Source organism: Lepisma saccharinum, chromosome 6, assembly GCF_977018435.1.
Source record: "Lepisma saccharinum chromosome 6, izLepSacc3.1, whole genome shotgun sequence".
NCBI classification, from domain to species: Eukaryota; Metazoa; Arthropoda; class Insecta; order Zygentoma; family Lepismatidae; genus Lepisma; species Lepisma saccharinum.
In genome coordinates, this window is record NC_139234.1 from 35,745,700 (window position 1) to 35,889,878 (window position 144,179).

The window sequence follows — 144,179 nt, forward strand, 5'->3', positions numbered from 1 at the left end:
GGCCTTGGAATGCAACAACATATGGTATCTGCCTGATTGACGTTCTCGTCTTTTCACCGACATATGCCACCGTGAATATCATCTATATTAATAATGTAATAATATTCCAAAATTGTTGTGCCTGTTATAAAAATATTCCAAACTTTTTTTGTGAGGAGTGTATATAAATCCGCGAGTAAAATCTCAGATACGGTGAATTGGAGTGTTCATGACGTTGCTTTTAATCAAGGCCTTCCAAATTCAATTCCTAGTGGAGGCACATACTGTTTCCGATCCCACTTTAAACTGTAGGCACAGTCCCAATTAGCCCATCTGTGCATAATTGGACTGAGAACAAATCTTTTACAAACTTGAGTGTTAGGCATTCTAACTTCGAGTCATTTTTCATGATTTTGTGAAGTACAATTTTTGTATGATGAACACAGTTTACTTTCTAACATTCCGGAAAGTGACAAGTTTGCGAAAGGGGTGATCGGAACCCAAATCCAACAGGTTGTGGAGATTCCTAGATCCCTATCCTACATATCGGGAGATGGTTAATGATAATTTTCGGACGTCCTCGGGCTGAATCGGCCTCACTCGGGTTGCACCTGGCTCCGAGTTTCGGAGGAGAGCGCCAGTCGGCTGTTGGCCGAGGCTTGTATCGGCTGCGTGTGGACCAATTTACTACAGCCGGAGGCTCAGCACGTGATTTTTACTCGGCGCTGGAAACAACAGGTAGGTGAACCCCTTTCTCTCAACTGAACGTCACCGGGCGGAGATGGGCGAAAATTATCACGGGTGATGTTGTTTCGTTTTTCACATACTGAACGCAAATAACGTATTTCTGACATTTAGTTTGATTGTCAATTATCTATGAGGTATTCCTTAAATTTCCGAAGTTGTTTTTGCCATATTTTGTATGAGCATATGAAGGAATTCATACTCACAATTATAGACACGCATGTTCCATATTATACTCTTGTTTTAGCAAGTTACATATTATAATGTAAGTGACTTGTCACAGCTGCTGTATTCGGAAGCATGTATTCGAAATATGTTATTATTTTGGAGTCAATTTAGTATTGAACTGTAGCCCAATATCACTATTTTTATTCCTTTTCTAACGATGCCAATTGAGACTAATATACTGTGTGAGATATTCAAAGATCAGATAGTACCTCCTGCAACATAAATTTTCGCTTGCCACTTTCTCGTGTAGCCACTGAAAGGCTTTCAAATATTTGGATGGGTAACATCTTCAAAGAAAATGCATTTTGCTACATTGTTATCAAACAAGAAAGTTGCCATCATATTCATCATTATGTAGGGCTATTACTTTTCGACAGCGTGAGTCAGCCTGATTTTGTGTGGGCTATTGTCCACACTGGTCCACCCTTGGCGACGCACCTGTCGTTTGCTGTGAATAACCAAGAAAAATGACATCTGTGCCGCAACAGTTCTTTGGGGTTACGCCGTTCTGTTGGTTGCTACGTGGTCACCACATCGAGTCCCATCACCACTTCTAAGGCTGGGTAGCGTTAGTTCTTATTTTTATATCTAGTCATCATCATGGAGCCGCATCAATAATGAAATGTCGACTCTCTTTTCGGGTCGAACCAAGTACCGCTAGCACTATACACATTTGTTGTGAATTCAGTAGCGTACACAGAATTTCATCAAGGGGGGTTATTTGTAAAACTTCCCCCAAATTCCCTTGCCATTGTTTTATTAAACTTTAATTAATTAATAATACTCATAATTAATTAATTGATAATACTTATAATTAATTAATTAGTTTAAATACTACTAATGCAGCTGCTGTTACTGCTAAGTAGTAGAGATCTACATAAATATATTTATGAAAGCAGTAGGACGAAATTACTTTCTAGTAATTCAATTTTTAACAAATTCTAGGAGCATTTTTTTGTATCTTTGTTACGAAAAAATTGTCTCCAGTTATTTGTATATGATAGATGAGACATTTTAAGTGTGAAGAAAATCCATAAAAACAAGCAGATATATTAAAATAATTTGAAATAATTAATGTATGGAACTTATCCAAGGAGCGACAGTGGCCTAGCCACAGGTGTCTAACAACCACGCGGGAGATCCAGGTTCGATTCCTGGAATTGGTTGGAATTTTTCTGGCCTTGTCCCCGCATAAAGTGGCTCCAGGTCTCACCCAGCCTCATATCAATGGGTAGCTGAGAGCTGGTGGTTAAAAGCTGCCGTAGCATGGTGCTGATCACATCACCTCCAAAGTGGCCGATATCGAGAATGTGTGGGGTCCCACACCTACAGGTGCTTCCATGGCACGGGGAAATTTACATTACCTTTACCTATGGAACTGAGACAAATTATGATAAGGTGCGATGTAAAATACATGTTGCTAAATTCCACTGAGTCTATTCTTGCGTTCAAAAGTAAGTTTAAAGATATTCCAACACATTTATCACTTTAGGCGATTCACAAAGCACTTCTTCAACTTTATTTAATGTAGACTCAGCATCACTTGAGAGTTCACAAGAGAATGCGAAATCAAAATGTTGACAATAACGTCGGCACACTGCGACGAAGCAAGGAATTTTCACAATTCTCGCGTGAGTCACTGCGCGACTATTTGAAAAAAAAAAAAATGAACTTGGCGGTCGCTTAGATTGTTTAGACATATCGACGGATCCCAGACGACACTGTAAAGATTTATGAGAAAAGCGCCAATGCCGCTCTCAAAATCTGCCATGCACATGAACGATAATTCACGTCTGGATTGCCTCGCTGTTCTTACCAACAAAACATTTTACAATAGTTAAACTTACTGGCGTTCGAATTCAGAAATTGGAATGTGCCGCGATAAACAATGGCAAGGCGGACTGGTGACTGTATTCTTGTCGGCCTAGCCTTTGTCAGCATCAGCTGCTTCCAAAGAACCAATACTTTTCTTTAGTTAATTCTCATTGTTCACAGACAAAAAAAAAATACATATTCATTGAACATTGTTGCAGCTGAGATACAAAACAACTTTTTTTCTCTTTTAAATCATAGTTGCCCCCATATTTTATTTTCAAGCCATTCACTCTTAAAGACGCGTGTGTTTGGAATGTTGTGTGTGCTTTTCTATGTGCTGCATGGGAATAATAATTCAAATTATTGATTGATGAATTGATTTGGTTTATTTTACTTCGCGTTTTGTGCCTCTTGGTTAATTTGCGAAGATGGGGATGAGTGATGAAATGATGAATAAACATTCACAAACAACCAAGCCCGAGCGGGATTCGAAACCGAGACCCTTGGCGTCGCAGCGCGATGTGCTAACCACTCGGCTACAGGGTCCGGCAAATTAATTCAAATTATTATTATTATTATTATTGTCGCAGATCATTGACTGCGATAAGTTGGCCATTTTGAATAATATATTTTTTATTTCAAAAGCTCAAGGGGGGGGGTTAAACCCGGTAATCCCCTCTTGCGTACGCCACTGTGTGAATTCATTGACTTTTACCATTATTGAAATAGAAATATTTATCACTTGAAATTTGCTACCCGTGTTTGAAACGATTTACAGATTTTTAGTTTTTATGTAAACGTGCCTTTTGCACGCAATACAGTTTTGGATTTGATTTCGAGTTTGCTATTTAGTGTCGCTTTTCTTCCACTTTTGTCTAATTGCGACGATGAGCATGAGTGATGATGTGATGACATTAATGAACACTCACAAACACCCATGCGGGGATTCGAACCCGGAACTCCTGACGTCATAGCGCTGTGTTCTGACAATTCAACCACGAAGGTCGGCTGTACAGTTTTGGAAAGTGTCTTTAAATTCCACGTTATGCACATGGATCTGATACTGACTGGAACTACATTTATACATCGGATCGTTTTGAGATGCACCATGTTGCACGATTATTTTAAAGAAATATAGGGTGTCCGAATTGAAACGCCCTAATTTCAAATACTTATATCAAACATAATATACAGGCTAGAGTAGTGTGGTAGGTGGTATATGGTAGCTTAGCTGTGAAAATTTTTAATAGGTAATGGATAGTAAGGATTCGTTTATTTTGTATCGTTCCAGGGGCTGAAAAGTGAAAATAGCAACCAATGCTGAAAAAGCGCAAACAGTGGGGTGGTACTCAGAATTGGGATCCATTATTGCAAGAAATCCGTTCGTATACAAAATTTGGGAGAGCAATCTCACGTGACGCCGTACGAACGGATTTCTTGGGACTTCATGCAAATGCATCTGCAATGCACTGAACGTTTTCATCTGATATTCGTGATCGGCCACCACCATGCCTCTTAGTGACAGATCCTGTCTCTAGAAACGCTCCTTTCCACGGCTTGATTCTCTTGGCATCGTCGCATGGCGGAGTGGTTATCACATCGCGCTACGACGCTAGGGGTCCCGGGTTGGAATCCCGGCCTGGGCGTGGATGTTTGTGAGTGTCCATTTATCAATTTCATCATGTTATCACTCATCTCCATCTTCGCAATTTAGCCAAAAGTGGCACATAAAGCGAAGTAAAATAAAGCAAATGAAAATAAAAGTGTTGGCATCGGGAGGGTCTCAGTGATATTCTGCACGAAACTGAACTGCAATAATGGATCCCAATTCTGCGTACCACCACCACCACCAGTTTGCGCTATTTCAGCATTGGTTGTCATTTTCACTTTCCACCCCCTGGAACGATACAAAGTAAACGAATCCTTACTATCCATTACCTATTTAAAATTTTCACAGTTAAGCTATCATATCCCACCTACCACAGTGTTCTTGCCTGTGTATTGGTTTTAATATAAGTATTTGAAATTAGGGCGTTTCAATTCGGACACCCGGTATATATAAACGCTCGGAATCGTAAAGAATGGGGGTAAATGTTCCTTCCCCCACCCTCTTTTTTATCTTCTCGTCCAGGTCTAGCCTCCGCTTCTTCGCCTCCTGGAAGAGGTGAACAGTAGAATAACGAAAAATGCCACAAACATATAGAACCTATTTGAAGCACTGCAGGTAGTACAAGGCTTAGAATATTTTCAAAGCATTAAATCAAGCCTTGAGGATGGAGTAGGAGAAATGCGATAATAGGAGGACCGCCACTGTTGTTATACATTTCATTCCTACTTTTGTCTTACACTTTGTCAAAGCCAAAGCTGTTTTAAGTCCACAGGCTGATGGTAGTTGGACATACAGTTCAAAGTGGAATCCGAAATATTTCTCCTCCGTGTATCGAACCGGGGCTCCATTACAAGGCGAGGCCCCTTTCACTCTAACAACCACAAACTATGAACTATAAAGGTTTTAATTGTGTTGTTAGTATTGTTATTATTTTAGATCGCTTTTCTGTTTCTTGAAGCCAGTTGCAACGAAGATGAATAATTAAGTGAAATTCATGAACGAACAGTCCACGCCCACGTCATGACTCTGATCTGGAACCTCCTTTGGTGGGATGGTGAGTCGAAGCTTTGAATTAAAGCACCGCATTTCTGACTATACTCCCCAACGAAATAAATTTTCCAAGTGTACAATTTTTTTCATTTATAAGCAGAGGAAGTTTTTGGCCTGTTTCTGAGACATTCTAAAACAAAAACAAATTTGGAATTCAAATTATATTACTTACTCCAAATGTTGTTAACCTCACCGGACACTGAGAAGTAATTAAAAATAATACATTGTTTAATAATGGAAATAAGCAGAGACTCTTGTAACAAAAAATACAACATATTTGGGACATTTCCATGTCCCGATTGCAGAAGAAAGATGTCGGAATGGATTATAGATTAAGAACTGCCCCGTCTGGTGGCGTTATACAGGTACGAAAATTCCTAGTCGTATTTGGATCCCACTTTAAACTGTAGGTCCAGTCCCCATTAGCCTTTCTGTGCATATAGTGGACTTAAAACAACAATTCAAGACACTCCTAGTCGTATTTGACAGGAGTATTTCACAGCTGTTGCGTTGGTTGTTATGTGGAAAGCAATAAGAAATTAGCGAAAGAATGAATGGTGTATCAAGGTTCTACGTGAAAGCCAGATAATAGCAACGACTGTAGTCGATATCCCGACCATTTGTCATACACTGGCAAACAATTTGGCAGACTTGGCCATCAACGGGCTAATGCAGCACCGAGTTAAGTTGTTAGTTTAGTTTAAAAACCTTCGTAACTGATGGAAAATATTTGTACCAAGATTTGAAGTCTCTCTAATGCCCATTGCAGAAGTACTGGAATCTTGAGAATGAGGGGTTTGAAACTAAAATTGTTCAGATTAATTCATGATGTCTCCTAATATGTCACCCTAGTGTGACCCTATATAGTTTTTGTAAATGATTGATTGATTGATTTGCTTTATTTTACTTCGCTTCTTGTGCCACTTTTGGCTAATTTGTGAAGATGAGGATGAGTGATGAATGGACACTCACAAACATCCATGCCCAGGCCGGGATTCGAACTCGGGAACCCTGGCGTCGTACCGCGATGTGCTAACCACTCCGCCACGGGAGCCGGGTAGTTATTGTAAATGGAAACTAATTAATAATAGATTAATTTGAATTTAGAGCAATCAGTAACGGATGTGGTGTAGTTCGAATATTCCTCATTGGACCGGCTCTTTTCTTCGATATAGCATAGCAAGCAAGCATACTAACGGTACCGATTTAATAGGATTATATGAATTTGGAAGCAGATAGCTTTTCTAACGAATGATATACATCGAGTGTAATATCAGATGGAATTATTTTTCACTAAGTGCCACAATTTTTATTTTTATTTATAATGTAGAGATTCAATAGAATCAACTGATGATTGAATGTCTCTTCAAGGGTTCTGCTATGAGGAATTCATGTGAAGAGGCGACTATCATCCATTTCGTTTTTATTATTATTATTATTGTTTCTTGCAATTTAAGGAGCGTATGTATATTCTAGGCTAGCGAGGCTATTTGCGAAGCCCAGGGACTAAAATACTGAAGAACTGTCGATTAGAAATTGTAAATAAAATTGCTCATTTCAATATGATGATGATGGTGATTAAGGACTTTGCAACCTGACTGCCGTTGGTATGGCAACGTGACTTACTTGAAGATTGTTTAAGTCCACTTTATGGACAGATAGGCTGATCGGGACTTGACCTACAGTTAAAGTCACATCCAAACCACTATGTGCCTGCACCGGATATGGAACCAGAGAACACTTGAATACAAGGCGAAGACGTTACCACTACGCCATCGGGGAGGGCCAAGTGGGTGTGTCTAACCACTTATAGATGTTTACGCGGACCTGGTCTTCTCCCTTCCTTGGACCACGTGCCGTGGTGAGTTAGTCCAGATCTTGGACTTGGCGTACGCAACTGTGCGATCTGATACCATGCTAATGACTGATAGCTTCTGCCAAGATAAATACATCCGAGAAGATCAAAGTTACAAGTTGAGAGAGTGAATAACCTTTCTTTTCCTAGAAGTGTTGTGTAGAACTTCTTCGAGATTAGTCATCCTTGAATTCAAGATTGCATTTTGTACCGAGTTCATGATCTAGCATTGTAAGTGCAAAGAGTCCAAGAAGCTATAAATGAAACAATCCGGTCTAGTTGGAATTTTAAAATACTCTTTCAATCGCAAGGTCTTCTACCAAAGTTTGGTATTTTTCCGTGAACAAGGAAAGCTATTCGTTCGTCGGTCTTAATTGCTACTTCTAGTCTCGCCCTAGCGACCTTCATGGCAGAGTGGTTAGCACAGCGCGTTACGACGCCAGGGGTTACGGGTTCGAATCGCATGGGAGCTCATCACTCATTCTTATCTTTTGCGATTAGCAAAATGGGGCAGAAAAGCGTGGTAACATAAACCAAATCAATCGTCCCGTCCTAGAAGGATCCAAGAACGTTGGGGGGGGGGGGGAGGGGTCTAGCACGTTAGGTGGTTGACTTACGATCTCTCCACCGAAGTTCCTGTGTTCGAGTCCCGAGTCTTTGTGAGTTTCATCTCATCCTCATCGTCGCGATTAGCTAAAAGTGTAAGGAAAGAGATGTTAAATACAAAGAATACAAATATAGTTTCATTACAAAAGAAACAACGCTGGATACATGACCAGATGGTAAAATATAGCATTGAATACAAAACAGAATAAAAATGTTACAACCTTTTCGATACCCAGTGGAGGCACACAGCACAGTGGTTGGAATCCCACTTTAAACTGTAGGTTCAGACCCAATTAGCCTTTCTGTGCATAAAGTGGTCTTAAAACAACAGTTCGCACAGAAGTTACAACCAACTCATCTTACTCTGCCATATCAACTACGAAAGCATGAACACGCCACTGAACCACTTTTAAATTTATTTATTTGTTGTTTTGGAACCAAGCCTAGGGGGTAAGTGTGTGTTTTTCTACAACCTACTGCCTCGACAATGCTTCAGCAATGTCGTTTCACAGTGGCGGCGACTGGTTCCAAAACTAGCGGGGGGGGGGGGGGAAGGGCAAGGTGCCAAAGCTAGGGGAGCAAAGGCAGTTTACTTTCCCTTGGTACATATAGTTTAGCAGATTGCGAGGGCAAAAGTGACAGAGTGGGGTGGGAGCAATTGCCCCCCATGCCCCCTAATTGTCTTTGCACATTATTTTTTTCATTCATTCCCTACGTGCACTAAGAACAGTGGCGTAAGTGACGTTTAAATGGCGATGAATTGAATTGAGTTGCTGTTTTAAGTCCACTTTATGCACAGTAAGGGTAATTGGGACTGGGCCTACGGTTTAAATTGGAATCCGAATCACTATGTGCCTCCACTGGGTATCGGGTATGACGCTGCCACTACGCCATCGTGGAGGTAAGGGCGATGAAAAAGAAATAACACATTTCACATAATTGTTGAAGATGATCTACCTCTCTTTGAAATAAAACGACAAGATTTGTCAGATGCATTGTTATATAGGTATATAAAAGCAAGCGATCGAATACAGTAACTTCTCCAAAAATTAAATGCAGCAATGCAGCACTTATCTTAGAGAAGCAGAAGCACTTGGTCCTTCATCTGTGATACTTCATTCAAAATTAGCAATAGCTATGCTGCAACATAGTGGGAAGTGTCTTGAAAAACTTGGCTCTCTTTATTTCTCGTATTTTGGCTGTTTTATATTCATTTTCTATCTTTTCTTGTTAATCGCTATGGTCGCAGGATGAAATCGATGTTGGGGCAAACGTATCAGTGCCTTACTCAGGGTACGAACCGAGATCTCTGGTTTCCTAGCGCTTTACGCTAACTCTTCTACCAAGGAGGCCGTTCTCTCGTCTTCAGGTGAACAAATTTATTTCTTTACCATGGATATAGTTACACATTTGTGGTGAAGATTTGATTTGATTTATTTTGGTTTATCTTACCTCGCTTTTCTGCCACTTTTGGCTAATCGCGAAGATGAGGGTGAGCGATGAAATTAATGAATGATGGTCAGGCCGGGATTCGAACCCGGGAATGGTGGTAAAGACTTATTGAGGCAAGGAAACGGAGCGAGTTTTCATCTGACTAATCTCTCGCCCCGCCCCTCCCATCTGCTGCAACAGGAGTAGAAGTGTCGTCAGAGTTTCGACATTCGTTTATGAGAAGAACTACTTCAGTACCTAATTACAGTATTACTCCTCCTTATCACCATGCAAGGTCAAATTCCAATTGCCTTTCCAGATTGCAAAATTATAAAGAGTCTTTGCTCCTGTTGGGAATTTCCTGGAAACGATATGTTATTGTAAAAGCTGTGCAAATTGTCCCTGTAAAGGTCATCCTCAAGCTCGGAGCTTTCTCTCCTGGATTGATTCCATGGGTACTGTGAAAAGGCTTTGCTTACGCAGCCAAGGAATCGAGATGAAGATTTCTGGTCATCATAGCATGCCCAGAAGTTTCATAAAGAAGTTGCTTATACTATATTTCACTCACTCAAACTTTCTTCTCTTTTTAGATGTCTGCTGCTTATGTGGTATATAGCCATTAACGTTTATCCTTACCTCGGCACGCCACTCTTGTTACTCAAAGAAATGGATAAGCGTTTGTTTACATTTGGATATTTAACTTTACCTTTGGGACTTAACTTTGGGGGTCGGGATCGAGTCGAATTTTGGGTTTACCTTTTTGGGGTGGCAGAGTCGAACTTTGTGCATAAATTTGAGGGGGGGGGATTCGAAATTTTTTCTATCCCATAAGAATAGTATGCAGGACTATTTTGCTAATTTATATTTGTGAAATCATAAAAAAAAACACATTACTTTGCTCCTAGGATCCAAAGGGGTTAACGAAAGTACAATTAACTTTTAAATTTTAATAAACCTGAAAATTATGGGGGTGGGGCAAGTCGTCCCCCTGTCACTGCCAAGTTTCGCCTATTCTTTCGGACTTATTTAGATTAATCGTAACAACAGCAATGGGAGACTGATAGGTGTCTTACCCATTATAGTTTTTAAAATGCCACGGAATGTACCAATATGAAAATCTTTCGCCAGAGTGCTTTTGGACCAGTTGGGTGACCTGTCCCAAAGTTAGCTACTCTCTGTTCTCTCTTAGAGGCTATGTTGTCAAATTGATGAATTCTGATCTTTTTCGGGCTGTCAACTAACAATTTGCGGAGTGTACGGTACAGCGTGACGAGTTACCAAGCGATAGGTCCCAGGATCGAATCCAAGAATTAGGCACGTATCATTATACCAGTTTATCATTTATTCTCATCGTCGCGATTAGCCCAAGATATAGGAAAGATAATTGAAGTAACCGAAGTAAAGTTATAAATATTTCAGAAAATTAAGCCAAATATGTCTTGCTCATGTTAATATTCTGTTAATAAACATTCATACCAGATTTGTTCTCTTCATCGACGCAGTTTACTGCCTCCTACACCTGTAGCCACTGGTGTACGCAGGGGGCAATTTCCGGGGCTAGAGCCCCTCCCGAAATTTTGAGAAAATCATGCTTACATGAATGCCTTTAGCCAATCTAAAATCTTAATTTATACAAATAAAATTCCGTCTTCTGTTTCTCTGTTGTCACTCCCTGGGCCCGTCCTCTTTGGATGTGGAAGACAAAGGAGAATGATTGATTGATTTGGTGTATTTTACTTTGCATTTCTGCCACTTTTGGAGATGAGTGATGATGTGATTAAATGGGCGAAGGACAATGCTCGAAGTAAGGGGACGCGGGGGAATGCTATCCCCCCAGCTGTTTCATTATCACCATGTTAAACCATATGAGCATACCCTAAGCTAGCTCCAAAGCTCGACCAAACACCTCCCACCCGCAGCTAGTAATTTCCACTTCAAGCGCTAATGAGGAGACATTCACAAGGAACACCCATGCCAGCCCGGGATTTGAATCAGGAACCCTTGGCGTCATAGCGCGCATGCTAACCACTCCGCCAACCGAAAAAACATAATTATAATGATGGTTGAAGAAGGTAGAAGAAATACAGACATCAAGTGTCTGAAGCCAGTTACCACAACATTCTGTTCATTGAACACGACTGAATCGGTTGGACCCACTTGCTTTTGAACGGATTAGCTTTATGGCGCGTAACGCAAAGCGCGAGGTGGAAATTTAAGCCTTGCGGAATATCCCCGAAGATCCAACTAGCAGTTGTGAGTCGAAGGTCCTGAAAAGGTCTATTTTCTCCCACCATTATGCGTCATTAAGGCTCATCCAGTGCTGAGACCACTTCCCTCAAAAGATGGTGTGACTGAAATAAAGATAAGCAGTATGGATTTCCGCGAAGCTAATCGAAGAGTAAGGAGATAAGTTGGTTCGAGCTATTGTGAGTAAAATGTTCATTCTTCGGGCTTTCTCTCGAACGAAGCACTTCGCCTTGATCCGCTAATACAACTCGACAGACTTCGACTCGAAATTCGGCAACGGAAAGGGCAAAGCAGTGGAGGGAGGGGCGATTATAATGTTATTTTTATGATCTTTTCACGGCAACACCCAACTCTATTCCAAGAAGAGTTGTGGCAATTGAGGAAGATCTGGAACAATATATTGCTTCAGGTAGTGCCGCCCCTAGGGGGATTGGGGGGTGGAGTAACTTGGGCACTTACCCGAGGTCCCGCGATAGATAAAAATAATTGTTTGTGTACGGTTTATTACGAGAATGCTGACACTTTCAATTAAGCAACTAATCAGAATTTTCCTGACTTGTTTTGACACACTAAAAAATATCCAAAATCACTGAAATCATATTCTACACAAAGTAGTACGTAAAATCGTATTTGAATATGTATTTCAATCAAAAATAGTTTATGAGTAGTGTAATTGATGCTACAACCAGCGCACTTATAGCGTACAAATGATGAGCCCCCCTCAAGCAGATTTGGCTACACTTAAACCTAGCTCAACATGCCCATATGAGTTTTTTGCTCAAGTGTAGCACCCCGTCTAATCCAAGATTTTTGTAAAAATGCCCGAAGCTACAGTGTACAAATGATGAGCCCCCTCAAGCAGATTTGTCTACACTTAAACCTAGATCAACATGCCCATATGAGTTTTTTGCTCAAGTGTAGCACCCCGTCTAATCCAAGATTTTTGTAAAAATGCCCGAAGCTACAGTGTACAAATGATGAGCCCCCTCAGATTGATTTGCCTACACTTATAAAAGGCACTTCTGTGAGATTGTTGTCCATAAATTTGTTAAAAATATGCCTCTCTTGATATTTTTTTTGGATACACTTAAAACTAAGCCAAGATGCTCATAAGAGCTACCCACATACACCCACACACACACCCACACCCACCCACATACACACCCACACCCACACATATTTACTTCCGGTCCACTTCCGGTTTGCCTACTTCCGGTCCACTTGTGGCCTATTTCTGAGCACAGCTCTGTTAGAGATAGGGATATTATATAAATTTAAAAATTATTTTATTCTTCACAAACAAATCTTATCTAACAATTCCATAACAGTTCCATGCTCAGCTCTGTGTCTGTGTGAAGCAAGCACAGCTCTGTTAGAGATAGGGATATTGAGTATTGAAACATCTAGAAATTATTTTATTCTTCTCAAGCTCAGCTCTGTGTCTGTGTGGGAATTTGTACCTAATAACATCAAAACAACACAGCTCTGTTAGAGACAGAATATTCAATTCTTCACATCCATATCCATAACATCTCTGTGTAATTCCATAACAGTTCCATGCTCAGCTCTGTGTCTATGTAGAGCAAAACAGCACAGCTCTGTTAGAGATAGGTATATTATATAAATTTAAAAATTATTTTATTCTTCACAAACAAATCTCATCTAACAATTCCATAACAGTTCCATGCTCAGCTCTGTGTCTGTGTGAGGCAAGCACAGCTCTGTTAGAGATAGGGATATTATATAAATTTAAAAATTATTTCATTCTTCACAAACAAATCTTATCTAACAATTCCATAACAGTTCCATGCTCAGCTCTGTGTCTGTGTGAGGCAAGCACAGCTCTGTAGGAATATTAAGTATAGATTTAAAAATTATTTCATTCTTCACAACTAACAATTCTATAACAGTTCCATGCTCAGCTCTGTGTCTGTGTGGGATTTGTACAGCAACATAGCTTTGTTAGAGACAGAGTAGATGGGTATAAATATTATTTCATTCAATTCTTCACATTTATATCCATAACATCTCTGTGTCTATGTGTCAGTACAGCACAGCTCTGTTAGATATTGAGTATAGATCTATTGGAAATTATTTCATTCTTCACAAACAAATCTCATCTAACAATTCCATGCTCAGCTCTGTGTCTGTGTGGGGATTTGTACCTAATAACATCAGTACAGCACAGCTCTGTTAGAGCTATAACATCTCTGTGTAATTCCATAACAGTTCCATGCTCAGCACTGTGTCTGTGTGGGATTTGTACAGCAACATAGCTTTGTTAGAGACAGAGTAGATGGGTATAAATATTATTTCATTCAATTCTTCACCTCTATATCCATAACAGCTCTGTTAGAGATAGGGATATTAAGTATAAATTTAAAAATTCACAAACAAATCTCATCCAACAATTCCATAACAGTTCCATGCTCAGCTCTGTGTCTGTGTGAGGCAAGCACAGCTCTGTAGGAATATTAAGTATAGATTTTAAAATTATTTCATTCTTCACAAACAAATCTCATCTAACAATTCCATAACAGTTCCATGCTCAGCTCTGTGTCTGTGTGGGGATTTAGCTTTGTTAGAGACAGAGTAGATGGGTATAAATATTATTTCATTCAATTCTTCACATTTTATAACAGCTCTATTCTTCACATCTAACAATTCCCATAACAGTTTCATGCTCAGCAAGGCTCTGTTAAGTATCTTAATATTTCATTCCTTCATAACAGTTCCTGTGTCTGTGTGGGGATTTGTACCTAATAACATCAAAACAACACAGCTCTGTTAGAGACAGAATATTCAATTCCATATCTATGACATCTCTGTGTAATTCCATAACAGTTCCATGCTCAGCTCTGTGTCTATGTAGAGCAAAACAGCACAGCTCTGTTAGAGATAGGTATATTTTATAAATTTAAAAATTATTTCATTCTTCACAAACAAATCTCATCTAACAATTCCATAACAGTTCCATGCTCAGCTCTGTGTCTGTGTGAGGCAAGCACAGCTCTGTTAGAGATAGGGATATTAAGTATAAATTTAAAAATTATTTCATTCTTCACAAACAAATCTCATCTAACAATTCCATAACAGTTCCATGCTCAGCTCTGTGTCTGTGTGGGATTTGTACAGCAACATAGCTTTGTTAGAGATTCATTCAATTCTTCACCTCCATATCCATAACAGCTCTGTGTTTATAATAGATAGGAATATTGAGTGCGTCTAACAATTCCTGCCCATAACAGTTCCATGTTGTAGAAATATCAGCAAGGCTCTGTGTCTGTGAGATTTGAAACCTTGTTCCCAATCAGTTCCAAGCTGTACAGCTCTGTGTCTGTGAGATTTGAAACCTGTTCCTGTACAGCTCTGTGAGAATTTTCATAGTGCCTAATAATATCAGCACAGCTCAGTTAGGATCGCATCTAACAAATATCAAGGATTTGTACCTAATTACAGTAGCACAGGGATAGGGATAAAAAGTATAGACTATTGATATAGAAATTTTTTTATTCTTCAATCTTATTCATAACAGTTCTATGCTCCTATGTGTCTGAGCAACATCAGTACAGCACAGCTCTGTTAATTAATATCTATTGAAACATGTGTCTGTGCGGGGATTTGTACCTAAGTATAGCTATTATTGAGTATATAATTATTATATCTAGAACCATTTTCTGTGTCTGTGCAGGGATTTGTACTTAATAACATCAGTACAGCATTGCTCTGTTAGAGTATAGATTTATATTATTATTGAAACATCTCTTCACAAACAATCTCATCTAACAATTCTATAACAGTTCCGCTCAGCTATGTGTCTGTGCGGGGATAAACGTCAGTACAGCACAGCTCTGTTGCTCATCTTTTCAGCTCTGTGTCTGTGCAGGGATTTATACCTAATAACATCAGTACAGCACAGCTCTGTTAGAGTATAGATTTAATTATATTATTATTGAAACATCTAGAAATTATTCTTCAAACAAATATCATCTAACAATTCCATGCTCAGCTCTGTTGCTCATCTTTTCAGCTCTGTGTCTGTGCAGGGATTTGTACCTAATAACATCAGTACAGCACAGCTCTGTTAGAGTATAGATTTAATTATATTATTATTGAAACATCTAGAAATTATTCTTCCTAACAATTCCATAACAATTCCATGCTCAGCTCTGTGTCTGTGCGGGGATTTGTACCTAATAACATCAGTACAGCACAGCTCTGTTAGAGACATTTAATTCTTCACATTTATATCCATAACATCTCTGTGTCTGTGTGTCAGTACAGCACAGCTCTGTTAGAGATATGGATATTGAGTATAGATTTAATTATATTATTATTGAAACATCTAGAAATTATTTCATTCTTCACAAACAAATCTCATCTAACAATTCCATGCTCAGCTCTGTGTCTGTGTGGGGATTTGTACCTAATAACATCAAAACAACACAGCTCTGTTAGAGACAGAATATTCAAATCTTCACAATTCCATAACAGTTCCATGCTCAGCTCTGTGTCTGTGTGAGGCAAGCACAGCTCTGTTAAAGATCTTCACAAACAAATCTCATCTAACAATTCCATAACAATTCCATGCTCAGCTCTGTGTCTGTGTGGGGATTTGTACTTAATAACATCAAAACAACACAGCTCTGTTAGAGACAGAATATTCAATTCTTCACATCCATAACCATAACATCTCTGTATAATTCCATAACAGTTCCATGCTCAGCTCTGTGTCTGTGTGAGACAAGCACAGCTCTGTTAGAGATCTTCACAAACAAATCTCATCTAACAATTCCATAACAGTTCCATGCTCAGCTCTGTGTCTGTGTGGGGATTTGTACCTAATAACATCAAAACAACACAGCTCTGTTAGAGACAGAATATTCAATTCTTCACATCCATATCCATAACATCTCTGTGTAATTCCATAACAGTTCCATGCTCAGCTCTGTATCTGTGTGAGGCAAGCACAGCTCTATTAAAGATCTTCACAAACAAATCTCATCTAACAATTCCATAACAGTTCCATGCTCAGCTCTGTGTCTCTGTGGGGATTTGTACCTAATAATATCAAAATAACACAGCTCTGTTAGAGACAGAATATTTAATTCTTCACATCTATATCCTTAACATTTTTGTGTAATTCCATAATAGTTCCATGCTCAGCTCTGTGTCTGTGTGAGGCAAGGACAGCTTTGTTAAAGATCTTCACAAACAAATCTCATCTAATAATTCCATAACAGTTCCATGCTCAGCTCTGTGTCTGTGTGGGGATTTGTACCTAATAATATCAAAACAATACAGTTCTGTTAGAGACAGAATATTAAATTCTTCACATCCATATCCATAACATCTCTGTGTAATTCCATAATAGTTCCATGCTCAGCTCTGTGTCTGTGTGAGGCAAGCACAGCTTTGTTATATGATAGGAATATTAAGTATAGATTTAAATTTCATTCTTCACAAACAAATCTCATCTAACAATTCCATAACAGTTCCATGCTCAGCTCTGTGTCTGTGTGAGGCAAGCACATTTTTGTTAAATATAGGAATATTAAGTATAGATTTAAATTTCATTCTTCACAAACAAATCTCATTTAACAATTCCATAATAGTTCCATGCTCAGCTCTGTGTCTGTGTGGGATTTGTACAGCAACATAGCTTTGTTAGAGACAGAGTAGATGGGTATAAATATTATTTCATTCAATTTTTCACCTCCATATCCATAACAGCTCTGTGAAATTTATTCTTCATATCTAACAATTCCAATAATAGTTTCATGCTCAGCAAGGCTTTGTGTCTGTGTAGATAGGGATATTAATATTTCATTCCTTCATAATAGTTCCTGTGTCTGTGTGGGATTTGTACAGAGCACAGCTCTGAGATAGGGATTAATAGTTAGGGTATAATTAATTCTTCACATCTGTTGAGTGTCTAGATGTTATTTCATCCCTATGCCATGACAGTTTCAACTCTGTATTTGTATGGAATTTAGAACTTGTCTGAAAAGTGGCAATCAATGCCCATTGTTTCTATATAAACGTTTCAACGTATGTTGTATGTGGGTAGCTCTTATGAGCATCTTGGCTTAGTTTTAAGTGTATCCAAAAAAAATATCAAGAGAGGCATATTTTTAACAAATTTATGGACAACAATCTCACAGAAGTGCCTTTTATAAGTGTAGGCAAATCAATCTGAGGGTGCTCATCATTTGTACACTGTAGCTTCGGGCATTTTTACAAAAATCTTGGATTAGACGGGGTGCTACACTTGAGCAAAAAACTCATATGGGCATGTTGAGCTAGGTTTAAGTGTAGGCAAATCTGCTTGAGGGGGGCTCATCATTTGTACACTGTAGCTTCGAGCATTTTTACAAAAATCTTGGATTAGACGGGGTGCTACACTTGAGCAAAAAACTCATATGGGCATGTTGAGCTAGGTTTAAGTGTAGCCAAATCTGCTTGGGGGGGGCTCATCATTTGTACGCTATAAGTGCGCTGGTTGTAGCATCAATTACACTACTTTTATGTCCACTAGAATGAAATCATGAATTGAAAATATTATTTTATATGGAACAACGTAAATACTATGCAAAGTAAACGAAAGAGAATTATGATAGAAAATGTTATTGGATATGATTAACAATTGCCACTTTGATAGGAAAAAATAATAGTTTGATATTGAACACACCCACTTTTCTAATTACATATAAGGAACGTCGCATCGGAAATGATATGAAATAATACTTTAGAAACTTTTATTAGCCTTGAACATGTTCTGGTTATTGCTCTTAAATAATAATAGCAAATATGTATGGCTGAGCCGATACGATGCCGATGTATCGGTATCGGGAATTATCTGCTGGATTTTGTTAACCGATAGCAGCTGTTACTTTCCCGGCGTTTTGGCCGTTCGTGGGGTCTGAAAAAATGCCACACGACACTTTCGAAGCCTAATTATCCTAGAAGTTATGCAAAATTCGAAGTATCCATTGATTTTGTACCAATATTATGTTGAAAAGCTCTAATTTTATTACTACATAACATAACATGTATTTTTTTAAAAAAAATGTTAAAACAAAACTCTGTTAATTGATTAAATGCTGTTCTAAGTCCACTTTATGTACAGATAGGCTGAACGGGGCTGGCCCTACAGTTTAAAGTGGAATCCGAACCGCTGTGCCTTCACCGGGTATCGAACTCTGGAAGTTCATTACAAGGCGACGACGTTACCACTACGTCATCGAGGAGACCTCAAAACTTTGTTAAATTGATGCTTATAATTTGAGTGGCATACTCACCCGCTAATATTATTCCATATTTTGAACAACTTTTACTTTAAGGGCTCGGGGTGTTAAGTAAGTGACATTTTGCCCATTTTTGAGTTACAAAGTAAACTGTGCCATCCTTCAATTTTCGAGTGAAATTGCCATGTCATACAATTTGTGCATTAGATTCAGTGAAGCCTTCCGAACTTGGTAAACACAACACGAAAACAATTTATTTACAGTATAGCTTCTAATAACTTTTTTTCTTAATGAACTCAGAAATGACCCAAATGTCACTTACCATGTTTTACACCCGAGCCTTACAATTGTTACAACTTTCAATATCGCCTTGTAATCAAGGGGTCCCGGGTTCGATAGTCGGTGGAGGCACGTAGTGGTTCGGTATCGCTATTGGTGAAAATCAGTAAGGATATCGGCTCACCCCTAGAAATTATAAATTGTTTATAAATGAAGACTAAAATTGGTAAACGCTGTAAGTGCCACAATAATCCAAACACCGTTTTCCACGTCAAACTGTGAAATGTGCCATGCTTTATAATGTGGTAAACGTGAAATGTGGCTAATAGCCCTCTAAGTAGTTCAAAGGGCGTGTAAAGAGGTCACTAGTGTGAACGTTCTTACTTGCTGATGTGCTGAACGATGCGATTTCCCAACACTTTCGCTTTTGGCACTCACAACATTTACCACTTTCAGTCCTCAAATTTTACTAATGTTTATTTTGTGATTATAGGATACCTGTACAGTCACGGACACTTCTGGGTTGTATGAACCCCATTTACTTTCAATGGGAGTATTACAACCCAGAAGTGTCTGTGACTGTACCTCACACTAAGGAACAGAAATCTGTGATGTTTTCAAATCCCTGAAAAACTTTGGTTACACGGCCCGGGCCCCACACACCTAAGGCCGGCCCTGGCTTCAGGCACTAGAAGAAAATATCGAAGTTGCCAATTTCGCTCGGCGAGCATACGTGTGATAGTTTCTTTCAACTCGCATCACATTGTGGTGAATGACCCGGTGTGGAAGTGCGAGCGAGCGGCGCTAGGGGGCTCTGACGGAAGAGCTGCCCGGGAGGGAAGGGGAGGGAAGCGGCGAGCTGTGATCGAGAGTTTTATTATTGGCGGGGAGGGAGTGACGTCACACTGTAATTTGTAGTAGCCTGTGGTTGTAATTTGGGTGTAGGCCGCCTGTAACGATGCTCGCTTGTTTCATTCACAGGTGCGCGCCACGGCAACCAACGAAAGAAGATTCTCGATGGGGAAAAAAGTGATAGAAAAACATGGCGGCAGGATCAGAGGAGTTCGTCTGACTGTTTTTATTTCTCGAATCTGATCAAGGTTGGAACACGCGGCTACCCCCAGGAATGTTGTGGTTTTGGACGTGCACAGTGTTGCTAACTTAGCCACGACAACGTCAGGTAATCAGCTGATTTTGAGTGTCTTCGTGCGAGGTGCACACTGATCTCTTCTTGCAATGTACATAAAACTCAAGTACTAAAGGCATAATCTCTCTCCCGGAAGTGAACCTGCTCTTTAAACCACCGCAGTGGGTGAGAGCGTTGTGTGCGCGCCACGACCTCCAGCTGAAGGTTCTAGGTTCGAATCTCGGCTCAAGTGTTGCTGTTCGATTATTATTTCATCTGTCTCCTCATCACGCGTGATTAACTTCGATGTCTAACGTCATTCTTTGATTTAACGTCCCTTTATCTTCTACGCTGAAGATGTGAGTGAGGTTAGCTCTCGAAAGCTTCGAAATCCTTCCAGAACTCACGTGGTCGATAGTCCGAGACAATCTATTCATCATTCAAGATTTACTTATTTTTTATATTTTGTTATTTAGCGTCACTTTTCTGCCACTTTTGTTTAATCACGACGATCAGGACAAGCGACGATTTGATGAAACTGATGAAGGGACACTCACAAAGAACACCCATGCCGGGATTCGAACCCGGGCTCCGTGACGTCGTAGCGGACTGTGCTAACCACTCCGCCACGGGGGTCAGCACGCGCGTGATTAACTTAAGGAGCAATACAAGCACGACCAAAAGCAAATACTTTAGCGGAACGTAAAGTTATGGTCTCGAGGATAGAGGTACTCCAAAATAAGAAAATATTATCTGGTTCTTATGAACAGTGGCGGCGATAACGGCATTGCAGGATGATGGGGACCGATTTAAAGAGGCCCTCGCAATAGGGTTGTTACCAACTCAATGGCCAGGTCGACTTTCGATCTCACTACGATCTCACAAAATGCAACATGTGAAACTAAATTCTTGAGAAAGGAACATGTAAATAATAGTAATTGTTATTTCATTTATACACAATCGCCTGTATGTATGAGTTATTCAAATTTACAGAATTGTTTGTACATCATATTTTCAAAATGGGCATAAATCCCACCGTTGGTCAAATGCAAGGATGCCGACAGGGGGGATCCATGACGCGCCCGCGTCATAGGAATTTTTGGGGGGACAAAATTTCATAGTCTACCTACCAATTCTACATATATTCACACACAAATGGGGGGATCGTTTCGTTTGATTGACTTGTTATTGATTTTTAGTTATGGTTATTAGATGTTCAGCATCTTTTTCATGATTTAACAACTTCCACAAGAAACCTATTTCCTGTAGCAAACATGAAAGTGAGTCGTACCTTTTCTATTTTTAGTCTTAATTTCAGCTACAATGAAAGGTTTCGAATGTCATGCACCTTTCGATTGTTGGCATCTCGGCCAGTGGTAAACAATGCCTGGTGTTTTCTTTCCGTTTGTTGGATGATTTCAGGCACGATTAGTTTCGCTTGTACGTATGTGTTCCTGTGCTACGACTGACTGGATAATTGTAAAAAACGGTAAGTTTTCGTTGTCTAAGGCTTACGTATTTCGAAAATTTTATTCTTAATAAATGAAATCAAATTATCCACATTCAAACAAAAATCAATAACTGCGTGTTTATCCAAACTATATTTGTGTGTGTATGGGGGGGACACAGATGAACAATTAAATAAGTATGATGAACAATTTTTTGGGGGGATTTTGATGAACGACTTTGGGAGGATGCTTCCACGACCTTGGGGAGGATGGACACCCCTGGTCAAATGTGATACCTTTCCTCTAAACTATTGCTCCACTGTAGCAATATTGTGATTACATACCTGTAAAACAGACTTTAAATACATTTAAATAGTTAAATTTGCCATCTAAACTATTAACTCCTGTCCAAAATACTGTGTAACTAACTAAGTGAACAATACAGGGACACCCTTGGTCCAACATGGAACCAATCATACCTTGGACATGCAAAACAGGCATTAAAATTCGTTAAATAAATTGAAATAGTTAAATTTACTCTTCCACTCATTCAACTATAAACTCATGTCAGTCCGAAATAAGTCAATACCGCAAGTGCTGCCAATACAGCGACGTTCGTTGAACCATGGAAATTGCCAAGGTAGATAGAGATTAGGTAAAGCCATCCGAAGATTGCCGATCTTGCACGAACACGTGACGTCACCAGAGAGGGAGTGAGCTCGGCTGAAGCAGACGGCCCCTAGCATTTATATGGGAGATTCAGAGAGCGAAAGTATATTATTACTTTTAGGAGGGGGAAAATATTAATTGTCATCCTCCAAGATGGTATTGAGGCATCCTTTTAATGATTAGTAACATAATTTAAAACGCGCTACTTTTAAAAGGGGGCAAAGTACATGTGAAAAAATGTATTTTGAAAATCCATATTCCTGAAACTTTCTGACCGATCCGCTACAAAGGAAGTTGCGTGTTCTCCTTTAGAATTTCGTCATTTTACAAATCGTAATATAATTTTAACAAAAACGTGGCATGCTAAAGAAGAATTAAAGAGTTTAAAAAAATAATTGATTAATATACTTAGTTTATTTTACTTCGCTTATCTGTCACATATGGCTAATCGCAAAGATGAGGATGCGTGATGATATGATGAAATTGAAGAAAGGAAAGTAGACCAATGCCCGGGCGGGGATTCGAACCTGGGGGCCCTTGGCTTCGTAAAGCGTTGTGCTAACCACTTCGCCACGGAGGTCAGCATTACAAGGAAATAAACAGAAAATGGCATCTATGTTTTAATATGCGAGAAACATTTGCGAGGAGATTATTGAGGTAACAAATAATTATTACAAGACGTTGTGATGAAAATTATTAATATATCTGAAATATCGAGAGTTGACCTTGCAGTCTCTAAATGTACTTTTAGAGTTACGCAAAACCTTTACTCAAAATTGCTAGTGTAAATTTATAAGCTATTAAAATTTAAAACTTATTCCTGTTCGAAAAAAGAAACTGCCAAGTCAAATTAATATTTCGTAGAAATACATATATTTTTCTTTCATGAGGCCAAGAGAGTATTTGGAGGGGACGGTGGCTTGGGAGGGCTATAGCCCCGGATCTCGATCTGCAAAGGGGCTTTCAGTGGGAAAACATTGCTATGAAATTGTCCAGAAGAAGGGACGAAATTATTCTTTTTAAATGGCTCAAGAATACAAAGATATAAGTGGACATTTGACAAGCTTAGTCTAAAACTTACAACTGAATCGTACGTGTGGGAGGGGGGGGGGGTTGGCTACGTGAGGTAACACAGTGGAATATGATTCACAATACTAAAATTAAAATAAATATGTGGAAACAATAGAAATCAAAATATGTTAATGCAATAGTCAAGATGGAGGAGTAAGTCATATTTTCCCGGGGCAATCATGTTTATTATTCCGTTACATACGACACAAAAATGCATATTTTGGCTAAAAGAGCATTCATTCATTTATTTATTTTTGTCGTTTTACTGGGGGCAGATAAGATAGAGAAAGATAAATTGTCGAACGAGAATAGGGGGGGCGTTCCTGCCCCCCCCCCCAGTAGTGTGGTCACTGCCTATAGCTATGCTGGAGAAGCTATGCTCTTTTTGACATACATATTACTCTTCTGCACACTGTGAGTTGTAAAAAAAAAAAAAAAAAAAAGAGGTGAAGTGCTCCCCTGTGCTTAGCACCACGCCATGAAGGCGTAGTATAGGGGGTGTGAGGGTAACGGCCCACACTTTCTTAATCCGGTCGTGAGTGGTGGTGATGTGATCAGCATCACGCCCCTGACCACCTTACCCCCCAGGGTTTCCCCCCAGGTACCTGTCATTCGACGCTGGGTGGCGCCGGGGCCGATTCCAAAGTTCCCGTATTTGAACCGGCCGTGGATCGAACCGGGACCTTTAGCATGGTAGTCAGACGCGTTACCAACTGAGCCACCGCGGCCACTATGCGTTGTGCCTATAGGAAAGTTGTTACGTTCCAACAACTGCGGATTACAGTAAAATGTGTAGTTTGTACATAAGCTTTGACAAATTATCTAAAAGGTTCTGATAAATCTTTCTGAGTTAACAAATATTTGTACATTAAAAAGTATAAATTTTAAACATTCCGCCATGAGTTACATTCATAAAGGTTAGTCCAGATCTTCCTAATTTTTTATTGGCTTTCATTCATTTACGTCATAATTTTTAGTACATCGGAACAATCAACTCTTTGGTCGTGACAAATCTCTTAAGTTTTCAACTTTTATGTACACTAATTAACCAGACCAGACGTTTGTAATTACGTCAGAACTGTTGCTAAGAAGATAGTATTTTCAAACTCTGAAAAGGCCGAGATGATACTTATCTATGGCGACTGTGGGAAAAATGCAGCACATGCGTACGGGCTGTATGAACGACCGCATTTGCGCCCGGCTATGCCGACGGGCATAGTGGGGATGCGCCTTCTGCGCTCAATTTCACGTTGCAATTACTTGAGAACTACTTGACGTATTACAATGTAACATACGCCATTTTTAATGATGTTTTCCGTACTTTCAAATCAGCTGAAAATAAAATGGAGTTTCCATAAAAAACAAACTATGTTGGTGTTGAAAATCGCACTTCCTTACGTAGTTGAACGTATTGTGTCCACTAATTTCATGAGCCCCTCTCATACCTATATATCTACGAAATAAGTTTTTCAATATTTATTGTTGATCACATAATATTTCCGGTGGTAATTTTAGATGACTCACCCTGTATAGTATGGTAGATGGAAAGGTTGTAAGTGAGATGAACATTCATGCAGTATGATATTGCATCACGCTCCATTTATGAACTTGTATCTCTTATTTCATTCACCGATTTTATTTAACTTTAGCCGTATCTCTTGCGATAGTCACATCCACCAGTATGCTTATCTCCGTTATACTCTACCTTATTGCGATTTCTGATTCTTTTTGAAGGCCTATATCTTCTACAGTGTTTTCATAAACGTTATCCCGATATTTGCTCTGAAAATCGTTAAGGTGATTACATTCGCCGGACCGTAAGAAAACTTTGGAAAATACACTTGGCACGGTTGATGACGGGAGAGTTTAGACGAAAGCATTTTCCTTGTGATTTTCTGATACGATCGAATTATACCGTGTAAAGTGAAGAAATCTTACAGCATTCTGATGCCATAGCATATTCCATGGTATATTTCGAAGATAGAATTTCCTTAGAATATCCTAATTTCCTTAACATTTCGCGTAGCTTAGCCTTAACCAATCAGAAGCGAGCTCTAGGTCACGAGTGCAGATGGAAGCAGTGTATCATCACTTCACGTTTTTAAAAGCCGATAACTATTCAACCGTGAAGAATAGCGTTTACTATAAAAAGGTGTTAGGTACAAATGAATGGCACTGCTTACATACATACTTTACAGCGGATACAGTACACGTACAGAAGAATAAATTAGTTGTTTCTATTACGAATACAGGAAACTGGCTCATGGATAAAAATATCTCAATATATACTGTAAGTGAGATTGATAAGTACTTAACGTTAAAACGTTAGAGTTTCAGTGTATTTACACGATATCTCGTCTTTAAATAACCATGTCTTCTTTTAAAGTACGTCCTTTTCTCCATAAATTGATTAGTTAAATGAAAAATGTGCGTTTCGTGCTGTATATATTATCTAAGGTTCTCTGCACGCTTCGGGTAGCAATCGCAAATGCTAACCGGAATGTTACGTGGAAAGTTTCCGTTTCCGTTTAAAGTACTGCCTGCTATAAAAAAATGCTGTAAGTTTTTTGGAAGCATTTATGCTAGCAAAAATGTTATAGGAAATGCTTGCGTCAGGGGTCCTTATATAGACCTATATCCAGAATTTAGGGGGATACAAACAGAGCCAGTCAACCATCTGCATAAAGCCCAGACATTATTTTGATAGCCCTATCCAAACAAAATTCCTATAGGATGGTAAGGTATCCGTGATCAGAAGTCGGTACATTATGCTTCGCAGTCAGTTATGCTAACTGCTACACCATAGAGGTCGGGAACACAAAGGTATGGACAGGTTCGCTCGCTTTGCCAATGAATCACCAGTGGAAGCTCGACATAATGATGGATTAGAACATGGTTCTTTCCTAAAGCTGATTCATCCCCATCCACCGATGGGGACGGGGCCTTCCCCCCCCCCCCTTTCTCGACCTTGTTGCCGGTAGCTTTGTGAAGACGATTATGTAATTAATCAGTTTCTTCTCTTTTCTTCTTAACTTTTGCTTTCGGCCTGTCTTCATGTGGCTATTAATTTACCAAACATCAAAATCCATCCTTAATCACGCGACTACAACCAAGTGGGCGTGTCCACATTCGTCCGCAATGTTGCCAGACCCTTCCTCCGGCGAGCACTGGCAGTCACGTGCCGACATCCCCTATCCTTTAACGGATCTTACGTGAAAATGTTGCATTTAGCACGATTGCTTATTTTTATGTTATCGTGAGGCATCACCATGATATTGTTTGTGTTTTTGTTGTACTCTTTTCCTTTCACGAATTTAGGCACCAATGCTATAAATTACTGCTCATGTGGTTATGGTTAAACATGTTTCCTCCCAAAGCTTTTCGGGATGAAGTTTCTTTGGGAGAAAATCTATAGCGTGTTTTAGTAAAGGAAAAGGCATTCACAAAAGTTAAGTATCCTACAACTACTATATTCAGTTGTTTTAAGTTCGGTTCTTGCACAGATAGGCTAATCGGGACTACATGTATAGTTTAAAGTGAGATTCGAACTACTATGGGCCTCCCCGATGTATAGTGGTAACGTCGTCGCCTTGTAATCAAAGGGTCCTGGGTTCGATACAACGGTTGAGGGACATAGTAGATTGGATTCCTTTCGTAGGCCGAGATTCGAATCCGGGACCCTGGCCTCGTAGCGCGCTGTGATAACCACTCCGCTGCGGAAGTCGGCTCCACTTTAAGGAAAGACAGGCAAATAGGGACTGGGTCTACAGTTTAAAATGGGATCCCGATCACTATGTGCCTCTATGGAGTATCAAACCCGGGACCCGTTGATTACAATGTGATGACGCTACCATGCCATCGCTGAGGTCCGACAGTACGGTTATCCTGTGTCTGGAAAGGTTTTGATGCGTGTATGTTTTGTTAAGCTGAGAGCTCACATCCCTACCGCTAGGCGACACTCATATCGGGCACATCACTCACAGTGTTTTGTGCAATGTTTTGGTTCCCAAGATCCCCGGACGCGTATTTCACATATGCACATTGAAATAGAGATTTGGGGCGTGGCTTGTAATGGAGAAGTTTCTGATTGGCTGGTCTATTTTTTCTTTATTGAGTACAATATGGCGTGCCTAACAATTGACTACAGGCTTGAACTTGTTGAATGATGTAAACCACTTATATTTTCCTTTTCGATCTATTTTCTACCTTTTATACATTGCTTTGATCTTTTCTACATCTTTCTATTGTAGTTCACTTTCACTAAAGCCATAGTTATCCTCCAGCGATTTATTTATATTCCTTCACCTTGTGCTGCCATCTACTTTTCTTTTTTGAAACTCCTCTCTTTTCATCTGTGTTGTTGTTTCCAATATGTAATATCTGGTTTGTAACAACTTTTTAGAAAACAAATAGCCGCGCGCTTATATAGTCGAAATTAAGGTTTTGACGCTACACAAGGTTTTGACAGATTTTTAAAGTAAGAATTAAAAATGTTCCTTGTTTGCATCTGACGAAAAGCGGAAAATGACCCAATATATTAAATAATCCTATAAGAATTTTCATCCAACGCACTAACTAATTAACTCTCTAGCCTTCTTAAACCCGAAGGTTCATGGCTGCAGCAACACAGGCCTTCCATCTTTCCCTATCTTGAGCAACATCTATATACTCTTTTCCATCCCACCCGATTTCCCTTAGGTCCATCTCAACGTTGTCCCTCCATCTTCGTCTTGGCCTTCCTACTGGTCTCTTACCATCAGGTTTCCCAACAAGAATCCTGTAAACTCCTCTTTCCTCTCCCATTCGTGCCACATGGCCTGCCCACCTAAGTCTTCTTGATTTAATTATTCTAATAATATCTGGACATGAATACAAATTATGTAGTTCTAAATTATGTAACCTTCTCCACTCACCTGTCTCGTCATCCCTTTTAGGTCCAAATATTTTCCTAAGGATCTTATTTTCAAAAACTCTCAATTTATGTTCCTCTTTCAATGTAAGGGACCAAGTTTCACATCCATATAATACTACAGGCAAAATTACTGTTTTGTATATTTTAACTTTTAGCTTTTTAGATATTAAACGAGAAGACAAAAGTTTATGAAGAGAAAAGTAACATGCATTTCCTGAATTAAGCCTACTTTTTATTTCCTCTTTAATATAATTTTAATTTGTTAATATTACTCCTAAATATTTGAATTTGGAAACTGGTTCAAACGAGTTGTTATCAATAATTAGATTTTGATTATTACCTAACACTTGGTTTCGGCCTGTAAGCATATATTTAGTTTTCTCTTTGTTAACTTCCAAACCTATCTCTTTAGCAGTTTTGAAAAATATTTTAGCATTATTCTTAATTGTATTCACATCATCCCCCAGTAAGTCTACATCATCTGCATAAGCTAACAACTGAGTCACACCATTTAATTTTAGTCCTTCTTTAGTTTCTTTTACCTTCATAACAGCATATTCTAAGGCAAAATTAAAGAGCAATGGAGATAATGCATCTCCTTGTTTTAACCCATCATGAATTGTAAATTTGTCAGACATATTAATACCCACACGAATTTTACTTTCTGTTTCACTGGTACATATTTTTATCATACTAACAAGCTTCTTAGGTATTCCAAACTCGACTAATATATTATATAATTTATCTCTTTTGACCTAGTCATATGCTTTTTTGAAATCAATGAATAGCTGATGGACATTTTGATTATATTCCCACTTTTTTTCAAGTGTCTGTCTGATGTGAAAAATTTGATCTGTAGTTGATCTGTTACGTTTAAATCCACATTGATGATCACCTATAATTTCATTAGCATATGGGGTTAGTCTTGTTAAAAGAATGTTAGACAATATTTTGTATGTTGTTGAGAGTAGAGAAATTCCACGGTAATTATTGCAGTTCATTTTATCACCTTTTTTAAACACAGGAACAATTATGGATTCTTTCCACTGTTGAGGGATTTCTTCTTTATTCCATATTAAACAAATTAATTTATGAATTTGACATATTAATGAATTTCCACCATATTTAATTAACTCAGCTGGTATTAAATCAATGCCAGGTGCTTTGTTATTCTTTAGCCTTTTGTTTGAGTTGGTGTTTTAAGTCCACTTTATGCACAGTAAGGCTAATCGGGACTGGACCTACAGTTTAAAGTGGAATCCGAACCACTTGTGCCTCCACCGGGTATCGAACCGGGGACCCCTTGATTACAAGGCAATGACGCTACCACTGCGCCATGGGGGAGGCCCTCTTTAGCCTTTTAATAGCATAGTTAGGTTCTGGAACTAAAGGTTCTGCTGTGTGGACTTCATTTACTTCTGATTTATCTCCTACATGGACATTTAAAAGGTCATTAAAGTAGTTCTTCCATCTATTTAGAATATCGCTTGGGTCAGCTAGAAAATCACCGTCTTTATCTTTTATCAAGTTTACTTTAGGTTGCCACCCCTTTCTAAACTCATTTACACCTTTATATAAATCTCTGATATTTTTATTTTTGCTGTTTGTTTCAATTTCGTTAATTTTGCTTTTCAAGTAATCTCTTTTTTTACTTCTAAACGTGCGGTTAACTTCTCGCTTTATTCTATTATAATTGTTTAGATTTGTATCATCAGAGTTATTTAACCACCTAAGTCTAGCTTGATTTCTTATTTCTATTAGATTATCACATTCATTATCAAACCATGGCTTACTTTTTCTCGGTTTATGGTATCCTATACTTTCTTTAGCTGCTGATTCTATTGCATTACGTATGTGCTCCCAATTCTTATTTACGTCTGTTTCATTTATGTTTTCAGCATCATTTAAATCCTGCAAAACATCAAATCTATTTGACAGTTTCATTTGGTAATCTTTCTTAATTCTTTCATCAGTAAACTTTCCTGTATCAAATTTTATAACTTTTAGATTTTCTTGCTTATGATTTATCACTGAGAGTCTTTCTCTTAATTTAGCAATTACTAAATAATGGTCACTGGTACAGTCAGCACCTCTATGTGTACGAACGTCAATTATACTAGTATGCCTTCTCTTATCAATGAGAATATGATCTATCTGATTATGAGTTTTACCATCTGGAGAAGACCAGGTATATTTATGGATATCTTTATGTTTAAAAGTGGTACTTTTCACAATTAAATTCTTTGAGGTTGTAAAAGTAATCAATCTTTTACCATTATCATTACTTAATTCATGAAGACTTTCTTTACCAATCTTGGGTTTAAATGTCTCTTCTTTGCCAATCTGTGCATTACAGTCACCTAACAGAATGATATCATACTGAGAAAATTTATCAAAGACCTGTTCTAACTCTGTATAAAAATTATCTTTAGTATTATCTTCTTTATCTTCCGTTGGTGCATGTATGTTTATTAAAATAATTTTACACCACCTACCCTGTAAAACTGCATATGATATCCTATCATTAATAAATTCTACTGTTTTAAGAGCCGAGATAATTCTATTATTTATGAAAAAGCCTGTTCCAAAATTATGATTTTCAGGACCACCATAGAAACATTTTAAAAAATATTGCCGCTTTTATTTCCAATAAGAAAGTCTACTCGCTTTTCGAGTATTGATTACTATCAGATTGCGTTGTATTTTTCCCACTAGATGGTTCTGCTTGTAGTCTGTGGTTTACAGAAAGTGTTCGCACAAGTCAATGAAATAAATGCCAGTGTCCTATCCTATATCATTGAGGCAGTCTGCTAGCCAATAGGGAGCATTCATACACAAACCATGCCCCCAATCTCTATTTCAATGTGCACATGTGAAATACGCTCCCCGGACCTTACACTGTGCGACTTCTTTTTGTGGAGTTTCATCAAAGACAGATTGAAAACTTGAGACGCAGATGCGAACTCAAATTGTATGAACAGCTAAGCAGGGATTGAAGCTTGATGTAACTAATTACTTTGCCACTCCACTCTAAACAAAATATTAAACTGCAAAATATTTAAAGTTAACAAAACGACAAGCAACATCGACACGAACGTCTTGCTCTAAGCTATTGAAACGGTCGGTGGTCATGTCCCTCTCAGTAAGTCCAGAATTGAAAAGGGACGGAAAATGCTTTGTGACATTTTCAACGACTGGATTTAGAAGGCATAATCCACTCACCCGTTCTGCACGTACCGCTTCGTCGGGAACACCAACCAGCATCTGCTACCAAATTCGGTCATATTCAACATATTTTCGCTTTTTCAAGGAATATACAGCCATTTTCGAAGTGGAATCGTTCTTATTCCCACGTTCACTCAAGCTGTTGAACGTTTTACAATTATACGTCCCAGTTGGTTTCCTCAAAAATGGTGCCTTTTCTAATGGAATGACATAAGAAAATGGACTTTGGCCAAAATAACTCTGAGCAAATATTTGATCATTGTTGAATAATGTTGTTGGTAAGCTTTCGTACATCAAAACAAATTTTGGATCTGTTGCTATAGCTGCTTTGGAACAATCAGGAGTTCCACTAGTGGACCAGATAGAAGTTGTTAAAACTGTGAATAACTTACATGGTGCCGAAAGACATTGTTTACATTAAATGTGCTCCTCTTGTGTCAACCGAAGTAGAAATAAGCTTTTCTTAGTACAAAACTTTGCTGGCTGACAATAGGCAATCATTTTTATTTCAAAATTTGTAGAAAGTATTCATTGTAACAACGCTTTTTTAAAGTGAACTAACAATAGTATGTGAAAATATCTATTGATGTTTGAAACTGTTCAGTTGCAAGGGCATATTTTTTAAAAGGCCATAAGAGCATTTTTAAATTTGCATATTTTGGTGTGTCTTAGGTCATAAAAATCACAGCCCCACTAATGACTCTTGTGATCTTGTATCTTTTATGCCATGGACCTTGGTATCGATCCGAGCAGGATACGCCAGTCTACTCAATCTCAACGTATTCAACTGAGCGAAACATGGTAGAGAAAAATTGGAGCGCCCAGGAAAGAACCCAAAGCTCTCTCTTCGTTTTTCACGTTCCTAGAACTCGGAAGTTTGATCCCCGAGGTAGGAGCCTCGCCCCGCCCACAGCAAGGGGCAACCCGATAATTACAATTCGCTTGAGCCGCTTTCTCCCGGGGCAAGACATTACCGCAGCCATTCATAATATCCACTTGTTGCCTGTCTGCCTCCCCACCCTCCCTCCGCAATGGCCCGAAGGTTGCTGAGGTTTTTCTTCAACCTGCTATTTACTTTTCGTGTAGCTCATTCTGCTACCGTGTTTCCTTGCTTTTATAATATTTCTTTTGCGCCTACACCAATCTTTGGAACATAAAACAGCCTGGACGGGAGCATTTTTCCTTGTCTCGTGGTAATCGTGGCGAGGAAAAAAGATGAACGAAAGTTGGAGTCGTGTTGGGTATTTAACTTTATGGATACTTGCGGTAAAAATATGTAGGCTTGATTAGAAGTTAAAACTCTTTGATTGGAAATATGTAAAATTAATCTGAAAAAGGAGGGCAACAGTTGAAGAGAAATGTCTCTTTGCCACACCTCCAACTTAAACATCGACAAAATCCATAATTTCAGATCATGTATTCCAACGGACTTTCCGAAACTCTGGTAAATGAAATTCATGACCAACAATTTTGATTTACTTTATTTCACTTCCTTTTCTGCCACTTTTGGCTATTCCTAAAGATAAGGATGAGTGATGATATGATGAAATCGATGAAGGGACACTCTCATAAAGCATACCTATGCCCAGGCCGGGATTCGAACCTGGGAACCCTGTAGTCGTAGCGCGCCATGCGTTCCGGGTTAAAATCTCGGCCAGGGCATGGGTGTTTCTTGTGAGTGCCCCATTATCAGTTTTATCATCATCACTCATTCTCATCTTCGCTAATAGTCAAATTTGGAAAAAAGGGAAGTAAAATAAACCAATCAACCAATCAAACGTCAGGATCTCTCCGATGACGTAACGGTAACGTCTTCTTGTAACCAAGGAGTCCCGTAGAGGCACATAGTGGATGCAATATCTCTTTAAACTGCAGGTCAAGTCTCCATTAGTCTATCTGTGTTTCAAGTGTACGTAAACACACATTTGAAACAAGACATTCAATTAGGCATTGCATAATATGTATAAAGTCGAGATTTCTCCCATAATTTTAATCGCATTTGAGCCAACCCCTAAAATGAACAGTGGGGGCGAGGTCCCATGTATCCTACATCGTTTTATAGATTTCCTGTTTTCAATCTTCATTGGGCAGCCGTAAAGGAAGTTATTGCCACAATAACTATGTATAATGCGCAAAAGATGCTGATGCTGATTTCTTTTTGGGATGCAAACAATGAATGCTCATTCAACCCCTTCAGCAGTGAAGATGAATCGAGAGAACACATATTCGCTGAAGGTGTTTGGTTAGCATCCCCCGGGCCTTGCAAATGGGCGACGAAGCAGAGAATGCCTTCGAAAGGACAACTAAGCAGGCTAATATCAATTGAAAAGAGACGTGGCATATGTGAAGAACAATCTATAAGGAGCATCTGCGGCTGCAGCGTGTGTGATCGATCTCGAACAGTGCCACAGGCAGAGATGATATAGAAGGTAGAAAAACGTGACGCACGAATTGGTGCTCGGACGCCACATGGCAGTTCCTATCCTATCCGGGAATACTTTGACGACAGGGAAGAGTTTAGGCACTCCTTCCTCGTCCATTGCGCATGCAGAATTGTCAACGCCCGGCGTCCGATCGTCGACACGCATCGCGTCGGAACGTGGGAACAGCGACTCCTTAGCTCTCACGACTTGCGGAGGAATTCCCCTCGCTAGGCTCCAGGGACGGACGCTGCTTCACAGTTGCATCCTTCTGAGCCCATTTCCTTTGACGAATGCTCCTTCAAAAAGAGAGCTTTCATTATTGGGCCAAATTATTCACCAATAAGGTATATCCTACAAAGGTTGTCACGCTGCTGCAAATGTAATATTCAATGGGAGATGTTCCTCTGCTAAAATAATAATAATAATAAAAAACTACACCGAAGAGCTTGTGTTAAATTTGTAACATCTCCTCTCATCTCTACACCGTGTCACACCGCATAAGCGATTGGTGCCATTGAATTCGGCCTTTCTCTTATTGCTGTAAATATATTTTTCATCGATATAGTATTTCCTATTGTTGCTATGATAGTACTATATTGTAAGTGTTTCGCTTAGTAAACAAGAGGTTCGATCTTAGGGCTTCGAGACCCACTTTGTCTCGATTAGATAATGAACAGGAAGGAAATTCAATATCTATTAACTTTTTACTCCTGGCTTTCCTCACACGGATAGCTCAGCGATCGGATGGGTATCTATCAGAATCAACTGTTTGTCCTTACGATGGGATTGGCAATAACCACAAGTTCGGATACTCAGGGAACCTTGCAATATATATTATCTGCTTGGGCTGCAAATCATCTCTATCCTCATTGTCCCCATTTTTGGGTCGTGGAGAAGTCATTCTCGTGTATTTCATGTATCCTGCCCAGGAGGGATTTTGCTCCAGGATATAGAATTCTGCGGTGTGTGCAAGAAAATATAAGCAGATTAACAAGCTGAAAGGAGAATTCTGTAACGTGTGCAATAAAATATAATCAGATTAACAAGCTGAAAGGAGAATTCTGTAGCGTGTGCAAGAAAATATAAGCAGATTAACAAGCTGAAAGAAGAATTCTGTAGCATGTGCAAGAAAATATAATCAGATTAACAAGCTGAAAGGAGAATTCTGTAGCGTGTGCAAGAAAATATAAGCAGATTAACAAGCTGAAAGAAGAATTCTGTAGCATGTGCAAGAAAATACAAGCAGATTAACAAGCTGAAAGGAATGCGCTCAGAATGTGGAAGCGACGTCTTTGTTCGGAAACATAATGTCAGAATGTATCACAGAGAACAGTTCGGAAGCTTAATTCCGCAGTTCACGGCGCAATGCTAATTTCAGATTTCCAAGCCCCTGTTCGGATGTTTATGGTTTCTGCAGCGTTAACCTCTCCTTCTAGATTTACTGACCGTGTCAACTGGTTCTTTTGTTGACGACTTTGCCGCTCATCAACGACGGGTTACAGAGGTAATTCTACACTGGCACGTGCACAGGGAAATTGCATCAGGCAGTGGTGCAAACCTTCAGCGTTAATAACTTAATGTAGATGATTCTAAATAAGCAGCTGAAGATTTCACTTGCACGTTCATGAAAACAATTTATTTTCTGTCACGATACTACCAAGAATAATATTAGCTCCTATTAGGATTGTATTGCACCAAACAGAAAGTCGCGAAATCATTCGATATCAATTGTTGAGCAGATAGATAGATTTTGCGATTCTAAATGCCCTTGTAGCAATTCTCAAGCAGATGTGTTTACTAAAATGTCTACGTATCAATATGAAGGGTCAGGTTTCACGGACAAAGTTGTTTGAGTCAGTTGTTGGAGTTGAGATTAGGAAAGTCAAATCATAGGTTAGACAGTAAGTCGAATAGCCTTTAAAGACATTACTCCTTTCAACAAAATAGGCAAAGGCGTGCCCAGACTTATTTATTTGGGGGTGCCTTAAGGAGAGTTACCATTGCTTATTGTTATTAACCTAATTTTTGAGGGCCTCCCCGATGGTGCAGTGGTAGCGTCGTCGCCTTGTAATCAAGGGATCCCGGGTTCGATTCACAGTGGAGGCACATAGTGGTTCGGATCCTACTTTAAACTGTAGGTCCAATTCCGATTAGCCTTACTGTGCATAAAGTGGACGTAAAACACCAACCAACCAACCTAATTTTCGTAAGTTCATGTTCCATTTTCACAGGTATATGAAGATTCAATTTTAACCTTGTAGTCTCTGAGTATTCTTTAGCAAAGGTTTTCCTATCCCATATTTATATTATTTAAATAAATAAAATAAATCAATATTCTCACAGAATAACCAACTCTAATATACTCGTATTTAATACAATACCCCCGGGCGCACGCCTATGAAAATAGGTGTCATAGTAACGTGTCTGCCTACCTAAAGATGGCAGTCATTGAATAAATTTTATTGTATAAACGACTATCATTCTTCTCAAACAACGTTCATTCACCCTTACGTTATGCGTGGTGCTTCGATCTTTTTATGAGAATCATATTACTTCGTTAAATGCATTCTGAAACAGTGATTTGCATATTTTGTATCAGCCTCTATTAATTGGACCCGCAATGAATTTCAATCTTGTGGTGCATGAGCTTTGTGTTTCTGCAATAATTCGGCAATCATTGGAAATCACGAAGTAAACGATGTCCTAAGAAATTACAATACTAAAAAAGTACAAGACTTTTCACGATTCAAAATATCACAATGAGAGATAAACACTTATTAGAAAGGCACATCTTCCAACATCAATTGCAAAACAATTGAATTTTTGGATCATATTTCCGTTCATTTACCGGTGAACCCCTAAGAATTCAATCAAAAATTTCTTCTGACAGTTACAATGAATTTTATGATTCCGGTTTCATTTAGTAAATGAAATTCCCGCCAGGATCTGATTGCAAGAACATGCTTAAAGTTCACAGCTCATCTACAATGGTTTGATTAATTTCTGCGATGATGGCCTTTATATGCGGCTGTGAATGTGAATCAAGTTCTACTCTTAGAAGCAATAATGCTGTAATGCGGAAGAAAGGATATAGGATTCTTGCAGTGATATTGCTGCATCAAAACAACTGCTTTTTATTCACCAGTTCCATCTGTTTCTGCGGTGATGTGATCGTTAAGTCATCCAACAACAGCTCTTAATAATGGCCGCGGATTGCTGTATCCAGATTGTCGTTGAATCTGCGGAAATATATAGATACTCAATCTCTCGTAAACATTCTGTACAACTAAATTACGTTCAATTCGTCCTCTTCATTTCTTAAAATTAAATTTCTGTATGCATCTCGTAAGGAAATGTGAGTCCATAAAAAATGTTCAATTTGATCCATCCATCTAATTGGTAAATAACCTCTGGATATTTATTCTTCTTCTATTTCTTGGAGAATGGATTCCCAGGACCAGTTTCAAAACGACGTGCTACATGCTCAAAGTATTGTAAAATCTGATGACAGCAAACTGTCTAGAACCTTTCTTGAATAAACAATTCATTTCAAATCGTTACATGAGTTCTTTCTAACGCCCAATACATTCGTTGCATTCGCTACCAGCACCACCTTTCGAAGGCACCGATTTTGGTCTGATGCCTTTATTGTCCATGATTCAACACCGTGCATGAGAGGGCCTCCCCGATGGCGGAGTGGTAGCATCATCGCCTTGTAATCAAGCGGTCCCGGGTTCGATACCCGGTGGAGGCACTTAGTTGTTCGGATCCAACTTTAAATTGTAGTCCCGATTAGCCTTTCTGTACATAAAGTGGACTTAAAACAACAATTCAATCAAAGCCATCCATGAGAACACATATGCTGCGTCTTTATATTGTAAATCTGATTGTGAGTCCATCACTGAACTGTTAGGAAATGCTATGCTCCGTTTTATTTCTGCTTCACAGCTGCCCCGAGTAGAAAATAATGAACCAGGATATAGGAATTCATTGACTACTACAATGTGTGTTGATAAGTCCATAGTTTGAGTGTTCCATCCCTATCAACAATCATATATTTTTCTTTTAAATGTCTCCAATCTTATAGCATGAATATCACACGGGCTCCATTCTAGTTAAAATAAGAGAAATTGCGTATTTTCCCTTGCCCTCTCCATTTTATTTGTAATTCTCTTGTCCCTTCCTTTCCTTGTATCTTCTTTCTGGCTTTCGACATTTTTCTCAGTTCGTTGTTTGTCGTTCGTGTTAACTTCCTCTCTCTTGACCCTTCCATTTTCTGTCAGTTCCTTTATTCTTTCTCTTTTTCAATCCTCTCCTATTTTCCTTCTCTCGTTTTATTTCATCTCCGTCTTTCTCCCCCTTCGCTTTTCTATATCATTCTCTCCCTCCCTCTCTTTCGCTTCCCTATTCATTTTTCTGTCTCTATTTATCTCTCCCCCTCTCTGTTTCTTTATGTCTCTCATTTATGTTCCCTTCTCTTTCCATCTCTCTGTGTCTTTTTTAATACTCTTTCTTTCTCTTATTCTCTAGCTCTTCTCTCATCTTTTGTTTCTCTCTCTCTTAAAACACTTCTTTCTTATGATGCGATGTAAACATACCCCCCACGTAATTTCTTCGTAAGGTAAATTGAACCACGCATGTTTTGTTCATTTCGGTACGTTTGGTAACTTTCCTGGCTATGCAGTTGGTAACAGAGATTAAAGAACGGCATTCCTTGATCGGAGGCGACACTCGGATGAGCCCTTCCTCCCTCCACCGCCCACACTCCCCAGCTTTCATTATAAAGGCCACTTGAAGCCAGCCTCACAGCGAATTCCATCGTGACCCAAAATACCAATGACTGTCGTCCTTCTTCCTGGTTCCACCGCTAACACTTTTTCTTTGATGTTTCCCGCCAACAAGAACTCTTAATCCCATTCGCCCCTCCACAATGACTTAGGCAGACGCCGACGAGGATTCAATTAATGGTCTGGGGTTCAGCAGAACGATTCTCCACTGATCCTGCTGATTGACAATCTTCTGCGACGAGGCTCTACTCCTTTGCTGGCAGCAAACGAGGGTTCACGGTCCATGGAACATTGTCGGCAAGTCCCTTTGAGCGCACTGGGCGACGTTAGAATGCTTCTTATCTGGGATACGAATACCAAACCGAAGTATTCACCTTTGCGAGACACAATTTGTTATTTATTAATGCACATTACTACTCTTGCCTCACCTCATTATAATGCTTGAAAGGTCAGAAATGTGAAAGAATCATCAAATCAGTTTTCCGTCTGATTCTCACTCATTACCAGTCGACCTCGTGACGTAGTGGTTAGCACCAATTAATTGATTTCGTTTATTTTACTTTTTTCCGCCACTTTTGGCTAAACGCGAAGATGAGTATGTGATGATGATGAAATTAATGAAGGGACGCCACAAATAACACCCATGCCCAGGCCAGGATTCGAACCTGGGACCCCTGCCTCAACGCTGTTGATTTCCGGTTCAGTGGTTAGCGATGGTGACTGTTTAAAAAAGCCATTTAAATAACTGATAGGTATACCACATTTAATAAACATTTCAAATCGAATTTCACACTAAAATATTATCCCCATTCTATCCATCAAAGAGTTAAAGATTCCTTTTAAGCTATGATAATTGTACTCAACACTTCGAAAAGAGAAATAAGCAATGAACAGGTTAAGAGAGAAACATTTCAGTGGAGAGTATGGACGCAGAATTTGGTGTAAGGGGCGCCAGGGGCGCCAAAAATCTCATGCCGTGACGAAGGCCCTGTGGTTCTTCCTCAGTCAATATTGACGACTTTTCTAGTATTTCCTGTTCCTGTTAATTTGAGTTGGTGTTTTAAGTCCACTTTATGCACAGTAAGGATAATAGGGATTGGACCTACAGTTTAAAGTGGGATCCGAACCACTAAGTGCTTCTATCGGGTATCGAACCCAGGACTCCTTGATTACAAGGCAACGACGCTACCACTGCGCCATCGGGGAGGCCCTATGCGTATAGAGTTGCACAAGTTTGTTACATTTTAGCATAGACCCGTTCCTGATCTACATACATTTTCAAGTCTGAGTCAAGAAGAAGAATTTTTGGTATACACCTTCAGTGACTTGTGAGACACTGAGATGGCCTTTCTACCCATCTGCCTGCGAACTGAGGCCATTGTTGAACTGTGTTTTCCATTCACAAACTTGCTGGTCTCGTACGCGTGCATAGAGATATTGAATTTTCATTTGCTGGATAATTTCGTTATAGCTGCGCCGCCCTTGTAGTCGGCGCGGGGTCCGCCTTTGTGACCCTCTGTTGCCCCGTTTACCTACGAAGGAACTTGCGGTCAAACAGCCAATTAGACCTACCGCTGCCCCCGCTTTGGGCAAGAAGCGGCAACCTATAAATCTATCAACTCGAAGCAGCCAGCATGGAAATAGGATTTTGTCAAAATAACTGTTCTGCGCTGTGGATGGACACCGTTTGATACGATGGCTCCACTTTAAGTTTATGACTATCAGAGGGCAAGACACAACTGCTTTTCACTGGTGAAAGTGTGTGGAGTAGGGGCCATCCTTAAAATGACAAAAAATGACGTTTTGGTGCTCATTTGATTAGTGCTGCAACCTTGAGATCGTTTTGTAATAAGAGTGTAAGTCTGAGATATATGCAGATTGTCCTAACATTTTTACCTGACTTTTATTTGATTCTCCCTCGTATTTTTTAAGTTTTGTTTAAGACTTTTAATAAAATTGTAATGCCTTTTTTCTACGCATGCTTTTCTTGCCTATATTATTTTCCCACTGCTGTGAATGCCAATGTATGCAGGATCATGCTTCCATGATAACCAAAAACTCAATATGCTGACAATGTATTCGGTACAGAATCTGAAGATGACCTTGCTAGAAGATTGAAACGTAACGTTTAGTTTATGTTTTAAAATAAAATAAATTCTGCCTTGGTCAGCATATTGAGTTTTAGTCTTCACTAATTGGTACACGTTAGGACTTGACTTTTCCGTCAATACATTAACTGTATGGTTCCATCCCTCGACTGCATTGTTTGTCCTGTGCCGCTGTTGGGAGCAGTTCCACATGGAAATGTCGGAAACGGAGTTGTTCATCCACTGTTCAACGAAATAATCCAAAAAATTTCTCAATATGTCGTGGTTTGGCGCATCTTCCATCACACACAGCCATCCATCATCGACGTCAGCCACAGGGAGGTAAGCCAGAGCTGAACACATTCTTATACACAGCTGCACGTCTGGATCTGTTCTGTAATCGTTTGTCAGTCCCAACTCCTGCACCTTTCGCCACAAACATTGGTTAAAGTGATAATTACAACCACTGATTTGAGCCTCGTGAAATTCTTTCTTGAGAGATGCTATTGCTGCTGCACGTACGCAAATGTCGCTAATTCTGGTAAACAAATTAGAAATCGTAGGGTAAAATCCAAGCAGTGTCGATTATGACGGGAAAAAAACAGTTTTTATCTTAGTGTTGCAAATGACGGTGTCGGAAATGTCGGAACTCGGTTGTACACAAGTATCTATCTTTATCATTTGCAGAATTTCATCGATTTTCACGTAATATGGGGAAAAGACTAACAATATAAAAAGTTGGACACCTCTCTTATTCAAATAAAATAAAGGGTACCCGTTAGAAATTAATTGATTCATTCAAAGCTAATTGTTCACTCCTCTTGATGGTCTAAAACTAAATGAAGAGTAAAATATCTAAACGTATGATAGAAGCTGTATAGGGTAAAATTTTCATCAGTAGCGGGAAGCGAGAAGGAAAGTGTGGGATGGACCACCCTTGTCTTGTACTTTCTTCTTCACTATTTTCAAAATTAATCACGCAACAAGCCTCTCTACACAAAATGTAAAACACATAATTGCCTAGGGGCCTCCCCGATGGCGCAGCGGTATCGTCATTGCCTTCTAATCAAGGGGTCCCGAGTTCGATACCCGGTAGGGGCACATAATGGTTCGGACCAAATCACCAAATCAACCAACATAATTGCCTAATAACTAAGTGATTAATTTAATTAGTAGGTATAGGATATGGCTTATTGAGTAATTATGGGTTTTAAACTGTTGGCGAGTGGTTGAGAGGGATGCGTCCCTCAGGGATAGCTAAGGAACGCATTTAAAACTCAGTATTAATATTTTGACTATTCAATTAATTATCTTTATATGGGTTTACTGGAGGAAAACTGTTTGGTTGGTTGTGAGACCTCTGAAAGCAACAATAAAGTATCAACGTAATAGTAAATGGTAAACGTCTCTATTGGTGCAACTTGGTGGGGGCAATGGGGTACTTGCCCCTCATAATTTCCAGATTTTCTAAAATTTACAAGTTAGAGATATTTTTTAAACCTTCTTGAACTTGAGGTTTATATTCTGCCCCCTCCCGCCGCAAGTTAGCCCCCAAATTACGCTGCTGAATGCCCCTTTTACGTCTAAAATATTGCATCATTCCTTCGTTTGAGGCTAACATGAAATCTTATGGATGGACAGCGGAGAAAATGAAAGGTTTTCAACCTGCCATTGCAACTAAAGGAATATTGTCAATTTTGCATCTTTATACATATCAGAAATTTTAATTGAAAGAATTTACCATTTTAGAGGAGGTGCAGTCTGATTTTCTTTAATCCCTCTCTTGTTCACTCACCCTTAACACTTCCTTTACCTTCAACCCCCCCCTCCCCCACTTCCTTCACTAATCGGCCTTACGTTCCCATCCTGCTGTCACCCAGGATTTTTCGAAGAAAAGTCCCCCGCGAAAAGCTCTGGCAACGCCGCCGGCGGCCTCTGATGAGCGGACGGGTAATTAACGATCCCAGCGTGGGGCAAGGAAGTGGGTCAAGCCAGGTAGCATGTTTCGTGAATCGGACAATGAGCGGCGTCTGGGAAACGGAGTAGATTCCCCGCCAGATAGCAGCACGGTAGGTCCTTCCACCTGTGGGTCCCTGGGGACTTCCTAATGAGGGGCCATCATCACGTTTTCTTCTCGGTGGAAGGGACGGGAATTTATGACGCGACGGCCGACAGAGGAAGAAACCAAGCGACTGCTTCTCATATGCGTAACTGGTGTCATGACTATTTACAGGTCTACGCGCACACTACGAAGTCACGGAAAGTGTACGTGCTTAGGTGAACATTCTGGATTGGATGCCATGCGGCACAAGTAGTTAGAAGGGATATCAGTGACAAGGTTTCTTTACCTTTTTAACCCGACGTCGGCGGCTCAAAGCAAAATGGCACCTGATTCGCCCAGTCTGGGGAGTTCCCCAAGGTTACGTGTGTTGTAATCATAGGTAAATTGAACCTATCCTCTGTCCCGGTCATCTCTGGAGCAAGGCCGCCAATAACGGCAGAGAAGATGAGGGGAGAAATCGAGTGGGCATAGCGATGCAGTACACGCTGCTGCGAAGGCTGGTAACCGCAGTCGCGTCCCCCCCCCACGCAATCTCTTTCCCTCTCACGTGTTCATGGGTGGAGCCGTCTTGCTTCAGAGATAACTGGGACAGAGTATAGAAGTATGTCAAGAAACATCTTGGCCAGGACCACGATCTGGACCTAGGGATGTGTATGAGGTGCAGAACTTAGCACTGTCTGGCTGCCTTAGCTGAGACCATGGACGGAAGTGCGCATGCGCCAACTGGACGTGTTCATTGGCAAAATAGGGGTGACGGCACTTGGGTCAGGAAGAGGATTTCCGTGAAAAAGGTCTGCTGTGGAAACAACAATGAAGTTTCAAACGTAGTAACATTCGCCAAAATACGTAGAGATGTTTACGAATTATATAAGGGTACAGAATGGAAAACATAGCCACTATACGTATAAGCAAACAGAATATATCAGGAAAGTATTCATCACGTCACATTAGTAGATAAACTTGCTTGTAAAATTGTAAACCAGTAACTTTATTTTACATCATTCAATTAAATTGATATCCTTAGTAAATATTATAATTAGCACAAATGTACACAGCATTAATCAGGATAGTGTTCATAATAATAGTATTTATTATACATAGTATTATAAATATAATAAAGAAAATGTAGTGACTGAATGCTTTGTGGCATTGTGTATTATATCAATGGCGTTTTGTAGAATGTGCAACAGGGACCAAAACGACACAGTTTTCGTAACGGTTTGTTACGAATTTTAAGAGACATCACAAACATAACACAGCAAGCAGTAATAAACACACCAAGCGAACCCATACAAGCAAAATTCCACAGGGTTCGGAATCGAACTTTCCAGCTAGTTCCACTTCTCTTGGCTGGACTGTATGAGGGGTGTAATGTGTATCCAATCTAAAAAATAACATGTTATATATTCTGTGGTCTAAAACGGTGGGGGGGGGGGGCAAGGACAGTTTACTTTCCCTTGGTATATAAGGTTTAGCATAGTGTGGGGGCAAAAGTGATAAAAAGTGTGTGTGTGTGTGTGTGTGGGGAGGGGGCAAATGCCCCCTTCGACCCCCGTAATCGCCGCCACTGCATAAAAGAGTGTATTTTTTTGAATCCGAGACAATAATATATTATAGACGATCCCCGTGGTGTGCACATCGTGCTACGACGCCAGGGGTCCCGGGTTCGAATCCCGGCCTGGGCTTGGATGTTTGTAAGTGTCCATTTATCAATTTCATCATATCATCACTCATCCCTATCTTCGCAATTAGCCAAAAATGACACAAAGCGAAGTTAAATAAATAAAATTAGTCAATCAATAATATATTTTAGAAAAGGTATACTTTCATAACTAATAAATAGTTCGTTCGCTGATTGCTTTAAAATAAGTTGTTTCTGACTGATACAGTAGTTGAATTACAGAGGACCTGAACATATAGTTTTGACACGGCCAACCTCGCCAAATCCAGGGTGCGAAATCCTGGGAGGGATGGGGGAATTTCCCCCACCAGCAATCTTGGCCTAAAAAATCCCCCCACCAAAACTTTCCGGGGGGGAGTTTTTATTACAACAAACAATATATAATAGCAATTATTTTTAATTTCAAATATACTGTACTAAGAATAATATCGAAAACATATACAAATTATTGTAGTTGTGAGTTATAAAAACACAATGTAACGAAGAACTAAACTAAAATCTGAGGAAGACCCTGATACAGGGTTGAAATGTTACATGATAAGTGTTTTTATATCTTAATAAACTACCTTGGTCAGCATCTTAGTGTTTTTAATATGGAAACAAGGCTTAATTATATTACAATTATTATTATAGTTGTGAGTGTTCAATGCTTTTTCTCTCAAGACATCATTAACAAATCTACATCAATACGCACAATAAAAGTAAAACAATAATAACTATGAAATCTAATTGATTTATATTAACATAAAGCAAAAACTAAATAAAAACTTACACATAATTAAACGGTGTCGTGTCGTTTGCGCGGAGGCTTCTTATCGGTTCATTTACGCCGTGACACATGTCAAGACCTTCCTTGGCTGGTTTTCCCACAATCCAGAGTGTCATCACCGCCGGGCGCACGTGTGTTTATGGCCACATGGTGCATAGTGCATAAAGTGGACTTAAAACATAAAATCAAACATGTGTTTATGACGATGCACAGCTGTGTTTCCACTGAAATGTTAAACCTATCCAGAGAGTCAAATATGACTTTTCTTTACTCATTTCAAAAGATGTTACACAGGATTACTTGTATCAATTTTATTCCACAACACGAAATACATAAATCAGTATCAGCATATTAGCTATTAATCATTTACCGTTAATCGTAAAAAAAAAACATTGTAAATACAGTAGTTAAAATATTGAAAGCATTCTACAAGTACCACGTAAATGTACACTTTGGAAGCAACATAAATGTGCCAGTCCATTACACTTAATTATTATACACTACATAAAATCGTCGAAAACATTATAAATATAGTGTATTTTTTTGCAAACATTATATACGTAATGGCTACGTATATATAAACACAATATTTCGATACACTTGCACAACAACAATACAAACGTTATTTGGATTCTTGTAGGTATGCAAATGCTCGAAAGAATTCCACGCGTTGTTTCTATCATTTCCATATATTCTCAGCCATCTTGTCGTCTCTCTCAAGTCTCAGTTTTACATAAATACTAATTTCTCAATGTATATCCCACATATATACTTTCATCTTACATTTATTTACCAATCACCTTCCTTTTCAATCGAAGATAAACACAGCTGGACTTGGGCAACGTCATAAACACACATGCGCGCGGTGGTAATGACACTCCGGATTGTTGGAAAACCCACCAAAGAAGGTCTTGACATATGTCGCGGCGGAAATGAACCGATAAGAAGGCTCGGCGCAAGCGACACGGACTCAATTAAACCACTTCAACTAATTCATAAGTTATTAACATCTTTAACCAGTTAGTAAAGGAAGTAGTTTGTTACATGGTAATATCTGATATATATATATATATATATATATATATATATATATAAAAGTAGTGTAGTTAATGATAATAATATATTTTTAATTTAGTAATTTATTTTTACTGTTCATAACATTATAAATATGTATATCGTATAATTTATATGTATGTTTGTGCGGGTAGTGTTGTTTGTATATTAAGATCTTTCTCCCCCACCAGTCTTACATGATTTCGCACCCTGCGCCAAACATATAGGCACAGGACACTTAGGTATATAAATTTCTTACATAATTTAGAATAAAGACCTAGAAAATGTGGAGGGGTGCGGAGTTCAGGACAAGTTCTTGTTGCAAATGTGACGTTTAAATCTGCTTCTCCATATTGTCTCTTGTACGGATAACAGGACATTGTTGCTCGAAATCGCCTCTAATCTCTCTGTTCTGTCCTCAGGATGCAGAGACTACTTCTGGTGTCGCTGGCTCTCTTCGAGTGCCTGTCCGTCGAGGCGAGGCCTCAGCAAGTGGAGGCAGCAGGGTCTGCTGAAGGCCTCGGTTCGAATCTTGTGTCTGAATTGGCCAGCAGCGGGACATCTCTGCCATTGGACGCGATCCAAAAGCTCGTAAAGGTAAATTATTTTGAATTTTATTCAACTTTGTGCACTGGTAAGTATAACTTTAGCATGTCATGTTAATTGGATACAGTTACGCCAACTTCTGAAAATTATTGGGTGGACTGAACTAGAAGATTTGTTTCATAATTTTACGCGATAACATATCTCATTAGTTAACCGGGGATTTGCCCTCTAATGCCTTTCTTCTTCTTGGCCAGAAAATGTAGGCTTTTACGTTTAAAAATCGTTTTAGGCAATTCATGAGAGGAATGCATGAATCTTATAGTGGCTGTTTATGCCTATTACAGCCACAAGTGCCTATTTCGAAAATAACTGTTTTTGAGTGCCTAATTCGGAAAAATGATGAAAAATCTATCAATGTTTATCAATTTTTGCACTTATTTTGTATTTTCGGTGTGTTTTTTACTATTTTCATAGTTTTTAGTGCTTATCGATACTTATCCTGGGTATAAGCCCTTATCTCCCGTACTTTCATAATAATAATGTGACCACGGATAACGTAAAAATGTTGGACACTGAAGAGTATCATATTGGAGATGTAACAAACTATTATGAATAATTTCTGTTAACACTCAATCAGTAATTAAGGTGTGAGAAATTTTTAAGTGTATAATGTAAAAACATTTTGTTTTCTTAAGTGTGAGGACTTAATTTCTAAAATAAAATGTAATAACGCAAATTATTGGGTGGGCTCGAGCCCCACAGGCCCATATGAATTGACGCTACTGCTTTGATATCCATTGTCTAGTGCTTTACCGTATACTTATTCTAACACTACGTTTTGAGAGAGAGAGAGCCTGTGATTTTACTATAAGTCCGGTGCGCTAATCAACTACCTCAAAAATTAGTACAGGAGCACGTCGCACTGATTTTTAGACTATTGTCTTTAAGGCTAAGAGTGACAGTTACGCACTGATTTGTAGACTATTGTCTTTAAGGCTAAGAGTTACAGTTTCGCACTGATTTGTAGACTATTTTCTTTAAGGCTAAGAGTGACAGTTACGCACTGATTTGTAGACTATTGTCTTTAAGGCTAAGAGAGACAGTTTCCCACTGATTTTTAGACTATTGACTTTAAGGCTAAGAGAGACAGTTTCCCACTGATTTTTAGACTATTGACTTTAAGGCTAAGAGTGACAGTTTCGCACTGATTTTTAGACTATTGTCTTTAAGGCTAAGAGAGACAGTTTCGCACTAATTTTTAGACCATTGACTTTAAGGCTAAGAGTGACATTTTCGCACTGATTTTTAGACTATTGTCTTTAAGGCTAAGAGAGACAGTTTCGAACTGATTTGTAGACCATTGTCTTTAAGGCTAAGATTGGCAGTTTCGTACCAGGTGCGCATTTATTTCAACAATGGGCAGTGCAACTAAAAATAACCTCGTCTATACAATAGAGTATGAATTTCTCCCCATGCTGCAAGTGGAAGCGATTTATCAAGTTGATTAATTAAACTTGAAACGATGTTTGAAAAATATGATGAATATGTATTTTCAGAATCCCATGCATTCCTTGCGGAGAAAGAAAGTAGCAATTTCAACTTCAATTTTAGGCTATTCAAATGTGAGTTTTCGATCCTTCAGACGACAAATAAAACCTTCAATGTGTCCTCTTTACGTTCATGCGTTTTCCTACGCCATCGGAAGTTTGATATTCCCAGCGCAAATACCTCTCTTGCTCCAGCTCGCCGCGGGGAAAGGTCGGTAGGGGAGGGGGGAGCGGTGTAGGGCAATAAGGATATGCTATTTGGAAATTTTGCATTATGCAAATATTGTGATATCTGAATCGTCAATTGCTTTTTTTCAGATCCTCGAGAGCTGTGGGCTGAAAGAACAGCATGGGATGAAGCGAATATTCTTGTCGAAGCCCAATATCACGTGCAACGATGGATCCCCTGCGGGGTAAGTCTATGTGCTTCCCATTAGTCACCAGTATTTCCATCAGCATTGAGAGTAAAACATCCCCCAGCTGCATCATCCCCAGCTCCCCAGCTAACCCCAAGGCTGAACCGGCACCACCCCTTTCCCCTCCTCCTGGGTGACATTTTGCATCTCAAGCACTGAGCTCATTGGCTCAAAATCTTATAAGTTCACTCGGTTAAATTCCAAAATGCAATCGAAATAAGCAGTAACAGTCGAAATAATCAGTTTTAGGCACAATAAAATGTACCTAGAGCCTAAAATCTGTTCACAGGACAATATAGGCATTTGGGGCAATACCCAGACTTTAGTGATGAGATTTAATCGGACACTGTTCATGCAGAAATCACACATCGATTAAGTTGAACACGAACTAAATTATAGAGGTCAATTCATAAACAAAATAATAATATGTGTAAGCACAATTAGATTTAGGGACACTATCAATAATGCACACTTAGTTTTTCACACTGACATTCCAGTGATGTCGGAAGCAAACAAAATTTGTGCCAGTTCATGTCATTCCAAAATTTTTATATTTGTTGATAGAACATCATTATAAGGGGGAAAAAATACGATTGTGCAGGTACTCGATTTCCTCTCTAATTGTCACTGTAACAATTGTAAATCGTCCATATATATATTATAAAATTCTGATATGGATTTCGTCGTGTGTATTTTGCATTCACAGACGCAATGTTAATTCAAGTTACATAATTTAATGTGCATATTCATTTTATTTCTTGAAAAACAGAAACTTCCATTCATTAGGCTCGATTGTTTCTCCGAAGACGCGAACATCAAAATACTATTGCTAACCATTAAATAAAATGGCCACGGGCATTGGCTTAGTAATCAAAACTTTAGATCTACAGATGGTCAAGTCGAAACCTTCCTAGAAGTTCGATGATCTGCCGAGAGATGGCAGTAACAATCACCTTCTGTTACTGCCATCTACCACGAAGTACAGAACTACAAGCTCTGTTCATCAATAATAGGGCTTTTCCTTATGTAGCTTTTCCTCTTTAGGCTAATCGCGACGCGGGTACTTTTATTATATTACAATATAATGTAATGATTAAATTAATCAAATAGTCAGTGACAGATTAACGGTACTCTCAAAATGCGGGGTCAATATTCATTGCAGCTTTATTGAAACATCATTGTCGAAATACGATACCAAAGAGAATTAATCATCCTTTATCTCATGTTAACTGAATGTGAAGATCTATTGCAAGTATTTAAACGTCCCATATGCCCTTAATCCGCCCACACGGCTTGGTTGTGTTAAAATCACTTGTCAAACGCAACTTGTGAAACGCAGTAGCGCAACCACAGGGGGGGCATTGCCCCCCACCCTTCGACGGAAGTCAATTCTAGGGGGGCAAGGGGGGCAAACATTGACGGCCAAGGGCATCTGCAAGGGGGGCACAGAGGAGAATTGCCCCCCTTCGATTTCAAATTTTATGCAAATAAAAGTACATTTCTTAAAATTTTCTTGCTCGCGTCGCTCGCAATGCCTCCTTTTCTCAGTTTCGTCAAGTTCAGAGCCGAAGGTAGGTGGCGGCGGGAGTCCGCCATGGGTGCCGGGAGAATGCCATGGCATCCAGTGAAATTATTTGTGCCCAATTAAATCAATATTGTTTTTAATTGCAAAAATTGGATCTAAAAATTTTCTTGCTCGCTTCGCTCGCAATTTTGTTGTTTTCTGTAATGTAATGTATTTAAATAATATGTGTTGTATACATGTATTGAATAAACTTGGAATGCGTACACAATTAATGTTAGCATGTTGCATATCTATTTTCTTATTTTATGTCGCTCCATGTTGCATATGTGTAAAAGATATGTTGTAAATGAAAGTTATACATGTTATATGTACAAAGATAATTAAATTATCTTCGGAATGCATTTATCATTCATTTTCTGCCATTCAAAAATACAGTTTATGTCCTTGTTTTCCATTATTAGCTAATGTGAAATTGACTGTGTTGAAAAAATATTTCAAATCGTTTGTTTCAAACAAATGCTTTAGCACCGACTTCTACCCCCTTTTTGCGTAATTTATGAGGATAATATCGTCTTTGATACTACTACTACTACTAGTAATAATAATAATAGTAATAATAATAATGCCATTATTATTATTATTAATATTATTATTGTTGTTGGTGGTGGTGCGTTTACACTGGTACTTGCCCCACCCCCAGACAAAAATTCGTGGTTGCGCCTCTGGTGAAACGTAACAATTTATAATCTTGAAGTTCTGTTAGCAACCTCTTTAAATTTGATTTGAACTTAACAATTATTGAATAACCTTGGATAATCACAGATGTCGTCCCCTGGAACATAGTCTATAGCGCAGTTTATAAGAGCGCTTTGATCAATAAAAAATAAATATTCATGTTTAATAATGTGGTTAGCACATATCATCATATTTTCGTTTCGTTCATTTGTGAAGTGTTATGTGTACTAGAGCCAGCATTAAAAATATATATTAAATAGTCTTTAAGTGTCAGCGCTCTTGTGTACATTTTCTCCTGTAAGTTGTTGTATATATATTTTGAACATCAATTTTGTAAATTCAATCATATTTTTCATCTTCAATTCATATTCTATCATAACTGACTTATTATCTCTTCCTCTCAGAGTGAAGCATAGGTTGTTATTGAATCAAGATTATTATTTCAGGTACTACATCAGAAAATCTCACGGAAGTAAGAGGTGGATTATATTCCTTGAAGGTAAGAATATAAAAAAAAAGGTAAAGTGCTCCCCTGTGCATAGCACCACGCCATGAAGGCGTATAGGGGGTGTGGGGAATATACATATTTATTCTTCTGAGTTATAACGAGTATCGTGTAGCGTGTTGATTTTTGAGGAAAACAGAACACAAGAGCCTCTACATATGGCGCAGTTGTTGTCTGATAAAAGTGGAGAAAAGAGACGGAACGATAATAATGTATGATTCAGAAACACGATTTCGCATTGCCTATATTTCGTCGTTGTGCCGCTCAAACTCGTAACCGCTTAGCGGCTGGAATCACGCAGCTTGCCTGCGATATCGGAAGTGCGTATGCATAGCGCATTCGCTAGCTTTCTAAGCCGAGTTTTAGTCAGGTTTTCATACCAATCGTTTCAGATATGTATTTTAGGACATGAAATCAAGTAAAATGAACACACTTTGTTGCACCTCTTTGCACCTTTTGTGAGATTAGCATACTTAACCCTCTTTTTACATCCACTTTGATTTTTCAGCACCCTTTTATTTCATTTTCTTTCACGTTTTCTTAAAAAATTGGACAGCAAAATAAATTGATTGATTTTTACTCTTCTTGAGCAGCTACATAAACTCCTATAGTGTCATTTTGTAGAGCAGAATGAGAGCTATAAAGTGGTATAATATAACCATTTCAGCCCCTATAGTTTCCAAGATAATGTAGCAAAACCCGCGAGAGAAAACCCAAACTTAACAAAACCTATTCGGCAGAACCACAGTTCTCTATGCGGTCCGCGCGCATTATATACAGAAGGGGCAGAAAAAGAGAGCATTTAAAATCCTTTCCCTACTGATCAACAACGTGTTACAGAGAACCGATCCATGTTGTCGGAACGTGGCACCTCCGTGTCTGCCTATGTACCGTGAATGTCATAATTTGTTTCATACGGGTGGGTTGAAGAAAGATTTATATTCCCTTCTGTGTAGTTTGCTAAGGTGCTAAGTGATAACCCGATAAGTGTTCTTAGTGTCGTTATAATGCTTCAAAATAAGTACAGTCACTGGTCTGAAACGCTCGCTTCCCTGCAAGGCGTTGCGTGTGTTGCCTAACTCTAAGGCGGTGGTAGAAGTTACCATTGAAAATTTGCTATTGTAATCCACTTATTGTTAGACAACACACGTAACGCTTTGCAGGGAAGCGAGTATTTCAGGATATAGGTGTCACATTTTTATTGCGTGTGACTGTACACTTTAGAAGAAAGATTTTCTATAGCCTATACGATTCTTATGTTAAAACAAACTCATACAGAAGTGTGAGGAGGCAACATTTAAGGCAACTTTCTCAAAACATGTGAAAAATGTGTGGCAGTGCAATCGACAAAGCTTGCTCTTTCAAAACACTAAATCGTCATAAATTATCCAAGTTGTACGTACTTGTCAATTAAATCATCAAACCAAATATTTGGATAGATATTTGCCAAAGTCTGTTTTAATTCCATTTCATGTTCAGATTGGTCACTCGATTGGTTGATTGAGTTGGTGTTTTAAGTCCACTTTATGCACAGTAAGGCTAATCGGGACTGGACCTACAGTTTAAAGTGGGATCCGAATCACAATGTGCCTCCACTGGGTATTGAACCCGGGACCCCTTGATTACAAAAGGCGACGACGCCAGCACAGCGCCATGAGGATGGCCTAATTGGCCACTCGAGGCTTGGACTATAGGTTAAAGTGAAATTCCCGGATCAAAACCTGAATTCTTTGATTTCCGCTACGCCATTGGGGATACTCTTGGGTAGAATTATAGTGCATACTTTGTAGTTGAGCAACAAATACACTGTTGCAACTGTGCATATTTTATATCACTGAATAAATAAATAAATATCAAGTTATTATTGTTTATTTACTGTTATTACTCTTACATATTAAAATGATAAATGTTAAAAAACCCAAATAAAAATATCCACGAGGAGAATTTTATAATAAATATAATATCGTAAACTAAACTTATTTAATGTTGTATAACACAAGTGGGCACAGATAAATATAAGCTTCTGAATTGGTTATTCCGTGCAACTTATAAAGCTGAAAGTATCGTACAAGGCTTTATATATTCGTGCGTTTTGTAGTGTTTAAATTATAACATTAAACATAACAACATTTTTTTTTACTACTAATAACAATGATAATTCATAATAACTCAAAGAAGTCTCATTCCGATATTGCTTATGATACTACTCGTAACATGCTAAATTAATACTGTTATCTTGCCAATAGTCATGAATTCTGTCAGTTTATGAATAGAGAAAAAGTGGGAAGAGTCGAAAGCTATAAATTGAGTTACATATGTACATGACACACTTAATTTCGCTTACTTCACAATGTCCGTTGTTAGTCGGTTAGACATAGTTGTAATTCTTGAAAAATACAGCAAATGATCGGCGTCTGGGGTGATACGCTTTTCAAATTATTTGCCGGAACTCTTATGCATATATTGCGACCAAATTATGGGTTTCATGACGTATGTAAAGTGAGAAAACACAATTTTGAATTATTTAATTGGAAAGCTCCTATCCTTAAAATTGAACACATGCTTTCATGTTGCTTGTAGTCAGGATGGATAAAAATAATGATTTTTATTAAGAAAATATTTTTTGATGATTTTCTTTATTTAAATCGATTTTTTGAAAAAACACGCTTGTATGGTTTTTAGCACCATACATATAGAAAGGCTTTTTCTGATAAACGGCCCTGCCTGCCGGCCCCCGCGGCCGAGTGGTTAGCACATCGCGCTACGACGCCAGGCGTCCCGGGTTCGAATCCCGGTCTCGGCATGGATGTTTGTGAGTGTCCATTCATCAATTTCATCATGTCATCACTCATCCTCATCTTCGCAAATTAGCCAAAAGTGGCACAAAAGCGAACTAAAATAAAGCAAATGAAGAAAACGGCCCTGTAAAATATTTGAACCTACCATGGAAACGTTTTCTTCAGTGTGTTAATGAAACTATAATAATTTCAGTTAACTTTTCTTCCAATGAAAATAAAACATTCTGAATGTACTATATAATTGTAACTTAAAATAATTTTATAGTCTTTGTAGATGAATTTTGGCAATTGTTTTAATGATAGTTTGCAAACTTTCGGTTGCCATGTTTATTTACAGTTCAATGAAAATGACACTGTTTACGGTCTAAATATTCTTCACAAAAGGTTTGCTACTTTTGCCTATAGAAAATATTGAACTTTAAATCAAGAGAATATAAGTGTGTTTAATTCACAAATTACATTTCCTTTCTCATGAGCTTCACCCCATCAGTATGTATATTTTGTTTCCTTTTTTAGAGCCTATAAACGCCATTAAATGATTTCGAGATTAATATACTTTCACAAAAAGTTATTCTGATATCTACAAAATCCTTAGGTATGTTTTTCTATAAATTATTTCATTAAAGTAATTTAAGTCGCGATTTAAATCACTCTACCTTTCTTGTAGTACATTACTGCAGCGACTGTCTCTTCCTTTCCAGGCGGTTGGTATTGCTTTGATCAAAGAAGCTGCCAGAGTCGATGGACGCGGCTGAAGAACCTGATGACTTCCACGCAGTGGCCCGAAACAAGGAATGGTAAGGAATTATCACACATTTCCAGTGTTGCCAACCACTTTTCGGCAATGCCACTACAGACGTAGTCAAAATGTCCATGCAACTGACCAAATGTCCCTACGCCAAGTAAAGCGACTGAAAAAGACACCTCATGTGCATGCAAAACAAAATAAAATATACACATTTACTTACGAAATCTTTCTGCTCGATGTTTCCACAATTTAAGAATAACGTTGAGTCGTTTACTGTTGATTATGTTATTTGAAGTCATACATGCTGCTGCTGGGAAGAGATACATGTTGGTTGGTGATGCTGTATTTCCTGCAGTCTTCTTCACGTGCCTAAGAATTTTTCACTAGCAAAGAATTTAACAATTCTGTTCCCATTTTATTTCTCTTTTTTGTTTTTGTCTTCTTCACGTGCCTAAGAATTTATCACTAGCAAAGAATTTAACAATTCTGTTCCCATTTTATTTCTCTTTTTTATTTTTGTATCACCTAACGCTGAAAATATTCTTTCTGTTTCCGCGTTAGAATGTGGTAACGTTAGCACTATTTTCGCGAGAGTGGAAATGCTTTTAAAAAATAACTTGCCTTCAAAGTTCTTGGTAACCGATAACATGTTCCAAAATTCTGACCGAGCACCTTTGCACAAAAAATGTTATTTTCCAACATTGAAAAAGTCCCTACGTTTTCCCTCATTTGACAAAATCTGTCCCTACGTCTCTACGCGGGCTAAATATAGTGAAAAGTCCCTATGCGTAGGGACATGCCCCTACGGTTGGCATCACTGAATTTTTCGTATGACGTTCAAGAACTTAGTACAATACAGAATATACCATAAACTACTGTACGAAATAATATAGACATATTTATGATTTTCCATGTGTTTTATGTCTACAGTGCTAAAACTTACTTTTACATGCATTGAATTTGAGTTGTGTTAACAATGTTTCTCATTGTACATGATATTTAATTCTAAATATTCTTTATGAAAACTTGGGATAATATGTAAGCATTTTCAAATGTTGGAAATTTTCATTGTTGAGAACATAAAACCCATTGTTCGGAAGAAGCAGAAGAAATAAGCCTCACCCAACCGAAAGAACTGCACTAAATAGAACGTTGACCGTATATAATATACGTAGAGTAGAGGTGTGCGTGCCCAGGATACTATTACATGCAATGCAAGATACATGATTTTCATTAAAGAATTATGGACTATATTTTATTAATTAATTACATAATTTTACATTTTTCACGTACACGACGTTTCTTTTTCACGAAAACTATACAAAAGAGAAAATATAATTGCCATTGCATATCAGTGACCTAACGTACAGTGAGTTCGACATGCTTCCTATAGCCAATGGCTATTGCAAATTTATTATCTTGTTTGAGAGGAATTATATTTGAATTTTAACACACTAAAATTGCTCATACTTTTGTCTTTCAGTGGGTGGAATTCTATCTTCTAATCCAGAGGAAAATCCTTTCTGGTGGAACGCAAATCACGTGTAAGTAATGGAACTTTATTTTTTATGCAGGATAAGTAAAAAAGAATGAAACAAATTTACAAAGTTATTATGACGTAACTATTTATGATAGAAAATCAATGAAGGCATCAATATAAAGATAAACTCTGGAAGTTTTATCCCCACTTTGCGCGCTTATTGTGCTTTGCCGCTGTTCCGCCATGATCGTCAGTCTGGCAAAATAGCTAGTGACCAGCAGAAGGTGCATGGAGCTGCTCTGGGGGTTCACATAGCTTCTAATAAATGGAGGCAGCAACACCTAGGCGCCCGTTTTGCAGTATAATCATAAGTTTTTCGCAGGTTCGATTCCCATCACCGTTCAAAATAAATTCGAGATAACTTCTCTCTTGATTGCTTGATTGAATTGCTGTTTTAACTTAAGTCCACTTTATGCACAGAAAGGCTAATCGGAACTGGACCTACAGTTTAAAGTGGGATCCGAACCACTATGAGCCTCCATCGGGTATCGAACCTGGGACCCCTGGATTACAAGGTGAGGACGGTAACGTAGCGTTAGAATAAGTAAAGTTTAAAGCAGGGTTGTAAAAGATTTAGGAATTGTTAACAAATTCAATTCCGGTCATGTAGAGAAGTAGTGTAAATGAGTTCTGTACGGATAGGACCTTATATTCAAAGTTTATTTGAATTCTGTCCCGGAACCTTATATCCGGATCAATTTCAATGCGGTTCAACTTCGGTATTGAAATGAAATAATATGGAACTTGGACCGAATTTAAATTGTGCTAGAGAAAAAAAGGTTTCGGTCCTACTACGGAACCCATTAGAATTTGAGTTCCTGAACCTTCAACAACCCTGGTTTAAAGAATATGATTGATTGAGTTGGTGTTTTAAATCCACTTTATGCGCAGTAAGGCTAATTGGGACTGGACCTATAGTTTAAAGTAGGATCCGAACCACTATGTTGCTGCACCGGGAATCGAACACGACGACGGGGTGTGCAATTAACATTGCGTGCTAATGTAGAACCATTGTCACTAACATAAAATAATTATTGTCAACTAACGTTGTTAATTGTCTTTCAGATTCGTCCCGTACTGCTCCAGTGATTCCTGGAGCGGCCTCAGTCCTGAGTTCAGCGAAAGCCGCTACGCCTTCATGGGCGCTGCCATCGTGGAGCAAGTGGTCAGGGATTTGCTGCCCATGGGCCTGGAGAACGCGTCCAAATTAATACTTGCAGGTAGCAGGTGTGTTTAAGGCTATTTTGAATGTGTTTCCTCTACTTTGTAAGAACGTGTGTTCATAATTTGCGGTGCATAAGATTAAAGATTAGATACAGAAAATAACTCGCAGTCCCCGTTGAATTCACGCAGTAAATTGTCGAATTGTAATGATTTATGACTAGGGGCTTTGATTTTCGCAAACGCGTCAACACCTAGAAAAGCTAAATGTTCCAATAAAAAGTATTTATGAACATGCAGTGCCATATTTCCGACATATTTTTTATACATTTGAAATCGCTAAATAACACATATTTGACAAAAAAAATTACGAATTTTGACCTTTTCGCGAATTTTGACCTTTTCGCGAATTTTAACAGTTTCGTGCTTAAAAAACTAAAATTACCGCGAAAATGTAACATTTCGTGTGTTTTAGACTTAGAAATAAAATTTATCTTATTTATGCATGTGTAACGTGCACGTTTTCAAATTTTTATGTCTCCAAAAAACTACGTCGCGTGTTATACATGGAATAATCTCCAGAGCTGCATGAAATCACGTGTAAATAGATTTTTCACCTTCTGTTAGAAGATTCTGCATGACCCAGCAAAGTGACGGGGACCTGACGGGGACCTGACGGGAGACCGAGTGTGCAGGGACCCGTAACACCACTGGCAAAGGCAGAGGGAAGCTGAAGGGGCTACAGCCCCCCGAAATGTTTAGGAAAAAAATAAAAACAGTAATGAAAACGGAAAAAAAACTTAATATGATCACCGATGGTTATTTTTGTCTTTCAATAACTTTTAAAACAAAGGTTTAAAATTGTGATTGGCGCTCATATCTCATTAAAAAACCCACCAACAAAAGGGCATCACCGACATTGATATACGGCGATGTATTCTATGATCCAAGCAAATATTTAATTTCACTCTGACCAGTAAATGCTAGATTCATGGCACTGAATCCGCGTTCACATTCAGCTGTAGATATTGGTACAATTTGAATTGAATTTACATAATCCTTGAGTGAGGTGGAAATATGTTTTGGATTTTCTTTGTAGATGTGAAAATCTTTAACTAGCAACGCACACATGTTCTCGCTTACATTAAAGTCCACCTGACTTGTCACCGTAAAACACACGTTCACAATCATCAACATTCCATGCATGTGCATTTAATATGAATACATGTGAAAAGAAGCCTAAGTCTTCAAACCGGCTATCCATATTGTCCACTGAAGATTGGAAAATTATTCTAACTTATTATTTTCCGATAACTCCTGAACTGCCGTCCTCCTAGGTGAATCAATTGTTTCAATGTTTCAAAAGCAGCCATGTCAAATAAATTAAGGATTCCGGTTTTGCATGTACAATGATAGAACTGTACTTTCAGTACTTGTAGAAAATCTTAGAATATAGCAAATTCCATTATAAATCACACTTTGTCAAATATTTTACAAATCTTTGAACCTTGGACCTCCCACGAGTCGATCGGGGACTATCATGAATATTTTTCATAGACACAAAAAAATGCTACAGATCTCAACTAACGCTCGAATAGAATTAAACGACGAAGTGACAGAAACACAGCCCAGTTTTAGCATTCGATATAAAAGTACTTGTCAAACACCAGAAGTCTGAAAAAATATCGAGTAAGTGACATCTAAAAGAGAGACAGTCACGGCGGCAACTTTTCAAAAACATTGGGTGGGCTGAATTGTAAGTGCACAAAAATTCACATAAATTATTGGGTGGGCTCGGGCCCATATAAAGTGGCGCCACTGTACACAGACGCCATAAATTGCGTAACGAAATTTTTGTATGTAGCTATGGTGCGGTAAACTTAATTGAACTGAACTAGAACATACGATATAGTTTACATATCCAGTGGATTGTAATTAATGTACCCTAGTTGAGATGTGTCATTTATTGATGATTCAAAACAGAGGAGGGGATCCTTCCGATCCCGCTTCAAATCGCACCCTGCATTAAAATGAAGAGATGCATACCTATTGGCTACTTTATTCTAAAAAATAAAGAAATAAAATATATTTGTGTAAATGGTACATTAAAATACAGGAAATCCGTGTGTGCTCTTCTAAAATGGAATTCCCCATGTCCCCACATTATATATAGCCCTACATACGTAGGGCTATATATACATACGTAGAGGGCGAATTATGTACCAACCAAATGAAAAATGTTTATGGGCCACTGAACGCTCAGCACCCCTCCCCTTTCCCGAAAAAAAATCCTGCGTACGCCAGTGCATAACACTGACATCTGTCGCGCGACACGTTACGGAAAATAACTTCCGCAAAAAATCGTTTCCAAAGTATGAAATTAATATACTAGTCCAAAAGCAAAATCAAGGTATGGTATATTTTTAGAAACTTGTGCGAAAATTAAAACGCGAATTTAGGAAAAATCACTATAATCTTTACCCTCTCTCGAATAATTTATCTTGTTCTTTGCATAAATTACATCTTTAAATACTGTATTTCATTCGAAAATATTGTTTTTTATTGTGCTAGTATTGTGTTGATTGGATTACCTTTATTGTTGTTTTCGAACGAACAAAATCAATACAATTATTAATTCTTCTCTTCTTCTTTCTATTATGTGTTCTTAACAGCTCAGATGCAATTTAAGATGGCATCAAATCATTAAATTTCTAGATGCAAGTTGTTCAAGTTTTTCATATGTAGACAGTTAGTAGTAACACACATGGGCGTCCGCAGGATTTTTTCCAGGGAGGGGCAAGGAAGGTATTTTTTTCCAGGGGGGGGCCAACATGGCATATTTTCACCAATAATATTGTTCATCCTTCAAAAAACATTGCTTAAATTTGAATTTATTATGTTCGTGCAATAATTAACACACATTATTGTGGCTGAAATTAAATTATATGTGTGAAATATGTAATTTTTGGTTGACTTTCGTTTTCCAGGGGGGGGGGGCCACGGCCCCCCTTGCCCCCCCTTCCGGACGCCCATGGTAACACATATGTGAAAATATAAATCTCTTGGTATACATACATAATATATAAAACAAGTAAAAAGGATAGAGGAAACACTCACCAGATAGGAAAAGTTCAAATTTTCTGCCTCAAGCGACGTAGTCAGTGGTACAAAAAGATGGCAGTAGTCCAAGGACAGTAAAATTTAAATACCTGTAATATTAATAATAAAAACTGATTATGGATGTTATTCACCAGTGGATAACTGGTTAATAAATACATTATTGTCTTTAGATAGTTTCGAATTAATAACATGCTACTTCTAAATATATATCACTGTACATGTCGATGTCTGCTAATTATATGAAAATTACTGTATTATTTTTCATTATTTATATTTTGATTTTTGTTTTCAAATTTTTCATATTATACATCAAAATATATCTGTACGTTTTCATTGTATTTTTTGAAAAGTTATGCGAGTCATTGTCATTTTAAAGTTTATTTTTATCACAATGATTTCTGATAAAGTTATTCTGAAAATGTGAATATAAAGCAATTATTGTTCATTCATTCATTTTGTCTATGGACCACCTTTGAACTATGTTACATTTTCAAAATGATTTGAAATAATATATATAATGTTTTGATCAAATGTTTATGCAATTATTCAAGTAATGTTTATTATACCAAGGGGGGGGGGGGTCAAACTGTAAAATGCATAATGTTTATTATACCAAGGGGGGGGGGTCAAACTAAAATCATACCCTTATTTCGGACCATGTCTCCATCACAATCATGCAATTGTTCTTAGAAACGTGACACAATAAAATGCGAAATTTCCCCTTGCACCTTCTTGTTATGGCCATATTTGTTATTGTAATTTTAGTTTCAGTGTAACATGAGGGAGTGAGAGTCTGTGAACTCTCTCTGAAACTTTAAGTAAATAATAAATACATAACCCACAAATTTTAAGTTTATCGTGTTAGTGTCAAACCAACGTGTCTACAGCCCTTTCTCGTATTGTTTCAGTGCTGGAGGAATAGGGGTGCTGGTCAACCTGGACAAAATTGCTGATCTCCTGCACGACATGGGCCACACGCATATCGAAGTGCGAGGGGTGGCTGACTCCGGGTGGTTCCTGGACAACGCTCCCTACGCGAAGTCCGACTGCCTCGATTCTCGATGCTGTGCTCCTGTTGAAGCCATTAAAATCGGTGTGAATCTGTGGAACGGACAGGTTCCAGAGAGGTGTAAGAGGGATTACCCGACGGAACTCTGGCGGTGCTACTTTGGGTACAGACTGTATCCAACTCTTAAAGGTAAGTTTCAATTACGTCCACAACAGTACTAAATAACGTACTATAAAATTAATTATTATGGACCGTTAACTGACGTAAACCATGAGAAGCGGCAAACCCTTCACTTTAACCCCTGTTTAGGGGTAAGCTGTCACCATATCAACACAGTGAAACAATAAAGTGCCACACACACACACACACACACACACACATACATACCAGGAGCATATATTCTGGGCTAGCTAGGCTATCTGCGAAGCCTGAAGTCTAGAGAACACAATTCAGGAGAAAAATCGATCAGAAATTGTAAATATTATTATTCATATCAGTGAGGTGATGATGTTGATTCTGGAGTTGGCAGCCTGATATATTATGAGTTGGTAACTTGATTTCCTATGAGTTGGTAACCTGATTTCCTATGAGTTGGCAACCTGATTTCCTATGAGTTGGCAACCTGATTTCTTATGAGTTGGCAACCTGATTTCTATTCATAGCATAGGACCACGGGACATAGTTAGATAGCCCACATCTTGGACTCAGTATACGCCACTGATACATACATACATACACACATACATACATGCATACACACATCGTACCTGCACATACTTGACATGTGAAAGGGTGGATGGATGCTTTGTAGCTCTCACTTCCCCTCTTTCAAATGGAGTGTTCGCCACTGAACAAGATTGTCACAAAAGCAACATTTAAGCAAGGTTCTATAGCTGTTTTTATCTCGCTGTTCTGCCTCATGCTTTAGTCATAACGACGAGGATGAATGAAGAACTATGAAATTGATGACGTGACAAACACAATGACAGTCTAAGCTTTACCCAGGACTCAAACCCAGGGAGTATGACTTTGTAGCTTTTTAAGCGTTCCATCAGAGACTGGCATTTAAAGAAAGACGCATTAATTTGTATTCTATCGACGCATGCAAATAAAAAGACTAATTATGTAAGATTCTTAACAATGGTATGTTACAAATATCAGTAAACTTTCATTAACTACTTATCAATAATGCCTTACTTAAGATGTTATCAGCCCCTAGGAAATGTTTCTGAGCAAACAGAAAATTAAATTACCTTTTACAAAACTCTTTCACAGTCTAAAAGCTAGATATGATAATACTATTACTAATACGATTAGCCTAAATAAGCTGAAAAGTGACGTAAAGAAAGTAAAATATAGGTATAGATAAACACTACAATGATTAACAATAGGTACAAATAATAAATAATAGTCAAGCGCAATTTACAAAATAATTTTAGTATTGTTGACATATCCAATGTTATGGTTCAGCTGACAGTGTCTGATAATAATGTAAGTTTCTTGCTTCTGGTTGATTTCATGTAATATTTACGGTTTTCTCCTATTTTAACCCAAGTTAATCTTTATTCCAGCACCACTGTTTGTGTTTCAATGGCAGTTCGATGAAGCGCAAATGACAGCTGACAACGTTGGTCCTCCAGTTACAAAGGAACAATGGGACTACATACACAAAATGGGGGATAATTTGAGAAAAACCTTCGAGAATGTAACGTAAGTCAATTATTTGTGTACATTCATTAATTATTAAAAAATCAAATAATTTAAACTGCTACTAACGAGAACTATATGTTTTAATCACCTCAGAAATGTTTTGTGGATTTATATCTAATTTGAATACATTGAATTCAATCAGATTTCACATAAAGAAAGGAAGAATAAGCAATGAGATGTCCAATAAGTAGAACCACATATTTGTCGCAAATAAAAGATAAAGATATCGGTACAAAAACTGGGTCCATTTAGGGATGAAAAGCAGTATATAAAATGGCATTTCGGTGTTAAAATAGTGAATATAACCCTGAATTTCATTTTTGAACTATTCTTATAAAAACAAACGAACGAAAAACTACATTTCCTTCCTGATAGCACATTTATGAACTTATCAGAACATAAAGTTTAGTCCTGTGCAATTGCATAAATATTTGCAGCAAAATTAATAAATTTTCCGTGATTTTTCATAACTCTCAGAATAAAGCAGACTTCAGAAAGTGTTGTGTCAGTAAATAAACTCTAAATTTCGTGTTTAAGAGTTTGTTTCGCATTTCGAGTCTTTGCGTGTCAGAATATGGTAGGAAAACTTAATAACTAAAAACTAAATATGTACGTCTCTAACAATAACTTATATGTAAATTCATTAAACGAGTCACGTAATTATTGACTAATTTAAAAGCAATCAAATATATACACAATACAAGGACGTATTTAGGGGGGTTCAGGGGGTCCGGACCCACCCGAAAGACTTACTAATTACAAAAATTAAATAATGAAAGTAATGAAATAATAAAATAACTAAAATTAAATAATGAAAATATACTTGTTCTTAAATCGAGGGTTATTTATTTCTGCCAAGCGTATTGGAAGGGAAGGATTTTATTGTAATGATACTACTTTGAATGACAGTGGCAAAGTATGATTGATTTGATTGATTTGCATTATTTTACTTCGCTTCTTGTGCCACTTTTGACTAATTTGCGAAGATGGAGATGATTGATGATATGATGAAATTGATGAATGGACACACACAAACATCCATGCCCAGGCCAGGATTCGAACCCGGGACCCCTAGCGCGATGTGCTAACCACTCCGCCACGGGGGCCGGCACAGTGGCAAAGTAGATTTGTGCAACGTAACATTCATAAAATATCAACAGGAACTTTACTTTTTGTCAACTGAATCAAACAATATATTTTTTGAAATATTTAATAAATATTCAATTCTTTATCTATTTGATATTAATTTTCTTGGCAGGGCAGTTTTTTTTGTACAAATTTTACCGACCTTAACTACACGAAAGCTAGATAATGAATACGTGCTTATTCCGTTTTTTCACCTATTCATGAAACAAGAATATTAATTAATTTGAATATTTTAATTAATACTATTTTAATTAATTTAATATAATAATTATTTTTGTTTAAACATTATTATTATTATTTTGATACACTTGGTTCCCCCGAAACATATTTCTAGATATGTGCCTGACACAATACGCAACATTTACAAACAAAGAGGGGCGGGGGAAAGTTTCAAAATGCTTGTTAAATTAATTTAATTTCAGCTGTATACTTCAATAGTGAGATCCCATTGGTAAATCTATTTTTGGATCATTTCAGCGCCGTGTTCGCTCCTTCGTGCATCTCCCACACCGTACTCACCAAGAAGGACTGGCAGGACATCCGGGTGAACGAGGTCTCCCTCCCGCACGCCCTGAGATGCTGGGAGATGCAAAACCACGTCCACAACCACCTCCCATCCACTGGCAGAGGAGCAGTTGGACACATGACGAACTACAGCAATGTCACGCAATTAGAAAAGTAAGTACAGTACAATGCACTCTTGCATACTCGAGAAAAAGTCCAGTGTTAATATACAGACATTTTCCTCAAACTACGTGGTGAATTGTTTGGACTTTTAACCAATGTACTTGGTTTGTTACATACGCCAACGTTTCCAAGACTCCTCCTATAGTCTTCAGGGTAGTGTATTGCGTTTACACGGCCATATGCAGATGATACCCGTGAGCATAGCAGTCAGCATGAGCGGTAAAGCCTAGGATGATAATTTAGTGGTGTCCGAGGCTACAACCTGTTTAATAATCCTGCTTTGATGGCAGGAAAGCAAATTGAGATGAAATTAGTGAAGAAAACAGAATTTCAGGACGTTCACACTACAGCAGTCAACTTCAAATTTGTGAAATTTCCTCCAGTACCGTTTGCATACCCTGGTCATGCTCTGAATAGTTATAAGCATAAGGTTTTTACAGTGCATGTGCTGTGCTATCAGGCCCGTATACCCAGGATTTTTTTGAGGGAGGGGCCAGATCCGTGTTATATATATATATAGTGTCGGCTATTTGGGGTGACCTTGGGGTAGTTGCCCCCCGACATTTTCCCCACTTTTGATATATATAAAAATTATATTATACGCATTAGCAACTATTATCACAATAAATAATTTTAAATGTGAGTTAACTTATAGCCCGCTAACCACACAAAAAAAGAGAGAGAGACATTTTCACCTGGTAGCCAGTAGCGGCGATTGGATGCCAAAAGTGGGTGGGGGGCAAGGACAATTTACTTTCTCTTAGTAGATAAGTTTGAGTTTTTTTTAGGTCCACATTTATGCACAGATAGACTATTTGGGACTGGACCTACAGTTTAAAGTGGGATCCGAACCACTATGTGCCTCCATCGGGTTTGAGTAGACAAGGCTTAGCATTAAGAGGCCATACTGCAGCAGCAAAGGTGGAAATAGCGGGGGGCAGCGTCCCCCCATGCCCCTCCAATCGCCACCACTGCTGGTAGCCTTGCATCAATGATTATAAAACTAAAAGTACCCAATATCGCAGACTGCAGACTTCTGGAGACTGCCTGCCTCTCTACACAACAAACATTCATTTATGCAAGGACAAAATTGAAATTTTTCCAAGTTTGAAAAATCGTCGATGTTAATTTCGTAGCTTTTTATAGGTTCACATTTAAAAAAAAAATCATGGCTCGAAGGGGGGCCATGGCCTCCCCGGGGTACGAACCTGTGAGCTATTCCTAGGTCGACTGGCCGTCAGGGTTTCAGAATGCCTCTTCTATCTCTTCTTTTTTCCTCTCTCTTCTCCGTTTTTCTCTTTCCCTCTCTCTTCTCTTCTTTCCCTTTCACTCCTTAGAATTTCCCTTTCTCTCTTTCTTTTTCTTTCACTCCATCTACATCCTCTTGCCCTCTCTTCTCTCTTTCTTCTCTCTTTTATCTGTCTCTCTATTTCTCTCCCTCTTCTCTCTTTTGCACACACACACACACATACACATCTATGCACATATATAAACAAGCACAGTGGTTAAAGGTGCGTGCAAACAATTTACCACAACTGATCAGTTAATAAGAAGAGTGGAGAACTACAGTTATCCATCCTAGGAAATAGCCGAAGTGACTATGTTTGATCATTAGCAGTACACTCTAAGAGCCTATTGAATATGAATATGGGTTGCTCGTAATTCGCACCAATTTATATATTACACAATGAACCGATCATCAGTATTCGGACACGAAAATAGTTTCTCAATTGAACTTTTCGTAACACACACTCACATATATTATGTACAGTGGGATCCATGAGTATTACTGTGCAAATTGTCCATGACTATTGTAATAAATTTTTCTCTTACATGCTATGTGATTTTAAGCGATGAATTTTTATGTATGCTGGTGTAGAAGTTGTCAACAGCCTGTTTTGAGTTTTCTTTTAATTTTTGAAGCTCTTTTTGGGTAAAATAAAGTGCTGATGGACAATTTGCACGGTAATATTCATGGATCCCACTGCGCATATGCAATGGATTTTTCTAATCTTCCCCTGTAGGAATACAATTTAAAGGTTATATTTTGTGCTTTCTGCATTAACCATGCTTTTCTACTTTTCCAGAAACAATGTTTTTATGCTGTGAGTCCTAGCAAAATAGGTTTCTAGAACTGGAGTCTGATTTTCGTGTCTTTTCAGCATTCCGCTGTCTATGCTGGGGGACGCGCCCGTCACAAACAACGTGAAGTCTGTTCGCAACCTGGTGAGGTCGGGGAACCACAAGCACACCCTGAACGCCACGGCAGCCGCCAACGGGAGGGCCAACATCACCAGCAACTCTGCCTCCAGAAGACACGACCCCCCGGCGGAGGAGAAGCCGCTGCACGAGGGAGGAAGGAAGAAGAGGAGGAGAAAGAAACACGGGAGAAAGAACAGAAGGAAGAACAGAGTCAGAGGGGAGAGGGCGAAAGGGAAGAAACGAAAAGGTTAGTTGCATTGTATTTTTCACAATGACAGAGTTACTTGACATATAACCAGTGTTCGAATTAACAGGAGGATGTCGGTCCTTTCTTCATTGCCCCGATTAAAGGCCAAATCACACGGAACTGGATTTCCAGTAGGAATGCCCTAGTTGGCGCTGGACTGGCTACCAATTTGCTAGTTTTCGCTTCACACGATACTTATCAGCGTACTTGTCGATAGATTTTTGTTTCCATACGAGGGAAGTTGTAATGGCGGCCTCGTGAGATGTAAACAATGTATCACTTCACATTTTTAAAAGCCGATAACTATTCAACCGAGAGGAATAACGTTTCGTATAAAACGTTATTAGGTACAAAACAATGGCGCTGCTTAAATACATTTTTACAACGTTTACTGTACACGTATGGAAGAATATTTTAGTTGTTTCAAATGTAAACATTGTGCACTCAGCACAGATGGTGTAACTCAACGCGCCTTTCGTGCTGTATACGTTATACATTGCTGGAGTAACATTCGGAAACCACAGACAAAAACGCTCCTTTGCACACTCACAGATTATATTCACATGGCGAAACTTTGCTCTGATTGGCTGTTCCACAGAATCCAGTCGAGGAAAGCAAGTAGCAATTAGAACGGCCATGATTGCTACCGAGAAAGTTAGTGCAGCCCCAACTAGGGCCTTCGTACTAGAAATCCAGTTCCGTGTGATAGGGGCTCTAGACCGTTCTAATTGCAACTGGATGTCTCTGCTAGCTGTAGAACAGCCAATCAGAGCGAAGTTTGGTCATATGAAGATAATCTGTGAGTTTGGAAAGATAAAGTTTCTTGTCTGTGGCTTCCGAGTGGAAGCTTTGTTCGCTGCTCGATGAAAGAAAAGAGCAGATATAATATTTCTAAAGGTAAGGAGCTTATTGTGTATTTCACTATACAGATCAACAAAACTCTAACGTGTGTCTGAATGTTTACACTCTTTTACTACTTTCTTGGAGTATAAGACGTATAATATGTGTTACCATGGACGTCCAGAAAGGTGTCAAAGAAGGGTGGGGGGATACGGCATCCCCTGGAAAACGAACGTCAACGTAAAATTATGTATTTCACACATACAATTTTAATAAAAGCGTTGCAGGAACATGATAGCTTCAAACTGAAAGTTTATTTTTTTTAAGGGGCAACACTATTAGGGAAAAAATATGGCTCGTTTGTCCCCCTTGAAAAAGATCTTGCTTTTCTCTCCCTGAAAAAATTCATGTGTGCCATTGGCCTCCCTTGAACATGCTGTTCTTTTCAAATTTCCAAACATTCATCGAGCAAAAATGAACAATATTGTAGGTAGTCTTCAGTTTCCTTGGTATACTTTCATAGATGCCTACTAAAAGTTAATTCGTATTTGATGCAGTGGCTAAAGCATACAATCCATGTTTAATGTTTACTTTATTTTCAACATCAGATTATTATTATTAATATAATAGTAATAATAATAATAATAATATTTAAACTAAAATAATTATATTAAATTAATGAAAATAGTTTAAATTAAAACATTCAAATTAGTTAGGCTATCTTTAATTTTTTATTATATGTTTATTACATGAATAGCTAAAAGGACTGTATAAGAATAGTGATATAACAGCACGTATTCATTATCTAGCTTACGTGCGGTTAAGATCGGCAAAATTTGTTAAAAAAATAAATTAAAAAAGCTGCCCTCGCAAGGAAATAAATGTCAAATAAATAAAAATAATAATAATATTTATTGAATATAAAAAAGGATGTTTGATCCAGTTCACAAAAAGTAAAGTTCCTGGTGATATTATATGAACGTTACGTTATAAGTAGTAATAAATCTTGCATAAATCTGCTTTGGTAGTGTCATTCAAAGTCGTATGATCACAATATAATCCTTGCCTTCAAATGAATTTGGCGAAAATAAATCACTACCGTCGGTGGCGCCGATTAGGGAGGCAGTTGCCCCCACTTTTCGTCACTTTTGCCCCCCCCACCCCGGTTTTGGAACCCAATCGCCGCCACCGACTCTCGTTTAAAGAAGAAGTATATTTTCATTATTACATTTTTAGTAATTTTACTTTTTCATTATTTAATTTGTGTACGTAGTAAGCCTTTGGGGGCCCTGGCTAAATACGTCATTGCACACCCCCTAAATTTCATTCCGCACCCCCTCAACAGTCCTAGATGATTAATACTAGCGGCATCGCTGATTTTAATACAGCGCGTCATTTCACTTGGCGTTAATATCGTTGCTGTAGTATCCAGAGACAAAAAATACAACACAACGCGAGCGAAGTTAATGCGTTCCGTTTCGTGAAGTCTTCCAGTTCGAGCCCTGTCCCCGAAAGAACATATTCTACGGAAATGAAATCATGCCAGGAGGTAAGCCGACCCGACAAGACGATGCTCTGAGACTCAGTGGCGTACGCAAGGGGGGGGGGTTACGGGGTTTAACCCCCCCCCTTGAGCTTGTGAAATATTATGAAAAATGCTGTGGAAAAAAAATAAATGGACAATTTTTCACAGTCAAAGATCTGGGACAATAATATTACTATTACTACTTCTACTACTACTACTACTACTAATACTAATAATAATAATATAATAATAATTTGAATTATTATTTCCATGCAGCATGGAGAAAAGCACAGCATTGCAAACACGCGTCTTTCAGAGTGATGCCTTGAAAATAACCACGAGTTTATGAGGTTAGGTTAGGGTAACTATGATTTAAAAGAGAAAAAAGTTGTTTTGTATCTCAGTTGCAACAATGTTCAACACACTGGCGTACGCAGGATTTATTTTTTCTGGAGGGGCTGGAATAGTAAATGTGGATAGCAAATGGCTTCGATTTGGAGGGCAGGATGCATAATAAAATATTTCGTATTTTTGGAGCTTTTCAATCTATTAAAATTGTATTCAAAGACAAAAATGGTAATCGGGATTCACTTTAAAAGAGGTTTCGCATTTACACATTTTGATTTTTTAAAGTTCTTAACGGATTTTTGATTTGAAAATTCTGATTTTATCAAAATTTCGGTAGGGGCTGGAACACCATCGGCCACCCCTCTACGTACGCCAGTGTTCAACGAACATGTATTTTTTTGTGTGAACAATAAGAATTCACTAAATAAAGTTCTAGGTTCGTTGTAAGAGGTTAATGTATAGACAAAGGCTAGGCGGACAAGAATACAGTCACCAGTTCGTCTTCCCATTGTATTGTTTACCGCAGCTCGTTTGAATGTCTCTCTTTAAAATGTCTCACCTTGTTGACTAGACAATTATTCAAATGACAATAAGCTTAACTATTGTAAAATGTTTTGTTGGTAAGAACAGCGAGACAATCCAGATGTGAATTATCGGGGACATTTATGCGGGGAAGAAGCCGGAAAAATTCGAACCAATTTCGGGAATCGAATCCGGATCTCCCGCGTGATTGTCAGACGCTCTACCGACCAGATCACCGCAGCTCCTTGGATGAGCTCCATACTTTGATTATTTCAATTTATTTTAATATATTTTCTTGTATTTATGGATCTTCTTCACCCCTGAAATGTCTCGCCTCGTTGACCAGACAATTATTTCGTAACGAAGAAACAAACCATCACAGGATTTGATAAAAATCGGATGACTAGAAAGTAATTTCGTTCTATTGTTTTCATAAATACTATATTTATGTAGATCTCTACTACTCAATAGTAGTAGTAATAGTGGTATTTGTAGTAGTATTAGTATTAATTTAGCTAATTAATTAATTATAAGTATTATTAATTAATTGTGATTATTATTATTTAATTAAAGTATAATAAAACAATGGTAATGTGAATTTGGAAAAAACGTTTTAGAAATAACACCCCCCTTGATGAAATCCTGCGTACGCTACTGCTGAGACTTACCCTTTCGCTCAATTCATGCATTGTAGAAGGGTATTTATAGCGGTTAAAACATTTCGAAAGCATCTTTCTGACTTCCTTGTGATCTTTTTTTCTTAGCCTTTCAGAATTCTGATTGAAATTTACGTTCCCTAGACATAGCAAAGCCTCGCAAACACCCTAACAACGACCGTTCAAGTTCTTACTCGGACATATTTCCACGAGTGTCGTTCAGATGGCAGCACTATCAAACCTCGCCTCGGCGTTGAATGGTAAGACGTTGACATCTACTGGGAGTTACGAGAACTTCAGACAATAATAATTATAATCCGTACGTATTTTTGGCGAAGTTTTCACATTTTCTTTCTTCGTGCGTTGAAGCAAGACAGTAAGAAATTATTGCAATTTATACATTTTGAAAATCAGGTATAAGAAAGTTTCTCATGGATTAAACTTACAATATTACTATTAAAATCAGACATGCAGGCAAGATTGTTGAGTTCAGACACATGAGATGCAAGTCTTAAAACTTAAGCTTTGAGTCCAAAAGGGATTATCTCATCCTTACGCTTTTATGCCGCTTCATGAAAAATCTTAATCACCAAGAAGACAGTGTCATGAGTAGAGCCCGGAAGTTTGGCAAAATGCCTCTTTTTATTTAGTGCATATATTGATAAAATTTTTCCGGATATACGTTTTTTATGTTGTTTCGAATGTTTTAGAAGCCTTTTCATTTTGCCTATTTTGCCTATTTGGGAGCCCTCTGCCTATTTTTAATTATAATGCCTTTTTCTGCCTTTTTCAATGAAATTTGACCATTTTTTTTTAAAAAAAATGTTGGCATTTATTTTTCTTCCGTTTATTACGTGAATAATTTTCGCCTTATTTAAGTAATATTGAACTCACGCATGTTTCAACATTGCTGAAGGAGAAAAGTGTGAGAAAAAAGTATTTCATGCTGATTTAGGATATTGCCTTTCGGTTAACATTTCTTGTGCATGATTGACTGCTGAAGTGGAGAGGTTGATTTCGAACACAAAGAAGATATTTCTGAAATCTCCCTCTCGAACCCGGAAATTTCAGGAAGTTGCGCCTGAGCTTAGTTTACCCCCGCAACCAGTCTTGACAAGATGGGGAACCTGGATATCAGCAGCTATATATTATGCTAACAACCTTCAAAAAATCAGTGAGGTAATCGATGCTCATCCAGAAAATGAAGCGGCTTCAATTCGTGAAGTGAAAAACTCCTGTGATATTCAGAACTGAAGAATGAACTGTCGTTTATTTTTGCACATTATGGTGCATTGCCAGAGACAATTACAAAGCTAGATAAAAGAGGTGACTCTCGTAGCATCCATGAAAATCTTCGAGGAATCTATGCAGCAGATGATGGAAGTGCCAGGAGAAAAGGGGTCAGCTGTTGCGGAAAAGTGCAAACGGGTAGTGAGTGCAAATGAGGACTTGAAACAATTGAAAACAATTTGTGATATTCTAAAAGGTGAAAATGCTGTTACCAAAATGAGTCCAGCTACATTAGCTTGTTTTATGTATGCTCCAATAACTTCTGCCGAAGTAGAAAGATCATTTTCTATTATGAAAAACATTCTCTCTGACAGACGACTATCAATGAATGTTGAGAACTTAAAAAAACACCTTGTAGTTATGTGCAATCAAGACGGAGAAAATTGAAATGCTCTTCCCAATGTAGATTATAACATGTTGCCAGAAATTATATATAAAAGTAAGCGACTTCCAAATGTGCCATTTTTTCGGTTTATTTTGCCTTTTTTTTCATTTTTAGTGCCTATTTTCCACATTATAAATGCCTTTTTGCCTGCCTATTTTAACGAAAATAAATGCCTGAACTTCCGGGCTCTAGTCATGAGAATGTCTTGATTCTTGAATCCAACTTTCATTGAATATATTTTGTTGCTTAAATATCAACCACACTTACTCATCGCGGTACAGTCACCAGCAATAAAATTGGGACACCTAGACCCTGAAATGCTCGCTTCCCTGCAAGGTGTTATGTGTGTTGCCTAACTCTACCGGCGATAAGTTGATTTTAATAACAAATATTCAATGGCATTTCAGGATCTAAATGTTCCGTTTTTATTACCGGTGACTGTACATTCTGCAAACTTCATTTTAACATTGATGCTACTGCCTACGAAGCACCCGTATAAAGTATGTACAGTCAACGGCAATATTCTACATCCTGTGTTGTTTTAAAGAATGCAACTATGTTAGTTCGAAGCAGGCATTGTTCTCTGCTTATTGTAGTCTTTATTTCAATTCATTGTAATCACATTGTGTAATTCAGACCGAGTGGACAATTCGCCTACCGTTTCTTTTGCCGTTGGGTGTACAAGTCGTAACGTAAGAGCCAGAACACGTTTTCTTTGTCTGGCGTTGTCAAAAGAGAAATAACTTTTTTGGGTCGTACCTTCAATTGAAAGACAATGGCGGCACCAGAAGGGGGGGGGGAAGGGGCGAACACCTTTTCGGTCAACCGGTCTGTTCCCTCCACCCTCTCCCTAGCAAACAAAAAAACTGGATAACTAAATACTCTTTTAGCCCAAATGTGAATGTTTCTCTGTTTTCTAAAAGCGAGTACCCTCCTAAGAAAATATTATACCTCCCATCCCACGGCCGCCCCTAGATACCAATAGATTAGAGGCTGAATTAAGAAGATATATATACAGTATAAAGTTTTCAAGTGTCGTGAAAGAGTATGAAGAATTCAGTAGAAAAGTAGAAGTTGAAACAATATTAAAGGTCATATTTAATTATAATAACATTGTTATTATTTCTATTTGTAATTCAGGTAGAAGAGGGCGAAATCGTGAGGAAAGATCTGTGGAAAATTCACACCAACACCACAATCACTGCCGTCACAGATTGATTGAGAAGTGCACTTGGCCTCAGTGTAACCACTCATGTCCGAAGCTGCGTAATCCATTCACAGGTTAGTCCATCGAATGTGGGAAACTTTATTACAGAAGTACTAGAAGTTAGTTTATTACTATTATTTAAATTTTTGATTTATTTACTTAGCAGCAAAAGCACACCATTCTCATATTTCATTGCAGGCCCTCTCCGATGGCGCAGTGGTAGCGTCGTCACCTTGTAATCAAGGGTCCCGGGTTCGATACCCGGTGGAGGCACATAGTCGTTCGGATTCCACTTTAAACTGTAGATCCAGTCCCGATTAGCCTTTCTGTGCATAAAGTGGACTTAAAACACGAAATCAATCAATCAATCAATCCATCAATCATATTTCATTTCTGCCTTTTATTTTTACTGATTCAGTGTTCACTCAATATTGTTAATTTTTTAATTGTATACATTCCGAATGTTGCAATGAAAAGACGTAATATTTGCACTTTGCTAACATAGAGGGAAAATTTGGATGGATAGAATTTCTCTCTTTAAATAAGAATTTTATTATGATATCACTGGTTTATGTTGAAAAAATTAGGGGGACTTGGGAGGAGTTGCCCTCCTATTTTTTGCCACATTTTGCTCCCCACCATTCCCCTTTAATACTATGCTTTTCTCTATTTGTCTACCAAGAAAAAGTAAATTGTCCTTACCCTCCCCCATTTTTGGATCCCAATCACGTCTACTGTAGGCATTCATGGGAAATAATTTATGATTATGCACGAAAAGTGGTCTTACTTCATGTACACAGTGTAAATAACAAAATGAATTAATCTGAAAAAGATTATTTCAATTAATTTCATTAATATTTAGATGCCTGTAAATGCATATAATTTGCATATTTCATCAACAAAAGTTATTAGCATCTGTAGTCTATGTGAAGACAAATGAAGCCAAATTTAGCATCTTTAAAGCGTCACACACGTAACACATTTTCGTTAATGCTTTTCATGAATTCAGGTTTTATCATCATACTCAAGTTTTTAAATTTGTTAGCAGACATCACAAAGTACTTCATAATTCTATGAAATCAGTTCATTATGAATAATCCAATCTCATGTCTAGAACCTTAAATTTTGTGTGTGAAATGTCACACACGTAACGTTGGAATGCCCCATTGCACGGTTACAGTGGCGGCGATTATGGGGGGGCCGGGGGAGGCAGTTGCCCCACTTTCTTGCCAGTTTTGCCTCCTGTGCTATGCTAAACATTATCTTCAAGGGAAAGAAAACTGTCTTTGCCCCCCCTTGTTTTGGAACCCAATCGTCGCCACTGAACGGTTATGAAAAAATTAAGGGCTAAAATTTCATCCATACCGTATAAAATTCAATAACATTGTAGGTTTAGACCTTTTGTATACATTCTAACATTTGCTTACTAATCCTTACTGGCAATGGCTTATCTAGATGGGTCAAGGGGTCTTGATCCCCCCTCCCAAACTCTTGATGTTCCACAAATTACTATATTACAAATAATATTTTTACGCAGGATATTTCAATTTTTTGAAAATGACACAGACATCATGAGACAAAGTCATCTTCAAGAAATTGAAACTTAATTTGAATCTTTTATATTTCAGGAGAGGAGATGGATTTCATAGAATTACTAAAATCATTTGGACTGGACATGATGAGTGTCGCTAATGCATTGGATATTGATATTCATACCCTGAACAACATGGATCACGATGAGCTGTTAAATTTGTTGACACAGCAAGCAAACTAGAGGAACAGTAATTGCATTTCACTGCAGTGATACTAAATTATATTAAACCAGCCTTTTTAATTTAAAATGTTGTAAATGTCTGTATGAGTGTTCATTACACTACACTGTGTGAATGTTCATTACACTTTAATATCATCATGTAATGTACATTCATAAACTGTAAAATAGTAAATATTATTTCTTTATATGTGAAATTTTCCCTATATTATTATATTGTACCTAAAGTTCCCAGTGTCTTTTTGAAGCATTTTTATTTTGATATTTAAAAGAAATATTTGTCTTTAATTTTGTATTATATTTATATAAATTCATATTAATCCATACAAGATATGTAACACCGTTTCAAAATGTAATTTTTCTTCAATTAAGTAATTAAGTACGTTTGCTTCACTAATAAGAGCAAACGTTTGCATTGTTATTTTTGCAACAAAAATCAAGATTGACAATAAGTATACAACTTTTACATGGTAAAATTCTTGCCAATAACAGAGAGAAGAAGAGAGAATACGTATATTGTTATATTGCAAAGTAAATTAATGTAATAAAAAGTACAATTGCTGGTTTATTCATACAGCAAGGAGTGAAATTTTCCTTTGTGAGGGTCATTCATTTTATGTAATTATTTCATAGGTAAAGTTTGTAAATGATTTTAATGGCAATATATTGGTAACAAAGCATTTTATCAAAACATTCCTGATTACTTCGCCGAGAGGTTGTTTGGTGTTCATTGTCAACACGGCTGTCAGTTATGTCGTAACATATAGTATTGAAATGGAGAGATGTTTTTGGTTTCCATTCTTAACAATGTTTAAGTTAAATGCGAAGAAAACTTGTTTATGGGCTGTGGTGTTACAATATATATACACCTTTCCTGTCTGTACATTTCTTGTGTGTTTTAAATTTATACTTTAAATTTCCATTCAAGTTCAAATATACTTCTAATTTCGTTTGTTTAAATCACGCATGCCACACATCTGATGATTTTTTTACGGTGGTGTTTATTGATCAATTAGAAATAAATCGTGGAAAACTATTTTAAAAAATTAGCAAGTGTTATCATGCATGCTATTAAACTAAAAGTAAATTCATATTAATGTTGAAATGTTAAAAATATCATGATAGATTATAGTCAGCATATAACACAACTTCGATCTGGTTTCAGTTCAATTAAACGTTTAAATTATTTAATTATTATTAAATTATACGTTCTTATCTCACATATAACATACCATTTCATTGTTACGTTCTTTATTTATTGAAGGTATTCAAATGGCTATAATAAACTTGTAATGAATGAAAGTTCAATTACATGAAACAACGCTAAGTGAATGTAAGGACACATTACCACAGGAAAGTATTAACTTAAATGTTAGAAATATGCTCGTAATTACTAATGAGAAAATGTTGTAATGTACATGTAAAAATGTTTAAGTATTGATGTAGATATGTATGCTCTTAATGTTGGAAAGAACAATGATAAGGTTTTTAGTGTTGTTCATAGTCAAGCAACAGCTTGATGTTCTCTACCTCTGATTGTGCAGTCTCTTATAGATACATTTAAAAAGAAGGTGTTAAGTGTGTAATTAACTGTTTATTTGATTAGTGGCATTGAGAAGACAAAAATGCTCGAGCAGGTCGGGCTATGGAAACAAATAGTTATGGGAAACTATCTTTAAACTTTAAAAAATGTGATGAAATATTAAGGAAATGACAATTTAAAAACTAAAACTCTGAACTTTTTGTCCTCATCACTTTCTTAAAATGGCTGAAGTGTAAGGTAATTGAGAAAAGAATTACAAATATAAAATTTTGTCCATTTCTACTTGAAAATATAATTTTTTTTTAAATTTATGTACTTTCAGTAATTAAAGTTGGACTATATGTATGGCAACAAGTCTGGCAAAAAATATTAAGCTGAAATGCAGAAGTAAAAATTATGCCACTAATGAGTAAACAGACGCTGCATGCAACAAATACACTGAGTCCTTACGTACCTGTTACGTAAGAAAGGTTTAGTACGTACAAATGATCTCGGAAAAGTTTCGGGTCTTCTGTGTATGCAGAAGTGTACAGTTCAACTAGTGAGGGTTATGTTGTGGGTGTTTTGTGCGAGTGTGTGTTTAATATAATATAAATTGTGTCTGTGTAAAAAATATACATAAGTCTAATTAAAAATTAAGAATTAGATCTACCTGGTTTATTTTATTTGCACAAACAGACGTCCATCCTTTACAACGAGTTTCTTGAAAAAAAATGTGGGCTCGGAGAGACTTTTAATGGAAGAATGTGGAGGTAATGTTGGGAAGTATTGAATTTGTAGCGTGACTGATGACGTATCTCAGCTTTAAAACATAACAGGGGAAGCCTTAAAAAGGAGAAGTGCTATTGCTGCAAGTCGCCCGTTCGTTCTATTTGTTTCTTCGTCATGGGTACCGGATTCGAATCCCGGCCTGGGCACATGGGTGTTCTTTGTGAGTGTCGCTTCATCAATTCCATCATATTATCACTCATCTTCATCTTTGCGATTAGCCAAAAGTGGTAGAAAAACGAATCAATCATCCAATATATCTTTGTGGCTCATGGTGAAGGGCTTCCTGTTCCCGGGGCAATTTTTCTAAGGAGAAAGAAACTGTGTTTCTTCAAGTAGCGAAGAACAGTAGCCATTATCGTCAAATGAAACAGACTACTTGCAGGTATAAACTTCTCTAATCATAAGATCATAGAAGGCAGCCTGATTACCCCATCAGGGGTCTCGAATTTCAATGTAATGGCCATTTTATTAGGACTACAAGTGTATTGTTAAGCATTTGTGAGTGGGAAAATTGCGCCAGGGATCCACTACATTAGAAAACGTCTGCTCCAAACACTCATTAACACTTGGAATTAAAAATGTTGTACACAAGCCTTTGATAGAACCTAGTAAAGTTTGGACATTAAGGTGTTTTATTACTGCATATATATTGTTTGTAAATATAACTATGAAAGTGCTACTATCTCAAAAACAAGAGCTAATCAATCGATTTAAGCATCATTTTCGTGTTCAGCGATCACCAAACCATAAAGATGCTCTGCATAAAATTTAATCATTCAAAATTTGTTGACCGGTGTAATCTCTCGAGTTAAGTAAATTAGGAAAATATACTTGGTCACTTTGCATGACGGCCTAGTAATGTGATACCATAGGCGCCGACTCCATGGGGCTTAGGGGGGCTCGAGCCCCCCAATGTTAATGATGTGGGGGCAGAGCCCCCCAAATAAGTTTGCTTAAGAGGATCTAATGTATTATTTTGCTTCTCTTCTAAAGTTTACTCTGAATTGTGCCACATGAACTTAACTTTAAATACACATTTGAAATGTTCTAGACCATCAACTTTGGGGGCTGAGACCACTAAACTATCAACTTTGGGGGGGCTATGTACTTGATAATTTGGACCTGAGAGCGCTCGTTAATGAGTTCATAAAAAAATAACCCACTGCGTAGAGCAACTTTTGCTATATTTTTAAATCATGTTCATATTTTTTTGTTGTGTATGTCACTTTATATCTTAGTGTACATGCTATTTTTTTATTATTGCAAAATTAAATTTAAAAAGTAAAATATTGGAGCAAGAACAAAAAAATAAAACTATTTTCCTGCGATTTGTGTTAGCATTTATGTAAATAATTAAATAGAACTGTTAAATATTCGTTATTTTATGGGTTATTTGCAACTCATCACATGTATGTTGCAGACATTAAAACACACCCATGCTCTCGGTGGGAATCGAACCCGAGACCTCTGGATCAAAGAGAGTTGAGTCGACCACCCAACATGCTCGGCTACCGTGGCCGGCATAAAACTGTTAGGTTGGTCTCTTAATGTAAATACATAATTTTCAATAAAAATGTTAATTGTTATCTAAAAAAACAAATGAGCAGACACAAAAGACATAGACACTTTGAAACATTTCCTAAACGTTTTTCATGTTACATTTCATTTGCATGAGGAATATACTAGCTGCTTAAAAACTGCTATACGAAGACGTAATTTTTATTTTTAAAAAAGGGAGCGAGTGAGTCATTTATTCATTTAGTTCAGTGATCAGAGGGCCCCCCCAATAATTTTGACAAGTCGGCGCCCCTGTGTGATACTGAAGAACACAGCAGCGCTCTGCACACAAACAAAATGAATTATCACACAATCAAATATTACACACTTCACCCTTCAAGTAATAGTAACGCAGTTTTATGATATAAATGAATATTGTTGGTTGATTTGGTTTATTTGGCTTCTCTTTTCTGTCACTTTTGACTAATTGCGAATATGAAGATGAGTGATGATATAATGAAATTGATGAATAGACACTCACAAAGAACACGCATGCCCAGGCCAGAATTTGAATCACAAAATGCAGTGTTTTTACGTAATATTTGTACATCGGCATCAGTATCGGCTTAGCTCTAGAAAAAAAGGAAAGCTACAAAGAGTCATTTGCAACTAGGCCTATAATGCAGTGGGTCACCAGTGCTGGCCTTGTACTGAAATGCAAGAGCATGTAGCAAGCATCTGTAATTTATAATTCGATAAACAAAAGCAATAAAAAGAATCATTAATCGATCTTGTTACAATCTTGCTCGGATTGCAAATGTTACTTGTTGCTTTCCATTTAACACAATATTCGTTTGTTGACCACACTGTTTAACTATGAGCTTCTCTCAGAGTGTATGTGGTTTGTAAACTACTTTAATTCCTTCTCGCAACCCTGGAGACTCAGGGTTGCCATGGTTATGATTCGTTGAATTCCTGCACCAACGAACCATCAATTCGGAGAATTGTCGGAAATTCTTCTGTTTGTGTCAAGATTTTCTTTCCCCTCGCGTTTCGAAAGCGTGTGAAATATCTTCCATCCTATCACATGCTCTCAATTTACTGATTGCAGGGGCAGAATAACAAGAGCAGCGATTCATTTTCATTTGCTGCTTCCTTTCCAGCGAAGCCTTCGGGGAATTAACAGAGGAATCGCTATGGCTGTGTGTGACAGTTGCACATGGCAGGATTTTCCACGTGGATGGGAATTGCTTACACCAGATCATCGAAAGGCCATGTATGTTCTTCACAAGGGTTTATGTACATGTATGCGTGTGCTGTTGTGCATGAATAATTTTACATTAATTTATTTTTGTTTGGTATTTTTTCTCTAAGTTTAGTCGTGCAATTTTTGCTTCAAGTTACAAAAAGCTCTACCTATTTGTGTGTGCGTTAAGCGAACGGGTTGTATTCGAATGAAAAAGTCCCACTGCTAGCCTTCATTTAACATTAGCCCCTTTAAAACATTCTAAAACTTTGAACTCTTTTTTAGCGGTTAGTATAAGAATTGAAATACTGCCAGTGGAATAATGGAATATTTTCGTTAGGATTTGGCTGAGAAATTAAGAAAAGCCGGAAAATTACATTTATGCTTCAGCATTTTCCTTCCAGTCTTAATTACTTATTCTGTGCTTACCTTTAAATATATGCAACTTACTATAGTGGATGATTTGAAACTTACTACTTTCAAATCATTCAGCAGGTTGGTTATTTCCCACTATTTTTCTTTCTTTCCACTATAGTTCTCTCGATGCACTTTCAGAATGATGTCACATTTAAAACCGTCACCACTTTTATTCTCTTCCACATATTTCCAAGCATATTGTAAGTTCTTACGACAAGTTACTTACAGATTTTTTTTTACAAATCTAGATGAGATTCCAGATAAAAAACAAATTGATAAACATTAATAAAAATCTACTCGAAACATAAATCTTACCTGATTTCTAGTGACCAAAGCTGTAAAGGCAGAAGACAATTTGGCTAAGCAGAGACGGATGGAATATCTGTAAAGAAAAATAGACATTTCGGTTTAATATTCAATTTAAAACTAAGATTATGTATATGGTTGAATTCATGTCAACCATTTCAAACTGCTATTTACGTGTGTGTGTATGTGTACTTTTGAAGAGTCATTATTTGAGTGTAAAACTGGAAACAGTAAGGTATAATGCTTGAATTCAGGAACCAAGATATTTATATGATCAAATTGCTCCGTACAGGAAAAAAGGATAACAAATTAACCTTCGTTAGAAAAAACAATTCACGATTTCTGTACACAGAACAACATTCTATAGAAATTCTTTCATAGTCACTGCAATAAAAGAATGAAATGACCTCCCCCCACCACTGACCTCAGGGGAGCTCCACCCTGCAACACACAAAATTAACCTAAAGAAGCATCTATTGTCCAAACAATAGTGTCTGGATTTGTCTTTTCTGTAATGAATGGGAATGAGGTATTGGTTTTAGTTTTGGTTTTATCTCTCTGACAATTGTATTCTAATTGTGGTTTTAGATTTAACTCTGTACCTTCAGTACATTAATTGTTTACATTATAAGTATGAATGTTTTATTTTTATTATTTTTATTTTTATTCTTTCTACTGCAACAATGATTTTCAAGAAGTGTAAAGTGTCAATTGTAATATTTTTTTAAGGGTTTGTTGTAAGAACGGCCCGCGAGGCCGAAACACGCCCTCTCAATAAAGACGATATTATTATTATTATTATTTTCCTACAGAGATAAATCCTGCATCACCGTAAGATTTTCTGTTAAAGTTTCTATAACTTCAAGAATACGTAAAACAAACGAACATGAATGTGAATGCAGACGTTTCTACCTATTATTATTAAATATTTGTTCGTAGTTGATTCGAATCAAATTTATTAATACAACTTATTAACTTTTAAATTATCTTGTGCAAAAGTACAAAACACTTCATGTACGCTTGAAATCCAGGGGTCCCGGGTTCGATACCCGGTGGAGGCACAAGTGGTTCGGATCCCTCTTAAAACTGTAGGTCCAGTCCCGATTAGCCTTAATGTGCATAAAGTGGACTTAAAACACCAACTCAACAACAACAACAACTTCATGTACGTAAAGAGAAGATAATAACTGTGATGTTTTATTCATTATCGTTTTTAAGTTTAAATTTCATTAATGTGCCAGATATATAATTTACGTTGTATTATTGTGTATAAAAGTTGAGATTAACGTAATTTGCTTTCAGTTTATAAAACACAGAAACCATACTTGTCTGATTTGTTGCAGGATAATGATATTTACGAAATGCAGCCACGGTCAAACAATTATTGTTGGCCTCTAGAAATATTCTGAAATTGTAAGTCTCATCCTTGTCCCGAATCAATATATTTCTCAGTTGAATCCTGGCCATGGGAAAATTTAAAAACATTTATGAGTTAGAAAACAGTCGGTTAGCATATAAGAGACTTTTCTTGAACAAAACTGGCTGGTCACCACACCTTCGCTCGTATTTGCAATGGGAATTCACTTCTTTCACATAGCTGAAACATTCGAATGCGTTCCCGTACAGAATGGAAGTGGAATAGCCCCATTCTCAAAATGACTTCTGCCTCTACAGCTATGGGCACCATGCCATTTCCTCTAACTGCTTGGGTTCACTCCCAATTTCCTAATTATCGAGTACTCTGCCGTCGTTCCCTTGCCAAGTCATTGAAACAGTAGCAGTTAACGTATATTTGTTTCTCAAACAATAGAGAACTAAAAAGATAGCTGGTCTCAAAATTTACATTCTAGTTGAAAAGGTTATAGCAACAATCGAGTGAAAAACTATACACAATTTTCGTTTACATGCTTTCTCCATCACCTTACTTCTTCTTATACGTTTTATTCTCGCTTTCATATCCTTTTCAGCCTTTCTAAATGAAGAACCAGTGTTATAGTCCGATTACTTTCAAAACATGTAATGCATCCTGTGCGAGTCCAGCAAGCGAGCCCACCAACAGTGTAGAGCGTGAGCGGGAGAGTTAGCGATAGGTGCTGGGTTGAGATGACGTCAGCGGCTCGCTTCTTGATTGGAGGCTTCGGACCTTTTGACTCGCTCCCAAGCTGCAAATGCAGAACACCCAGAGATGTTTCGAAAACAATCTCACTCTACCTAGAAAGACAACGTTATTAGATTCTTGGATGTTCTCATCTCCAGTTCGTAATATAGTTACAATCTTATTGTAAAAGCAATTTCCATTGTTTATTAATGAAATATACGGAGCCAGAAGGTCACCATACTCGTATGGAGGAAGAACTTGTCACGTTATGAGAGCAGATGGGACTTTGTTTGAGTCACAATAAAACTAAAATTTTACTACAAGGTTACCCGTACATACGCACATGGATGTTCGATAGGGATTCATTCCTATAACAACGCTTTTGCGTTTTCACGATATTTCAACTTTTTAGTTGCTCCCCTTCAGTGTTGTTAAAGGTCCAAGAACACATAAATTCTAATGGGTTCTATTGGGTTCCGTAACAGGACCGGAATCTTTTTCTCGCACAATTTAAATTCGGTCCAAGTTGCGTATTGTTTCAGTTCAGTACGGAATTTGGACCATATTTAAACTGATATGGAAAAAAGATTCCCGGACCTTATACAGTGCGTTCATTTCGATCTGCAGCCGAGAGATCGGGAGAAGCGTGGCGGGCGGCGCTGACGGAGATGCCGACATTTGCGGCCTGTAATGCCCGCTTATTTTTATAGACATATGCAGACATTTATATAAATATTGCAAAACGATCACTAACCTGTGTTATAACACGCAAAAGTTCTTCTGTAATTCCTCCAAGTTCTGCTCTTATATACACAAATAAATACGCTATAGAAACGATGTTAAGAGCCACAGATAATAAAGCATTTTAATCATAGTTTTGACCAGTAACGTCCTTGTTTGTGTTATTGTAGTGTGTATGTGTGACGTGTCAGTGAGACGATTGGAATGCCAGCCGCAAGATTCACGTTAGAACAAAGATTTTTTATGTATGACACGTACGTGAAAATTAACTCGTGTCGAGACGTGTGTAGGTAATTTGTACAGAAATTCCCATGCGTTTCAACTCCACACAGAGATACGGTTAGACATCTTGTCCTTAAATTACGAGAAACTGTATCGTTAAATTTTAAAACCCCTAAGCAAAAACGACGGATTCTAACCGAAGCAAAACTCGATGATATTGGTGCAGCGTTAGAACGTTCTCCAAACAAACCTCTACGCCGTGTTTCACAAGAGGTGGGCGTGTCAAAATCATCGGCACATACAGTCACTAAGCTACTAAAATTAAAACCATACTCTTATAACACAGGTTAGTGCTCGTTTTGCAATATTTATATAAATGTCTGCATATGTCCATAAAAATAAGCGGGCATTTCAGGCCGCAAATGTCGGCATCTCCGTCAGTGCCGCCCGCCACGCTTCTCCCGATCTCTCGGCTGCAGATCGAAATGGACGCACGGGTATAAATTGATCTGGAAAAAAGGTTCCTGGACCGAATTGAAATACATTACAGATAAAAAGTTTTTTTTACGATCCAGTTGTTTACGCTTGTTGATTTTCTCTCCTGTACCCGAATTGAATTTATTTAAAATTCCTGGATGTTTAACAACCCTGCTTTTCTCCTTTAGAATATCGCACTGCGTGTTCCTATCCGAAGTTGGCACCACTGCTCAATTTGAAAGAAAGAAATTCTGATCGTCGTTTTGTTTTCCGTCTTCCTGGAGCGCAACGACTCGATTTCGAGGGGCGATAAAGAACACGTTGACGGCCAGAGCGTGGGGACGGCCATTTTCACACGGACGAGAATCCTCTTATCTCCGCATTTTGAAATATATTGTTTGCGTTCGCTGATGGCTTCCTCATAGACATCGGGCGATGAAACACACTTGGAACGGAAACTTTTAATATTCTCCAGTTCCATGTCTCAAGTCCAGACTCTATCATTTGGAAGATATGCTGCTACTAATAGCATGAACCACGAAAGATATGCTCATGCGAGTTGATCACACACGTCTTGCGAACTTCTTGCACATGTGGCGTCGTTTAAATAGTGAGGTGGTAACCGTCACCTTAGAAATAAGTAACTGTGTCACAGTTCCAAAAATAATACAGTCACAGTTACTAGATTGAGTTTTTGTTTTACGTCCACTTAAGGCACTGATAACTTAATCGCGACTAGAATTACAATTACTTATTACTGGTGCCTGAAAAGTAATGCAAGTTAAAATTTACATTTACATTTTGCGCAAAATGATTTCACTAAAATCCTTTCACCTTAGCATCCAGAGAAGATACATAGTTGGGATCAGAATTGTCAAATATAGATCTTCCTACATGTTACAAATGTTCAAATGTTGTAAAGTAGCTGTAAAAAACCTGTTCATAACGTCACTTCCATTGCAAAAAGTAACAGTAACTTTTAAAAGTAGTAAGTTGCAGTTAGAATACATGAAAAAAGTAACTGGTTACTTCCAAACACTGTTAAAAATCTACACATTTTTTTAAACTTAGCGTTCCTTTTCTTCCAATTTTGGCTATTCGCGGCGATGAGGATGAGTGATGATACAATAAAATTGATAAAGGAACATTCACAAATAACACAAATGTCAATGGTACGATTCGAGCCTGGGACCCTGACGTCGTAGCACGCTGTGCTAACGACTCCGCCACGGAAGTCAACACGAAGTTAAATAAAAAAATTATATTGTTATGGTTAATGTAATTAGTGTACGCATTAAGCCAATAGTTTCGTCCAAGTTGTGTAGAGAAAATTTTATTGGTTATAATTTAAAAGTTATCATACATAATAAGTAAATAGTAAAAAAATAATTATAACCATGGAATTCGCACTATATGAACTGCACCTTTAAATTTTGTGCATAATCATTAGGTTTTTTTGATTGATTGATTGACTTGGTGTTTTAAGTCCACTTTATGCACAGTAAGGCTAATCGGGACTGGACCTACAGTTTAAGTGGGATCCGAACAAGTTGTGCCACCACCGGGTATCGAACCCGGGACTCCTTGATTACAAGGCGGCGACGCTACCACTGCGCCATCATAAGCGTTTCGGATATTAGATGTTGTATCATGTACATTCAAGACTGTAGGAACTCAAGTAACGTCCGACAGGAGTCTGCCTCGCCTCTAATACTCTGAAATTTGCTTTAGAATAGGGCAGAATGTTGGAAAACTGCTGATTTCCGCAACGTGTATTTTTCGAGTTCGTCCTTAACATTCGCAACGCCTCATATAATGACTATGAATTGTAGATTGAACACACAATAATTAATGATTCTTTCATGCTTTATCATTCCGTAAATCAAGAATACATTAACGAGCGTGATATATAGGCGCCTCAACATTTCACCGGAGAACTTCACTGTTCCATTAATCCGAGGAGCAAATTCGATCCTTCGCCTTCATTTGTTTTCTGTTCCTGCAGATCTGTTACGTCACATTCCCAAATTTCTGCACTTCGGGAGGTTAATTGGATTTTCACGAGCCTTCGACGAGCCCCGGATGGGGAGAGGAACAATACGGTAAAAAGCCTTCGTCGGTCTCCCCGGCAGGAGAGAGAACCAGCTTCACTCCATTTACGTTGGCAATGACGTCATTTCGGGTTTATTGTTCCCCTGGGCGCATCAATTGAGCGCCTCTGTGATGATGAGTTGGAATCGAATGCCCTCGTTTATGGACGCACCGAAGGGAGTATTGCTATTTAACTCCTCTGCAGTTTCCGCCAAGCATCGGCCAGTGCCCTCTGGCGTCAGAGGCCACCTCCTTCCATTATTTTATTATTGCTGTTATCTTCACCAGCTCTAATAATTCCAAGGAGATTAAATTCTTCAGTAGAAGGAGTATCGGAGAAAATTTGTAGCTTGAAGCCATATTTCTACATTTGAGGCCTCCCCGATGGCGCAGTGGTAGCGTCCTCGCCTTGTAATCAAGGGGTCTCGAGTTCGATACCCGGTGGAGGCACATAGTGGTTCGGATCCCACTATAAACTGTAGGTCCAGTCCCGATTAGCCTTACTGTGCATAAAGTGGACTTAAAACACCAAATCAATCCAATCCATATTTCTACAATAAATTATTCTATGTAAACATTTCCTGTAGTTTCCGGTACGCTTGACATGTATTCGTAATACATCTAACGAGAATTCACGGAGTGATTAGCACAGTGCGATAGGACACCAGGGGTCCTGGGTTCGAATCCCGCTCTGGGCATGGGTGTTCTTTTCATCATATCATCATTCATCCACATCTTCGCCATTAGCCAAAAGTGGCAGAAATGCGAAGTAAAATAAACCAAATGAATAAACAACTACATTGATATGCAAAAATTCAATTTGAATTACTTTGTCAACTTTATGCACACACAGCCTAATCGGGACTGGGCTTACAGTTTAAAGTGGGATCAGAACCACGGTGCAATGTGCCTCTATTGAACCTGAGACTCCTTGATTACAAGGCGACGAAGTTATCACTATGCCATCGGGAATGATATGCAAGGAAAAACAAATTAATGAAATAATAATAAACAATAATAATAATAATAGATTTGGTTTATTTTACTTCGAATTTATGCCCCTTTCGGCTAATCGTGAAGATGAAAATGATTGATGATATAAAATTGATGAAGGGACACTTACAAAGTACACCCATGCCCAGGTCGGGATTCGATCCTAGGACCCCTGCTGTCGTAGCACGTACACTAACCACTCCGCCACGGAGGCCGGCAGTAATACTAATAATAATAATAATATGGTTACATTTTACTAAGATTGTGATGAATGCTATAGTAATCGTTAGGTAGAAATTTTTGTGGACGTTTCACTGAAACATGGGTTTTACAGTTTGTAGGGTGGGCGAAAGGTGTGGAACGACCAAGGCAAAAGGGCTGACACACAAGAATCCAATATACCAAAACATGATGTGAGCTAGAGAAAAAAAATCTAGTTTTTATAATTCCGATTTAATCACGACTATAGTGCAGGAGGCCTTAGAAAGAGCGTTTCGCGGGCTAACAGCAGACGTCGCTCTCACACTATTGCCGATACTCTCGTGTCGTCTGCTCCTCAGCCGAACAAACAGGCCAAGGTAGCAAGAGGCAGAGGTCATTCACCCTTCCAGAAGGATGCAGCAAGCTAGCCCCCATATTGTCGTCTACTGTAAGCCCGCGAAGCGATCTTTCTAAGGCCTCCTGCACTATAGCTATTAGAGTATTTAAAGGACTAGCACTAAAAGTGTTACTTCCGACAGATACTTCCATCTTATACGTAATAGTACTGCCGCATCAGTGCCGTAGCGTGTTGAACAGTCGAAACACAATTTTCACCACCGTGTTTGAGGTCTATCCTCAGAATAGAAGTTTCTTTTTTTGGTTTGAGTTGCTGTTTTAAGTCCACTTTATGCACAGTAAGGCTAATCGGGACTGGACCTACAGTTTAAAGTGGGATCCGAACCACTTGTGCCTCCACCGGGTATCGAACCCCGGACCCCTCGATTACAAGGCAATGACGCTACCACTGCGCCATGGGGGAGGCCCGAATAGAAGTTTCTGTGTGACTATTTGTTAATAAATTTTATCCAATTATTATTTATCGCCGACCTCCGTGTCGGTATGGTTAGCACACCCAGCTTCGGATCCCGGAGTGTCTCTTCATCAATTTCATTGTATTATCACTCATTTTCATCTTCGCGATTAGCCAAAAGTGGCAGAAATGAGAAGTAAAATAAACGAAACCAATTCATCAATAAAACACTAATGCTTCTCCACTAACATTAGCAGTTTTGTAAGTATCACATCTTCACCTGGCGATCTGTTAGTCTCAATAAAGTTGAGCAGTTGTAGCGTCGTCGCCTTGTAATCAAGGGGTCCCGGGTTCGATACCCGGAGGAGGCACATAGTGGTTCGGAACCCACTTTAAACTGTAGGTCCAGTCCCGATTAGCCTTTCTGTACATAAAGTGGACTTAAAACACCAAAACAATCAAGCAATCAATTTATAAAATTGATTTTTCTTTTAATTACTCCTGTTTTTTGGTTGCCTTCTTTCTTATTTCAAAAACTCTTTTTGGTTGCTGTGTTCTGCTGTCCATAAATGTCAGAGTTACAGTACTTGTGGAAAATACTTACATAATTTGACTGAACTAGATATTTGCGGATTTATACGGCTGAAGAAAAAAGTAGGAAAGCAATTACTTGCTATTGAACGAGTAGTGTAATTGATGATACAACCAGCACAGGAAAGTATGAACCCCCCTCAGGCAGATTTGCCTACACTTAAAACTTGCTCAACATGCCCATATGAGCTTTTTGCTCAAGTGTGGAACCCCGTCTAATCCAAGATTTTTGTAAAAATACCCTCGGGAATTTCCTGAGAAAGTATGACCCCCCTCAGATTGATTTGCCTACACTTATAAAAGGCACTTCTGTGAGATTGTTGTCCATAAATTTGTTAAAAATATGCCCCTCTTGATATTTTTTTTTGGCCACACTTAAAACTAAGCCAAACGTATTAACACACACACAACCACACACACCCACACACACACACACACACACATATTTACTTCCGGTTTAAGTTCAATTGGATACCAGGTTCAATTTGTTTATCTATTATTAAAACAATGTATTGTGCAGAGCTCTTCTAGAATTGCTCTGTGACTCTCTCATTTCTTACATCATAAACATATGATTTTTCACCTATGAGAATAACACTACATATAGTGTCATCAGGTAATGCCTCATGGAATTCACAGATAATTTTAATATTTGTCCTATCATTAACCACAACTTGTTTTCTTTTTGAAGTGTTGATTACAAACATGGGTCTCTGTGCTTTGAATTCATCTGGTGTGTAATACATGTCAGTATTGCCAGTAGTGACCCTTTTGAATGCTGTAAATGCTTCATATAATTTAAGGAAATCATCCTTGGAAATGTCTAAATTATAATTTTCTCTAGGGAATACCTCATTTCTGCCATTTTTAAGATATATGTTCTTGATGTTGCAGTTAACAAATCTACTTGAATTTTTTTCCTGATTATTGTGTCTTCCAGTCTGAAACAGCACCACCACAAAATCCGGCATGTCATATTGTATACTGGAGAATGAATTTGTAGCATCAAACTCATAATAAGTACCAGCGGCAGGCTTCTGTACACATTGATATGTATAAAATTGTAAAGGAACCTGTGGATTTTTTATTATATCTGCTTTGTATTTAAGAGCATAACTGGCTTCATATTCAACAACTGGGATTCTTAGCTCCATAGTCTGAATAATGCATTTGCCTTCATCAGGTAGGGTATTGGGCAGAGCTTCCCCTGTAGAGTTTAATGTGCTGTACCTCATCAAAGCATTATTATCATTGGCAGCTCTTCTAAATGTGATTCTTAAACCACCCTTCCACATAATATCTTTGTAATCTGAGAAGAATCCTGGCAACAGGCGCATAGGAAACAGCACTGTGTGGCTCTTAGATATAATTTTATCACCAGCCTCAAATCCACCTATTTTGTAGTAAGAAGCCTCGGTTTTGGATAATTTTAGTGTGGCCAAAGCTGTGGAGGTAATGCCGGGATAATCCACTCTGTTTATAACAACACCATGCTTTCTGATCTCAATTTCAGAGAACAGATGCGGCACAAAATTGTCCACCAATCTTATATTTGAATTTGCCGGATAATCTGTTCCATCGAGCTTTACAACATCAAATTTGATGTATAGATCTGCTCTGTGGGGGTGTATAAAGCCATCCCCTACATCAAGATCAACCTCAATTTCTGTGTTGGGTTGATTTAAATTTGCAAATGTCCTCCTGTTTGGGGGGAATGATTGTAGCTCATAACTCTCAATATTTTCCATTTTTTTTGTATGTATTTTTATTTAAATATTAATCTCTATGATTGCAGTTGTTGTGGCTCCAGCAAAATCAACTAATTCTTCTTTTTCATTAGTGACCATCAATTCAATGTTATCTATTCTATTATGGCACACAGGAAAATATAATGTTGGGGATGGAGTGTAGATGATTGGCTCCATAAATTCAGAATTAGGTTTAAATGTTGCAATGATGCCAGTTTGTTTGTGAGTGCCTATGCCATTTGATTTGGTGATCATACCCTCGGCCACATTACAGTGAATATTCAGAGTCTCTATGGCTAAGAATTTAGGTATATTAATAGCAGTGTGTTTGATGGCTGGTTCAAGTTTTGTGTTGTTCTCAAAGCCTAACAGCTCTCCTATAGTACCCAGATCCACTGTCTCTGTAGCAGATACAATCTCTACTCTGTGAGTGACAGAATTTTGAGTTAATACTATACCTCTGGGTAATTGAGCATTTAGAGTAGATAGATTATATTGCCCTGGAGTGATGACAATTTTTTGATCCCCTACAGCAATTTTGTTGTTGTGGTGTGTAATATTAGGGATCAAGTACATGCCATAAAATGCTCTGAGAGTTATTGTTTTGGGATACACTATATCATCATGTAATCTGAGTTTCAATATTGAATTTTGGCTGGTGAGATGGAATACCCCCATGATGTTTTAAATATCACAAGGCTTTTTGAAAATCTTCAATTGATGGTTTATTTATTTGAGACATATATCTAAGAACAGATAAACACAAATGTCCACAATTAACATCTTTGAAATTTTGAACACGGGCATTATTGTAATAAAGATTAGCTGATTTTAGATATTTTATTAAATTTTCAGGTGGAACACCTCCAAATGAATCAAACACAAATGCCTCATTGTTTAAATATTTAAGATAACAGATCCAGTGAGTGCCCTGATTTTTGTATTTATCCAAATTAACAATGCCACACTCTTTGTTGAGTGGTTGTTCTGGCAAAGAATCAGACATGTACACACCTCTAAAATTTTTGATGCCCAGTGGCTTGATTAAAGCTTCAATATCTTGGTTTGTAAGCGGCTCTTGTTTTTTTAAACTTATTCATGGCTCTCTTAACACCTTTGCCTTGTTTCTCCATGGCCAGGTTATGGCGCTTCAATTCATCTAATTCTGCCCTATTTTTCTTGGCATCTATTACTGTTTTTGCTATGGCAGCTGATCCCCCAGCCAAGCTCCCAACAGCACCAAGTGCTGCTAAGATGGCCGGGATAGTAAATAAGAAACCCCCCACATGTGATTTTTTTTTAGATTGTTGTAATTTTTTTAATTGGGGGGTACTAAGTAATAATTTCATACCATGGCCCTTGGCAATACAAGAGCTTTTTTTCTTGCGCTGCTTTTTGGTTAAAATACTATCAATAGTTTTAAGAGATTTAAGACCTGCATAAGGTATTTGATACATAACACCCTTGGCCTTCATTCTAGGTTTATTATATATATATATTCACAGCCCCCACCCCAGTTTTTGTTTGGTGTTCATAGCTATGGTGGTTCCCAATGCTGCTATTTTTTCACTCAAAGAAGCATTTTTGCTTACAAATCTACCAAATGCAGCCTCTTCTAATTTCTTGTCTGCAACATGTCTCTTGTCAAGATCACAATGTGTGTTGTATGCTATGTCATGGTCTCTACAAGCAGCATCTAGGGGATTAACACCAGGGTCCCCTCTGTTTAATCTATGGTCCAATTTTGTGCCTGGACCACAATACTGATAGCCTGGAATGTGTAGTTCAAATGGCAGCTTCTTTATAATGTCTTTAACCAACCCCCGGCCCTCAGAAATATTCCAAAATTTAGGTGGTAGAGTATTAATAATTTTTATAAGATATCCAATCCCCTTAGTGTCATTTACTATAAAATTAGACAATTTTGTGCTTATCATGTCCATAATTCCAACCTTTTCATTGTAAAAATTGTGGTTGCCAGCATTTTCCTCCCCAGCTATCACCAATAACCTGTCTACAAGTTTCCTGACATCATCAACCCACACAAATTCTTTAGGCACGGTGTTGTATTGTTTGATTCCACTGCCTGTCTTAATTTGTGACCATATGGGCTTGATTAAATTGTTGTATTTTGCTCCACTGCTAGACTTGACTCTTTTTTGTGTGGGATCATTGTTCTGGTATAGAGCATCTGATTTTATTAATATTTCTTTGTAGTGCTCATAGTCTTGATGTGTATAGCTGCCAGGCCTTTTCCTAGTCATCAGTTCCCACAATCCAGGTGTGCCGGGATATTTAACAAAACCACCTCTTTGTCCAAGATGAGATTCTGAAAATACAATTATATCATCTCCCATAAATGTTACTCTGAAATTGCCAATTCTATGTATGATGCTACCATCACGCTCTGTGTCAGCATATAAGCCAAAGACCTCATCTTTGTTGTCTTTAGGTGTGCTTAAATATTTTTGAGCAAGAAGACCCAATTCAATAGGATCCAGAGTAGCTTCAATTCTCCGAGGAGCAACAGGACTAGGTGTATGATTACTGGAAAGTGGGGTGATTGGATAATCTAATATGTTCCTTGCAGCTACAGGTACAAGCTCTGTGATCAAATTTTGATTTTGCTCTGTAACAGTTTTTATATTTTTACCTAATTCACTAATAGCATCAATAATAGGCTGTTCTGTTTGTTTGTGTTGTTCATAAATTCCTCGATTCTCTGATTTCCATCCCTTAAATCTTTTTACAAGATAATCTCTTAATTTAAGATCATCAATGATTGGCCTTTTCATGGTTATTTATATATGTTTCAATGTCTAGAAAATTGTTGATTTTATTTCTGTATTTGCCATTATTGGGTTTTCTTGTCATATCAATTGTGACAAACCCATAACTGTCCTGGTTCCAGCACCTACTGCAAAACTTGGAAAAATCATTGTAGCTCAAGTCCCCACCTACATATTCATCATGTATGTGTTTGAGGTTGGTATGATCTTGATGAAACACACATATAAAATTGCTGTTGTCTCGGATCAGCTGCTTCGGAATTTTAGAAAAAGTCTGTGCCAGGTAGAAACAATCAATGTCTTTGTGTCGGCCCTGTGTAAAGAAATTTCTAACCTTGTTTTGATTATCCAGTATAATGTCATCAATCACAACAACAGAATTATCGAGACATTCATGGAGTGGCTTAACATCTGATTCAAAAGTGGCAATATCCAATCCATCATATAGCTTCATCAGCTGCTGATATTTTAATTGTTCCAAGCTCTTAGAGAAAACATACAAGTGCCTGTTTTTCCAGTCTAACCAGTTGGGTGCCAATAAAAAATTATCAATCATTAGTGTAGTTTTACCACAAGCTGATGGCCCAACAATAAGACATCTAATATTTTCAGGCAGCAACTTGCCATTTCTCTTAATCTGCTGTTCAGGTTCTGGCAGCCTTTTTATAACATCCCAGGTGCTCATATTATCACTTTGTCTGCATCGATCCAGCTGTGTTCTGGAAGTCCTAGCCATTTGACAAATAACTTGTTGCCTTTCCTGCGGATGATTTTTTCTATGAGATATGTGTCAGGCTGTTTAGTTTTGCTGAGTTCTTCTTCATAGAATCTGCCTTTGAGAATTTCTCCTCGGTGATCTTTTATTATATATGTGTTAAGGGTCCCAGGTTTAACTTGAACCACTGTAAATAATTCAGTGCTCCAGTTTCTGGTAAAGCCTCTTTTGAATAAGTGCTTATATTTGCTGATTCTTACTTGATCACCCACCTTGTATTTGGCCTTTCTTGTTGTTGGCTGGTATCTAGGATAATAAACAGTCCTGATCAATTTTTGCTCATCAGATGAAGTTACTTCAGAGGGTTTCATGTTGATTGTGGAATGGACCGAGTTGTTATATTTATGTAGAAGTTCTGGAAGAATATTAAGCCATTTATAATTACCTTGAAGTGTAAATTGTTTATACATAAGATTTTTTAGGGTTTTGTTGAATCTCTCTACAATTGAGGCTTTGAGATCACTGTAACTCGAGTCATGTTTTATTGACCGGCTTTTAATAAATTGTTGGAACACATAATTATAAAATTCTTTGCCATTATCTGTTTGCAAATAGCGCGGTGATCTTCCACTCTGATTGATGATTGTTCTGATGGCTTCTGTAACACATTTTCCAGTCTTGGATTTGAGTGGCACAGCCCAGGCAAATTTTGAAAATGTGTCTATTACAGTAAGTAGATACTTGTAGCCCTTGTTGATTTTGTCTAAGTTTTTCAACTGTCCACTTGCCATTTCCACCAAGTCGCTTGCCATAAATCATCTATGCCTTTTGTGACCACTGGCAATCTCTTAAAATTATGTCTGGCTTGTCTGTGTAATTCATCAACAATAATTTGTCTAGACATAATATGAAAACAAGAATATTGCAACTATGGGGTGTTCAGCAGCTGATACTACAGGATTTTCTAAATATAATTTGTCCCCTATTTGTATTTTAAATTCCAGAGAGCCATCATCTTCAGCATAGGCTGTTTCTAATGTATTGGGATCTGTAAAATCCTCTAACTCTACACTGGTGATTTTTGCTTTGTTGTCAGCATTTGTTATTGATAAGGTGGGGTAGTGGTGTGCCTGTGGTTGAAGCCAATATTTGATCTTGACTGGTCTCAGTGTGCCCCCAACAAAAAACTGGTAATAAAATTGTGCAGGGGATAGCATATATATTTTGCCACCTGGTGTAAATGGTGAATCATATTCTTTGTTGGGGATGTTGTACAATTCAAGAATTACTGTATGTTTTGGATTCTCGATTATGCCTGTTATTTCTTTTTCTGCTGTAAGCAATCTGCTTGTTACAGATTCAAGGTGCTCATTGATGGTCCTAACAACATCATCATGGCCTGGCTTGATTTTTATGTCCACAACAAGTTTTTTGTATTGTTGCACAATCTCTTGAAGCTGGGTGGCAAAAACAGACAAAGCATTTGCTTGATTGGATTCCATGGTCCCTAGCTGTTGCTTGATATTAGCTACAATTTGTTGCAAATTTTCAACAACTGCCAATTTTGAATTTTGGGTTGTAAGATCATGGACCTGTCTTCTGATATCCTCAAACAGGGCATGCAGTTCATTAATATGTTGATTAGTTGGTAGAGTGGCCACTGTCTGAGTAAGTTGTTTGATCTCTGTCTGGATATTCTTGATATCTTCTGATTTCAATATGCGATTCACAGCCCTCTTAATATTTTTAAGTTCCTGTGATGTAGGCAGATTTGATACAGTATTTTGCTAAGATTCAAGTGCCAATTTCACATTATTTAATTCAGAAGCATCAGCCACATTTTGCATAGCATTTTGGAGCAGGGCTATATCTGCCTGAGTGGGTGTTGATTGTTGTAAAATTTCAAGTTTTGTTTGGATATCATCGATCAAGTGATGAAAATGAGATAGCTCAGATTCAGTGTTGAGGTTTTCAAGCTTTGTGATTTGTTGCTGGACACTGACAAGTGTGTCTACAATACCAGGCAGGCGGGATTCTAGAGATTCTTGTACATTTGTCAAATCACTTTGCACTGCTGCTATTGTACCTTCAAGATGGGTTATGGTACTTTGAATTTTTCTAAAATCTTCATATGTTTCAAGTTGCAGCTTGATGTTTGCAACACTCCGAATTATTGCACTCAAAGCATCAGAAGATGGCAAGTTGTTCATAAAATTTTCAAGTGTCTCAATTTTTTCTTTAACCTCGGCTATGGCATTGTTCAAGGGGTCCAGATTAGGTATCTGGAGTGATTGAATCTGTTCCTTTAGAGTGGAAATCACTAGATCAAAATCTTCTTGTGATTTTATGCTTTTGACAATTTTTGGAGCTGTGTCTGGACATTATTTATCTGCTCTTCCAATTGCTGTTTCAATTGCTCAGAGTTGGTGGCCTGGGTCTTAAATTTGGCTTGAAGAACTGCTACAGCTTCTTCTAAACTTTGAAAATTATCCAATGTGGCCAGGTCAGTATATTTTTGAAGCAGCAACTTGAGTTCAGAATCAATTTTAAAAAGAGGGTCCATGCATTGTGATTGTAAATTTGTAATTTCTAGTTGAAGACTGGCATTCAATGTGGTTTGTAAAGCTTGTAAATCACTTCTTAATTTCTTGACTCTGACATCAAGCATAAGAATCTCATCACTGTGATCTTCATGTCTTGTATGGCCAAATATATCATTAGGCATTTTGTTTTAGTGGTTATTTATTATTGAATATCTGATTCTTAATTCTATAAAAAAAGGTATAAGCTTGTCATATGATCCCGGGACCTCAATATATAAGCAGTCACCAGCAGAAACAGTATATACAGTGCCAGAAATCATGTTTGAGTGCTTAATTCTATAAATATTTCTCCCTACTGAAATCTTGACATTACCCTCAGGGGTTGTAATAAATTGCAATTGACCACCTACAGGTAATTGGTAATGATTTAAATTATTGTTAAATATGTACAATATTTTACCTGTTTCATCATCAACATCTGTAAGTATGCTGTTCAGATGAATAATTAACAAGCCACTTAGTTTAGATATTATATCAGAAGAGGCTTGTGGTGTTGGCAGCTCCATAATAGCCTGTTTTTTGAACCCAAATAAGTTCATAGGCATGTTTATTTATTTCAAATCATGCTCTGTAATTGGGCATTGATTGCCATTTTTCAAATCACAATGCCCCCATGGTAAAGTATGTATGCCACATGATAAAATGCATCTCTTATCATCATGTGGGTCCAGAGCCACTTTTCTTACAATATTTGTAGTCAACAAGTGATCCACACTCTGAATTCTATTTTCTGATGTTCTGATTGTGCTACATGATTTGAGACAATTTTTGTAATCCTCAAATTCAAGCTCTTTGTCAACAATTACTCTGCCAATGCCCTTGGCCTTTTTGGCAACAGCACCACTACATGTTTCAAAACTGTACATATTGGCTCTTAACCCAGCAAATGCCACAATAACATCACCAAGTGTCTCATCTTTTAACTTGCCAGGCACTTTTTTGTTGTGGTGTTTAATTTTTGAATGTTCAGTGGTATCAAAATATTTAAACAATTCAGGCTGTGCCATATCTTGATAAACATCTTCTGTTTGAATATCATGAACAAAACTATATGTGTCCATGTACATCAATTTTACACAATCACCATAAAAAGGTTTCAACACATTATAATACAATTTTAACATGTGTAATTTGGCCAATTCCAATATCACAGCCCCTACATAAATAGGCTTATCAAATTTGATATTTGTTTTTTTCATGTTGAAGAGTGCCATATTTTCATCATAAATTCTTCTATAATTGAAATTAGGCTTTGCAATCAATTTTTTGCTCCGGCTGGGGTCAGTAATTATTTTAACATCAATATGTTTTCTGACATTTTCAATTGTTTTGCCATACACTGAATTGACCATCAATTTAAACAGGGTCTTATCAAATTGGCTCAACGCAGATGTTCGAAGCTCTGTGTTTGTATCAATATATGGTTTCAACCATCTTGAGTGCCTGAACCTCAAAACTTTTCCAATTTTGGTCACTTGAACACCATGTTTCATCAGGAACTGGAGGTTTTTGTAATATATGACATAATCCTGTTTCGGCTCTAGAGTCATCATCAATTTCTTCTGTTTAGAGCCAGGTGAACACTTAACCTCAGGAATTGGGGGCAGATCAGAAAATGTGTTGTGTAAATCATCAGGAATTGTTAGATCAACCTCTAAGAACAGGCCATAGTTACTGTCATCAAAATCCTTAAGATCTTCAATATTGAAATCTTCAACCCACTCAAGCCCTGCATATGGCAGTTTTTTCATCATGGCATAACCATAGAGGCTGTTTGCATCTACATACAGTATATAATTTGATGGCAGTGCTGGATCATAATCAGGAATATATTTGTTATTTGCTCTGGCATATCTCTGAGAACATTGCACCATGCCTCCTCTTATACATTGTTCCATAAACAGATACATATCTTGATCCTGGATCAGATCCAATTGCATTTTAGTGTTTAAAAACATTGCAGACCATGCTAGGCCCGGAGCACTGTAAAAATACATTGGATCCAGCTTATAATTTTGCATGGAAGATTTTCTGAATGCCTGAAGTATATCAGCTAAGAGAGTGACATCAAGTTTTAAATATGCCTTGTGATAATCACCAAATGTCTGGCATTTTAAATTGTTCCACATCAATTGGGCATGGTGATAATCTTCATCAGTGATTCCAGATCCTCTGATTTTGCTGTAAAACTCTTGTTGTGGTGGCAGAGAACACTCATCAAATTTAGAAAAATCTGTAACATAATCATATGGATATACACCCTTCCGCCTAATTAATTTCAGGTCCTGATTTGGAAACGAAGCACATGTGATTTTGAATTGATCATCAGATAATTGAGTGGCCAGTGTAGCCAGGCTAGCCGATAAAATTCTGTATGAATCAAGAAATCTTAAGTGAATAGAAACACCATTAACTTTAATTATTTTGCTAATAGCTATATATTTCTCATCATTTTCTGCTAAAATATTTAAATTCTGCTTGTTAAACCCCTCGTACCTGATCAAATGATGAAAATCATAATTGGATGCACCATGGCAAAATATGGGGACAAATTTTGGTCTCTGGATCTGAATATTGCAGCTATTACACAGGGCCATTAAGAATTTACCATCTGTATGAGAATGGTGATGTACCTTGATATTTCTATCTGAAAATTCAGAATCACATACCGGGCATTTTTCTGCTTTGTTGAAATCTTCAATCTGTTCCTCTGTTAAAGGCAACATGGGCTTTGATTTTAATAAGACATTAGATGCTATGTCATGGCACTCATTTTCTATTCTATGTGCAATTTCTTTGATGGCATCTGCTCCCATGTATAAATATTCTTTACTAACCACACCACCCTGTACAACCACATAATAAAAGCTGGAAGGTTCATGTAATTGATATGATGTAATTGAAGATTCCTCAGGGTCTGGGCTGCAGAATGCAAGGGGTTTGAGGTTTGATTCAAAATCACAGACTATATATGCTGGGTGTTCCAACAGGGCTTCAAACCTTTTGAATTTTGCATTTTCACTTGGCTTGGGCATAAGCATATGAACAGGTTTATGATTCCCACAGTATTTCAGATGCTCAATTAACTTGTTTTTAGCAATTTCTGCATTTTTTTCCCGAACCCCATTCACCATTTTTTGACCATCAAATACAGTCAAACATCTTCTGCACAACTTGAATATTCTATGAGTTTTGTCTAGTTGTGTTCTGACTAAAGCTTCAAGATTATGTATCAGAGTGTAATGATTTGTGCCATCCTTTTCAATTAAGAGCAGATCAATCGGAATAGCAGATTCATCATCAAGTGTACTGATTCTGAGAGGATCTATCAAGCAATTGTCACGGCCAGTAGAACAAGTAAATACATTAATAGATAATTGTTTGCCATTGATGTGCCTGGCCTTTTTTTTTCAAATTTATCAATATTCTGAACAGGCATTGGATATTCTAAACCCTCCATTGCCTCATCAAAATCATTTTCATGTTGTTTATAATAAGTTATTCTATCAGGATTCCTTGAAACTGGATACAAAGCAGCTAAAATACACCACAAAAAGCATTTCTGGTCATTATTTTTTATATTAACCACGGCTGTTTTGTTTTTGATATTGGCAGGTAATGGCACATAAGTGGAACCTTGTAATGGGCTGAATTCAGAAATATTAACATATAACTTGTGTGGAGAACCGCATAGGCTCCATCCAGACTCTTTTGCTGCAAATTCAGAGTGTTTAATATTCAATTGATCTATTAAACTGCTTATTATTTTGTCTGAATTTGCATTTGAATATACCGGTACAGTTTCTGTTATGTGGGGCTGTGTAAATTTTGTGCCATTTGGCTTCTTATATTGTGAAAACAATTTGAGAGACAGCTTATAAGAGCCATTTTGTGCATTTAGAATTGCCTGCACATCTGGATTTATACTGTTCAAAAAATTCTTAATGTCACATCTTGGCTCTGATACAAAACGGTGATCCCTTAATTGGCCGTTAAAACTGCTATGGATGGGTTCATAGCGTGGCTGCTTTGCCGGTGAAGCATTAACAGGTGTTTCATGCTTCCTTTTCAGACCAGATGTAGATGGTTGTGGGGGCAATATTGATGACTGTGCAGAGCAAGTACCTTTATGTGTATATGTGAAGTATTGCATGCTATATTCTCTATGGCATTTAGGGCAAATTTTTGTGGGAGTTCTGCATTTGTCTGGATTACAAATCTTTTGATGCTTAGCCCAATTGGGGCTGGATATATTCTTATTGCATTGATTACAATATTTTTGATTAGGCATTTTTGTTGTTGTTTATTATATACAATTTCCTGGGGTCCAAATCAAAATTCTATGCTTAATAAAAAATATCAGTTGGGTTCAGCAGTGTGATTTGTATATTTAGTGTATGTGTGTATGTATGTATGTGTGTTAATATTTTTGGCTTTGCTATTTATATAAAATTTCTTGGGGCTCAAATCAAAACTTTATACTTAATAAACCTATGACAGGTTGTTAAAAATTCTGTCTATTAAATCAAATAGATTTGTAATTCAATTTATATAAATTTGCAATATTTTTGTGTTTAAAAAAATATGATCAGCACTGCAACAACACACCCTTACTCTTCAACAACTCTCACAATACTGGCTGATATGCAATGCAATGCTTATATAGCCTAAGCACAGACCGCATTGAAAACATCTGAAACAATAGGCCAATCAGAATATAACACATCATTACATTATGTCATAAGCAACCAATCAGAAAACAACACATGTCTAATAATTTGTTGCTTAATATTGGGTAATAATTTGTTGCAAAACATGATGCAATATAAATAAACCAGAAATAGGCCACAAGTGGACCGGAAGTGGACCGGAAGTGGGCAGAAATGGGTAGAAATGGCCGAAAATAGACCGGAAGTGGACCGGAAGTGGACCGGAAGTGGGCAGAAATGGGTAGAAATGGCCGAAAATAGACCGGAAGTTGACCGGAAGTGGACCGGAAGTGGGCAGAAATGGGTAGAAATAGCCGAAAATAGACCGGAAGTGGACCGGAAGTGGGCAGAAATGGGTAGAAATGGACCGGAAATAAATATGTGTGAATATGGGTGGGTGTGGGTGTGTGTGTGTGTGGGTGTGTGTGTGTTAATACGTTTGGCTTAGTTTTAAGTGTGGCCAAAAAAAAATATCAAGAGGGGCATATTTTTAACAAATTTATGGACAACAATCTCACAGAAGTGCCTTTTATAAGTGTAGGCAAATCAATCTGAGGGGGGTCATACTTTCTCAGGAAATTCCCGAGGGTATTTTTACAAAAATCTTGGATTAGACGGGGTTCCACACTTGAGCAAGAAGCTCATATGGGCATGTTGAGCAAGTTTTAAGTGTAGGCAAATCTGCCTGAGGGGGGTTCATACTTTCCTGTGCTGGTTGTAGCATCAATTACACTACTTGAACGTTTTATTTTAACGCGAAGCTTACAGACAATACACCTTAATACCTTTAGGAGTAGTCACACGACGTGTAATGTTTCCTCTCTTTCATTTATACTTGAACTGAAGTAAAAGATGGATTTTGATTTTTACAAATTTGGAGACACAAATGAAAATAAATGCCAGTCACGACCGCGAAGAAGAAAAACGAAAGCATAAAATGAAAAAATATGAAATAAAAATCTGGAAAGATGTTGGAAGAATAAGAAATCAAAGTACACAAACATTCAAAATAAAAACAAAGTTTCCTGGTCGTAACTGAAGATAAAAACAATACTAATATGCGTAGTCTTAAAGAACCTGAAAAAAATATTTGTCATCACCTACACTTGAAAGTAAAATTGATTGTCAATTGTTGAAGGCTCAATAATTTATAAATACAAAAGATTGTGGCTAATATTAATTCTGTTATTCATTCTATAAATGATAGAATAATAAGGTGAAGGACAATGGAAATTATTCCAAATCGGTGTTCAATAGGATCACTATTCATTCATGCAGTCTTGAATGCCACTTAACTTCCAAGATTGATTTTCCTGCACAACAGAGGGTGAGCATTTCAACTCTCGGATAATAAAGTCATCCACTGTTGACTCCAGCGAGAAAGTCTAACAAAACCCGTTGAAGGCAGCAGCAAGATAAATTAAGGTATCCTCCTTCTCATCTAATAGGTAAACCAAAAAGTCGTCTTGTTTGTTTTTCGTTTTAATAACATTTAAATTGCGTTGAGCAAACCCTTCCTAAGAAGATGATTTCCGTAAAAATGATTAAGGGTAATGCTTAGATTAGAGAAAGCCGACTTACCTGAGTAAATATTATTTTTATTATTAAAGCACATTGGCGTCGATTAGGGGGGGGGGGCGAGGGGGGCATTTGCCCCCACACTTTTTGGCACTTTTCTCCCCGCACTATGCTAAACCTTATCTACCAAGGGCCTTGTCCCCCCAGTTTTGGTACCTTGCCCCTTCAGTTTTGGAACCCAATCGCCGCCACTGCATACAGGAGAGCAGATTAAGACCTTTCAACTCTTATGATGATATCATATGATATATGAACTTGAACTTTCCCAAACAAACAATTTTCTTTTAATTTTTTTTTTTCAATGTTTAAATGTTCCGCATAAAGTAGTCCAGACAAATTAGAGTTTAACCTGGACACAAAAAATGAAACGAAACTTGCTGGAGCATGTAGAACTACTTGAGGTGTATTTCTCACGAAAAGTACCAAAGAATCTAGTTGCGGGTTTCGGAGATATGACGTCAATCAAGATGGTCGCCGTCAGAATTTGTAGTGCAATCTTTAAACGCGTATAAATTCTCACAGGATAGATAAAAACTTCGTTTTTGCACCAAATGAAAGGAAATCGATTGGTCAATTTATCGAATAAAGCATATTATATGTACTGGATACTTTGTCTGAAATATAGTAACAAAAATGGAGAAAATTAAATTTTTCGTTACCTGTTTTGACGTTTTTTCGTAAATTACTTAATAACTATAAAGTACTATTGAACATTTTTACATCATATTAATTGTAGAGCGTTTTAAGGACTTTACAACGGTACCTGGCTCTTTCCTCTACCATTAACCATAAGGGAGTTATTTTATTTAATGTAGTGGTTGCTTGCTAGCTGATTATAGAGCCCTAGTATAAGCTCTTTTCAGTTCTTACGGCGGGCGCTCTAGAAGCTGGCAGTAGAAGAGGGGAGCGGGGAACATGCCGCTGACCAACCAGAGAACAGACCACCTAGCGGTGGAGCCGAGAGTTACGCAGTCGCGGGAGGAAGCTGCAGCGTTAACCTCGTTCTGCACGTTGTTGTGTTGCCAATTCATCGCGCTGCTGATGGTCTTTTGCCCCAGTGTTGATTCCTGTTTGTTATGAGCGGAATGTAGGAATAACACGCGTGGGAGTAATTGTTGTCGCGTCGTGTATTGCCTAACTGCATTGTTTCGTCGATAAACGTGTATGTGGCATGTGATGTGACGTTAATTTATACTCTCGTTGTTCCATTGGGAGCTTTGTGTTTATCAACACAGTAAGTATCGTAGGATGGCGAACGGGAAGGTGGTAGTTCATAGCCAAGGCAGGAAAATAATCAGTAGGGTTCATGAATATTTTCAAAAGGAAGCAGGAAAGAGTGGTCCCTTGGTAAGTGTGCACAAAGTGCAACAGAGAGTGTCGGAAGCTTGTGGAGTGAGTACCGGAACTGCAGCGTATTGTTAGGGAAGGCAAAGACAGTCTTGAGGCGTCGGGTTCCACGTCATTTGAATCACCGCGCAAACGAATCAAAAGGAACACTATCACAAAGGCAATCGACGGTTGCGATAAAGATATAGGGTAAGAATTATTCAAGGGTATTATGTAAAGGGTGATTATCCAGCACTGAACAAGTTACGCGTCTCTGTTTTTGTAAACCAATTGATTTTCGGTCTCTTGTCAATGAACCTTTTTATACACTTGATGTCATACACTTATCGGTATTCAACTGACCACAAGATGGGGATAATACGCATACTCAGGCCATACGCGAACAATGGGACGTCTGTATTTCATCGTTCTTTCGATTTCAACTCACCTTTCCCACTACTCTGGCAATGCTGTAGTCTCTCTCTCTAACCTGCCTGTCTCGTTGCGCTGGATAGGTCGTTTCTCCGCTCCCCACTTCCCCTGCCTGTTTCTAGAGCGCCCGCCGTAAGAACTGAAAAGAGCTATAGTGTGGTTGAAGCGTAAGGAAAAGTGGGAGATTATTTCACTTCTGGCGGAGAACATGCCCTTTGGAGAGGGCATAGTACATTTACTCCTGCATGTAAAATGCTCAAGACCACAAGTTTTTAAGCTCTCGTTCGTCGGCAATGACATCATCAAAATGACGGCCATGACTAAGATTTCCATTCCTGAGCCCTGTTACTTCATTACAGATATTTATCATTCATGACATCTTATTGCAGTTTAAAACTCTATTATGAAAATAAGAAATTTAAAAGACCCACTTTATCATGTAACATTAAACATGGTGGCCAATATGGCTGCCGAAATCTAAAAACAAGCATTTCACCAATATGATCAGATTTAGAATCATTCCCTGTGTTTTGGAGGTTAAAGATTTCAACGGTGGCACCAAAATTAGTTCCTGACTGAGTCTATGAAATAATACTAGTTGTCTTTTGAAAATACCTATGTATACAGGGTGATTCAAAAGGCCGACATCATCGACCAACTCCGCAGGGAATGATTACCAAAAATGCACTCCCGCAAATTTCGCAAATGTGATATTAAACACTCTGCTTTCTCGATGCCGTAGTGGTAATGTCGTCACTTGTAATCAAGGATTCCTCGGTTTGATCACCGGTAGAGGCATATTTCACAGTGGTCGGATGCTAATTTAAACGGTAGGTTCAGTCCCTATTAACCCACATGAGCGTAAAGTGGACCTAAAATAAACGTTTGTAACAGTAAACTCATGTACAGTCACAGTCATTAAATATTGGACAACTAGAGTTCCGAAAATTTGCTATTGAAGTACGCTCATCGCCCTTGAGTTTGGCAACACACACAACGCATTACAGTGAAGTATGTATTTCAGTATCTAAGTGACGTATTTCTAATGCCGGTGACTGTACAAGAATGATTAAAAATCATCACTTGAGTAAGAAGACAAATTTGAATCAGATACTTATTAAGATCCGTTAATTGGATAGAAGTGGAGATGTTTTACCATTCCTTAAATATCAAGATAAATTCTTTCTGTCATTTTTTAAACAACTTTCCTAGAAATATAATTCTGAATTGGATTTTTAATACGCCATTATGGAAGCACCACATACTTCTGTATTTTTGTTATACTACAAAGTGTTTTGTTAATTACTATGATGTACTGCATGCATAATAGCACGTAAAGCATTGCAGTATTGCAGTAATAATAATAATAATAATAATAATAATAATAATAATAATAATAATACTTCCAGAAATTACTCATACAGCTCCTCCCTCATCTCTTGCCTAAACTCAGTACACACATAATTATATATTATAGACAATTTTCTGGGCTCATTCTTGCACCAGCTAGCGATTGTGCCCCAGCGGGGACCGGTTCGACAACCCCCACTTATAATAATACTCCTTGAAAATATATGTCAACATTAATTCATTTGTCTTTCGAGAATATGTTTTGCTAAAAGTAAAAAAAAACAAGTAAAATATATTATACATATTAAATTATGAGGATATTCCGCACAATGTTCTGTCTTAAAAAAATAAAATTTACCAGTTTTCTTCGAATTTAGGACCCTCTCAATTCTGTCAAAATGTCTTCGTTTTCCTAGATACGCACCCTTGGAAGGAGATGGTACAAGACTCCATCGGAACCTGTATTGTCTTCCTGCCAGTCAACATATGCACTAAGAACCTTAGAAAATACACAAGTGATAAAATAAATTAAATTAAACACAGATTCCATGTTTCAAAACAGCAACAATTTATTGGCGTCATATAAGATAGAACAGTGTCCTCTTCTGGAACCAATGCTTTGACGTCACGATATTCGCCGTACTCCAAACGTGACAGTTTTTCCTTCCATGTTTCGAATTTCAAATGGAGCACGTCTATCTACTACACATCTACGCTCGACTACACGCTGAACCAGCAACTCTACTGTAAGTTCGAAGCAAAAGAGGTCACTACACAAATTGCACTCGAATATACACCGTGCAGCTAAAGTTCAATAAGTCTATCAGAAGATTTTGCAAAACCAAGATGGTTGCATGTCCCAGAGATGATTTATATCTTGACTTGGATGCTTCAGCAGGAAGTCTGAGGTGTCTAAAAGCGCTCAGTCCGAGGCCATCGGTTTGTGTCGATTCACCACTCCGTGAAATTAAACTACTGCTGCCAACGCTTATCCTGGCCGAAGACTCCGTTATTACCTTACCTCCTTGACAGTGTTCTAGGAACAAGTTTGGAAAAACAAATCGCCATTTATCTACATCCTGTTGCTGCCAATTCCGATCCTTGTCAAGATCTCAGTTGATCATTGGCTGCTCACAACGTTTATCACTCTGCGTTTCCTTTATTCTTACAAGTGGACGAAGCCCTCTTAGGAACGACTGCGTGGGAACTATCTTCCGTCCTTTTGTAGTTGCTTTTTTTAGATCTTCCTTCCACCTTTACTCTCCAGTAGCGAGCGGCGTCATCTTTTGATACTCGTCACCTCCTCGTCAGTGTCTCAGAAAGATGTTTCGCTAGCAAGTCTTCATTTCTCTACTCGATCTTGCCACGTATAAGTTATCATTGGCGCATTTTCGTGTCCCTTGGCGCTCACAAGAGTTCGTGGCTTTCTTCCTAACGACAATTAAAACATGCTATTCCCATTTTTCACACCGGAGTAACCAATCGGCTTCCATCCTCGTACGTTCGGTTTGCAGTAGATTTTTTTTTGCAACTGGGCGTATTTCACCTCACCTTTGTGTTGGAGTCATCCGTGGCAAAGTTAAGAAACTGAATTAACATAAAACTGTAATTTGGTCGAGGACTAAGAAATAACAGATAATTTTTAGTGGAAACGAATGTTCCGTTGCGACGATTCTGTACGCATGCTAATTGCTGCTTGCATCCCGCTAGCAGAAGCAAAAACTGCGCAGCCTGAGAAAGAGGGTCTTCTTCTCGGTCTCCAGCTCCATTCGGCATATCATCTCTCGATATGTGCTCTTGACCTTTGCGACCGCGCTCGCCTCGATGACCTCGAGATATTGTAGAATATGCCTCCTCATATTAACAATGTGAATGGAATCTATGTCGGGATTATTCTTCAAGAAATCCGTAATCCTCACTTCCAGAGCTAACAGTTCATCCACAATGTCCTCCTGCAAGCTCCCAGCAAGTCGTTCAAGGTAATCCACACGTAGTCAGACGCCATAACAACTTTCTTTTAAAAAGGAATACCCCTATGCGGTTGTATCTCCCGACAAGCACAAACATCCATGTCCTAACCGGGATTCGCGTTGCGCTAATCACTCCGCCACGGAGACCGACCCGACTGAGCTACCGCGACTCATGTTTATATGTAAATTAGTCTCTGATAGGAGACTTTCAGAGAAACTATGATGGTAGTATTCTCTTTCCTCATAAGTAGGGCCCGGGACTTTATGTCCTACAAAACTGTAAAATATGTATGTAATTATGTCATATAAATTGGAAAATATGTCATGAAAAATTACAAATATGTCAGAAAAATGCAGAAATATTCCCAGTAAAGTCAAAAATATGTACAACAGTACTCTCTAATTTCTGCCATACCCGATAGAGTAGAGTAGGGGCTGTAATGTACCGAATGTTATTTTTACTTTTGACTGATTTTTGTAAAAAGCGAAAAAGGCAAAGAAATGAGAACGAAACTTATTTACTTCCCGTGCAACAATAAGAGAGAACATTTTTCCTCAATAATGATTGCATGGCTATCAATTGTCGGCGGGATAAAAAAAGTGGGGTATTTTTTTTGTGTACTAAGAAAAGACGGCACCTTTCTTCCTCCATAACTTCTATATCCTGCCATCGACAATATGAACTATCCGTTATGCTAAAGCTACGAAGAAAACAATATGAAATAACCGATTATGTGCGAGAGAATTACGAAATTATACAGAAATATGTCTTATTACAACAAAATTGAAGAAATATGTTGTAAAAACGCGAAATTGGTGAAATATTTCAAAATATGATATGCCAAGTTTGTCTATTTCGGCTGATTTTCATCAGATATGTAAAGATCTCACCCCAATATTTTAGATCCGAAGCCAAATGAAAAATATGGTATAACATAAGGTCCCCGGCTCTACTCATACGACTGCAGGAGTTCATTCTAATTTTGGATCTACAGTCTTTACTCTATTCAATGTTGGTAAATATATGCACCTTTAATTTCCAAGCGTGTATGTAGTGAAAGCTTTAGTTTAAGATGAGCTGTGAATTTTGTGTACATTCGGTTACATGATAAGCAAATATGAATTTCATTTCTGCATTAGAGATACAGTTACACCCATTACAGAATTACGTATAAGATTATACTAAAGGGATTCTTGGTGGGTCACGACCCTGTTTCGTGCCATTCAATTCAATAATACAGTGAGATGGAACGTTTATATTTCTTTCTCCGACTAAACTTTCATCAAAGATTTTACACTCGTAATCAAAGGGTCTACGTTTCTAATACGTAAACCAACAGAAGTCAGATCTTCGCCCTTGTGTCATCTTTAAATGTATTTGTAAACCAATGAACTGATTGGATACAGGACAACTGGGAAAAGGGCATATTTCACAAAACACAAATTTTGCGTTTGCCTGTATAAATTCACCATGCTGTAAGACAATGCCGTGGAGATGTATGGTCATTGCTTTATTACCCTTCAAATCGGCAATGAAAAAGGTTGAAATCCAAAAATGCTAAATTAATATTGAAAATGAATAGTGATAGAGGACATACATCTGTGCTCACTATGACGAGCACCGACCTAATAACTAGAAACAGCCAAATTTCAGAAGCTGCTAACATTCTTCCTTGGCTGATCTCTGCATCCCTCCGCCCAACAAATGAACACATTCTACATCCAATTCCTTAGGATTATAGCCTATATGCGCAGTAATGTGCTCTTGTTTTCTCACGGTCAGTCCTGTTTTGTACGCTCTTTTGTGTGGGAGCGATTAGATTATAGCATTGAGGTGCGAATTTTATATGTTGTAGTCTGCAAGCTTATTGAAGCCGGTAGTAAACACACAGTCCTTGTCCTCTTTGGGAATTTTTGCATATTAATTCGTAGAAATACAGCATGGCCTTTTTTTTTTAAATAAAAAAAACCTCACTTTACATTCTATTGCGTGCTACGTTTATTGCTTTTCCATATTTCTCGACGCTTTCCGTTTGTTGTCTTTCCATTCTTATCCCTGTTTTGGCCCTTTATTTTTATTTTCTTCAGTTTGACCAATACCAATTTCCACAACAGCGTCATCCATTATGCCTGGACTTCGACATCTGCCGTAAGGTTTTCCCCTATTGGCGGAGATGCGAGACAAGCACCTATCACATTACGCGTAACACTTCGGTTCGGGCCAGAGTGGAATACATCTTTGTTTCCCAAATTGTGTATACTCGTTTATGGCAAGTTATAGTTCCTTCCTGCGACCAGAGATGGCGTTGCCTATCGAATTTCACCAATTTCTTGCTTTCGGCCGCGGCGTGGGATATACCCTTCTTCCAGCATCCCTCTTTTCTTTCCAGTGTCCCTTCATCAATTTCATCACATCATCGCTCGTCCTCATATTCGCGATAAGCCAGAAGTGGCATTTTAATTGTGACTGTCCATGTAATTGTACGAGCTTATTTCATTACAAAGCTACGCGGATGTTACATCCAGTTTGCCGGCAGACGCGCACTTACTGCCAGGTTCGCTGGCCGCCGATCCACGGACAACTCGACCGTGAGACGAAATGTACTTTTACTTTTAAATTGTAGGAATTTGCCTGTAGTGATCGGAAAAGGGCCAGATCGCTTTGAGAGGAGAGCTGGAGCTCTTGAGAGAGAAAGTTAGGTTCGAGACTCTGCGTGCCCGAACAGGGTAAGTTTCATCCTCCCTTGTGTCTGCCATTCTCAATCACGACGGTTATGGCTCTAGAAAACATTTCGTTTCGTCATTTAATCTGGTCAGTTTTGTATCTCAACGTAGTCCTTTGGGGGGGGGGGGGCATGAGACACGTGGTGGAGATGCAGGGCACAAGGGTAGATGGAACTTACCCTGATTGCCGTAATATTGCAATTTAAAATTAATAATATATTTGAAAAAATGGTCAAAATCGCACAATTTGCACCACTGTAATTTCGGAAATACAAAAGATATGGATCTAAAACTTTGCATATTTTTCCTACCTCAGGTGGTCCTTTCAGGACGCCAATTTCAAATGAATCAAAAAATATAAGGTTGAGGACCTTGTTTGATTTGATTTGTTGTTTTAAGTCCACTTTATGCACAGTAAGTCTAATCGGGACTGGACCTACAGTTTAAAGTGGGTTCCGAACAACTTCTGCCTCCAGCGGGTATCGAACCTGGGATCCCTTGATTACAAGGCGACGACACTACCACTGCCCCATCGGCGAGGCCTGGAGGACCTTGTTGATTTGACATGGAACGACCCAGTGGTAATAAATGTAAAGCGGATTGAAAATGCTGTAATGGTAGCGATGTAATGCAGCATGGCCGAGGAATGGAGCACACGAATAACAAGGTATCTTCACTTCTACAGCATCTATTGGTAGTTTTTTTCATGAGAAATAACTGTTTTGAAGATAAGAAGGCGAGTTAAAATGTTTATTAAGGCTATATACTGTGCTTTTGCAATTATGTCCCTTATTTTAAAACTGTGATTGCGATTATGTTTTCACATTCACAACCTGGCAACACTGAGTTACCTTGACTCCTTCGCAAGAAGTTGCCAAAATTTCAAAAATGCTCCATAAAAGCTAAAAGCCACCTTAATGTTATCATGTGGAAAGGATACTCTTCGTATATTCCTGAAATGACCGATGCAACATTCAACAGATGGCAACACTGCTCAATCTGCGATCCTCTCCGCCGTTTTTTGTTTCTTCATTCCTCTTCGTGAAGGCTCGTTTCCGAGAAGAATGATGGATGTCATTTGCTGTCACTAAAACAAACGAGCACCGGCCAGCGTCTGACTTGTGCTTTCGTTCGCCGGCGCTAAGTCTCCTCAGGCGCTCTTTTTGTATTTTGCTTGGAGAGAGAAAATGTAATAACAGGACAGAGGCATTTTCTGTCTGTTGTAAATACGCATACAATTTTCAACGTGATGATGTTCTTTGTGTCAGATATGTTATAAAAACAAATTTCCAGGGCTGACAAGATGTATTCATATCAATGTTTCGAAGAAACAGGAAAGAATTAATAACGTAATCGATGTAATGTACAAAAATACTGTAAATGATAATTACAAGTCCCGCCCAGCATGATTTAATTGTGACACTATTAAGCCTTTTGTTTCGTGTTTATAAAAGCACTAAAAATGTTGACAAAGGTAGCCATTATTATAAATTTACACACTATAAACGTAATATTTCTACTGCAGAAAATTCTGTTAGTGGGTGGGAACATTTCGTTTATTGTGTGTTAATTTATAATAATGGCTGCCTTTGTCAACATTTTTAGTGCACTGCTGAATTAATTTACAATTACACCAGAGTTTAAAGGGACTTCAACGTGAATCCTTCCCTTTTACCTCGGCTGTTGCGTCACTGGGGAAAGTAAACGAAGTGATTGGTTACATAGGATTGCCTTTCCTACGCGTCCCAGCAGGTGCTCCATCACAGCCAATCAGACAAGCATGTTCTTCAAATCTGCCCGCCCTGTTATGCTATTGGAGTTCGGTAATAACGCCAGGTGCTCCAACAAAGCCAATCAGACAAGCATGTTCTTCAAATCTGCCCGCGCTCTTACGCTATTGGAGTGCGGTAATAACGCCAGGTGCTCCCTGATAATGAGAGCAATGTATGCGCTCGAAACATTGGAAGGCAACATCGACTTAACCTGGCTGGTAACCCGAGAACACTTGTTCGAATCACGTCGCCAGGAAAGCTACAATTCCTATTGGGAAAGTTTGCTTTAAGTTCACTTTAATATAAACTAAACCAATAAACTGTGCCTGAAGTGGAAATTGAACCCTTGACTCCATTATTAGAAGCCATTAAAGTTAACTATAACGTTATCGGGAGATCATTTACTCCCACTCACACACAGTTTGCAAGTATGCCCAGAAATCATGAGTAAAATGTAAACATTAATTTAGCTTATTCAGGGTAGAGCGAAATACGACGCTATTTGCTCACGTGTTGCCAGAGGTCAAAACAGGGCCTCACTTAACTGATATTTCAAAACCTGCCTTTTTAACAGAGGCAGAGCTGCAGTTCCTCTACAATAGTTAAATCTTTAAAATTCTCAAGATTTTAAATCAGTATATTCGCGTGTAGTAATCATTATTTGGTCAGACCTGTACTAACATAGTCCAAAGCAGTATTCCTCCGCGCACATTATTGTATCCTTTACGAGGGTCTCCTCGACATCGAGTACTCCGGGCCATGCGAGCTTACGACTTGCACACTGCGCCTCAAGACCAGAAGGGGGGGGGAGGTCCTTTCCTTTTCACAGAACTACCTTCTGTTTCATCTGCCATGATTCTAATGTTACACAACACTGTTACTCACAAATCAGATGTCGATAGGTTTCTCACCGCACGAACGCGATCGACGAAGCCTCCTACCAATAGATAATGTGTGAAAATATAAATAGGATCCATAATATATCCCTCGTCCAACATGTATATATATACAAATAAAGAATATGGAGGCTCCGTTAGCATGAATAGTTCGTAGTATTCATCCATAGTTTACATCTCGGCAGATGTGTATTACTCTAGAAAAGGCTAAATCTGTTCTTGAAATATAATGTATTGCTAAAAAAAGACCTGTTAAGATTTGGATTGAAAGGCATATTCCTATAAGTGAGCCGAAATTTCATCAGTAGGAAATATTTAATGGGGCTGGTAAGTCCACTAAGCCAAGCGTCAGGTTAACCTTGCAGCAGGTTTTATGTATCAATCCGCGCGAGAACTGAGCTCAGAATCTTCCGTGCCAGTCTTTCCTCAACCGCCGAGCTGCTTACATCGGAGACACTGAGAAAATCTACAGTATTGCCAACCGCACAACACATCAAAACCCGCATGCATGTCAAGTGGATTGTATTTTTGCTTCTCTTTGTCTCCTGAAACATAACATTTTAAAAGTACTTTCTGCGCATATATTATTTAATAAATGTGTCATTAATATAAGAGCGAAACAACTTCTAAACATGAGGGCATGTGTGTATATTTCGAGCACGCAAAAATAAAAATAAACAAAGATAAAAGTAAACAACGATAGGCCCCTCTTGAATTTAATGACAAATTATTGTTTTTGGTTTAGAAAGAAATAGATTTATGAAAAACTTGGTTGCTTCGTTCGCAATACATCCGTTACTGTAAGACACACGCACTTCAAGTTGTACCACCAAAAAAGCATGATTTGTTATTGGTGATATATACAATCAGGTGCATTGTCTGTCGCTATTACTCTGGTTTCAATTTATGAATCACTTCACTAAACCAGGATTCAAATCTTGGTCTGTCTATTTGTTGCTGATAATCACCCTTCCCTTTCTTTGCGCGGAACAGTAAATATGCGCCTTCAACAAAGCTTTCATTGCCGCCAGTGGGTGAAACAATAAGCCTCCCCCTTCCCCTCATCGTCGGTTTCTTCAGCCCTGGCGGTGGTTTTGCATGGTGGTATCCTTCCATGGTTTATTCCCCCTTCCCCCACTCACCGAGTTGAAGGACGTCTCGTCCAAATAATAAACATGTTTCTTCTCACTGCGATATATTTTAATACCGCGGAGATTCTTTTGTCGTCAAACAACAAACAATCGTTTCCTCTTGCTAAACTCAAACCGCAAATCATTCAACACCCGTGATACAATTCGTGTGCACATTGACGGCAAATCACCTCACGCCCTGTTTTACTTTGATCTTGTTGCCGCAAGGAGGATTATGCATTTAAAACAACTTGCTTGACTTTGAAGAACATTTCCTTTCGGATGAAGCCCAAAATAACATTCGGGTAAAACCGCGCGCTGAACAGGAGATTCAGCCATTCTCGCCGCTCTACAATAAACATAGGGTTAAAATAGTGAGAGGTGCAACACTGGTATCAGCGATTTCACGCGCTCTGCAACGCATTCAGTCTCGCTCGACTCGCTCTAAAGTTTCAATGTCTCTTCAACGCATTACAGATTCGAGTTGGCGAATCTGCGGTTCTAAGTTCGTCTGCACAGTGATTGCAACCAATTAAGTCCATACCTGCTAATCAATGTATTATTTTGTCTGTATATTACAAATTAAATAACTGTTTTCTTGCAAGTATGCAGTTGTGTTGGAATAGAACCCGTCTCAGTGGAACTATATTCTTGCGCGCACGTTTGGATCTACATATGCTAAAACCTGCTGCAAGGTTGACCTGACGCAGGGCTTAGTGCATTATTTGCTAGTTTAAGTAGGGGATGATAAATCCGTGCTGGTTTTGTCATTTGTAATTATTTAATTATTTTTAGAGGTCCATGTAAAAGTCTAGTAATTTTTACAATTGCAACTAATGTAATAAATAAATATACTACTGTTATAGTAGTTATTATTATAATGGATTCATTATATAATTTTATTCCTGGTAGGGGGGGTGTGCTTCTTCAGGTTGTACAGGTATCTATATTTTGTAGTATTGAGGGGGTTAGTAATGGATCTATTATTAATATAAATAAACATAATAACATTAGGATTATACCCAAAACCATTATTTTTGTTCTTATCTTGAATATTTCATTTGGTGCAAGTCTTGTTGTGTAAATAAATAGAACTAATATTCCTCCTAAAAATACTAGGAATAATACATAGGAAAGTCATGTGGATTTTAGGAATGTTGATATTGTTAGACATGTAATAACAGTTTGTATAATTAGTATAACTCCCATAGATAGCGGATGTTTTATACATAATATTATTAGTGCTAATAATAATATAATGGTAATTAGTACTAATTGTATTTTAATATCAAGTAGTAGTTTAATAAAAATATTGGCTTTGGGAGTTAATGATGATATAATTATATCTTCCTTGATGTTTTTAGAATTATTAATTCATTTATGATTTACAAGACCATTGTTTTTATTAAACTATAAAAACTTATGTTAAGAATATTATTTATATTAATTATTTTGTTTATTAGATTTTTATGTTTTATTTCTCAACGTAGGCATTTATTAGTAACTCTACTGAGACTTGAATTTATTGTGTTATCCTTATATTTATATATAACTTATTATTTTATTAATAATCAGGAAGAAGCTTATTTTTGTTTATTATTTATTTCATTTTGTGTATGTGAGGGGGCCCTTGGCCTATCTGTTATAGTATCAGTTACACGTACTCATGGTAATGATTATTTTAATTCTTTTGTATTATTAAAATGTTAAAATATATTTTTTACTTTATATTTTTAATCCTTTTGAGATTTAATAGTTCTTTATGAATGGTGGTTCAAATTTCTATTGTTTTTGGTTGTTTTTTGTTTTTATTAATAGTGGGATTTGGTATCGGAGTATGGGGGGTTGGTTATTTTATTGGATTAGATGTGATGTCTTATTCTTTAATTTTACTTAGTATTTGAATTATTTTATTAATAATAGTGGCTAGAAATAGTATTATATCTATTTATTTTTATCCTTGTAGATTTATGTTTTTGTTAGTTATTTTATTATTATTATTAATATTAACTTTTATAAGAATAATTTTTTTTATTTTATTTGTTTTTTGAGGGATCATTGGTACCTACTTTATTTTTAATTTTAGGGTGAGGGTATCAGCCAGAGCGAGTACAAGCGGGGGTATATTTACTTTTTTATACATTACTTGCTTCTTTACCTCTTTTGGTTGGTATTTTTATGTTAAATTATAAGATGGGTGGTCTATATATGTATATATTTAGATATATTAATATTGATATAAATTATTTTGTTTGATATATTAGAATGGTGTTTGCTTTTTTAGTAAAAATACCTATGTTTTTGGTTCATTTGTGGTTACCTAGGGCTCATGTTGAAGCTCCAGTTAGTGGGTCTATAATTTTGGCTGGGATTTTATTAAAGCTTGGAGGATATGGGATTTTGCGAATTATTTCTTGTATTGAGAGATTAGCAATTAAATATAATATTTTTTGATTTGGTATTAGAGTTGTTGGAATTTGAATAATTAGTCTTGTTTGTATACGTCAAATTTATTTAAGGGCCTTGGTTGCGTATTCATCTGTAGCACACATAGGTCTTGTTTTAATAGGAATTATAACTATAGGAGCATGAGGGATAAATGGTGGCCTTACTTTAATAGTAGCACATGGTCTTTGTTCTTCTGGAATATTTTGTCTAGTAAATATTACTTATGAACGATTAGGTAGTCGTAGTATATTAATTAATAGGGGAATAATTAATTATATTCCTAGATTATCTTTATGATGATTTATATTAAGAATTACTAATATGGCTGCTCCCCCCTCTATCAACCTGCTGGGTGAAATTAGCTTATTAAATAGAATTATTGGGTGATCTTATTTTAGTTTTGTGGGTGTTGCATTACTTTCTTTTTTAAGTGCTGGTTATACTTTATATTTATATTCTTATACTCAGCATGGAATATATTATTCTGGTGTATTTTCTTGTTGAAGAAGTAATATTCGTGAATATTTATTATTATTTTGTCATTTGTTTCCATTAAATTTTTTAATTATTTTTTGTTCTCCAATATTTCATTGAATTTAAAATATTTAAGTAGTTTAAGTAGAATAGTAAGTTGTGGACTTAGTGGTAGCTAAAAGTTCTTAAATCAATGGTTTTTAATTTTTTTATTACAAGTATAGCATCAATTATTTTATTGATTAGTAGAATAATTTTATTATTATTAGGGGTGATATTTTTAATTAGGGATGTTACAATTTTTATTGAGTGAAATATTGTTAATTTGAATAGCTCTAGTGTTATTATAACAATATTATTTGATTGAATATCTTTAATTTTTATAGGATTAGTTATATATATCTCTTCTATGGTTATTAATTATAGAGGTTCTTATATAGGGGGGATTATAATATAAATCGATTTATTATCTTAGTTTTATTATTTGTTGGATCTATAATGTTTTTAATTATTTCTCCTAATATTATTAGAATTATTTTAGGATGGGATGGGCTAGGATTAGTTTCTTACTGTCTAGTAATTTACTATCAGAATGTTCGTTCCTATTCTGCTGGGATATTAACTGCTCTGTCCAATCGAATTGGTGATGTATTTATTTTATTATCTATTGCTTGAATATTAAATTATGGTAGATGAAATTATATTTATTATTTATGATTAGTTTCTGATTTTGATATAATATTAATTACTAGATTTATTATTATTGCTGGAATAACAAAGAGTGCACAAATTCCATTTTCTGCATGGTTGCCGGCAGCTATAGCTGCACCAACCCCAGTTTCTGCATTAGTTCATTCTTCTACTTTGGTTACTGCTGGGGTTTATTTATTAATTCGTTTTGGAGATATATTAATATATACTGTTCTTGGTAGGGTACTTTTATTATTATCTGGGCTAACTATATTTATAGCTGGAGTTGGTGCTAATTTTGAGTATGATTTAAGGAAAATTATTGCTTTATCTACATTAAGACAACTTGGGTTAATAATATTAGTATTATCTATGGGATTAAAGGAGCTATCATTTTTTCATTTGTTGACACACGCTATATTTAAGTCTTTATTGTTTTTATGTGCTGGTGTAGTAATTCATGTTATAGGGGATGTTCAGGATATTCGTTGTATGGGGGGGCTTAATTAATAAAATACCAATAACTATTTCTTGTATACCTAATAATTTCTAGTCTTGCCCTATGTGGAATACCATTTTTGTCTGGATTTTATTCTAAGGATTTAATTTTGGAGATATTAAGTATATCTTCTTTTAATTTAGTAATATTTGTTTTATTATGAATTTCTACGGGTATAACCATAACTTATAGTTTTCGATTAAATTATTATTTAGTTGGTAAATCTTATAGAGGTACATCATTTCAATTATTTTCTGATGATGGGGGGTGAGGTATGTTTAAAGGCATATTGGGCTTATTGTTGTTATCTGTTGTAGGTGGTTCTAGATTAATATGGTTAGTTTTTCCTTCTATTTTTGTTGTTATTCTTCCTCTTAGTTTGAAGATAGGGGCAGTTATATGTATTTTATTAGGGGGTGGAATTGGATATAATATTACATCTTTCTTATTCGGAGTTTATCCATTTTTTAATAATAAAATAATATACTATTTATTAGGAGGAATATGATTTTTACCTTATTTATCTTCTGGTGGATTAATTGGTAGTTCATTTATTACTGGGGGTCTATATATTAAGACTACTGATTATGGATGAAGTGAGCTTATAGGGGGGCAGGGAGTATATAAATATATGAGTGGTTCTTTAAATATTCAACTAATACATTCTAACTATTTTAATATTTATTTTATATTTTCATTTTTAATAGTAATTTTATTAATAATTTATATGTGTTTATATAGCTTATAATAAAGCATAATATTGAAGTTATTAGGAAGAATAAAATAATTCTGTAAACACTTCTTGAACTTATTTAAAGTCCAGCTTTATCATGAAAAGATAATGTAATTTTATACTAAAGAAATAATATGAAGAGTATTAATGGAGTTTCACCACTAAAGATGGAAGTTAGCGACCCCCACTTAATTGTATACCCCTTAACTGAGGAGATAATCCTAATTTTATTATTAACATTAATATGCCGCCTTTCTTTGGCTTCAGTCAAGTAAGCAAGGGTAATATATACCAATTTATTCAGGTCGAAACTGATTGCTTTTGCTTCTTGCTTAATAAAGTAAATTGAATTATTCAATCAATACCTTTTGAATGCAACTCAAATGTTATTATTAACTATTACTCCAGTATGCTCATTCTAGTGATCCTTGGGTTCATTCATGATACAAACCTAAAAGTAAGATTAATAGGAATAGTAGTCTAACACATATTCAATATCTTAATTTTGAATTAGTAATAATAACTGTTATTGGTAATAGTAATACAATTTCTACATCAAAAATTAGAAAAATTACTGCAATTAGGAAAAATTTTATAGAGAATGGAATTCGTGCTGAGGATTTTGGGTCAAATCGACATTCAAACGGTGATCTTTTTTCTCGGTCTGTAATTATTTTTTTGATAATAGTGTGGATAATACTATTACAATTGATGTAATTATTATAATTAATAATGAAGTACTTATGATTACATTAATTATTTACTTTATTTTATTATAATCTTTTTAATTGGAAGTTAAGTGTACTTTAAATATACTAAGTAAATAATTATCTACCTCATCAATAAATTGAAATATAAAGGAATAATCATACTACATCTACAAAATGTCAATATCATGCTGCTGCTTCAAATCCGAAGTGATGTGTTGGTGAAAAATGGCATAAGATGTGTCGAGCTAAACATACTCCTAGGAATGTTGACCCAATAATAACATGTAGTCCATGAAATCCTGTTGCTATAAAGAATGTGGATCCATATACTGCATCAGCAATAGTAAATGGGGAGTCATAATATTCATATGCTTGAAGAATAGTAAAATATACTCCTAATATTAGTGTTAATATAAGTGCTTGCATTGTATGTGAATGGTTTTTTTCTAATAATCCATGATGGGCTCATGTTACTGTTACTCCTGAGGCTAGCAGAATTGCCGTATTTAATAAAGGTACTTGTATTGGATTAAATGGAGTAATCCCCCTTGGTGGTCATAGTATTCCTAGTTCAATTGTCGGGGACAAGCTTCTATGGAAAAATGCTCAAAAGAATGATACAAAAAATAGTACTTCTGAAATAATAAATAAAATTATACCTCATCGTAGACCTATTATAACTTGATTTGTATGTAATCCTTGATATGTTCCTTCTCGTGAAATATCTCGTCATCATTGAATTATTGTAAGGAGTATTGTTGTTATCCCTATTAATAATAGTAACATATTTTGTTGGTGGAACCATCTGATTATTCCTGTTGTTAATATTATTGCTCTAACGGCTCCTGTTGCTGGTCACGGGCTTTGATCTACTAAGTGATATGGGTGATTTTGATTTGCTGACATTAGTTATTTTGATTCTCTAGAATAAATAGCAATTAATAAGGCAAATACATAAGATAGTGATGAATTTGCTAATACTACTCCTGTTAATCCTCCTATCGTAAATAAGAAAATAAATCCTAATGCTCATAATATTGACGGGGAGTAATTAATTTGTGTCCCATGTAATGTTGCAATTCATCTAAATACCCTAATTCCTGTTGGTACAGCAATGATTATTGTAGCTGCAGTAAAATATGCTCGTGTATCAACATCTATTCCTACAGTAAATATATTATGTGCCCATACAATAAATTCTAGGAATCCAATTGTTATTATTTCTTAAATTATTCCAAGAACTCCAAATGTTTCTTTTTTACCTCTTTCTTGAGTTACAATATGTGAAATTATTCCATATCCTGGTAGAATTAAGATATATACTTCTGGGTGTCCAAAAAATCAGAATAGGTGTTGATATAAGATTGGATCTCCACCGCCAGATGGGTCAAAAAATGAGGTATTTAAGTTTCGATCTGTTAATAATATAGTAATTGCTCCTGCTAGAACTGGTAGTGATAATAATAGTAGAACTGCAGTAATTACTACTGATCATACAAATAATGGTACTCGTTCTATAGATATTCCTATAGTTCGTATATTAATTACTGTTGTAATAAAGTTTACTGCCCCTAGAATAGAGGATACTCCTGCTAAATGTAATGAAAAAATTGATAAATCAACAGAGGCTCCAGCATGTGCAATTCCTGCAGATAGAGGAGGATACACTGTTCAACCAGTTCCTGCACCACTTTCTACAATTCTTCCTGATAATAGTAGAGTTAATGACGGGGGTAATAATCAAAATCTTATATTATTTAATCGTGGGAAGGCTATGTCTGGGGCTCCAATTATTAAAGGTACTAATCAGTTTCCAAATCCCCCAATTATAATGGGTATTACCATGAAAAAAATTATAATAAATGCGTGTGCAGTTACAATTACATTGTAGATTTGATCATCTCCAATTAAACTTCCTGGTTGGCCTAATTCTATGCGGATTAAGATTCTTAATGATGTTCCAACTATTCCTGATCATACTCCGAAAATTAAATATATTGTACCAATATCTTTATGGTTAGTAGAAAATAATCATCGTTGCAAGAATGAGATGACTGAAGTTATATAGGTGATAAACTGTAAATTTATTTATGAGTTTTAAACTCTCTCATTAAATTTTGGCTTTATAGTTAAGAATAATAATTTTGAACTGCAATTTCAGGGTGATACGTTATATGTATTAAGGCCTAAAAGAATACCCCTTATTTATGACTTTGAAGGTCATTAGTTTAAAATTAACTTAAGACCTTATAAAGATTTTATAAAGATATATAAATTTTTTGAATTATAGGTAGCCCACAGACTGCGAGAAAAATTGTAACTACCGATAATACTTGGTCTTTTAAATTTAATGGTTTGTTGTTAGTAATGTTTCATATATTAGTTTTATAATTTATTAAAATTGATGTAAGTGAGGTTCGTAAGTAATAGTATAGGGTTAATAGTGATATACTAATTAGAATTATAATTATAATTAATTGTTTAAAGTTGGTTGTTTGAATAATAACTAGTCACTTTGGTAAAAACCCTAGTAGGGGTGGTAGCCCACCAAGAGATAGTATTGATATAAATAAAGACATTTTTTTGATGGGGGGAAGTTTCAATATAAACAGTTGATGGATATAGTATGTTTTGTTTATTGAAAATAGCATAATGGTAGAGGTGGTTATAAGGATGTATAGTAGTAAATATGTTAATCAGGTGCTATCTTCTGATGTTATTCTTAGGATAATTCATGATATGTGGTTAATTGATGAAAAGGCTATAATTTTTCGTAATGAGGTTTGATTTAATCCTCCAATTGCCCCAATAATTGCTGATGTTCTAATTGTTAAAATTAGAATTATATTTAAATTGTCAATTACATATCTAAGTAATGTTGATGGAGCAATTTTTTGAATAGTTGTTATTACTAAACAGTTAATTCATGTCATTCCTTCTATAACTTCTGGTATTCAAATGTGAAATGGAGCAGCTCCTATTTTTATTAATAAAGCTATAATTAGAAGTTGGGTTTGTATATTGAAATTTACAGCATTAATTATAATTAACGCTACGGCCAAAATTATTGATGATGCCAATGCTTGAATTAGGAAGTATTTAAGTGATGCTTCTGTATTTCGTTGATTATTTGGTGTGGAAATTAATGGAATAAAAGATATTAAATTAATTTCTAAGCCTATTCAGGCTCCATATCATGAGGTGGAAGAAATAGAAAGGAGGGTTCCTATTGTGAGGGTCAATAGGAATATTATTTTTTTGGGGGTTGTGAGCATTAAAAAGGGAAGGATTGATTATAGACCTTCATATGTGGGGTATGAGCCCTCTAGCTTAATTAGCTTACCTTTTTATATTTTGGTGTATGATGCACTATGGGGTTTGATACCATTGGAGAAAGTTTAATTCTTTCAGTTATAAAAATGAATTAATAAGAACATGTTAAATTTCATGTATACTTTACCCTATCATGGTAATCCTTTTTCAGACATCTTATTTATAAAAAAATTATAATAGCGGGCTAATAATATTATTTATTAGACTTTTATTCTTATGATCAATAAGTAGAACCTATTTATTAAATAATATAAAATACTTCAGAATTGCTTTTAATTTTATCCAATTTTTTTTAAGTTTTTGTAGTCTAACTTAAAGTAATTGACTTAATTAACATGTCATTTAACACTTATTGAGTCTAGAGAAAAAAGAAGTTAATATATCTATATAGAACACAATTTTGAGGGAAAAAAAAATTGTGTTCTATATAGTACGGGAAAGTGAGTAAAAATAAAAAAGGGAGGACATTTTCGTGAGATAATTCCTAATTATAATTTAATTTAATATAATACATACTATGTAATAATAAAGAACCTCTCTTTATATTTTAAAATTAAAGTTTTATTCTAGCTTAAATCTCCTTAGTTAAATTTTACATATGTATTTATTAAAGAGAGGGAAAATTTCCGCCAATTTTTTATGGATTGAGACGGGGTATTTGGATTATAGTTCGCAGTGTGTGCGTTTGTTTAATTTTAATGCAAATTAGATTACAGGATTTTAAGTTTTAATATTTATTTTGTCCGGCTAAATTCGTGCCAGCTGCCGCGGTTAGACGTGGGGACATAAGTGGAGGGCTATTGGCTTAATTGTAGTAATAATTGATTTTTGGTTGTTTATATTTTATTTATTAGGTGCAATTTTTAATATAGTTTGTTCTTTATTTTTATTAATTCTATAAAGGTGATATATTAAACTAGGATTAGATACCCTATTATTATCATTGTGAATTTGGTTTGAGTAGTATTAGTTATGATCTTGAAACTCAAAGAATTTGGCGGTGCTTTATTCTATTTAGAGGAACCTGTCCCGTAATCGATATTCCGCGTTTTATTTGACCTATTATTGTAAAATATCAGTTTGTATACCGCCGTAATTTGAATATTTAAATATATATATTCTTTTTTTTTATTGGAATATATTTCAGGTCAAGGTGCAGCTTATTAGTGGGTGGAGATGGGTTACATTATGTTGATTTGGATAATGTATTGGAATTATATTTGAAATTGGATTTAACTGTAATTTTGTTTTAGAATGACATTTTGATTTATTAGCTCTAGGGTATGTACAGTGGTGGAAAAAAGTTCTTCCCCATAAGACTTTAATGGCAATAAATAATTCCGGAAAGGTAGGCAACACACATTGCACCTTTAGGTGATCGGGTGATTCTGTCTGTCTCAAGGAGCAACTCGTCTTTCATGCAATAGCCAACAGACACAGGAAATGTAGTAAAGTCACGTGACTTGTCAGGTGGAATGTTGTTCGTCATAAAATCGCCTTTTCTCAAGCAAGGTCGCAGAACCGACAAGAGTTATAGTCTATGTCCGAAAATGATTCCCCTAAAACCGTTGAACGAAACGCTAAAATAATTCTTGCATAGCAATAGCTCGGTCGTTAGGGAGTTTGATTAACATGCGAGAGATCTGAGTTCGATCCCCGACTGGGGAGAATTGAAATTTTGTCCACCTGTTCAAGTGGCTCCGGCGCCCACCCAGCGTCGTATAAAGTGGGTACCTGTAGGAAACTTGGGGGGGGGGGGGGTAAAGGCGGCCAGGGGCGTGGTGCTGATCACATTATCCCCACCTTCGGCCGTAACAAGGAAGTGTGGGACCCTAACTCCGCACCCCCTACACGCCTTCATGGCTTGGTTCAAAACACAAGGTAGCACTTTGCTTTTTCATTTACTATACGTCCCGATTTTGTCGGAACAGAACTTTCTAATTTCTACGTGGACTTTCTTCCAAGTTCCGTAGGGATGTGAATAGGCTCCAGTTTTTCTTGACACAATTCTTCCATGTTATATTTCGTTATAAAAACCACGGCCGATATCCTGTGTGCGTGGGGGGGGGGGGGGGCTATAATTCAAACATGTGAGGTGATACTTTTCTCACTACTCCATTCTCCAATCAGAAATAAATCTTAATTCCACACATTGAAAATGTAGCACTTCCTACATCTTAGCATGCAAATATCTAGCAGCAAGGTAATGTGTAGGCACATAGTGGTTCGGATACCACTTTAAACTGTAGGTGCATTCACGATTAGCCTTACTGTGCATAAAGTGGACTTAGACACCAAATCAACCAACCAACACAATCCCGTTATTGTCCAGATTATCGAAACCTGAAGCTTCGTCGCGAATAACATAAGCAGGAAGACAATGTGAAATTACCGAACAGAAACAGAACCTAAAACCTAGAACGGCTCGATTGGATTAAATCGACGATACAGCACGCGTTCTGAAATGAAGAAGAATACGAAAGTTGAAGGACCTCCATACACACACACACACTTTTCCTCCCCTCAATGGTAAGATATCCTTCTTGCAGAGAAGCCTTCAAGGCCACGACGAGAAAGTGTTCTACATGCAATGACGGGACCAAAACACACGTCTAGTTTGATATGAAAGCTGTGTTCCTCCTTATTTCGTACGTCATTGATAACAGGAACACGGGCCTCGTCTGCTAACCCTAGTTTCGTAGAGCAGACGCCTGTTTGCCACCCTTTGGTTCAGTGACCTTCGCTCGTAGTTAGCAAGAGTGAATGACTCACCAGATACCTGTTGCCTGTGAGCTTATACAAGAATAGATATTTCGTTAGCGTCTGTAAGTATTGTTTCATCTGCAGTTATATCAGTTAACGTTCGAATTGTTTCCTAATGGTTACGTTATTTATAAATTAGTTCTCGAGAGTGAGCTTTCTATCCATTTGCACGGAGGGGGGGGGGGGGGGTGGTATACAGCCTGCATGTATTATTTTTTTCCTGAAACGAGAAGAAATTCCAAGACAAAAAAAGAGTCGTAGAAGAGTAGTTAACAAAAAGAAAGAAGAAAACGAAAATGTAAATATTTAAATACATTATTGTATAGATCGAGTGAATAATATTTTCTCACGGGGCCTCCTCGATTGCGTAATAATAACGTCGTCACCTTATAATTAAGGGATCCCGGGTTCGATACACGGTGGATGCACGTAGTAGTTCGTATGCCATTTTAAACTGAAGGTCCAGTCCAGATTAGCTTATCTGTGCAGAAAAACTAAAAAAGAAATTGTCACAGTGTAAGAAAATTTCATGTTCAACCACATACAAAAGGGAATAATTTATTCCATGTTGGAGTTCACATTTATAGCATCTAACCAACACAATTATGGATCGCAACGTATTTTCTCAGATCCATTTTAATTATACGTTCATGATAAAATAACAGAAGTTGAGGAAAGAGAAAGCCAAGCGAAACACAGATGCCTTCTCCAGAATTTCAAATCTCGTTACGTAAGGTTCTGGGTTGAAGTCCCGGGCAGGCATGACTTTCTTGTTCTTGCCCTTTTATCTGCTTTATTTCATCATAAATCGTCGTTATGGTTTACCTACAGGGGAAGAATAATGACAATTGCCAATACAAAGCCAATAACGAACAGAACAACAACTCAAATAGGGATATGTCAAGAAAGAAACAAGACTTTACAGTGTCTCCGTCTCTCAGTTTCTCGAATTGAAAATTGCTCTCCCGTTCTCGGTCTCGGCTAGTTAAATATAGAAATCGAAAAAGTATGTGAAGATACATATATTTCATATATCCCGGTTTTATAGGAGATTTCGTGAGACATGAAATAAGTACTATTCGATCATGTTTATTGTTATTAGTTTTGCTACGTAACATCACTTTTCTTCCTAGTCGCGGACAAGTGACCATTACATGAAATTAATGAAGAAATACTCAAACACATGTGACAAGGACGATACTCAAATCCGGGAACTTTGGTGACGAGATCGAAGGTTGACCACTTAATGAGCTTGCCCACCGAGTCTGCTTAATGTTGCTTGTGTTAGGTAATTCGAAATAACTGTCAATATCCCACATTCATTATCATTTGTTTCATAATTTATCTTACTGATGTTATTAACCTGAAGTCGAAGAAATAGTTGAAAGGCAATAATGCAAGATTGAATGTCTGTGATGTTACTTCGTACCGAATAATATGACGTGATATTATGATATGAATATATTAATAATATAATATGCCTAGTCATTCCATTGATTGATCCCAATTGCGCACACAAAATATGGTATAATGTCCACACCTAACCAACCTCCGTGGCGGAGTGGTTAGCACAGCGCGCTACGACAGCATGGGTCCCTGGTTCGAATCTCGGCTTGGCCATGGGTGTTCTTGGTGAGTGTCCGTTAATCAATGTCATCATATCATCACTCATTACTCATTTTCATCGTCGCTATTTGCAAAAAGTGAAAGAATAGCGACACTAAATAACAAAAATCCAATCAGGAACATCTTCACCGATTTAATTCTATACCGTACCAAATTCCCAGTTTATTACTGCTTCTTCCTTCATTTTACTGCATCTCAATTGTTTTCCGATTCGAAAAAAAATGGAATGTTGAGCAGTTGATTGTGCATTGTTTCTATGTTTGGATTGTTTAATTAACGTCGCATTAATTAGTTTTAGACCAATCGTGACAGAGGGAATCGAGAGCACAAAGGAAGGGGAAAAGACAAGTTAGAGACCACGGCTCTCTTTCCTTGAACACGACTGAAGTGACTGCAGAATATTATAGATAAAATTTGTTTCGCTTTTTCCTTTTATTTCTGTTTCAGTTATTTTACTTCGCTTATCTTCTACCACTCGTATTAATCGTGTTGCTGAGGAAGAATTATAAACTCGTGAAATGGACGATGGGACAAAAAAAATCTATGCCTCTCCCACGGCTCGAAACTGTGACCACAAAATATTGTCTTATTTTTAAAATGTACGCCAAATATGGTTTCACTCGTGTCTTTCTCAAGGCGTTCCATTGCCTCTCCGATGGCGTACTGGTAACGTCTTCGACATGTAATCAAAGGCTTCCGAATTCAATACCAGATAGAGGAACATTTGGTTCGGATCCCACTTTAATCTTTAGGTCCAGTGCATAAACTGGACTTAAACAATTAGCGTGTGGCAGATCTTGTTAAGAAAACAGTTGCTGAAATGTTCTTCTTGAGACCACGTAGCACCCAGCTGTAGTTTGTTGTTGCTGGGGCATGAGTCATGTGACTCATGCTATCAATGCTCAATCGTTCCCGAGAACTCAGATCCACCAGACAAACTTAAGCGAATAATTTGTTATTTGGGTTGCATAAACAACAGGCTTTAAGACGTTACGAAATTCTAGGTCCCGTGGCCCAGGTAATTCTTTCTCCGACTGTACACATCGCCCGTCGCTCTCATTTATATAGGTGAGATAAGTCGTAACATAGTAGGCGTACCGGAAGGTGTGCCTAGTTTGAACAGCATCAAAATATTTCTGTTAGTTAGAATATTCATTTACATTGAGTAGTTAGTCGTGCAATTCGATATATTTTGATAGAAATTTTATTACTATTTGAATTTTGTTTTTGAATTGTTTATATATGAAAAGGAATTTTATTGGGGTTGGTTATATATTTAGTATATATAAATTAGTTTGTTATAGATTATTAGTACAGTGTTGGGATTTATTAAATATATGAAATATTAATTTTTACTATAGGAGATGTTAATAATCGTACCTTTTGTATCAGGGAGGATTAAATTTTAATTGAATATTCTGTTTTCTCGAAGGGTGAGGAGCTAGTAAATTAATTTTAAGGTAAAAGTGTTATATTTTTCTGTTAAAATTGCTACTTGTAATAAAATGTTATTCGACTCACCTTATATCTAGTTATTAGGGAATTATATTTAATATAGCTTTACATTTTAATATTTTTTATATTAATATGTACTATAATATTAATGTTTAGTTATGACTAGGGGGATGTACTTCTGGTTAATATGTTGGTTATAACCTTATAATAAACTATTATATTTATTGGTTTGGAGATTGCTAATTTTTGTAATTTTGTTATAATTTATTTGAAATTTTATTGAAAATTTAGTTTGGTTTTACTTTCTTACTTAATTATATGTTTTAATTGGTTTTATTTTGAAATTATGATTCTATTAGTATATTTACTTAATTAATTAAAGGAATTAGGCAAAACTTATTCTCGCCTGTTTATCAAAAACATCTTTTCATGATTTTATATGAAGTATAACCTGCCCAATGACACTTGTTTAATGGCCGCGGTATTTTGACCGTGCGAAGGTAGCATAATCATTAGTCTTTTAATTGGGGGCTAGAATGAATGGTTGGACGAGGAATAGACTGTCTTTAGTTAATTAATATATAATTTTACTTTAAAGTGAAAAGGCTTTATTTTTTTAGGGGGACGATAAGACCCTATAGATCTTTATATTATTTTAATGATGGTTTGATTAGAGACATAATTATATACATTATTAAATAGTATTTCGTTGGGGGTGATGGGAAGATAATAAGTAGCTCTTTTTTATTTAATATTCAATAATTTTTGTTATTTGGGATCCATTTTTAGTGATTTAAAGAATAAGTTACCTTAGGGATAACAGCGTAATCTTTCTTGAGAGATCCTATCGACAGGAGGGGTTGCGACCTCGATGTTGGATTAAGATATCATTTGGGTGTAGTATTTCAAATTTGATGGTCTGTTCGACCTTTAATTTCTTACATGATCTGAGTTCAAACCGGCGTGAGCCAGGTTGGTTTCTATCTCTTAATATTAAAAGTGTTTTAGTACGAAAGGACCAAATACTTATATTATATATATGATATTGATTAATAATAATTACTATTATGGCAGAAGAGAAGTGCATTGAATTTAGAATTCAATAATGAAGATAAATTTCTTTTTATAGTAGATGATATTAGATTTATTTATTGGAGTTATTTCTTTTATTATTTTAGTTGTGTGTGTTTTAATTAGAGTTGCTTTTTTTACTTTATTTGAGCGTAGGGTATTAGGTTACATTCAAATTCGTAGGGGACCTAATCGGGTTGGAATTTGTGGTATTTTTCAGCCTTTTGCTGATGCAGTTAAATTATTTACTAAGGAGCAAACATTACCTACTTTGAGAAATTATTACCCATACTATATATCTCCAGTTTTTAATTTATTTTTATCTTTGGTTGTTTGGGTTGTTTTTCCATATCACACCTTATTATTTAATTTTTATTTGGGGGTATTTTTCTTTTTATGTTGTATGAGAATAGGAGTGTATAGAGTAATATCTGCTGGATGATCATCTAATTCCAATTATGCATTACTCGGTGGTCTTCGAGCAGTTGCTCAAACTATTTCTTATGAGGTTAGATTAGTATTAATTTTATTATCTTTTATTTTTTTAATTGGTGGTTATAACTTACTTTTATTTAATGTTTTTCAGGATTATTTATGATTTATTTTTATTGCTATACCGTTGGCGTTAGCCTGATTGAGCTCTTGCTTAGCTGAGACTAATCGAACTCCTTTTGATTTTGCTGAGGGGGAGTCTGAACTTGTTTCTGGATTTAATGTTGAGTATAGTGCTGGGGGGTTTGCTTTAATTTTTATATCTGAATATGCTAGTATTTTATTTATAAGTGTTTTATTTAGAATTTTACTGTTGGGGGATACCACTTTTCTTTTTTTTTTTTTATTTAAGGGTTATTTTTTTAGGATTTATTTATATTTGGGTTCGAGGCACACTACCACGATTTCGTTATGATAAACTTATATATTTAGCTTGAAGGAGTTTTCTTCCGGTTTCTTTGAATTATTTTTTTTTTTTGTTGGTTTTAGGGGCTTGGTTGTATCAATTTATATTTAGTTGCATAATAATTAGAATGTGAAGACTTCTAGAATATTTACATTCTATTTTATGTTTTCAAGACATACACTTAAAATTTCAGTCAAGAAGTCATTTTTTTAAAATTTTATCTCATAGTAGTAGGGTTGCGGGGGATATGATGAAATATATAAAATATATAATTGTTAATACTTGCCCGGTAGTAATATATGAGGTTTCTACTGGTCGGGCTCCAATTCAGGTTAATAAAATAAAGGTTGTAAATATTAATCAAAATAATACTTGATTTAAGGGGTAAAATTGTAGTCCACGAAAATTTCTTTTATGATGTATTGGTATAATAAGTAGAATTATAATAGATAATACTAGTGCTACCACCCCTCCAAGTTTATTTGGAATTGATCGTAGAATGGCATATGCAAATAGAAAGTATCATTCTGGTTGAATGTGTACAGGGGTTACTAGTGGGTTTGCAGGGGTAAAGTTTTCAGGATCCCCTAGGGTTGTTGGAAATATTAATGAGAGTTGTATTAATCTTAAAATTATAAATATAAACCCTAATGTGTCTTTTATGGAGAAATATGGATGGAATGGAATTTTATCCATGTTACTATTGATAGATAGTGGATTATTAGATCCGGTTTGATGCAAAAAAAGTAGATGAACTATGGATATTGCTATTAAAATAAATGGTAATAAAAAATGGAAGGCGAAGAATCGAGTCAGTGTGGCACTATCTACTGCAAATCCACCCCAAATTCATTGAACTAGTATAGTTCCTAAATATGGAATTGCCGAGAGCAAGTTAGTAATTACTGTGGCACCTCAAAATGATATTTGACCTCATGGTAATACATATCCAACAAATGCTGTTGCTAACAAATCCCTCGTTGCCACCCCTCCTACACTGCTACAGAGCAGCTGCTCGCTTAACACTCCCTACGTGCATATTATAGCTGTACTTCACGGTGTGTTGACCAGGCCTATTAGAGAGTAATTATATGTGGATTAAACTGAACTCTTATCTGTTATATAGAGTAACTTGCAACTGAATATCAATTCACAAACCATCAATATATTTGGATACATTTTCTCCTGTAATTTATGGTCGTGCAAAATAGTCTTCCTTACAGTGATATGCTATCTTACAAATACAGTATACCCTTCTAGTAGTGTGATTTGTAGTCCTTGTGCACAGTACTCACCGTTAGCCCATTAAGAAGTTTTTCACCACAACTTGGACCCGAATTCGATGCACGGTGGAGGCACGTTGCACTATAATTCGGATCCCACTTTAAACTAATAGGTCCATGACCGATTAGCCTATATGTGCATAAAGTGTTAAAAATTCAATTAAAACAATTCACAACTTAAATCAACAAAGGATGAGTGATGATAGGCAGAGTTGAAGCAACCTGTAGATATTTGGTTAAAAATGATTCCTTCCAAACTGAAGGTTTACTCTAAATAATGAAAGCTCTACTCTAAATATCAGCAGTTCATTTGCACGGTGTTCTTTCCAAACATACTTACGAGCATCAGTGATTCTTTTGAATGAACGTAAATTAGACGCTACAAATATACCGCATTAGAAACTTGTTGTTTGAAGAGTGTAATATCTGATGATTTTCAATGTAGATTTCAGACAGGCAAGCCCTCTCTCCCTTTGTCTTTGGAGTACATTATTGCACATACTACTACGTACAAAAAGTACCCGAAATTTGTGAATAAAACACAAAATATGTGGTTAATCATCAACATTTATTTTGTCGCCTTCAAAATAGGCCCCATCAAATGCAACACACATATGCCAACGCTTAACCCAGTCTTCAAAACACATTTCAAATGCAGAAGACGGTATCGCCCTGAGTTCCTTCTGCGAATTTCCTTTAATGGATTCAATTGATTCAAAACGCCTTCACCGAAGTGGTAACTTGAGTCGCGGAAAGAGAGGAAAATCACACGGAGCCATATCTGGAGAATATGGGGCTTGGGAGAACATGTGTTGAGTTGGCCAAAAACTCGCGAACAAGAGACGGCGTGTGCGACGACGCATTATAATGGTGCAAAATCTAAGAATTGTTTTTCCATAACTCTGGTCTTTTCCGGCGAACATTCTCACGCAGACGCCTCATAACGGTCACATAAAACTCTCTATTCACAGTTTGTCCCGCTGGAAGGAATTCTGAGTGCACAACACCACGATAATCAAAGAAAACAATAAGCATGACCTTAATTTTTGAGCGACTTTGGCGTGGTTGTTTGGGTTTTGGTGCATTTTGGAAGCGCCATTCCGAAGATTGTTGACCTGTTTGCATGTCATACTCATACACCCATGTCTCATCACCAGTTATGATGCATTTCATGAAGGTTGAGTGACTAGAGACTTGCGAAATCATGTCTTCAGCAACATCCCTGCGATATGCTTTTTGCAGGAAATTCAGCTCATTCAGAACAAGTCGTGCCGCGACGCATTTCATGCCTAACACATCAGTCAAAATGTTGTGAACGGACATGTATGATATGCCAAGCTCACGAGCCACCTCTCTCACACTCACACGCCGTTTTTCAAGCACCATTGTCCTGATTTTTCCGACGTTTTCGTCAGTCGTCGACGTGGAAGGTCGACCAGAACGTGGCAAATCAGCAACAAGTTCTCTGCCTTCTTTGAAAGCCTTGTACAGTGTCTCTCAAAAGTTTTAGGACAACGACATTTTAAACTAGGCAACCCAATATACACAATGCGTTGGTGGGTTGCGTGTAGAGTTAGGCTCAATTTCAGGGTTGCCACATGCACAATAAATATTTATAAAATACGCGAAAGGAATAAAAACAAGTATTAGTGTAAAAAAGTATTAAAAATATCACTATTATATCGCAATCGCAGTGACAAAATTCTTTCTGATAGAAAATGAATAGGTTTTCTAGTATTTCATCGCTGATGAGTCTACAGAAAGGAAAAGAGGTGAGAGAAAACGAGAGGTGACAAAGGACAGGAGAAAGAGAGAGCGAAAGGCGAAGAGGAAAAGTAGAGGAGAGAAGAAAGAGAGGATAGACGAGGAGAGAAGATGTAGTAAGGAGAATGGAAAAAGAGTCAAGGAGAGATGAGGAAAATGGAGCAAAGAAGAGAAAAGAGAAGGGAAACGAGATGAGAGAAGAGTGGAGAGTAGAGTAAAGGAGAGAAAAAGAGAAGAACGAAAAGAAGAGGAGAAAAGTGCGTGGAGTCGGAAATCTAAGACAGGAAAGGAGATACGAGGAGTGGAGATGAGTGGGATGGAGATAAGATGCGATAAAAGTAGGGAAGGCGATATGAGATAAAAGCAGAGCAGAAGGAGGGGAGAGAAGAAGGAGAAGAGAAGAAAAGAACAGATGGGACTGAAGAGAAGAGGTAGTTGCAGAAAATATCGTCTCAGCGTCAAGAATTGATGCATTGGTCAAATTATCGACATGAAACATTCAATAACCTTTTGAAATGTATTGGAGAATGTATTAGATCGGTGCGAAATGCCTTTTGGCTTAGTTCAGAGCAAGTTAAAATCTTCCATGTAAGATCTCTCATTTGACCTGCGAATATACCACTAAAAACATGAATGTAATTTTATTATTTATAAGAATTAACCAATTTTTGCCCACTTCTCGGTTTGTTGAAATGGAGATTTTGTAATTTAATATTTCCCCTCCGGCCCATCGTTAATTCGATACTGAATGATTCCGTTTCACACGGCGTGGACAATGAACACAATGGGATAGGTCTAAAACTTACGAAAATTTTCTGCCACCGGAAGGGTTTGAACCTACGACCATCAGATTGACAGTCCTGAACGGTAAACACTACACTACAAGCTTTCGCTCCTGAAAGTGAGTAGAAGGAGCTGACCAATGTGAAATGTAGATGCAACTCTCCTCCTACATGTAATGTGCATACAATACTTGTCTGTAACAAAGAAAACGAAGGTAGTACGACTCGGCGAAAACATTTAATGGAGAATTGCACATGATGAGAACTTTTCATTCGATATTTGCGGAGGTATCCTTGCATTGAACTCGAGTGGGAAAAGGAGTAAAGTTAGTATGTCCTGAATTGCCACAAATATAAATAGTTATTTCATTAATATTTGTCAATGTCTTTGAAGCAGTACACAATTATCGTTAGAGTATCATAATTCACGATCTTATACATGAAAATATCCCTTTGAACGTGTGTCAATTCATTTATTTGTTTATTTTTTTTATAAATTCCATTTGCAGAACAATGTAGCCACTATACACTGCTATTACAAATAATGTTACCATGCCCTTGTTTATAATAAAAGGAGAATTAAAAAGAGAACACCTCCTAAGGAGGATCGAACCTGGGACGGCGATCAATGCTTTCAAGAACTCTAACCAATACACCACGCCCTTACTTTCGATTCAAACAACAGTTCTTAATTATTCTGTCGCGTCAATATTGTAAACGTTATCCTGCAAAAAGAGGTTCAATACTCTGATATAGCTCTGTACTTCTAGAATTACTCTATACACATGCATTTGAAATTTAACTCTGAATTGATTTCTTAGTTGTTAGTATATCTAAGCTTGTGAATATATTTTATTTGTAATTTTATAACGGTTACATGAACATCTAGGAAATAGTTCCTTATAATAACCTCAGGTTGACCAAGTTGCCAATACAAACAAATGGAATACAGATTGTCTTCGAGTTTACATTGTTAAAAAAGAGCGGATACACGTATTACTATCCCAATACTTATTCAATAAGGTTTCTTGGTTGTCAGAAATTATGACTTAAACTATTGCATGTTGAGCTAGTGCCCACCTAGCCGCCTCTGATGAAATCTATCATTCTTCAGATTCTCTTTAAAATTCGACTCTGGTCACATGTAACTTGCTGGGTGCAGACACTGTGCATCGACGCACAGTGGTTTGCGATAAGAAGCAGCCTTGAATAGCGTGAGTGAGTCATTTTGAACGCGAGCAAGCTACTCTATCAAGGTTGTCTGCCTTTGAAAACCAAGTATTTTTTTTTCACCGTTTCCGAACTCGATTGCTATTGTAGAAGTATTCTCTCAAAAGAGCAAAAAAGGAAATTAGACCAATGTTCTCCCGTCGTTTAAAACCAAATATTATCTATTAAACGAAAATTTCACGATTGTCAATAAACCTATCTGAGCATAAGGTGGATGTAAATAATAAATTTAATAGAAAGATTCTCCAAAATTTCTCTCCCACTGTCTACGTCAGGCCAGTACCCAGGGGGGGCATGGGGGCCATGCCCCCCTCGAACCTTGAAATATTTAAATGTGAACCTATCAATAACTATGAAAATAACATTGTCGATTTTAGAAATGTGTAAAAATTTCAATTTTCTTCTTACATAAATGAATCTGTTTCTTGCGCAAAAGTCTTCAGGCTGCAATATTGGATGATTTTAGTTTTATAATGTAAGGCTAGCAGGTGTCCGATTCACCGATTTAGTCAGAACAGTGCGTTACTTTCAATCCCTGTCCCGACTTTTTAAAACTGCAATCGTGATGCGAGAATGTCTCTTTATTATTGTTTTTTTCTTAACTCACAATTAGACATGTTCTTTATTGTAATAATAAATCCTAGTACGCAACATTTAATTTATAAATATATTATTTTCTAAACATAGAATTATCACGACTTTTCAATGGCTCTCACACTATTTGAACTATTTTGTAATATCTCTCTCTCTCTCTCTCATATATATATATATATATATATACACACACACACACATTTGGGTCTGGCCCCTCCCTCAAAGAAATCCTGCGTACGGGCCTGGTCTACGTCAATGAGCAATGACAGTAATGCAAGCGATATTTTTATTTATATTTAACCCAATTAAAGGAATGTGGAAGAATTTAAAAGAAATAAGAAAGAGCGGAATGACTGTTGCTCTACTTTAAAAATTGTTGTTCTTCGAGGAAGAAAAAAAGAAGGATTTACTCCAGGACCTTAACACAGTGTCCCATGAGTCTCTCTTGACTAATACTGTCAAATGTGAAGTGAATTTATTAATAAAATTTTCCGCCTGTTTACGTCTAACGTTGCGCATATTTGGTAGTTCGCAAACGGTGTAATTATTTCGTGTTACCTTACGCAACAGCAAATACATTTCATAAGACTGTTCTGAACACCAGACTTGCGTCAGTAAACAAGCATTTCGTCTGTTGGAGTATCACAGGAAAAGAACATTGTCCTGCAATGTTCAAGCCTCTAGATATTTTTCATTAATAATGTCTAGTCACAATAATAAGTGAGAAGAAATAACTCGCATTTTCACATCTACCAATACTCTCGTTTTTCTTCATCACTTCGAAAATTATTTCTCGAAGATATCTGCTATACTACAAGAAAGAAATCCAAAATTAAAGTAAAAGTTCAACTACATGTATACGCAACGTCATTTACAATATTGGAGAGACAGAATACTTAAAAATTGTTGTTTCAATCGAAGGTAAGGGCGTGGTGTAGTGGTTAGAGTTCTTGAAAGCATTGATCGCGGTCCCAAGTTCGATCCTCCTTAGGAGGTGTTCTTTTTTTAATTCTCCTTTTATTATAAACAAGAGCATGGTAACATTATTTGTAATAGCAGTGTATAGTGGCTACATTGTTCTGCAAATGGATTTCCGACTCCACGCACTTTTCTCCTCTTCTTTTCGTTCTTCTCTTTTTCTCTCCTTTACTCTACTCTCCACTCTTCTCTCATCTCGTTTTCCTTCTCTTTTCTCTTCTTTGCTCCATTTTCCTCATCTCTCCTAGACTCTTTTTCCATTCTCCTCACTACATCTCCTCTCCTCGTCTATCCTCTCTTTCTTCTCTCCTCTACTTTTCCTCTTCGCCTTTCGCTTTCTCTTTCTCCTGTCCTTTGTCACCTCTCGTTTTCTCTCACCTCTTTTCCTTTCTGTAGACTCATCAGCGATGAAATACTAGAAAACCTATTCTTTTTCTATCAGAAAGAATTTTATCACTGCGATTGCGATATAATAGTGATATTTTTAATACTTTTATACACTAATACTTGTTTTTATTCTTTTCACGTATTTTATAAATATTTATTGTGCATGTGGCAACCCTGAAATTGAGCCTAACTCTACACGCAACCCACCAACGCCTTGTGTATATTGGGTTGCCTAGTTTAAAATGTCGTTGTCCTAAAACTTTTGAGAGACACTGTACCATGCATACGCTTGTGTTTTCGACAGACACGAATCACCAAAGGCCTTTTGTAGAATTTTCAACGATTCAGCACACGACAGTCCGTTGGCAGCACAAAATTTCAAACAAATTCCTTGCTCGATATTTGTCTCCATTCTCATTCTGCAAATCGCAGGACACTCGTCAACACAACTAACGTAAACAGCTGCTGTGCACAAACGGATGGACAGATTACTCTGCACCTCTGCGTGGTCATTCAGTACAGTGCTGCCATCCTACGGACTTAATGAATTCTCGATACCTCCAATGTGGGACTTTTACCAGCCAAATTCCGGGTACTTTTTTACTGAAGTATATGACGAAAAGAGAACTCCGTGATTATGCTGTCCTCATTCAATTTTGTCTCCAAGTGCATGTATATCCGAGCCCACTACAATTACGAATTTGTTTATTCTAAACTTAGAGAAATTTGTTGTGACCTATGTTATTGTTTGTTTTTGTTAATTTTATTAATTATAATTCTTATAGTTGCATAAAACCTAATCAATAAGAATAATGTACATATTTATGTATGTAATACATAAATATATTGGAAATTTACACAACACGATTCAAGACGAGAATCTAAAAAATGTTCAACAACACAATCAAAATTGTAGTGTGTTCGCCAACCGCCAGCTTGTGAGTTGAATTTCTAAAATTTAACCACAAGTAAAGGAATAATGTTTGCCGTTGCTTGCCTTTAGTGTGTTCAAGCCCTTATTTAAAATAATAATTCACCTAAAATAATTAATAAAATAATTATTTTAACCCTTTTCATAATCAAAAAAATATTACGAATTAATTATTCTTGATATTCAAAATAAAATGATCGATTGATTGATTTGCTTTATTTTACTGCGCTTCTTGTGCAACTTTTGGCTAATTTGCGAAGATGGGGATGAGTGATGATATGATGAAATAGATGAATGGTCACTCACAAACATCCATGCCCAGGCCAGGGTTCGAACCCGGGACCCCTGGCGTTGTAGCGCGATGTGCTAACCACTCCACCATGGGGGCCGGCACCAAAATGAAATGATAAAAATAAATAGTTATAAGCACAAAAATAAATGTTCTGGTATCAATTAGACGAATATTCAGCGAATTTCTCGACAGTTTGTAGGATGCGTCAAGATTAAGGTGGATCGTTCTGTCCTACCCTCCCATAATTATCTGTGTATGGACCATAGGCTACACTACATACTGCTACGAACTACGTAGTTGGAGTCACTTTCGCTGAAACTGAACTTCTTAGTCGGAATCATCGGAGAGAACGTTACTCCTTTCTGAAACATGCTGAACGCAGGGACACTCTCTCCTTGTTTCATTAGGCTCTCTTCCTTTCAGATTCCCAAAAGCGGGAGAATCGACCGAGGGGATGCCCCGCGCAGGCGGATCGATGCTGTGGCCCCGGGGCAACTGCCACGCTCTCTATCACCCGCGAAGGGAAACAGCGCTCAAAGCCCTTCGTCGGGAGATGCTTCCGAAGAGACAATTCGTTGCTGTGAAACATTTGCTCGGATTGTACACTCACGGACACTTTTGGGTTGTAAATAAAAACATTCACTTTCAATGGCATCATTGCAAGCCAAAAGTGTCCGTGACTGTACTCCTGAAACAGAACGAAAAATCTTCTTGCTTCATACGTACATGTGAAATCTCTACCTATGTTGTTATGTAGGGCTTCCTCGATAGCATAGTAGTTATGATGTCAGCTTGTAATGAAGGGGTCCCGGGTTCCATCCCTGGTGTAGGAAAATATTGGTTCGAACCTCATTTTAAAGACAGGTCCCTTTTCTATTAGCCCATCTGTGCATAACGTGAACTTGAAAATTAACTTTGACAAACTTCGTTGTCTCTACACTAACGACACAGAAATCACACGCAAATTTGTAATTTGGCATTCATTTAACTTGGATCAGACATCTGGCCAAAGTGGATAGGCTACCAACAATGTTTTATTTAAGTATAATTGAGCAAACGTTACATAAGGTTGAAGATAGGATGGTATGGAAAGTAAAAAGTGATTTTTTTTTGCATATATTCTCTACAGGAACGAATATTATTTACGTAGTATAAAATTTTCCCACAAGTCATTGCTGGAAACCATCCCCACCACCATGTTTCTGGCAAACATTTCGGAGCGCATTGTGAACTTACTTGCCTTGCATTGCGCATACGAAGTTTCTGGTAACGACACAGAGTTCAATTGCATAATAAACGTTAGTCGCCATTTAACAAAGTACAGAATTGTCCAAAGATAGATGTGAGTGACAAGAAAAAAACTGGAACTGCTCGAGAATTCGTCGACTTAATAAATTTTACACAAATATTTGCTTAATATATCACGAAAAGTATTTAATACGTAAGTAACATCCGAAAGATATTTATTCCACATGTAGGCCTATGCACAAGGGTGCAATCTTGTACGCCTGTAACATTTGCAAATTCTACTTTTTTTTGTGGCGAATATTCTTCGATGTTCAAACTTACGGGAGCACCGGACCTCACGTGTTTCACACAATTAGCACGTAAAGTTTTGCATGGGATTTAAGTCTATTCACAGAACAGTATTGCCTTGTAACGTTGTACACATTTCTGAACAAGTGATATAAATCTGATTCAGAAGAGAATACATCTGATTTACAAGCTTTAAATTTTTTTAAATGAAATCTTCAGTGTCTACATACTTCCACTTAAAAAGACTAAGTATTTACATTTTATCCAAACTTTACGGTAAAGTTTAAAAATAGGTTTTACGAAGTCAAGTAGATTTCGGAACAAGTAAATCAAGAAAGCTCGGGCTAAGCTAATATGATAGGCAAAGAAATTGGAAGTCACAGGAAAGGACAAAATATTGAAAATTCTTTAATTTAATCACTAGAGATATGGTAATTCCAAAATTCTCCTGCGCAATTACCGGTGTCGACAAGTTATACCAGAGAGTATAATTGACAAAACCAAGTGCGATTTATCTTAGCAATTCCGATTGCACTTAGGTAGGTACTGTTCTGTTTACTTATTTTAGTGCTACACCTTTATTGTTGTTGTTACGTTCCTGTTAACTCTTCTATTCCTAACTCCTGTAGTCGTGGACATCAAAACTCTAATGATCTTGAATGAAACCCATCTCAAGGTAGGTTTTAGAAATATCCAACCACAGGTTTTTAGTTTAATAGTAAATGTTTATATTTCCAGCGGGATACTTACAACTGGTGGGTAGGCAACCCGAAAATAGGAACTTGAGTATAGTTTCTCGTAGATAAAAATATACTAGATCAAAGAACAACACTGAGGTGGTCCGAAGAGCGGAATTAACCTGTTCACTTCTTCCTAGACTGGAGTTCTCAAGCCAAAAAGCGTCGTATTTATTCTCAAGCTCTCAGCCTCGAACCGCTGCTTCTTCTTCTTTATTTTTGGCTCACACCGCGTTTGCGATTTCCAGCCAAAGTTGCTGAATTCAGGTACTATTGTTATTATATATGTTCCAAACTGTTGTTGTATATCATTCACTTTCTTCGAAACACTAATGACTTATTGAGTGTCAGGGACGGCGACAGGGGTGGGCACGGGTGGGCAAGCGCCTACACAAAAATTCCTTTGCCCACCCGATTGCCCACCCAATCAAATTCAATAAGTACATATACTTGGGGATATATGAATGATTCAATAAATGAGTGTATTCTGGTGTTCATAACATGTATATTTTACTTGTAAATATTATCTATGCTGAAATGTTCACATATTATCAACCCATAAAAAGCCAATTTTGTCATTAAAAAGTTGAAGTAATTACTAGAGCTATTGAAACAAAACTGTGATCAAA

The 144,179-nt window shown here is 37.2% G+C and overlaps 1 protein-coding gene and 2 pseudogenes across 1 annotated transcript; 2 read left to right on the forward strand and 1 right to left on the reverse strand.

Moving 5' to 3' along the window:
* Positions 1–629: 629 nt before the first annotated feature.
* On the forward strand, positions 630–78,733 carry Notum (palmitoleoyl-protein carboxylesterase notum). Its single transcript, XM_083124648.1, has 13 exons — positions 630–717; positions 46,826–47,000; positions 48,815–48,909; positions 51,619–51,671; positions 55,177–55,272; positions 56,707–56,767; positions 57,829–57,990; positions 61,953–62,242; positions 63,625–63,763; positions 65,387–65,587; positions 67,759–68,045; positions 74,752–74,892; positions 76,447–78,733. The coding sequence occupies exons 2-13, from the start codon at positions 46,827–46,829 to the stop codon at positions 76,590–76,592; spliced, it is 1,845 nt and encodes a 614-aa protein (XP_082980774.1). The 5' UTR covers positions 630–717; position 46,826; the 3' UTR covers positions 76,593–78,733.
* Positions 78,734–104,698: 25,965 nt separating this feature from the next.
* On the forward strand, positions 104,699–119,378 carry LOC145989044 (NADH-ubiquinone oxidoreductase chain 4 pseudogene; annotated as a pseudogene).
* Positions 119,379–122,019: 2,641 nt separating this feature from the next.
* LOC145989315 (cytochrome c oxidase subunit 3 pseudogene) lies at positions 122,020–122,796 on the reverse strand (annotated as a pseudogene).
* Between the last annotated feature and the right edge of the window lie 21,383 nt (positions 122,797–144,179).

What these genes read in the sequence shown, in the direction of transcription:
- Notum (XM_083124648.1), top strand. Translation starts at nt 46,827, where the DNA reads ATGCAGAGACTACTTCTGGTGTCGCTGGCTCTCTTCGAGTGCCTGTCC. An exon ending in AACGATGGATCCCCTGCGGG is followed by an intron (nt 48,910 to 51,618) that starts GTAAGTCTATGT and finishes TTATTATTTCAG; the next exon opens with GTACTACATCAGAAAATCTC. An exon ending in AATGTCACGCAATTAGAAAA is followed by an intron (nt 65,588 to 67,758) that starts GTAAGTACAGTA and finishes GTGTCTTTTCAG; the next exon opens with CATTCCGCTGTCTATGCTGG.